Below are 125294 nucleotides of genomic sequence, written 5' to 3'. Positions count from 1 at the left end.
AACCATCCCATAATCCACAGCCTTTACAGTAAAGCTTAAAAGAGCAGTCAACATAGGACCTGTGTGTCCTCACTCGTTCCCAACCCTCTGCTGAACACCATGTGAGGGTCATTTTTGATCTCTGTTGCTGACTGACCGTGGTAGTTGGTTTTCCATTTTGCTATCAGATGATCTTTGCAGCATTGGGCTCTGTTGATCAGTCTCTTCTTGAGATCTCTCGCGTTTTTTTTTTTTTTTTTTTTTTTTTAAGTTTATTCATTTATTTTCTGGCGGAGGGAGAGAGAGAATCCCACGCAGGCTCCACACTGTCAGCCCAGAGCCCAACACAGGGCTTGAACTCATGCACTGTGAGATCATGACCTGAGCTGAAACCAAGAGTCAGACGCTTACCCCACTGAGCTACCCAGGCGCCCCAAGATCTCTCACCTTCTATCCTCTTGCTTCTGCCTCTGGCTGATCGCTGTCTGCTGAGATACCACGCCCTGTTCCCCCGTTCACACCCTTGTTTACTCTAGTTCCTCAGTGCCTGTCCCGCCTCCTGGGCAGGTCTGTCTCCCAGCTTCCTCTCCCTCCCTCCTTCTCCCGCATCTGGCCAATATGCATGCAACTCCCACCTCAAAATCACAGGCACCTCAAATTTAGGACCTCCAAATCCATCACCCAGTTTCATCACCCGAAACTTGTGATTCCTCTCGTAATGCCTGTCCCATTCACTATCACAGACATTTCCCTGGCTACCCAAGTCGGGAATGCGGGCACAACCCGTAGCCTTCCTTACCCACCGCCACATGTCTGCAACTTCCGCGTGTGCTACCTCCTGCGCAGTTGACTCCCCGCGGCCCCAGCCTCCCCATTTCCCACCTAGGTGGTAACCTTGCTGATCTTGCACCGTCCAGGCACCGTCCAGGCAGGCCTTCCTCCAATCCGCCCTCTAGAGCGCAGCCTCGGGCCGTCTTTGTAACATCAACACGTGTTTTATGTTCCTCGAAAAGGAAACTGTTCCCCGAAACCTTTATGATAAATTCAAACTCTGAAGTATGGCATACATTCTACGATCCAACCCCCACTTATCCTGCGCTGTGCTTTTCTCTCCTGATTCACGCCCCTCCCGATACACACGTACTGCCATGGACTGAAGGTGTCCCCCATGAGATTTACGTTGAAATCCTAACCCCGAGGTGATGGTGTTAGGAGGTGGGGCCTTAGGTCATGAGGGTGGGGCCCTCAAAATGGGATCAGTGCCCTTATTAAAGAGACCCCAGAGAGCTCCCTGGCCCCTTCCATCGTGGAGGACACAGTGAAAAGTCAGCAGACTGCAACATGCAGGAGGGCCTCTCGCCGGAACTTGACCTCACTGGCATCCTGATCTTAAACTTCCAACCTACAGAACTATGAGAAGGAAGTTTCTGTTGCTTATAAGCCACCCGGTCTACGGTATTTTGTTAAAAGCCCCATCGACTGAGACACTCACCTTTGTCATGCTTCAGCCTTGTTGGATAATTATACTTCCTCCAATCTCTCTCTCCTGGCTTCTAGCCTGTGTACCTGCTGTTCCCTTTACCCAGGATTCCCCTTCATACCACACCGCCCCGACCTGTGCTGCCTAGCTAACTCTGGTTTCATCATCAGGATACAGCCTCGTTGTCACTAGTCAGGAAATGTTCAATAAGCTAATATTACGTGCCAGACAGAATGATGAGGACTAAGCGTTCAGACATGAGCCACTTCTCTCTGGGCCGAGGAGTGAGCCGGGGAGCTGCCTGAAGCCAGCATTCCCGGCTTGCCGTGCTAGTATTTGAAATGTTCTTCCCATCCTTAGACGTGTAAAATTGTAAGCGGAAGATCTACACCTGGTCAAAAAGGAAGTTCTCTCCGGTCAAAATTTATTCAAGAGAAAAACAGCAGGCACATCGTAGTGGAGAGACATTCTATGAACTACCAGACCAGTATTCTTCAAAACTGCCAAAGTCATCAAAAATAAGAAAGGTCTAAGAAATTGTCACAGTCAAGAGAGCCTAAGGAGACACGACGACTAAATGTCACATATCCTGCGTGGGATTCTGGGACAGAAAAGGACATTAGGATAAAAGAAAGGCTAAGGAAATCTGAATCAAGTGTGGGCTTTAGTTAATGATAATGTGTCAGCATTGGTTTATAGTTATGACAAATGTACTAAGATAAGATGTTAACAGTTGGGGAAGCATGTGGGGTATGTGGGGACTCTTAATCTCAGGGTCGTGGGTGTGAGCCCCATGTTGGGGGTAGAGATTACTTAAGTAAATTAATTAAAACTTGAAAAAAAACTATTCTAAAATAAAAAGCTTATATGTACATACACACATGTATGTGTGTGTGTGTGTGTGTGTGTGTGTGTGTGTGTAATAGTGCATTGGTAACTCTATGCTAAATCACTGAGATTTAGAGTCTCTCAGTGATTTAGCATAGAGTTACCAATGCACTATCATGCACTAGAATTTTTTTTTTTCTGGATCATACAACATAGAATTCATCAAAATCCCTGTGCTTTTAGGACAGTACTTTAACTGTAGCAATGCTCCAGTACTGATTACAGACCAGAAGTAAGAACGTGGGCTAAGGTCATGGAAAAAGTGCAAGGTGGTGTCAGAACAGATGGAACCTGTATACCTGGGGGAGTAACAGGCTCCGAAGCACGCCCCCTGGCGGCCTGACTTAGAACGGCAGACAAGATCTTTGTTGGAAGGCAGGCCAGGGACCTGGGAAGCCAGAGTGTGGGCAGGTTCTTCTGTAAGGATATTGAAATCATCAAGGATCATGTGGTGGAGAGAGTGACAATAATCAGGTTCTAATTTTTTTCAGTAGGGAGTGACCCAGGGAAGTCTGTAGGTGTCAGCAGCAAGGAGGGATGGCATGAGCTTCTAAACCCTAGGGTTTTAGGAAGGAAGCAGAGACAATTTTTTGCAGGTGACAATGAGGAGGAAGGAGGGCACCTTCCTCATCTCCAGGGTCAGTGATGAGAGAGGGAAACCAGCTAACACTTAAGATGTCTGCAAGGACAGGTATGATCTCAAGAGAGAGAAGGGTTTTCATTAGAGCAAATGCCGAAGGGAAGCAATTGAGGAAATAGGGGATATTTTACTAACAATGTGCCATAAATTCCGGGACAGTGCAGTTTCGGGGGAGAAGGGAGGGTGTGGAAGAGAGGCACTACAGAGCGGCACGGGGATAGCAAGTTTTCCTCTTCCAATACTGATGAAAACAGAGATGATTTGGCAAACATAAATATACTGAAACGCTATCTTCTAGATGAGAGAAACTTCCAGGCAATCACTGTGGCAGCATGAAGTTTGGATTGTTTAGCCATTTGTACAGGAATTTCCACCAAAAAGCACCACCACTCACATTGTGGTTTATGGGTCGAAATTCCTAATGGAATAAAACGTCAGGAGCACATGATTATTGGAATAAAATTCCATAGTTCTTCATTATTAGTCAGTTTCTCTTTGAGCAAACTGATTCAGAAAGTCAGATGATAGTCATTTGGGCAGTTTCCTTATATTGGGGGTATTTTGAATCATTCTATTGTCTACTTTTCTGTTATTCTTGATAAAAGTTAATAAAAGTTTTAATTAATTTTATATGTTTATGGCCTACCTGTGCCCCTGGAGGAAAATTACTTTCAGGAAAAGACTGTGCACCAGTACAGAAGAGAAGTACAGTGACTCTCTCTCTTACTGCTTCGAGTACACCGATAAATGTAATTTGACCACTTCTTTTCTGTTTTTATGGGCTGGAGTGGGTTTCAGTGAACATACGGCTTATTTGATCTGCAGATTAACCACATCCTTGAATCCTCTCTTCTCTTCTTCCTGTTGCCCCTTTAAGTAAACTTATTAGATTGGTAACATGAAGATGTGCCCTGCTGGTAGCCTAGTTTGGCTTTTTTTTTTTTATATAATTTTTAAATTTTATTTAAATCCAAGTTAGTTAACCTACAGTGTAGTAATGGTTTCAGGAATAGAATTTAGGGATTCATCACTTACATATAACACCCAGTGCTCATCCCAAAAGTGCCCTCCTTAATGCCCCTTGCCCATTTAGCCCATCCTCCTACCCAACGCCTCTCCAGAAACCCTCAGTTTGTTCTCTGTATTTAAGAGACTCTGATGGTTTGCCTCCCTCTCCCTTTTTATCTTATTTTTCCTTCCTTTCCCCTATTTCATCTGTTTTGTTTCTTAAATTCCACACCTGAGGGAAATCATGTGATACTTATCTTTCTCGGACTGATTGATTTCACTTAGCATAATATATCTCTAGTTGCATCCACATTGTAGCAAATGGCAAGATTTCATTAAAAAAAATTTTTTTTAACGTTTATTTATTTTTGCGACAGAGAGAGACAGAGCATGAACGGGGGAGGGTCAGAAAGAGAGGGAGACACAGAATCCGAAACAAGCTCCAGGCTCTGAGCAGTCAGCACAGAGCCCGACGCGGGGCTCGAAGTCACATACCGCGAGATCGTGACCTGAGCCGAAGTCGGACGCTTAACCGACTGAGCCACCCAGGTGCCCCAAGATTTCATTTTTTTTGATCACCGAGTAATATTCCATCGAATATATATACCTCATCTTCTTTATCCATTCATTGGTCGATGGACATTTGGACTCTTTCTATACTTTGGCTATTGTTGAAAGTGCCGCTGTAAACATTGGGGTGCACGTGCCCCTTCGAATCAGTATTTTTGTATCCTTTGTATAAATACCTAGGAGTGCAATTGCTGGGTTGTAGGGTAGTCTTAGTTTTAATTTTCTGAGGAACCTCCATACTGTTTTCCAGTTTGCATTCCCACCAGCACTGCGAAGGGATTCCCCTTTCTCTGCATCCTCACCAACATTTATTGTTTCCTGAATTGCTAATTTTCTTGTTTGACTTTAGTCGCCCTGCAAACAACTAAAACTCAAAGTCTATTTCATATGAACTGATAATGAACTCTGTTATAACTTTCTTTCCTCCAGTTCTGTCCCTCTTTCTGTCTGTCTCTCCCTCTGTCCCCACTCCATCTGTGCACAGGGTTGTACATTTGCCCCTCAGCACTGCCTCTCATTTCTGTTCTTAATGCGGTGTTCCAGAGTATTCCTTTTCTTTCTGGTGCATCTGAGGGTGAAGGAGACTTCCTTCTGTGTGCGTGTGTGTGTGTGTGTGTGTGTGTGTGTGTGTGTGTGTGTTTTAATGTAGAGGGAACATACTAATTAGTCAGGGAGGAAGCTGGCAAAGATACTAAGAGAAGTGACAGTGACACCATCATTAATTAAGGCAAAAAAAAAATGACATCTCAACAACATCCCTGTTATCCCCTCTCCTTTTCAGTAATGGATGTTTAAAGCAACAACTTTGGTTGGGGCACCTGTGTGGCTCAGTTGGTTGAGTGTCCAACTCTTGATTTCAGCTCAGATCATGATCTCATGGTTCGTGGGATCGAGCCCCATGTTGGGCTCTGTGCTAACAGCATGGAGCCTGCTTGGGATTCTCTCTGCCCCTCTGCTTGCGTGTGTGCTCTTTCTCTCTTTCTCTCAAAATAAATGATAACTTACAAAAAAAAACAGGTAATAACTTTGGTCAGTAAAGTTTTTGTTTCAAATCTATTTAGAAAGTTAAAGAACTCTCCGTGGTGAGATTAGGAGAGATACCTCTTCAGGTTTTTTGCATTTTCCAAATTCTTCATAATGAACACATGCTCCTTTTATAATCAAAGGAAAGCAGTTAAAAAAATTAAAAAAATTTTTTTAATGTTTATTCATTTTTGAGAGAGAGAGAGAGAGAGATAAAGCACAAGCAGGGGAGGGGCAGAGAGAGAGGGACACATAGAATCTGAAGCAGGCTCCAGGCTCTGAGCTGTCAGCACACGGGCTTGAACCCACGAACCGTGAGATCACGATTTGAGCTGAAGTCGGACACTTAACCAACTGAGCCACCCAGGCACCCCTGGAAAGCAGTCTAAGATGTTTATTTTTTTCTTTTGAGAGGGTGGGGGAGGGACAGAGAGAGAGGGAGACAGAATCCCAAGCAGGCTGCAAAGCTGTCAGTGCAGGGCCTAGGCGTGGGGCTTGAACTCACAAACCATGAGATCATGACCTGAGCTGAAACCAAGAGGCACCCCAAAGGAAGGCCGTTTTAAAAGCAACATAGTGTGTATAACTTCTTAAGATTTCTATGGAAAATATGATCTAAAATGAAACTGAAGCCATGTAAGGAGATTGGGCTGCTGAGATCCTCATCCCGATATGCTGATACTGTTAAAAAAGATAGAAGGGTGATTAAAATTACAGTGTTGATGGGGAGGGTGGTGAGGGGTGGAACGATACTTCATAGTTTTCCTTGCACGTAATGGCACAGGACACGTAGAGAGGCCAGCCTCTTAGAGTGATTGACGTGTTTCTGCTGAAGCAGGAAAGCCTTCGGATGGGTTTGCCAGAAAGATTTAGGCAAGCTGTATAAACTGCAAAAAGATCAAGGAAAGTGGAAAAAGAGAGAGGCTGGAAAGAAAACGGAGGAGAAGGAATTTCAGTTCTATTTTGCAATAGTTACATTGTAGCAAGGTGGGAGTATTAGAATCCCTAAGCAGGAAAGGAATAAACGACATTTGTCATGAGTTAGGGCATATTTATTATCAAAACAGATGTAATTTCCTAAATGTAACCATTGCGTTGATAGAGGAGAGTGGGATATGGCGGGATTATAAAATAACTCTCTTTTCCTCAGAACCGCACCTGCACAAACTCTACAGCTACACTTCGCTCCCCACCCCTGGGAGCGGATGAAATATCCAGTAGGGCTCATCACTTAACAATTTTCCTCCTTGGGGCGCTTGGGTGGCTCAGTTGGTTAAGCGTCTGACTCCTGATTTCGGCTCAGGTCATGATCTAACAGTTCAAGAGTTGGAGCCCTGCACTGGGCTCTATGCTGACAGTGTGGAGCCCACTTGGGATTCTCTCTTCTCTCTCTGCCCCTCCCCTGCTATGCGCCCATATGCGTTCTCTCGCTCGCTCGCTCTCAAAATAAATAAATGAACTTTAAAAAAAAATAATTTTCTCCTCCCTCTTAGATCATAAAACTCTCTGTTCACTTTTGGTTTAAAGATTCTCACTTTGGTAATTAAATGCATGGCCTGGATAATACTAAAACTCCTGAATTTAAGGTTCTCCCTTCCCCAGGTCAGATCTGCAAGGGAGGAGGAACCCTAGCTGGCAAGATCTTTCATTTCCCTCAGTGCTTCTCTCTTCTCTCTCTCTGCTTTCCTTGCTGTCATCTGACCTTCCTCTCATCCTCCGCTAAAATTTGGGCTGGAGTAAAGCCTGTTTCCAGTAGCTTCTTTCCAGGCTGTTATATGGACTGTTTTAAAAACGATTCCTAAAAGAACCACTTGTACACTGAGTATCTTCAGGGTTTTTTTGGGAGGGGGGGTGAGAGAGGAAGGGAGGGCATTCAGGTAGCATCGGCAATCGTCTTTCTGGCGTCTGGGACCGAACGTCGCACTTCTAGAATGGGATGTGCCAGGCTCTTAACTGAGAAATCCCCACAGCAGTGCATGGGTGCTTGGGACCACCTAAGCTGGAGGACCAGAGCTTCCTGCCCCACCTCCCGTACCTTGCTTGCTGTTGTATATTCCAGTATCCCCCAGAGAGGTGTTCTGGAGAGGCGGTTCACTGGCACTCAGCCTGGCTGGCACCTGCTGGGTGGGCAGAGCTCAGCTGATACAGAAGCTGAGGCCTGTCTAACGCCAGCTTGTTGGAAGGGGTGGTTGTGCTAACCGGGCAGGCCCGTTGCGCTTCCAGAAATTATGGGGTGAAGGGGCTGCGGCGCGTGGTGGTGCCACACGGGATTATCACAGGCGGGGGAGCTCCTTGGGGAAGGCGCATGAGGATTCAAGAACCCTGCCTTCCTGAGTCATCATCTCCCTGGCCGACACTTCAGTGAGATCTTCAGTGCCTCTTGGCCTGTTTTCTGATATGTAAGCCACGTTTTCTCTTTGTGTGCGCAAACTCCTCCAGAACATCTGTCAAATGCCTGGCTGACTACTCAGTTCATTGTGTTTCGAGCCCAGGCTACCTTTCTGGGGCTACCGATTCTTGTCAAACCACAAATTCCTATTCCCATGTCACTGTCACAATCAGGGGTTACTAAAATGTCCCCTGCTATCCTGTGTAGGCCTTCAAACACTCACTTGACATTAAAACAGTATGTTCATATTGAAATCACTGATTTGGACATGATGGGACTCAAACCCAAGTCTGAGAATGGTATGTCATTGGGATCAGCTGGGGAGATGTTTTTTTAAGTCCCCAAGTGTGCTCTTAGTTTTTTTTTTTTTTTAATTTTTTTTTTAATGTTTATTTATTTTTGAGACAGAGAGAGACAGAGCATGAACGGGGGAGGGGCAGAGAGAGAGGGAGACACAGAATTGGAAGCAGGCTCCAGGCTCTGAGCCATCAGCCCAGAGCCTGTTGCGGGGCTTGAACTCACGAACCATGAGATCGTGACCTGAGCTGAAGTCGGACGCTCAACCGACTGAGCCACCCAGGCGCCCCTGCTCTTAGTTTTTAAGAAGGTCCACGGATGCGTCTGGTGTGCCAAGGCTGGGAACCATTGAAAACATTTCTCCGTGGATCAAGCTGGCAACTTCTAGAAAAAGCCAACAAGGAGTATGGCTCCATCAGATATTGCTGGGACATGCATGAGACCAGGAGGGAGCACCCCCAAATAATTTGACAGCGTTGTAGGTAGTGTGGTTTCTTTCTCAGTGGTTTGTTAAGGCCAGACACTGTTCCAAACAGGGCAAGGGGGTTGGTGCGGAATAAGGATGTACTGAACCTTATAGTGGGAGAAGACAGGTAAACAGGTTAAAAATGCTCTAACACATGCTGAGTACCTACTAGGCCCTATGGATACCGAAGATGGACTGGCCAGCTCTGCTTGAAGTCTTCCAGGAAGCTATACAAAACTGGGGACTACTTAAATGGTATCTTAGAAAAAGGAATTCATCTCTTGGAAGCAGCTGGGCAAGAGGCAGGGAAGACCGTCCTGGGAAAAGAATGGAAATGAGGAAGAGTCAGGCCCATTGTTCCAGGAACTGTAAATACTTGCCAGCCTGGGGGTGGGGGCAGGATAGGCGGAAACTAGTGGATGGAGCAGGGGTTAGAAGTGGGTCAGGGGCCCGCCCACCCCCAGGAGTCTTGAATGTTAAGTACTTTTTGGGAATCTATTTTATGGAAATGGAAGGCTGCTGAGGAGTTTAGGCAAAGCAGTGACCTGAGGGAGCAATCTGCTGGAGAACCAGTTAGCAGGGCACCAGCAGAGGCAGGGAGAGGGTTGGGGGCTCTGGGGATAGCCCTGGGGGGGGAGCTTCAGCAGCCTTTAGACTGATGGGGGTTGACAAAGAGGCTGATGGGATGTCACTGGGAAGGGGAGGGAGAGGTTATAAAAAGACTTCGCAATTCCGGTCTAGGTCTCGGTGGCTGGGCGACAGGCGCCAGGTCCCCAGACAGGAGCAGTCCAGGAGGAGGACCACACTGGGTGGGGACGGTGAAGAGTCCAGCTTTGCGCTGAACTCTGGAAACACCAGCAATTTAAGGGAGGTCGAATCTGACAGGTGCAGCCAGAGGAATGGGAGAAAAACTAGCAGAATGAGAATCATAGAAGCCCAGAGAGGGGAACACTTCCAGGAAGGAGTCTGGAACCGAGTGAAACAGTGAGAAGTGAGTTGAAAGCTGTCAATCGCTCTGGCCTCGGGAAAGACCGAGGTACCTTCAGCAGAGACTGGGTGGACGGCCCGGGCTGGCCAGGGGTCTGGGGAGCCGGGGAGGGAGGCGGTGGGCTCTCTGGAAGACCAGGAGTGCAGATCCCACAGGCGCTCCACGGGGCTGACACCTCTCCTGTGGGTTCCCGAGGAAGGGGCTTGAGCAGGCCTTCGTTCGCAAGGCCTTAGAGATGTCTTCTGAAATTATAATTGGGTTTAAGTTACTCTGCGTACAATTTGATTACAATGGTGAATAGGGATTAGGAGTGAGTGAACGATAATCGGAAGAGTGACACCGACGAGGAAGAAAATACTGCCCGCGGCGCTGGTCAAATTGCACCCCTTTGGAGGCCAGAGGGAGGGGGCGGAGGGCCGCTGGGCGCGGTGATTCGCTGACCCTGCACCACACCCACCCGCCCGCGCGCGCCCCGCAGCCTTCGGGGCTGGCCCCCGCCCGCCGGGGGGGCGTGGCCACCTTCCGCCCCGCCCCGTCACCCGCGGCCACGTGATCTGTCAGTTCGCGTTGATGGAGGAAAATGGCCGCCGGGTTTGTTGAGGGCGAAGCGCTGAAAGCCGCCGTCTCTCCCTTTCCCGTCCTCTGACAGCGCCCGCGGCAAAGCGGGTCCTTTCCGTTCGAGCTGTAGGCGCGGTCCTCGGGCCGCGTTATGAGACGGTCAGTGCGGTGGTCGGCTTCGCGGGATGACTGGGGCGAGCAGGTGGGGGCGAGGCCCAGCGGGGAGGGGGCGAGGCCGGGTGTCTCGCCGGGCGACGCCGTGTGCGGAGGGCCCGCGGCCTGGTGAGGAGGGGGCGAGGCCGGGTGTGGAGGGGCCTGCGGCCGGGTGAGGAGGGAGGTGGGTGGGGAGGGGGCGAGGCCGAGCGCGGAGGGCCCGCGGCCGGGCGTGGGGGGGAGGGGAGGGGGGAGGGGGGAGGCCCTGCGAGGAAGGGCCGCGGCCGGGCGGGGAGAGGGCCGGGCAGGGGGTGGGGGGTCGCGGCTGGGAGCCGGGGTGGGGGCGGGGGGGGGGGGGGCTCGGGGTCCGGCCAGCTGGAGCGCCGGGAAGGTCTGGGACTTGGTGTCCGCGGTGGTCAGTCCGCCGGCCGGCGGAGAGGTGCTTGGCTGGGGGCGGGGAACCTGAGTGAAACCATTGTTTTTCTTTTGTCCAGCTGGCACGGCCTCCACTGGGGGACCCGCCGTCGCTGGTACCGTTACCGCAGGCGTTCCAGATTTCTCTCCCCGGGCTTCCAAGGGCGGGGTGGTTGGTTTTCTTCCCTTGCTTTCTTACCGGGCTTCATTGCTCCATTGTCCTGTGTGGGCCTTTATCTGCCCGGCAGAATACCGGCAAGCCATTGATTGCGACGCGCCTGGGATTTATTTCTAGGGAAGCGATTTCCTTGTCAGCCAGCAATATTGGGTTATTTTTCTTTCAAGTCGTTGTTGACACAGGGGTTTAAACCGACGAGCAGTGTTTTCTTATTAATGACCGTTTAGGGCAGCGTCTCTGCCGGCCGCTAGGGGCGCTGGCTAAAAATGTGGTTTTGCTAGCCTTACCGCTGGCCTGGGGTGTGGCTCTGGAATCACCCCTTCCGATTGTGGGGGGCGGGGGTGATTCTGACGTCTTGGCATTGCCCATACTTGGGCAACACGGAGGACCAAACGTGTAAAAAATTAAAGCACCTTAGGGGAGTTGATGGAGAGTCAAGGTTGATAAATTCTGCGGGCAAGACTGCGTTCTTTGTTCTGGAGCTTTAGTGGCACGGACACGCTCGTGAGAATCATTCTGGGGTGCTTGTTAAAATGTCGGTTCTGGGCCCACCCCAGATCTACCCAATGGGATTCTCTGGGGGAGAAGCCAAGGAATACGTGTATCTGGCCCACTTACCAAGTCACTCCGGTGGACGCAAGGATGAGAATCCTTGTTCTGCATTCTTTGTGTGAATGATTTCCAGATCTGTTTTTCCCAGTGCCGGGTGGATTATCCAACCCAGCTGTTCTTGGAGCACCTCAAATTCAGCCTGCCAAGGCACCCCAGGGCGGGAGTGGTGAGGAGGGAGGGGGGCACTACCCTGCAGAGAGAACTCCTGACTCCACCCCTCCCCCACCCCCACTTCCGAGTTCCCTCTTCCCTCTTTTTGTTAATGGCTGCACCCTCCTCCAGCCACCTATGCTTGGCATCTAATCATCTTTGAGTTTTCAAAGATTTAAAAAAAAAAAAAAATCTCCAGTCGCATGGTTTCTTTGATCTTACATCCCGAATCTCTCTTCTCGATATTTTGGTAGGTGAAAAGGTCAAATATGGAGGATCTTACCTTGTTCGAGCTCATATCTGTCCTTTCTTCGTCATCCCCACCGCCCGTCCCCTCTCCCCTGGGTTGTTTTGGTGGTTCCCTGGCTGGGGAGTTCTCATTTTTTGTGTTTTTCAAGTCGGGGTCACGAACGCCGCTGGGAGATTACCTTCCCCAGGACCATGCCAGCGTGCCATCTCCCTCTTCCTGCCTTTGCTCAAAAACTGTCAGTTTCTCAGCTTTATCTGCCACCATTTAGGGCTGTTTTGAGGGCAAGGGCTGGAGACTTAACTCTTTTACCTCAGGGAAAAGGAGATTTATGGGACTTGATGGGAATCAGCAAGAAGTCAGCATCCAGGGCAGCTTCACCTTCTGCCCCTCTCCCCGGGGGCCACGTTTGTTTTCTGCCTTATGAGGAGTCGTTTTCTCTGTTCTTATCTGTTCAGTTCTCTCTCTGCTGACTGGCTGTCTCAAAACTATATCGTTTTGAAAATGGCCCATAATAACTGAGTCTTTGTCTCTAATTCCCAGTTCTCAAGGGAGGAATCTCGTTGGCCTGGCTTATGTTTTTGAGCATTCGCAGGTCCCAGATCACGTGCCCATCCTTGGTTATGTTGATGGTAGAAAACGGGGCTGTTGAGGGAAGCAGAGCCTGTGGGCAGCAAAGACCTACGGAGGGGGCACGTTTGGTATACCTGTGCATTTATCCAGTTTGACAGCTATCTGGGATGTTTCTACCTGCACTGCTCCTGTGGTAGGTTCTGGGGAGATGAGAACGAAGGAGAGACAGCCCTCATCTTTGAAGAAGTTAGGATCTAACCAGCCACCCTCACTTTCCAGTCTTAGCTCTCACTTTTACTTAAAACTCCCCCCCCCCCCCCCCCCGCCATGCTATTCATTGTTTCTTGGGTATACACTACACAGTCACTTGGCTGTCCGTGTTTATCTTCACATGACAGTACCAGGGTCAGGCTGTGCGTGCCAGGCCAGTTCCTGACAGCCAGGGGCTGCTTTTCTCTTTCTCGGCCCCAATTTTATGGGCATTGTGTTAGATACCAGGTGGTTCTTGCAAGAACTTGGAGTTTAGAGCTGTGGACAAGGATAGGTAAAATGGTATATAAGCAGTCTAAGTTTAGGTGTATGCACAGAGTGTGGAGTCGGAGAGTCAGGGCACTGGCCCAACTCAGAGTGAGCAGCCTATCTTTCCAGAAAAAGATAACGTTAGAGCCACGTCCAGAAGACGAGTAGAAACTGTCTGGGCATATCTGTGGAGGATGGGCTTTCTAAACTCAGGGGGATATGGGTGCGGAGGCCTAGCAAAAAGAAAGTGTGGGGCGGTCAGATTAGTAGATGAGTCTGCCTGGACCTGGGAGTGGGGAAGCAGGTTTGGGTAGAGGGTGGGAGGGATGGGTCTGGAAGGGGAGACAGAGGTGGGGCTGGAATGGTCAGATGTGGCCAGACTGTGAAGGATCTACCTGTCTTCACCATCGTAACCCAGGAATGCGTGTATGAGTTCTCACTGCTCTGCACAGAGCAGAGTTTTCCATAGGAATCGTAGAATTGAATAGTGAATATTTACAATGGCGTTTAAAGGCTTCAGGGGCTTCAATTCCTTGAATGACTCGTGAGTAATAAAACCACCATCTTTTGTTCTCCCGGCATGAATTTATGGGGAACTAACAGAAGGATTTTAAAAAGGAAGTTATTTTAGATCCCTCTTGCTTCGCCGTGGCAGTTGGGTTGAGGTAGGGGAAGACTGGAGACAGGAGACTTACTAAGTTGGGGGACTATCACATTGATCCAGGTGAGAGAAGGTGCAGTAGGAGTTTTTAGGACAAGTGCCTAGATTATAACAGTTTTCTCTTTTCTGAAAACAGTGCCAATACTATGTGACCTTGTAACCCCCTCCCAACCCTGTGACCATAGTTAATTGGTTCTGGTTGGCACTTGATCCAAGCTGGGACTTTTGAATCTGGGAACAAACCACCATCTGCTTTCTCTGATTTGAGAACCTGATTTGGGCCTAGATAGCTCTTGGCAGCCATTTTTCCACTTGTGTAGAAAACGTTGGTCTATAATAGAGAATGAGAATTCTCCTGGCATTTGAGGCCCAGGGACACCCACCTTTCCCACAGTGTGCTTATGGGAAATAAATCAGTATCCTTAAAATAAGTCTCCTGTTTGGCTGAAGCTGGGTTAAATTTGTCTCTTGTACCCTCAGGAGTCTTGATTAGCATATATGGTGAAGGCCCTGAGCTCGGGCACTGAGAGTGGGGTTGGCCCATCTCAGATGTTGGGAAATACATTAGACTGAAAATGGTAACTGTTGCACGCTGAAGAGAGCAGTCGGTGCTTTGAAAGGGTGGATGTGAGGATAGTGTTCAAAATGGAGGGAGTAAGTTGAGCAAAAGGGAGGGGTGTGTGGAGCAGGACGCAGGTGGGGGCAACTTTGAGTGCTTCAGCTTGGCTGGGCTGTGGGGTTGAGTGGGGTTTTAGCCTCGATCCTAGAAGATGTGAGAACAAATGGAGGCGTTGGATATTGGTGATGACTTCAAAAAATTTCTCTCACTGGTTTGCAGTGACAAAATATCATATTCTAGGGGATGTAATGTACGGCCTGGGGAGTACAGTCAGTAGAGTCGATAGTATTGTAATAACTTTGTGTAGTGACAGATGGAGATAACAACGTACACTCGAAACTAATAGGATATTGTATGTCAATTATACTTCCTGGAGAGGGGATAAGCATTAGGAAATAAAGTTTCTAAAGAAAATAAAATTTACATCAATGCCATCACCATTTGATCTGTTTCATTTCAGTACTTTAAAACGTATATATTTAAAATAGTTGAGATGTTGTATAGTTTTTTTGTTTTTTTGTTGTAGTTTTTTTTTCTGCCACTAAATATATCACGAACATTTTTTTCATTAGTATATTTTTTTGGAAACATGTCGACGACTCTATCTGATTCCACTGTGTGACCATATCATAATTTATGTAATCTCCCATATCTGAGTTTTTGTTCTTATGAATAAAATTGTGTTGTATTTAAAATCTTTGTCCATGTTTTTTATGTTTTTAGAATTGATTCTGAGGAGTGAAGTTACTTAACTTTGAGGATTTTTTAAAAAATAAGGTATTATTGAGGTACAATTCACACCAATATTATTTACCTTTTTAGTGTCCAGTTTTGAATTTTGACACATGCATATAATCATGTGACTACCACCACAATCAGAATATAGAATAGTCCAAGAACTCCCCAAATGCTCTTGTACCCCAATGTAGTCACCTCATTCTCCCCCCTTAGACTCTGACAACCTCTGTTCTATTTTCTGTCCATATAGTTTTCCTTCTTCAGAATGTCATATAAATGGAATCATATAGTGGAATAGTTTGTCTTCTGGTCCCCAAAGATAGACTTCCATCCCACATGCAAAACACATCAACCTATCCCAAGGGCCCCCAAAGTCTCAGTTCAGTGTTAACTCAGAGTCCCAAAACTCATTTGAATTTCAGCTCTCAGGTTCTAAATCTCATCATAGAAATCAGGTATGAGTAAAGCTCGGGGTAGAGCCATCCTGGGGCATGATTCCTGTCCGTCTGTGAACACGTGAAACTCGAGAAGTCAGGAGCTATAAAGTACGATGAGGGGACAAGCGTGGAATACCAGTAATTGACATTGTTCAAGGGGGGGGGGGAAATGGAAGGAAAAAAGACATCACTAGTCCCAGGTAATGGTATTCTCTTAGAGAAAAAGTCTGTAATTTCAGTGAACTGATTTATCGATTTTCTTTTTTTGAGAACCATGCTTTTAGTGTCATATCAAAGAAATCTTTGTTTAATCCAGAATAGTCTATATTATCTTCTAGAAGTTTTGTGTTTTTTAGATATTTAGGTCAATTTTAGTATATGCATTTTGTGTAAGGTATGGGTTGAGATTTGTTTATTTGTATTTGGGTGTCCAACTGGATACAACATCATGCCTACTTTTTTTGCATTTACATTCTAGTAATGGTAGATGGACAATAAACACACAAGATGTCGTATTTCCAATGGTGGTAAGGGCCATTGAGAAATAAAGGAGGGCAAGGAGGTGGGAATGTGGGGACCCCTGTGGAGTATGTGTGAGGTTGTTACTATTTCACATCACATGGTCAGATTAGACTTTCCTAACAAGGTGATTGAAGGAAGTGAGGGAGGGAGCCATGTGCGTTTCGGTGGAAGAGATTTAGGCAGACAGAATCCCTGGGGTGGCACAGCACTTGACCTCTTCAGGCAATGAAATGGATAAGGGAGAGTGGTGGGAGATGAGGTCACTTAGAGTCATCGAGACCAAGGTAACACCCGTGATTTGAGTTCCTGGCGAAGCCATTGGAAGGCTTTGAGCAAAGAAGGATGTAATCTGACTCAGTGCTCTGCCAGGTGTGGTTCTTCAGTCAGCAGCAGCGGCTGCCGGGACCTTGTTAAAGATACAGACTCAGGGGCTGCACCCACACCTACCAAGTCAGACTCTGGGGGCGAGGCCCAGGCATCTGTGTTTTACAGGCTGTCTAGGTGATGCCGATGCATGTTATGCGTTAAGAAGCTCTGGTCAGACTTATGTTTTCAGAAGATCGCCGTGGTTGCCTCGCGGAGGATCGATTGTGAGGAAGGCGAACGGAAGGAAGGAGAACAGTTAGGATCTAGATGAGAAGTCACAGTGGCTTGGACCAGGGTGGTTGTGATGGCGGTGGTGAGTAGTGGTTGGATGTGAAATATGTTTTATAGGTAGAGCCAAAAGGATTTGCTAATAGGTTGAATGTGGAGTGGAGAGGGTGAGACAAGGCAGAGAGAATTCCATGGAGGAACAGAGCTGGAGCTGCCATTTCCTGAGGTGGAGGAGAAGTGGAGCTCTTCCTTTTGTGTAGGGGAGGTGATGAGGACGGCTGGGGGGATGAGTGTGGAGTTTGGGACTTGGATGAGTTAAGGCCGAGTTGTGTGTGAGTCTTGGCAAGGGCGGGGTGGGCGTTTTGACAGCTGGGCTGTGGGGCCTTCGCTCCTGCAGGTGGAGGTCTATTTGTACAAATGTAAGGTGAAGAATGATAAGATAGTTAGTAGTAAATTAGGTTTTTTCCCCCCTCAGTCACATCTGTGCTTTCCTAATCAATATGTGTGTCTTATCTAATCTGCTTTTGACAGGTTTTGCAATAAAGAGAACTACAACTTTTCGTGAAAATGTCAGTTCTGATATCACAGAGTGTAATAAATTATGTGGAAGAGGAAAACATTCCTGCCCTGAAAGCTCTTCTAGAAAAATGCAAAGATGTAGATGAGAGAAACGAGGTAAGACCAAGTTTCTGAAATTAAAATCCTTGAACAAACATTGGTTGACTACCGACTACTGTGTACAAGGCGTTGTGCCAAGGAAAAATGTAAGAAATAGGAAGTTCTTAACCTTGGTAAGATTGTTAAAAGTACTTGAAGCTCCAACTCCCTATTTCTTTCTCTCCCCAGCCGCTGGCAGCTACTCCTCTACTTCTGTTTCTAGGAACTTGACTGCTCTTTGTCCCTCATATAAGTGAAATCATACAGAATTTGTCTTTTTGTGACTGGTTTATTTCACTTAGCATAATATCCTTAAGGTGCAATCATGTTGTAGCGTGTGACAACATTTCTTTCCTTTTTAAAGCTGAGTGACATTCAGTTGTACGTATATACCACATTTTGTTTATGCATATATGTATTGATGGACTTTTGGGATTTTTCTTCCTCCTGGCTATTGCCTAAATAGCGCTGCTATGAACATGAATATGCAAATATTATAAATGTTTTTAAAGCTGTTGAATCAACAGTTACTAGTTTATGACTATGATTATTTTTGACATAGGGTACCTAAATTTCATTAAATGTTAGCTCTCATAAGGAAATCTTAACAAAAAAATTTTGTTACTGCAGTAACCTTGTGATAGTTAGTGTTTTTATTGAATCAGCTCATGCTGAGGGGCACCTGGGTAGCTCAGTTGATTAAGTGTCTGACTTTGCCTCAGGTCATGATCTTGAAGTTTGTGAGTTCGAGCCCCATGTTGGGTTCTGTGCTGACATCTCAGAGCCTGGAGCCTGTTTCAGATTTTGTGTCCCTCTCTCTCTCTGTCCCTCCCCTGCTTGTGCTGTCTCTCTCTCTCTCTCAAAAATAAATAAACATTGCAAAATAATAATAAATAAAAGAATAATGCTGATACTTATCTTGATTTACAGGTAAAGGACTTAATCCCTCAGTTTCCTATCCAAGATATTACCCGATAGAACCCAAATTTGAACGCTGTTCTATTTGATTTCAGATCATAATCTGTTTATGCTCTGTTGCCATTCTTTGAGTTTTCAGAGTAAGTTCATCCAATGATGTACTGATACATTCACTGTTTCTATATTGAACACAGTATGTTTTGGGTAGGTGACTCCTCTGTGATTGTGCATTGTCAATAATTGTTCTAAACAGATAAGAGAAAATTTATAATTGGAGATTGTTCACTGTTATGAAAGAATTACTTAGGGACACCTGGGTGGCTCAGTCGGTTAAGTGTCCAACTCTTGATTTTGGTTCAGGTCATGATCTTGCAGTTCGTGGGTTCGAGCCCCATGTTGGGCTCCACACTGAGCATGCAGAGCCCTCTTGGGATCTCTCTCTCTGCCTCTCCCTCTGCCCCTCCCTCACTCTTGTCTCTCTCTCAAAATAAATAAATAAATTTAAAAATATACTTAAAAAATAAAAAGAATTACTTACAAAAGTGGTCATTTTAATTAGTATATATTAACATACTTGGAATAATAAAATGATTATAGTTTAAAAATAGTAAGTATTACTTCATAGACATTTTCTATGGGAATACTGAAAAAATAGCCTCACATGCAAGGACAAATATAGCACATCAATGAGCACAAAATTTTATTAATCTACTTTGTGTAAAGAATTAAGCATATTTGGTATAGAGCTTAAGTTGACATCATGCATGAGGTAGCATTTAACTAATATTAATGGTATTTATATCTAGTGTAGTATTGTATCCATTCAAATTCGAGTTTTAAAATAATGATTTGAAACAACCTGGATTGTTAAACTATGGCTCAGCGTGAGTGATGGAGACAAAGTAGCTTTCTCAAGTCCTTTTATTTTTCTTCTACAAGTGTTTATAAAATTTAAATTTTCTAGAATTCTATAAAGTTGTGTAGATTTCCTCTCTTCTTTGTTGCCCCTAAAAGTATGTAATTACCTTATGTTAATGTGTTTTGGTTATCAGTTTTGAAAAGGTCTCAAATCAATAAAATACAGTTAAGCGACTGGCTCTTGATCTCAGTTCAGGTCTTGATCTCAAGGTCATGAGTTCTAGCCCCATGTTGGGCTCCATACTGGGTTGTAGAACCTACTTTAAAAACAAAATGCAAGAAGAACTTAGCCTGTGTGGGATGCCTGGGCGGCTCAGTCGGTTAAGCATCTGCCTCCTGATTTTGGCTCAGGTCATGATCTTGTGGTTTGTGAGTTCAAGCCCAGTGTTGGGCTCTGTGCTGATGGCGTGGAGCCTGCTTGGGATTCTGTCTGTCTCTCTCCTCTCCCTCACCGCCCCCCCCCCCCCCCCCAATAAATAAACCTTAAAATAAAATAAAATAATGTGGGGGAAATTTCTGTATTTAGCATACAATTGGCTGCCATCAGTAAATGCTAATTTCCTGCCACCTTTTCTCTCTGCTTTATTTGTAAACTAGATAAATCTCAGCCTGTGAACATTCTCAATGATGGCAGGTCTTCGCCCTTTGTAAAGTAGTGATGGGCTTTTATTTTTAGAAAAGAACAGAAAGTTTCTCTGAGGTCTTCTTGGTGTAAGATTTTAGTGCTGAGGTGGGACAGTATTCTCCAAGAAAATGAAGTGGGACTGTCAATTCAAGGAGTGGATTTTGTTATGTGCTTAGAAATAGGCTCTGAGGCAAATTTCAAAGGAGAATTTAAAAATGTTTTAGTTTCATTACAATTATTGGAAGAAGTATATATTCTCCCAAGATTTGCTTTAAAGGGCACTGGTTATTGGGGTCTGGTACACCTAAATAAATTCAAGTAGGACTACCTAGGATTTGGGAAGAACAAAAAGGGATCCTGAGTAGGAAGTGCTTTTGCACTGTAGTCTTCTGGGGAGCCGAGATAAAGTATGGTGACCTGTCGGGGGAACGTCCCTTGGTGCAGTGTTCTGTTCTAATGTGTTCCGGCTTGAGGTCATCGTAAGTGGAGTAAGGGTTGTGTGAACAGGTGATCCTGTGTAGTTTGGAAAGCAGTGGGCTTGGGGTTTGCTGGGATGCGTGGGATTAGGTATGGAAAGGGCCTTTAGCGATTCATTTGAAAATGGAAGGATAAAGTCACGGCTGTTGTAAGTTACTCTCTCTCCACAACTGTAGTTAGAAGATCGGTTAAGCAAGAACTAATAGAATAAACGAACGTTTTGTTATAAGGCCCAGCTTATAAGGTCACTTTTCTTCTGTCTTTTAGAATGTAATAACTTCAAGGCAACCTTTTTGGTAAATTATTTATCTTTTTGAGTGGTGTAGTTGTCAAAGGTGTATCAGTTAAGGATCGCTTTGGACTGCGTGCGACAGCTCCTACAACCATGTCTCCATCAACTTAAGGTCTTATTTTTCTCACGCGCTGATAAGCCGGAGGAACCATTCCAAGGTTGATATGACGGCTTCAGGAGATCTTCCCAGGCTCCTTCTGCCCTTCTGTCCACTCCTCACTGTGTGCTGGTCACTTCGCGTTGGCCGTCACAACGCCACATTGTGTCTCGTGAGGCAAGAAGCCCAGAGACAGGCCGGCCGAGCTCATCCGGTTCCCGGGCCGGCCTGGGCCACTTAGCCGGGGCAGTGTCCTGGGATCATTCCAGCTGCAAGCCAGGCTGAACTACGTGGGCATTTTGGTTTTGGTTTTGTTTTTAAGCTGAGCACGTTGCCGCCCCTAACACAATCCCGTCCCTCGATATTGGGAGACAACTAATAGTTTCTCCAAGAGAAACTAACGACTATTCAAGTCTTTCGTCTGGCGTGTTTCTAGTTAATCACATTTATATCATCTTCCGTGTTTGTGTTATAGGTATTTTTACACATCTACGTTATTTTCTCCCCTCATATGCTAGAAGCACCTGTCTCTGTGAACTATCTGACGTGACTGTGGCCCCCAAAAGTAAACAAAAAACATCTGAATCTCTGGAGTTACTAATCTGAAAATCCTGATGTAAAATTCATATATCCTTAGGGCCATAGAGTCAGGGTTAATTGGCTTTAATTTATATATTATACCAATGACTTTGTTGTCTCACTTTTTATCCTGGTTGATTAGAAGGGAGAAGGGTGCTGCAGAAAGTTGGTCAGAGGTTAGAGCTGACAGAGGCAAGCTGGGTGTGATAATTGATGTCTGCAGTTGTGACTCAGAATTGTAAACATGATGTGTAAAGGTAATCTGTTTAATAAGTAGTAAGTAATGTGTGCATTGCTTTATAAATTAATGCCTATCATACAATATATAATCAAATTTAATGTTTAAAGGATAAACTTTTTCACCTGGAAAATCTATTTGTGGATAATATCTCATTCCCTAATGACTTTGGTTGAATGACATGTAATTTAGTATCCGTTGTTCTATAAGAATGTCTGTGTTTAATGCACTTTACATGTGTGCTTTGTTTAAACCAATATTTGTGTTTAACTCTTATGTTCTTCTTATAATAGCATCTGTTGCATTTTTGCCAATTATTGTAATTATTTGCTTGTTTTTTAAAAAAATGAGAGAGAGAGAGAGAGAGAGAGAGAGAGAGAGAGAACAAGCAGGGGAGGGGCAGAGACAGAGAGGGAGACAATCCTAAGCAGGCTCTGCACCGCCAGCACAGAGCCCAATGCGGGCTCGAACTCATGGAACCGTGAGATTGTGACTTGAGCCAAAACCAGGAGTCAAATGCCTAGCTGACTGAGCCACTAGGTGTCTCAGGTGTCTGCCAATCACCCAGGCGCCCCCCAATCACCCAGGCGCCCCCCCAGTCACCCAGGCGCCCCCCCAATCATCCAGGCGCTCCCCCCCAGTCACACAGGCGCCCCCCAATCACACAGGCACTCCCCAATCACCCAGGCACTCCCAATCACCCAGGCACTCCCCAATCACCCAGGTGCCCCCCCAGTCACCCAGGCGCCCCCCCAATCACCCGCCTGACCCATCCCCCATCCCCTCCACTCCTGTAACTATCAGATTGTTGTCTATAGTTAAGAGTCTGTTTCCTGGTTTGCTTCTCTTTTTTGGGGGGGGTGGGATATAGTATTAAATAAAAGAACAGACATGCTTCTTACTCTCGTGGAGTTTAGAGCCTTTAAGAGAAAGGATAATAATCAGGTGTTAATCCCACAAATGTAAGTAATTACAAACAAGGATTAGTATAGTAAAGGAAAACTAGAGGAGTTGGTAAGGCTTCCCTGAGGGGTTGATATTTGACCCAAGAGCTGATGTGACCTTATAAGCTGGGCCTTATAACAAAACATTTGTTTGTTCTATTAGTTCTTGCTTAACCAATCTTCATACTACAGTTGTGGAGAGAGAGTAACTTAGAAACAGCTGCGACTTTATTCTTGGTAGTTAATTGGGTGGGACAGAGGGAAAACTTTGTGTGAGGGTCCAGAGGTGGGAAAGAGCTTACGGGTTTGTTGGTGAGGAGGGAATGGCCCAGAATAGGTTTTGAGGTAGTCCTGCCACAGCCACTGTCAATATTTTGGTTCTGATCCAAAAGAGCAACAGGAAACCACTGAGGATTTTAAGCAGAGAAATGATGTCATATTAGCATTTTAAAAATCACGGCTATTCCCCCACCCCCCACTGATATACACATAGTAAATAGATGCTTAGATAAATATTTATCTACTTGAACTTAATTTTCAGTGTAAATCTTTTCTCGTATACCTTAAGTATGTGGTAACACCTTTAGTACCATCACCGTTAGCCCAGAGCCGCTAACCTGTTTCACACCGTGGCCCTTAGAGAAGGCGCCAGTGTGTGCGTTGCCCTTGCTGTAGGTGAGCCTTGCTGCTGGAGGCGAACCCATCCCAGGATCTGGCTGCCCGGGCCCTGCCACGCTGTCTCAGGGCTCAGGAAGTACTGTCTCTTATTACCGTGTCTTATTCTAGGCACACAGGCTGGGAAACTGTGGTGTAATGAGCAGAAGCTTTAGTTTAATGAATTAAGATTAGAAGGGAGGTCTTAAAAAAACTGCTTATGTATATTATATATATAGCACCTAGATGGTTTTTATTTATTATTTTACTTTCCTCCCCTTTGCCCTTGACAAACATCTTAAATATATTAAAACCACATTCTGTATCATATTCTATCTGCTATAGTTAGAGATTTTGGTTACCATAAATATGCTAAGAGTTTTTTAAAAAATGTTTATTTTTGAGAGAGAGAGAGAGAGAGAGAGAGAGAGAGAGAGAGAGAGAGAGACCGTGTGAGTGAGGGAGGGGCAGAGAAAGAGAGGGAGACACAGAATCTGAAATAGGGTCCAGGTGCTGAGCTGTCAGCACAGAGCCTGACACGGGGCTCGAACTCGGGAACGGTGAGATCATGACCCAGGCCAAGGTTGGATGCTTAACTAATTGAGCCACTCATGTGCCCCGAATGCTAAGATTTTTATATACATTGTGGTGATTACTTTTCAGAGCCTAGTATTATTCATGTTGACTTATTTGTTTTTTAAGTTTATTTATTTTGAGAGAGAAAGCACAAGTGAGGAGGGGCAGAGAGAGAGAGAGAGGAAGAGAGAAAGAGACAGAGAGACAGAGAGAGAGAGAGAAAGAATCCCAAGCAGGCTCCACTGTCAGTGCAGAGCCCATTGTGGGGCTCGAACTCACAAACCATGGGATCATGATCTGAGCCAAGGTCAGACGCTTAACCGACTGAGCCACCCAGGTTCCCCTCATGTTTATTTATTTTGAATGAAATTTAGCATCAAAAATAGACTACTAATGCCGTAGTAAAAAAAACCGTTTTGTTTTCTCTTTGACTTTTATATTATTAGTCAACTGGAAACTTAAGATTTCAAAGGTGTTTGTAAACTTAAGAAATTCTGTAAACAATGTTTGACATACCATTGTGATAAGCAGGGTATATTTAACTGTGGCATTTCAGTTAAAGTACAGCATCTTGAAAAGCTCTCTGTGTCTTTTATATTCTCTAGTGTGGCCAGACTCCACTGATGATAGCTGCTGAACAAGGCAACTTGGAAATAGTGAAAGAATTAATTAAGAATGGAGCTAATTGCAATCTGGAAGATTTGGTATATATTAAAATAATCTACTTCTTTGTTCTTGTCTTTTCCATAACTTTGCTCTTTGTTTTTGAGAAGGGATTCAAAATTAGTAGGTTACGGTTGTGCTTTCAGATCTGTCTTAACTTTGCCTCCTATCCCACCCAAGTCTGCTTTTTATTTATTTTTTTTAATTTTTTATTAAAAAAAATTTTTTTTTTTAACGTTTATTTATTTTGGGGAGAGAGAGAGAGACAGAGCATGAATGGGGGAGGGGCAGAGAGAGAGGGAGACACAGAATCGGAAACAGGCTCCAGGCTCCGAGCCATCAGCCCAGAACCTGACGCGGGGCTCGAACTCACGGTCTGTGAGATCGTGACCTGAGCTGAAGTCGGACGCTTAACCGACTGAGCCACCCAGGCGCCCCCCAAGTCTGCTCTTTAAAGGGGTGATACAGGAGAGGAATTTTTATTTTCAGTGAAAGGTCTCAGCACTTCCTGTTTTTTATACCCAGATGGCACTGGCTGAATAGGGAGCACATATACCTGGGCGCTTGTAGCCTTTATTTGAAAACAAAGGACAGTAGTTCTTTATCACATAGTTTCTAAATCCATCATATGGGATTGCGTTAGTTTAATAGCCTGTGAATGTGCTCTTAAATCTGATGATAAGCTCTTTAATTTCAACTTCTAGCAATGGTTGCTAGCCACAAGGATTAGCTGTGAAGTTTTGATAGTCATCTTTCCTTTTTCCACGAAACCTCAGAGTGTGATTAGAAGGCCAGTGACAAGACCAAGCAGCTGTGAGAGCACTTGACACACTGCGGTCATGCAGGCAGACGGATAACTTCTTGACAGAGCTTATGCTGCGGTGTTGTTTTAGACTAGTTCACAGTGGGGTCACATCATGTCAATTTGGTATGATCATTTGGTATGTGAAGTCGAACTTATTTTTCCTCACTTTGGATTTTTGTTTTTTGGTTTTGAAATGGTAACGTTTGTGACTGTGTGTTCCAGGATAACTGGACAGCACTGATCTCGGCATCAAAGGAAGGGCACGTGCACATTGTGGAGGAACTGCTGAAATGTGGGGTCAACTTGGAGCACCGCGACATGGTATGTATGAGGGCTATGGTACGTTTCATTAGCCGGAGTCTTATTAACAGTAGTAGGTATGTCTGGGACCTTGGCTTCTCGTGCAGGAGGTGCTATGATAATAACTCCTTAGGGTCTGGGGCTGGGCACTGAAATGAGTCTCAGGAATGTGTTAAAGCCCAGGTGATACAATGAACCTCTTTTAGAGTATTCTTAGTTATTGTTATTCTTGGTTTATTTCAGAGTTTAAAATTCTGAAATATTAAAAACAACTCATTGACTTTCAATGTAACAATGTTTTGAAACAAATGTGAAAGAATTGTTTCCTTTAAAGAGGAACTTCAAGAGGGACAGTATAGTCTTATAAATATTTTTAGTTCAAAGTGATAATTTCCAGAATAATATTTATAAATTTATTTTAAAAATGTAATTATGTTCGGCCATGCCATCTATACACATTACAAGTTTAACAAGATGTGATTCTTTATTATCTGAGCTCTTACTGGATCTTGGCATCTGCTTAAAGCATAAAGATGAAGAAAGAGATCATTTCTAGCCTATCTATCCTGCAAAATGTTAAGCCTTTTCCAAAGTTAGCTTTAGTAGTGGAAGAGAGGAAGGAATTGATCTGCCGTGGTGTCTAAAACATGCATTACTTTGCTGACAATGTGAGGTGCAGGTGGTCTGAGTTTTTAAGAAACCGCAGCATTCTGCTGTCTTACGCTTACTATGATAATTTACATGGTGTGTTTACTTCCATAAGCTTAGTTGTATTCTCACGCTTAATGAAGTGGGTGGGATACTTATTTTTATATAAAGATACAGAACCATTTTTATCCTGCTTATTTCTGAAAAGGAGTTGAAGTATATTGCTCTAAAAGTTTAGGGAGAGGGGGGGCGCCTGGGCGGCTCAGTCGGTTAAGCGTCCGACTTCGGCTCAGGTCACGATCTCGCGGTCCGTGAGTTCGAGCCCCGCGTCGGGCTCTGGGCTGATGGCTCGGAGCCTGGAGCCTGTTTCCGATTCTGTGTCTCCCTCTCTCTCTGCCCCTCCCCCGTTCATGCTCTGTCTCTCTCTGTCCCAAAAATAAATAAACGTTAGGGGCGCCTGGGTGGCGCAGTCGGTTGAGCGTCCGACTTCGGCTCAGGTCACGATCTCGCGGTCCGTGAGTTCGAGCCCCGCGTCGGGCTCTGTGCTGACAGCTCGGAGCCTGGAGCCTGCTTCGGATTCTGTGTCTCCCTCTCTCTCTGCCCCTCCCCCGCTCATGCTCTGTCTCTCTCTGTCCCAAAAATAAATAAACGTTAGGGGCGCCTGGGTGGCGCAGTCGGTTAAGCGTCCGACTTCAGCCAGGTCACGATCTCGCGGTCCGGGAGTTCGAGCCCCGCGTCGGGCTCTGGGCTGATGGCTCAGAGCCTGGAGCCTGTTTCCGATTCTGTGTCTCCCTCTCTCTCTGCCCCTCCCCCGTTCATGCTGTGTCTCTCTCTGTCCCCAAAATAAATAAACGTTAAAAAAAAAAAATTTAAAGTTTAGGGAGAGAGTTCCATGATGTCACTAGCCCAGGCAGGAATAAAGTGTGGTCTTCTCATCTTACTGACAGATAAAGTAGAAGGGGAACTCATGGAGTTTCCTAGTTCTCAATGTCTTGTTAAAGGCACCAAACCTGTTTATCACATGGATTAATATCAGGTTCCCATTCTGTGCCTGGTCCCTTTATACGCGTTAGCTTCTCTGTGGCGAGTTGACTTCTCAGAACAATCCCATGGGCTGGGAATTCCTTTTGTTCTCAGTGGATATAGTTCAGGAAATTGAAACTGGAAGAAGTGCCCTGTGCCCAAAGAAGTCAGGCCGAGGTTTGAACCCAGGTCTGCCTTACTCCAAAGGCTTTCTCCTCTATCGCTGCTCCCCTGTTTATTAGCAGGGAGTGAGGAACTATAGAGTACGCGTTATTGAATGTGTCAAACTTAGCAAGATTGCACAAAACTATCTTAAGCTTTTTTAGTTCTCCATATTTTTTATTTCCCCTAAGTAATCACCACAACTTGTTTTAACATATCTAAAGGGTCTTTGCGTTTGGCTTTCAAATGCCAAAAGTTGGGAAAACTGAGGACCGAGTCTCCCTGAGTAGTTAGTATCGAGGGACCGAAATGTGACAGGATCGGGTGGGTGGCAGTAGCTGAGCCATGAGGGAAGGCAGAGTCCTTGGGACTTGTTTGTGTAAGGAGAGGAGGGCGACCGCCAGGCGCTGCTGGGGTTCAGGAAGAACTCCGGGGTGTAACATCTGGGAAGCTAGTGAGGGTTTTTCCTTGAGAGGACCTTTGTGGGCGCTGAACTACAGCTACTGCTGTAGGTATTCGGTTCTGATCTTTTCACTTGCAAATTTGGGTATCGTTCTCTCAGGATTAAATGTTAATCTCCTAGATGCTTGCATAGGGTGACATTATACAAATTAAAATGAGAGCATGATGTTCAAACAGTTCTGGGAAGGCATTTTAAAGATTGAAATATTGGTATATGTGAAACTTGACTAAATATTCAGCTCTATAATTTGAGCTAAATTGTCAGCCTTTCCTTGTCTTTTATGACCTTGACACTTTGGAAGATCACTCCTGTGGCATCTTTAGAATCTCTCTCAATTTAGATTTGTCTGATGCTCCTCATGATTAGGTTGAGATTACACTTTGCTGGGGAAGGATACCATAGAGACGATGTTCCCTTCTCCGCGCATCTAGGTACATGCTAGCAGAGTTTGTCACTGGTGAAGTTGACCTTGGTCTCTAGGTTAAGGTAGTGTCTGCCAGATTTCTTCATTGTAAGGTTACTATTTTCCCCTTTGTAATTGCTAAATATGTCAGAGAAGATACTGCTTTTGATTAAACTTTCACTCATTTGTTTTAACATCTATCAGTATGTCTTGCATGCAGCAGTTATTAATGTGGTGTTATGATGGTGATTTTCCCACTCCCCTCGTTCTCTGTACGTTGATCAATTGGAGTTCTTCCGTAAGGAAGAGTTGTTTCTCTCCCCTGCACACCCCGCCCCCCCACGCCCCACGTATCTGTATGTAGTTACATATCTATGGATATATATGGTCTGATGAATATTTATTTATTTATTTATTTTTAAGTGTTTATTTATTTTGAAAGAGAGAGAGCGCAAGCTGGGGAGGAGACGAGAGAGAGAATCCCAAGGGGGCTCGAACCCACAGACTGAGATCGTGAGCTGAGCTGAAATCAAGAGCTGGACGCGCCTAACCGACCGAGCAACCCAGGCGCCCCTGATGAATATTTATTTTGTTCTCCGGTTTATAATTCGGTTCTGTACCTGTTTTCCTGGTCAGGTTGTTCCAACTTTGGCCGTGGAAGCTTCTATACCCTTTTAACGTGCTGTCGTTATTTTCCGGCATCACAAGATGCTTCAGGCTCAGGTTCATCTTGTATTTTTCCTGGCTTATTTTCCTGATTATTAGCCCTGGAAGCAATCAGTTTTCCATGGAAGCCTGTTTTCTTTTATTGGAAAATGGTATTGAGAAACCAATATCTTGGTGTTAGGTATGCTTGTTATTACTGGGGTATCACTGCTTATAGTCCTTCTCAATGGATAGACATAGAAGATAGATGTCTTTGTGCTAATTCTTGCATATACATGCATCTATTTCTATATCTATTTGGGTGTGGGGGGAGGGGATGTATCTTTTTTTTAAAGAGACCAGGTTAATACTGCCAACCAAATTCATTATAGACTTTTCCCTTTCCTTAATTTGTAACCCTTCTCTGATAATGAGAAATCTGGCCCTATTATCTGCACAATGTATTCACTTATTTGTTCAACTCTAGGATACAAATTAAAGTAGCTACAGAATTTCTAATCGATACTCTGAGAGAAAGAGGTTTGCCTACTTAGTACAGTGTCTGTGCATAGTTCTTTCTGTTTTTAACATTACAGTATTCAGTCAAAACATTGCTTTCCAAAGTTACCTACGGTTAGCTTCTAAGTAGTTATGTGATTATGTGATTCATTTGTAATACAGTTAGATTCATTTGGCCCAGTCTGTATTCTATTTTTTCTCTCCACGTTCTGGTTGATTTTTGAAAAATTTGCATACAGTACAATTCCCTCTTGTGCTGTACAGTTCTACGGGTCTGGACAAGTGCATCATGTGTACGTCTACCGCCACATTTTAAACAGAGCCGTTTCACCGCTAACAGTACCCCCATGCTGCCCCTTTATAATTCCCCTCCACCCCCTCCTCAGCCCCTGGCCACTGCTGATCTGTTTTCCCTTTCTACAATTGTGCCTTTTCTAGATTAGGGCAAGTATTTTTTTTAATCTCCTTTTTAGTGATGATGAAAGAGAATCAGAGAAGGATTAAGTGATTTATATTCTCAAAACCAAATGTGGATTTAAATGCCGGTTCAAAGACAAAACGTTCATTTCTTAGTATAATTTGATTACATTGGTCTCTTTTACTGAATTGTGTTCTAGCTGAAGAGAAAATTGCTTAAAATAAAAAACAGTAGAAAAGAAAATTGCTCCTGTAGTTTAGAAAATAGAAAGTTATCATGCTGGTAATTCATACTTGATGACTTCGCCCCTGGATATCATGATCTACAGATCATTACCTTAGCATCCTGTCTTTTTTAGGAAGAGGTGCCGTAATGATCTGGGATTTATAGGTTGTGTTTATTGTTAAGTTTTTATTTATTTATTCTGAAAGAGAGAGAGAGAGAGAGAGTGTGTGCATGCACACGAGCAGAGGAGGAACAGAGAGAGAGGGAGAGAGAGAATTCCAAGCAGGCTCCACACTGTCAGCATAGAGTCTGATGTGGGGCTCGATTTCATGAACCATGAGATCATGACCTGAGCTGAAATCAAGAGTCAGACACTCAACTGACTGAGCCACCCAGGCGCCCCTATAGTATGTGTTTAAATGCAGGAGCCAAATATGATTGCTGGAATTCCTCTCTAGAAAAACTCTAGGCTCCTACAAGGAGGATATATAGGGACATATAAAGTGTTCTGAAGAAAAATTTTTAAGGAGCCAAAACAAAACTTGGAAATGTGAAAGAATTCAACATGAATATTCTCTATTTCAGTTTCCATGATAGAGTCAAAAATTGGAGTAATAATTTCTGGAATTAATAGATTTGACTTATTTCTGATACTATTGTATATTTCTCTGGGGAGCTTGGGAGTTTCAAACTACATAGTAGTGCCTTCGTAAAACAATGGTTTTAGAGAAAAATATTCAAAGGAGGCACTTCATTAATGCCATTTTTGTGCTTGGAAGTGATCACGAAAGTTTTCTTTCCACCCGCTTCCCCCCCTTTTTTTCCTTAGGGAGGATGGACCGCTCTCATGTGGGCATGTTACAAAGGCCGCACCGAAGTGGTCGACCTGCTGCTTTCTCATGGCGCCAATCCGAGCGTCACTGGTTTGGTGAGCATTAGCAAAAACGTCACCGTGACACAAGTGGGAAGTTCTCTTAGGGAACACTTAAGACTGATTACGTTTTAGACTTCATATTCCATGGAAATGATCTAGATCTTACTAAAGATAATAATGCAGGATGTGATTTCAAAGCACAATGAGAATTTTTTTCTCAAGCTAAGCTTGTCTCTCAGTTCTTATCAACAAAAAGGCAATTCTTAGAGCTTAAATGTTAATTTAGGATTTCAAAATCTTTAAGTCATATTACCTGTTTTCTGTGGGTATGCATTCTTAATCTAAACTTATTTAAAGGAAAGGGGTGTTTGTGTGTGTGTGTGTGTGTGTGTGTGTGTGTGTGTGTGTGTATAAATCTATCTATCTCCATACCATTTTTCTATACATTTCTTTAAATGGTAATACATGCATCGCTACTCTACTTGAGACTGGGTCTCAGACTGCAGATTGAGAAATTGTCTATATTTTGTACTATATACATGTATGTCACATCATGTACTCTTTAACTATCTTGTGATTTTGTCAATTATACCTGAATAAAGCTGAAAAAAAGAGAAACTTATTCAAGTTAATGGAAGGATTGTACAAGAATGGTTTCACATCTCTCTTCCTAGTCTTGCCTGTTGGCTAGAAATCACATTAAATGTATTAATCTGTAAAAATAAATATGTTCATAATATGTATGTATTTAAGGTTGAGTGCATTTTATTTGATGATTATGTTTTATGACTGTTTTTTAAGTAGAGAATGATCTGTAACTTGATTTTTTTAAATTATTACTTTGTATCACTCCCTTGTTATTTACTTTTCTTAGCAAACGTGTGTTGTAAATATCCACCTAAAAGATTTTTCTTTCCCCCCTCCCTTGCCCGCTCCCTCCTCATCTTTCTTCCTGTCTACTTACATCCCCACCTACCTGTCTCCCAGCAGTACAGTGTTTACCCCATTATTTGGGCAGCAGGGAGAGGCCATGCGGATATAGTGCATCTTTTACTGCAAAATGGCGCTAAAGTCAACTGCTCGGATAAGGTAGGTCAGCAAGACCTTTCCAGGTTCCGGTCCGCGTTATGTCCGCGCAGCATGTCTGAGTATAGGTTTCTTTATATGATCGCATGAGATTGCGCTGATGAATCTTCTCATTGTGTTTATGAATGTGTTTTATATAGTTAGGTATGTCACAGGCAGATCCCTTGTAACTACTACCTTCTGAGTGTCCCTCCGTTGATTTTTTTTTACATCACATTCATCATTCTCTGGAAAATAGATAGGGATGATTCCCTGTTTTCATTATTTGAAATTTTCTATTGTGACTTCAGTTCTGTCTGCTTTCTGGATTGTTGCCAGAGTGGTTTTTCTAAAAGTCAGGTTTAGTTTTCTCTCTCTCTCTCTCATGCTTAAAATGCTGAAGACACCGATCCCTGGTGTGATGTGGAAGATAGGCCTTGTCCTCTCTCTGCCTTCTGAGCCCTATAGCTGCCTTGCCTGCACGTGGCCAAAGGATGTGGGTGCCTCAGTTCGTGTGTTCTTGGTCCTTCCATGCCTTTGCATGTGCCCTTTGAGCGTGGGGAGCCCTCTCCTCCTGTGCTTTACTTTCTGTTCATCCTTCACATCTGCTCATTTGCCATCCACTTCAGAAAGCTTCCCAGAATTTTGTTGTGTTCATTTTTTAAATCCTTAATCGTCATCGCAAACATTTAACAAGTATTTATTTAATTAGAACTTGATACATTGTGGCTAACCGTATTCTTTTCAAATTAATAACAGTTCAGTGAAATACAGGAAAATAGTATTAATCAGACATTTTTGATAATTGGAATACATTTTGAGCATAAATTTAAGTCAGATAGTATTGCTTAACCTCAGGGGAATGTCAGAAATTGTCCTTTTCTTAATCTGGATGGTACTTGTTTGGGTGCACACGTATGTAAAAAAAAATCGTCAGGTAGTACAATTTAAGATTGATGTATTTTATACACTGTACTTTATGCAGGTTGTGCTCATTTTTTAAAAAGTATTATCTAAAATTATAGCTTAACAAGGACCGTAAAGAGACTATGGCAAATGCTTACAATATGGCACTTAAAAATCTTGTATTTGGGGTGTGCCTGGGTGGCTCATTCGGTTAAGCATCCAACTTCGTCTTGGGGCATGATCTCATGCTTTGTGGGTTCGAGCCCTGTGTTGGGCTCTGTACTGACAGCTCAGAGCCTGGAGTCTGCTTTGGATTCTGTGCCTCTCCTCTCTCTGCCCCTTACCCTGCTTGTGTGCTTATTTATTTTTGAGAGACAGAACATGAAGCGGGGGAGGGACAGAGAGAGAGAGGGAGACAGAATCGGAAGCAGGCTCCAGGCTCTGAGCTGTCGGCACAGAGCCTGACATGGGGCTCAAACCCACAAACTGCGAGATCGTGACCTGAGCCGAAGTTGGACACTCAACCAATTGAGCCACCCAGGCGCCCCTATTGATGTTTTCTGATTGACACTTTAATGTGATGGTGAAAGCTTTAATTTCTCCTTCTGACCTATTGAAAAATGCTTTATGGGACCTGGCATTCAAAGCCCCTCCAAAATTAGGTATTATGCTATCTAGTCTGTCAGTCTAACATTTTGAGAAAATGTTTAGTACCTACTGTGTGCAGTGCCCCATATATGTACTAAACACAGAAAATATAAAAACAAAGTTCCTCAGTCATATTTGCTACATTTCAAGTGCTCAATAGCCGTATGAGACTAGTGGCTACTGTATTGGCCAGTGCAGAATTATAGAGCATTTCCATCAGCACAGAAAGTTTTGGACAGAGCTGTTATAGAAAGCAGGCGTTTATTACATGTTTATTTTAATCTCTGGTCTCATGTAGTTAAAGATCACTGTGGATATTCATGTGTCTCTTGATTGGCAGGCTCCCCAAAGATACAGCATTGTTTTTATGCAGAAGGTGCTTTTAATACGTGCAGTTTCTAGGCTAGAGTTTATTTTATCAAGTTCAGAGGCTGGTTTGGGATTGGTGGCTTAGAGCACGGACTGAAGCCAAGCTTGTTTGGGTCCTGCGTCTTACTGTACCTCTTAGTAGCTTTGTGACTTTAAGCCAAAACTTCTCTGGGCCTCAGAAGTACTTAGAATCGTTTGTCATTTGGTTGTTACTATTTTTGCCCGTAGTCATACTGTTGAACTTTAAATTGTATTTCACAAGATACAGGAAGCACTGAAAGCTTGTTGAAAATTAGACGCTGTATGACATTATGGTGGAAAAATTGTCACTAATTATGAAAGTTAAAGTTGGGTAAAAGAAATTTCATACAGTGGTTAATCATCTCTTCAGGAGAGAGAAAGTGGGAAAAATAAGATTTATCTAGGATTAAAATTATAATTTCTATAAACAGTAATTTAAGAATACTCAAAGTATGATTTGTATCAAAATTCATGTTGAGAATTTGTCTCTTTTACTACAGATCTGATAATAATTTTAAATTTATTATTATTATTATTATTATTATTATTATTTTAGTATGGAACTACTCCTCTGGTTTGGGCTGCACGGAAGGGTCATTTAGAATGTGTAAAACATTTATTGGCCATGGGAGCTGATGTTGATCAAGAAGGAGCTGTAAGTATCTTTTCTGTTTAGTCCCTCGTGTGTGTTTTTAGTTTGAAGGGAGAGAATATTTTTTCTAAGTATATGCCTAGAAAATTTTCCCTACAGTTCTTAAATAATAGGTAGACAAACAAGCATTTTTTTTCTATTATCCTGACAAATATATTGTAGATATGATATGTTATAGATATATGCCCTTAAGGAACCATTGCTAATGCATGTAAATTTTGGGAGGCTAAAACTCTAAAGAACATCTTTCAGTAATCTTACTCTTGATTGAATTCATATTGAAATACTCTTTAAGTCAAATAGTTTGAAATACTATTAATTGTGGAAAAAAGTTATGTTCTGTTAAAATACCTTTTCCTTAAAAATTTAAAATAATATTGTAAGTTTTTGGATAATTTTGAGCTGTGGCTTGTTTTCCTTCTCCAGTAGATTTAAAAATGTCAGAAATTGGTGGTCAAAACCTAGAACGCCTAAAAGCTGGTTCAATACATTATTCCGACTAGCAGGTATTAATTCCTTACTGAGCACCTGCTGTGCATGCAGCCCTGTGCCAAATGTGCTGGAGATACTGGAGAGGCCTGACAAATTTCTTTTCCCTTGAAATTTTGAGAATATAGTTAAAGGAAATTATATTTATGCGTAAGAAATGATTAATACAGACTATTATTTGCAAAATGAAGTATTATGTGAGATGGATCATGGAGTATTCTGAGGAGACATACCACCAAATCTCTGGCTGCAGTGTAACAAAGGTGAACTCTGTATCACACTTGGCTTCTTGACATGATACCAGCCGGTTGCTCCTATTTTCCATATTGGCAGATGCTACTACTCGCTGATCTTTTTAGTGCCGTGTCAAGAAAGAGTGTGATTCTTACATGAAATTCATACCTTTCAGTCTCCTTTTTTCTGCACAGTTTATCAAGTGGAAGAGTGGCTATTTCTATGATTTTTGACTTAAAGAATTTTAAAAGGCTATTCTATTTTAATATGTGAAAGAACTATGACTTAGTTTTAGGGGCTGGTCTAATAACTGAAATATTTCTATAAGGAAATTACATGACGTCTCAATATAGATCAATTTCTCAAGAAACAATTTTAATACTTTTGGTAACGGGTCAGTTTCTTCCATCAGGTGATTTATTGTTATAAACTATCCGTGCAGCTTTTAAAAGAACCACTAAAAATAAGACCATTTTTGAAAAATGTGGTTTCTAGGTCACTGTGAAAGGAGAATGTATTACACTTTATTGAAGTATCCTGTAGCTATCAGTTTGTTGTTTTCAATGAATTTCACTTCAGTTTTTCGTATAGGTTTTATTATAAACAATTCTTTGAAGCCCAGTTAACCTTATTTTGGATTATTCAATTTAGAATGTGCTTAATTTTGAATCATCCCATCTCATCTCATTATATAGTGAGAGGGTCTGTTCATTGTCAGCAAATCCAATGTCAGATTATCATTTGAAGAATTGAATGTCATAACAGTCCTCTTGACTCAAGAGAATTAATGTATCTTCAAAAACAGAAAATATGCTTCCTGACCAATTTTGGTATGTGATTGGTTATTTATATTGGCATTTTATTATCAGAAATAACTGTTAATGATAGACTATCTTTTTGAAAATACCCATTTTATGATTATTGCATAAGTCATGTTTTCTAGAATGTGCTGATTTCTTGGGCTTGTTTTTATTTTGTTTTAGAATTCAATGACTGCACTGATTGTGGCAGTAAAAGGAGGCTACACTCAGTCAGTGAAGGAGATTTTGAAAAGAAACCCAAATGTAAATTTAACCGATAAGGATGGAAATACAGCTTTGATGATTGCATCAAAGGAGGGTCATACGGAGATTGTACAGGATCTGCTCGATGCTGGAACATACGTGAACATACCTGATAGGGTAGGTTACCTATTTCAGATTGGTCGTCTAGTGGTAACATGATGGAAGATTACCTTAGCTTCTCACACCTTTCAGGATTCTTCGTGTATGTCATGCATTTGTTTTAAGATAAATTCTATTTCTGCCTTTAGAACTGAGGACTTAACAACTGTTCAATCTTTGTGGAAGGTGTTCTTTTTGATCTTTGTCAAATAATATTGTTACTGAAAGTGTCACATGTACGGTAACTGTCCTTGATGTATATTACTGTCGTGTTGTCCGTGGCTGGTGTTACTCACTTCCCCAAGTTTTCAGGTACCACCTTTACCCTTAGAATTTTCAAAATTGTACTCTTGTTCTACCCTCTTCTCAGAACCCTACACTTGTATATCCAACTCTGCTTGAACTCTGCTTGAATGTCTGCTGGGCTTTTAAGACTTATGGCAAAGCAGATGACTTGTTTGGTTCATCCCAAGCCTGCTTTTCCTCCTGCCTCCGGCTCAGGAAATGGTGTCCCCATTTCCCCCCCACCGTTGTTAAAGCCCCAAGTTCTCCACAGTAGCCTTGGCTTCTCTTCCTCACCTACCACATCTAATTCTTCAGCGAGTCCCCTCGCTTCTACCTCCAGAGCGCATCCTGTACGCGTCTGCTTCCTTTCATTTCCCCTAGTACCTCCCGAGTCTCAGCCACCGTCTTCCCCTGTTACAGCAACAGCACCTTAACCGGGTTCTCTTTTGTCTCCAATGCAATCTCCGTGATGTGCTCAGAGTGACCTCTAAAGCAACAAATCTCATGTGTCCTCCTTTATTTAAAGCCATCCACGGCTTCTCTTGCACTTAGGATAAACGTTACTTCTTTGGTTTGTGAACACCATAAGGCATTGTCCTTGCCTGACTCTCTGCCCTCGTTTCTCAACACTTTAGCCCTGTTTTAATAGGTTGCAGGCATATTGACGTTCTTCCCTTTGTCGAACACGCGACCTTGTTGCTGCTCTGGGACCTCTGCATCAGCTGTGCTCTGTTGGGAATGCCGATCATCATGATCACTGTGTAGCTGTCTCCTCCTTGTCATTCCGACCTCAGCTGAACTATGAGTTCCTCAGAAAGATCTTCTCCAGTGACCCAGTCCAAAGTAGCTGTCCAGTCACTTTCTATCATATCACTGTTATTTTAATTTATTTGCATTGCATTTGTCTGATTGTTCGTGTGTATTGTCTGTTGTCTGTTTGTCTCCTCTAGCCTGTCGGTTCTTCTAGAGCTGGGACCTTGTTTGTCTTGTTTCCCAGTACCTAGAACAGTACATGGCACACAGTAAGCAATGAAATATTTACAACGTTTTATTAATTTACTAGTCTGGAACTGTATTAATGCTAACATTCTCACCTAAAGTTGGTTTGCCTTGGGTTTGTTTCTGCTTTTAATGTTGTAAAGATACTACTACACAGGGCGCTAAAGTCGGTAATCCTCAAGGACCTGCATCTTGATTTATAGCCCATTGAGGCCCACTAAGGATTGAGATGAGCCACAGCCCATAGACTCACCCAACTCAAATCCCTGCAACTGATAGTAATTTAGAGTAAAAAAAAAAAAAAAAAAAATTCTGCCCATTGCCAAAATAGCCATTTTACATTTGAAGTAGTAGAAGGCATAATTAATACTGATCGTTGCCTGGTGAATACAATCTCAGGGCAAAGAGATGTCTTTATGAGGTAATGAACCTCACCTAAGCCTCATCATGGGGAATGAGCCAGTCTTAGGCACTGTTAGCCTGTAATGCCAAATTGCCTAGAATGTAGATACTGGTCTGGGAACCGGCCTCTCCCTTAATTAAATGTGGTCGGTTATGGACCCACCGATGGCCCTCGCCCTACGAATCCCTTTTTTACAACCCATGACTTTTGTCACATAGAATTACTCCAACAATTCTGTATTATGTCATTTCTAAGTGTTCATTCGGTTCGTTGACAGCTATGGTGTCATTTTATTTAATTTACACTTAGAATGGGAGGTCTTCTTTAAAGAGAATGGCTTATCGTTCTGGGTGACTTGTCTTTCTCAACTTTTGTCCTGGAATTTCAGAGTCCTCATTTTGAGGTATAACCTTCTCTTGCTCTCAGGGCCCTTAATGTTAGGTGTTAATATTAGTTAACTAAAATTTTGAGTTACTCTTGAGTTACTCTTTTATCCAAGAAATTTTCAGAGCAATATCTGTTAGTATGCGATGAACCTTAACTTCAAAGCAGTGTTTATTTGTTCTTGTCAGTTTGCCTTTTTTTTTTTGTCTTTTCAGAGTGGAGATACCGTGTTGATTGGTGCTGTCAGAGGTGGTCATGTAGAAATCGTTCGAGCACTTCTCCAGAAATATGCTGATATAGACATTAGAGGACAGGTGTGTGTGTGTGTGTGTGTGTGTGTGTTATCTCTGCTGCTACCTCTGAGCATAATTAGTTGTACGTGTCGACTGATCCTAATGTCATTCTTCTAATTTTTCTATGAAGATAAACATCTAGATCCTACGATATTTAATGGATGCCTATATTAAGTTTCACTGCCATTCTTACAGAATTTCTCCATTAACGTCATATTAGATGACATTAGAGCATGTTAGAAGCTCATATTTTTCAAACACGCCTCTTTTATTAATGTGTAAATATATTCAATCCTGAAATTAGTAGTTTACGAGACAGTTGCTGGTACTTTGAATGCATGTAATTTATTTATTCTGTTTAGTACTTTCCCTCTGTTCTGCCTTTTCCCTCCATATGTTGTTCTTCTATTCTTGCTGTTTCTCTTCTCCTTCCCTGTTCTGTTTGCCTTTCCTAGGACCACTTGATAGTGCCTGTGGACTTTGCTTAAGCCATAGCTCACAGAGCTACAAATTACAAATTACTAATGCTAGGTAAAAGCTCCCCTAAAGTTGTGAATTTAGCCAATATTTTAAGAGATTTAGGTTAAAAAAATCTGTACTTAACCCATTTTGTTGTTGGACAGTCTACACTTCTGCTCAGTTTTTCCTTGTATCCAAATCCATTTAAAAAAATGCTTATTTATTTACTTATTTTGAGAGAGAAAGAGGGAGGGAGGGAGGGAGGGGGAGAGAGAGAGAGAGAGAGAGAGAGAGAGAGAGAGAGAGAGAGGATCCCAAGCAGGCTCCACACTGTCAACGCAGAGCCTGACTTGGAGCTTGATCTCTTAAACCGTGAGATCATGATCTGAGCCGAAGTCAAGAGTCTGACGCTTAACCAACTGAGCCACCTGGGTGCCCCCAAATCCATTAAAAATTTTTTTTTACCATTTATTTTTGAGAGACAGAGCATGAGTGGGGGAGAGGCAGAGAGAGAGAGGGAAACACAGAATCCGAGGCAGGCTCCAGGCTCTGAGCTGTCAGCACAGAGCCCAATATGGGGCTTGAACCCACAAACTGTGAGATCATGACCTGAGCCGAAGTCAGACCCTTAACTGAGCCACCCAAGCGCGCCTCCATTTTTAAATCAAACTAATAAATATTATGCCAAATGCTGTGAGGGACTTAACATGGAATCCTTGGCTGTAAGAAACACCATATTTTAGGGAGGTTTTACTTTGTTTTGTTTATGTTTTTGTGTTTTGCATAAACATATAAAGTGATGCCTTTTGATAGAAGATGGTACATGATCGATTGCTTAATGAAAGGTTCAAGTGTAAGAGTCTTGAGTTGGGGAAAGAGGGCATTAAGGCTTTTGAGAGCAGGTAGAATTTGAGTAAGATTTGAAAAATGGGTTGGATTTAGATAGGTAGAGAAAAGGAAGACTGGTATTTCAGGCAAGGACAGTGGAATAATAGGATGAGAAAATTCAAGAAAATGAGCAAGTGAAAGACTACTTCTTAGCTGCTGAACAGATAAGGGTTGATATTCTTTCCTGTTTGTTGGTAAGATCTCTTAATGCTTTCTGGCAGAAATGTTAAAAATGATGTTTTATGTTTACAAGTAGCAGTTTCCCAATATTGTATCTTATATGAAGTGATGATTTTTTTCTATTTTGTAGGACAACAAAACTGCTTTATATTGGGCTGTAGAGAAAGGGAATGCGACGATGGTGAGAGATATCTTACAGTGCAATCCTGACACTGAAATATGCACAAAGGTATCAAGACCCAGTGCAGAATGTCAGTGCTGCTGATTTTTTTCAGTCATTGGTGTTTGATGTTAGAATTAGGCTGATTTTACTGGCAATAGTCTATATCAAATTAGTAATTTTGTATCCTTTCGGAAGTTGTGTATTCACAGGAAAATACAGTGTGTAATTCGTTACTTTTTAATTAAACACTTTCAGAAAATACAATATCAGCTATTCACAAATTGTAGACAGGTCATTTCCTCAATCCTTTTATGCTCTTGTTTGGAGTGCAGATCACATTTCCTTTTAAAAGACCAAGGTGGGTGGTTCTTGGTTCCCCAAACCAGTTGCTTTAGTCTGTTTTACTTAAATCATGTGAAAAATATAAAACTTGGTAAGACTTTAGTGACTGTATTTGTCTTTATGTGTAATAGTTTTCCATGGAGAAATATATCTGGAATTCTGGATCGAGGTGGCAGGCCTTCCTAGTGAATAAACACACTTTGGGAAATACTACCAACATAAGGGTTACTACCCTTATACTTCTATTTTATCTGCTGCGGATTGGGACCAGCCTCTTTCTGTCCTGATGATGGTAACGTCAGTGCCCTAGGACAGAAAGTTTCCTGGGTTACCTTTTGATTTATGGGTGACTCCTAGATAATCATTTTTTATTTATTTATTTTTTTGGACCTGTGTGATAACCACTGTGACCTATGTGGGTTCTGACCAAGCTTCTGTTTTCCTAATTCAACGCTGAGCTATGTATGGTCTCTTCTTATTTCCCTCAATTTGATTTTGAAAAAAATCACGAACTTTTTTGAGGTTTTCCAGACGCATGCTGTTTGTATCAAATTGTTATCCCTGTTACACACGGGTCCTTAGGTGCATAGAGATCTGAAGTGACACTGGTAAAGATTTCTGGAAAATCTAGACACTGGCGGGCCTGGACACTGGCTGAGCTGTGGGTCAGTTGGGAAGATGGTGAGAACGGGACGTAGTCTCTGGCGGTGCTGCCCAGATGTCAGTGGTGGAGCCTGGGGTACGGCCACATCAGCGAGGGGCGGGGCACTGTCGTCAGAAATGGCTGACGAGTCGCTGGGCCATATTCCCATTCTCGGCTGAGTGACACCAGATGATTTCGATACAAATGATTGGTGGTGAAAGGCAGTTTTCTTACTAGTTTCTATGGCTACGTTTTTTTGAGGGCATTGGCGATATGGTCTGGTACCACAGTCAGACAGTTGAATTCTTACATGTGCATTTACATGACTTTAAACACGTAGGAGTAACGCTGTTAACCTGGCAAAACTTCTTTTCTGTGCCTGCAGGATGGTGAAACACCGCTTATAAAGGCCACCAAGATGAGAAATATTGAGGTAGTGGAGCTGTTGCTAGATAAAGGAGCTAAAGTATCGGCCGTGGATAAGGTAAGACATCTGCGCAGAGAACGCTCTTTGGAAGGCTGTTGCTAGCCTGACCTAAATAGTTGCTGGACTTAGAGGGGGGCTGGTTTCATTTTGCGGAGGGAGAGGTTACTTGCTAGGGATATCTCTTTGGGGTTTTGGTGCCGTGATCTCTTCTTGGCTCTTCTGATAGCGTGCTGCGGAGTGGGCAGACCTAGTGTGCTGTTAAAGAGGCCGCTTCAGATTTTCCTTCCGTTGCTCATGCCGGTTCTGGTGAGCCACCGCCGACCACCATCCGAGGAGGACGTCATCCGATGTAGAGCCTGGTTGCGGATAAACAGGAGGAAAGAATTTCAGGGGCTGGAGAAAATAGGCTCAGAGCAGGCTGGCATTTATGTCCGGTAACAGGTGCTGCTGCGTCCTCACCATAATTCTTTTAGAGAAATGTTCATAGTTTTTTAAAGTTTATTTATTTATTTTGAGAGAGTGAGAGGCAGAGAGAGAGGGAGAGAGAGAATCCCAAGCAGGCTCCACACTGTCAGCACAGAGCCCGATGCAAGGCTCAATTCCACAAACCGTGAGATCATAACCTGAACTGAAATCAGGAGTCGGACACTTAACTGACTAGGCCATCCGGGCGCCCCCATAGTTTGTTTCCTTTTACTCTTTACTTATTTTTGAGAGAGAGAGAGAGAGAGAGAGAGAGCGCGAGCGCGAGTGGGGAAGGAACAGAGAAAGAGGGAGGCAGAGAATCCAAAGCAGGCTCCAGGCTCTGAGCTGTCAGTGCTGCACCCGACGCGGAGCTTGAACTCATGAACCGCAAGTTCATGACCTGAGCTGAAGTCGGATGCTTCACCGACTGAGCCACCCAGGTGCCCTCATCAAGTGCCCCCATAGTAAATTTAACTTGAAATTGCTTAATACTTTATATAGAATTAATCCCCAGTTTGAGTTTGTTTTCATTTTAAATGGAGTTCTTTTCTACTTTCAACTGATTTCCTCCCATAAAACGAGTGAATTGATTTCTGTACAAAGTAAGAGATATTATACATTTTTCCATCTAAATGTATGATATGATTTGGGCTCTCCTAATCCATAATAGACTGAAGTTTATCTTCCTATTATTCATGAGACAATTAAACAAACAAAAAAAACCACAGAGTCAATATGTATTAGTATTTTATTTTATCAAGAAAACACCACTGTTTCAGGAAAAACATAACAAAAAATCTTCCCACCCATCATTACCACATTTATATAATGTCATATAAAAGGAAGGAAACTATAATGTTGAAAATTAGGAATGACAGAAAGTCAAAGAAGAGATTTTGAAATTGAATATATTTAGGTTTATAGAAAACTTCCTGTATTGGCTGTTTTTCTCATTCTGCTGTTACTTGTTTCTGGCTCTGATTCCCTAATTTACAATAAGGAACCCACTGGATTAAGTGCCCTTTAAGATTCCACATGGCCTCATTAATTCTGTAACATGCCATTTATAAATATTTGTTGCATACTCACTAATAGATTTCCTGAAGTTCTCGGTCTCGACATCCTCGTGTGTGTGCCCTGCCTCGAGTCAGCACACACTTGTGACAGGCACACGTGATACTTGGGGCGGTTGTTCACTCATTCAGCACACACTTACTGAGGATGGGTAAGGTGGTGTTGTGCCAGAATTTGGAATACAAACCTGTAAAAGTCTTGATCCTGGCTCTTCGTAGAGGATTTCATAAAGATACGCTAAGAATGAAGACTAATGCTATTTCCACCCAGCCTATCAGAGATCTCAGTTTTTCTTCTGCACATTGGCTGCGGGTGTTAATATCTTCCCTGTCTTCCCTGAATTTTCAGAAACCTTGTGTCTGGCAGAAGTGACACAAATGATATTTCTACCTTCTCACAGATTTGGGGATAAGAAATGGGGTTCAGGTGGGGAAATAAAATGATGAAATCTGATGCAGATGTGTTTGGTTTGAGGGCTGATAAGACATTCAGGACACCATGACCAGTAGGCATTGGGAAGTATAGGACTAGAATTTGGGCAAGAAATCAAGACTAGTGGTCAGAATTTGGCAGTTAGTTACCAAGAGATAAGAATTGCGTGGGTGTGACTAAGGTCATCAATGGGAAGAAAGATCAAAGCTGAGGTCAAAACTTTACTTACGGAGCGTGTCACATCCTACTTAGTTTTATAGTTTGGATATTTATCTGATTTTTCCTGTTATGTTGTCAGCTGTTTAAGGTCAGGGACTATTTTGTCTTCCAACCCCCCAAGTGCCCAGCTGGTGCCTTACTTACATGGAGTGAGTTCAGAACATAGTTATTGTGCCATGTGTTTAGGATGTAGAAAGAGAATCTAGAAATGGAAGAAGGAGACCCAAAGCAGAAGATGAAAGTCAAAATCAAGACAAGGTTGTGCCATAGAAGCTATAGGAAGAATACTGCAGGTCATTTTCATTTAGTGTTTCTAGAGAGATCAGGGTTGACGAGAACTGAGAATGTCATTTGTTAACTGGATCAACATCTTTAAGAGATGGTGTTTGTGAAGTAAAAAGTGGGAGAACACATCACGGACCTAAGGTTTTTGTTTTGTTTTGTTTGTTTGTTTTTACACGTTTTCATGAGTGTTGGATGTGAGTACAAATGTGATTAGAGATTCTAATACGGGAAGAAGGTAGGTTGATGGGCTGATGTAGGGAGGAGAGCAGGAGAGGTTGCACTGGCCGGAGAAGGGCACACAGAGTACGGTAGGGCTCCAAGGGAGAGCACTGCAGGACAGAGTTGAGGGCTTAACATGATGGAGGCTGGTTGGCAAAGGGCATGGGAGCAGGTGAGATCACTTGTGTTAGATGGGGTATCAGCATAGGCTGTGAAGCTTTCTAGACAAATGCAGAAGAAAGTTGTGCGATAGGGTAGAAATTAGTTGAGGAAAGTGAAGGACGTTGTGGACAAATAAATGTTTGGATGAAGGCTGGCAGCGGATCGGCGAAGAGAGCCTGTTGCTTCTCTCTCAGTGGGTTGAGGGGAGGGGAGAAGAATGACTTCGTTCTCCAGGGCTGTGGGACAAAGACTACCCAAGAAGAGCTAGGTAGGGAGCTAGAGAAAGAAATTACAGAGAAGGTAGAGATAAAAATTCAGATTTATTCACTCTGTCTGAAAAACAGGAGAAGTTCAGATTTTTCGTTATTTTACAAAACATGAAAATTGTTACTCTGTATGTGTTACATGGAAAATACATGAAAGTTCAAGTTTCCTGCCTATTTTACAGAAAGGAGACACGCCTTTGCATATTGCTATCCGTGGGAGGAGTCGCAAACTGGCAGAACTTCTTTTAAGAAATCCCAAAGATGGAAGGTTACTTTATAGGCCCAACAAAGCAGGCGAGACTCCCTACAACATTGACTGTAGCCATCAAAAAAGTATTTTAACTCAGATATTCGGAGCCAGTAAGTATTGGGTTTTGTTCCTGACTGAGCTTTGAAAAAATGAATGTTACATGAAAGTTAAGGGGCCCATAGCAGTTTGGCATTTATCACTTCACTGGAGATTGTGAAAGTTGAGGAAGCTATTATTTTGCTGTGGAAAAATACTCCTTCCTGCCTAAAGCTCTTCTGCATTGTCCTGCAGTGTCTACATCGAGTACATCCAGAGTCAGCAGTCAACGTTTAAGACCTCTGAAAGTCTAGCCTGCTTTTCTAAAAATCTCCCTGTTCTCCTAGGCGCACTTCGTGTTTTTACCAAAGCATGCCCTGTTTTCCGTGCAGCCTGACCGCTTAGAGTTCCCCGTGTTTGCTCGTGTTCTGCCTGCCACAGGTCTGTCCTCTCCATTCCCAGGAACGTCCCTTACCTGTCAGTCTTCTTTCTCCAAGGCTCCTGTCATTTCTCCCCTTCTCAGTGACGTTTTAACTGATCTGCCTCACCAGGCAAAGTTTTTCCTAGTTTGAATACTTAAGCATTTTTATGTTTCCTTTTTTAATACTTATCATACCTGGCCTTTTATTTTATTAGAATTTTCTCCCTTCAGATTCCAAGTTCTTCAGGATAGGAACTATCTCTTCTTATCTTTATGTCCTCTGTAACATCTAGCATAATGCTTTGAATATTGTACTAAAATAGTTTTTGATTGAAAAGAATGTACATGCACATATAATCATTCATATGTGGTGTTTTGGAATATGGAACAATTTTCTACTAGAATTAAGAGAAACAAGCAGGAGATAGTAGAATCCCACCACCTTCTAGTTGAGCTTCTTACTTAGATACTATTTTTACGTATGATCCTATTGTATTGAGTTCTTGTATTTTAAAATACTTTTTAAAAAAATATTTTTATTTATTTTGAGAGAGAGAGAGAGAGAGAGAGACAGAACACAAACGGTGAGGGGCAGAGAGAGAGACAGAGAATCTGAAGCAAGCTCCAGGCTCTGAGCTGTCAGCACAGAGCCCAACGCGGGGCTTGAGCCCACGGACCGTGAGATCATGATGTGAGTGAAGTCAGACGCTTAACTGACTAAGCCACCCAGGTGCCCCTAAAATATTGTTTTCTAATTATAATAATGCACACACATTAAATTTCCAGAATAAAGATGCAAATATAGTAGAAAGTATAAATTTCCCATCGTCCCCTATCTCTTAATTCATAACTGCTTGAATGACTTAACAGGATTTTCTATACATTTCTAAAAATGTTTTATGCTACATATACAGCCTTAAAAAGTAATAATTGGGTCATACCCATATTATAAAAGTTTTAAATAATTAACTATATTTAAAAGCTAATGTATATATATTAAAAGCTACAGTAAACATCTTTGTACACATATCCATTAACTTTTATTTTTAGGATTATTTTCTTAGAATAAATGCCCAGAAGTAGAATTGGCAAGTCAGTGGAGGCTCACAGTGTTGGTAGACTTTTCATATGGTTATAACAATTTCTTCTGCCTCAGGCCATATCGTGCAGTTCCCCGTAACCTTGCGAATGCTAGATATCTCCAGCCTCCTTAATCTATGCTAATCAGATCAATGAGAGAAAAGAATCTCCTGTAATTTGCATTATAAAATTATTAGTGAGATTGAGATCTTTTCTTATGTTCACAGGCCATTCGTAGTTTTGCCATTTTCCTCTTTGTATCCTTTGCCTACTTTCCTCTTGAGCTTTTGATAGTTTTTAAAAATTGGTTTTAAGTGTCCTTGTATGATATAGATATCGACCCTGGGTCCATCCTATATGTTGCACCCCTCTCCCAGCTTCTTCCTTGTTTATAGTGATGGGTTTTTATTCCTCATCTAACAGTTACGCAGTTTTGTAGTGTATTTGTCAGTCTTTTCCTGCAGTTCTGGCCTCAGTATTATATTGAGAAAGGCCTTTTCCATGCACTGATTTGAAACATTTTTACCCTATATTTTCTTCTAGCATTTTTATGGTTTCACCTTTTGCATTTAATATTTTAATATTTCAAAAACTTACTTTTATGAGGTATGAGATGTATAGAGTTTTCATTTTATTTTTTAAAAAATAAATGGCTCATGCACTGTTGGTTTGAATGCAAACTGGCGCAGCCGCTCTGGAAAACAGTGTGGAGGATCCTCAAATTAAAAATAGATCTACCCTATGACCCAGCAATAGCACTGCTAGGAATTTACCCAAGGGATACAGGAGTGCTGATGCAGAGGGGCACTTGTACCCCAGCACTTTCAACAATAGCCAAATTATGGAAAGAGCCTAAATGTCCGTCAACTGATGAATGGATACAGAAGATGTGGTTTATATGTACAATGGAATACTACTTGGCAATGAGAAAGAATGAAATCCTGCCATTTGCAGCAATGTGGATGGAACTGTAGGGTATTATGCTAAGTGAAATAAGTCAGTCAGAGAAAGACAGATCCCATATGTTTTCACTCATATGTGGAACTTGAGAAACTTAACAGAAGACCATGGGGGAAGGAAGGGGGAAAAAAAGTTACGAACAGAGAGGGAGGGAGGCAAACCATAAGAGACTCTTAAATACTGAGAACAAACTGAGGGTGGATGGGGGGTGGGGGAGAGGGGAAAGTGGGTGATGGGCGTGGAGGAGGGCACTTGTTGGGATGAATGAGCGCTGGGTGTTGTATGGAAGCCAATTTGACAATAAATTATATAAAAAAGTAAAAATAAATAAAAAATAAAAAATAGATGGTTCGCCTCTCCCAGCATCACTTGATAATTCCTCCCTCGTTCACTGGTTTGAAATGCCACTTAGCTCTACGGCGCTCTAATTGTTATAGCTTTGTCGTGTATTTTTTATTCTCCAGAAACAACTACTCTTTCTCTGGTAGTCTTTTAATATTTTTTCTTAGCTATACTTACGTGTTCTGACTTTTCAATTTTTCAAAAATTTCTGTGGGATTTCGATTGGAATTGTCTCAAAGTGATAAATTAATTTGGTGAGAATTGCTGTCTTGAAGTCATCGAACCTTTCTGCCTGGAGCCATACGATGTCTCTCTTTCTCGGATTACTGTATTCTTCAGTGACTTTTAATAGCTTCTTTCTATAGGTATTGCACATATTAAATTTATTCCTATGTGCCAGTTTGTGTTTTAATCATTTTATTGATTCTAAAATGTACATTGTTCCCCATTTTAACATCTCTGAAATTGAAATGTGTCTTACAATTGATGGATGAGAGAGCATTGTGTCATAATTTGGCAACACGTTTTTCTTTCTTAGTTGTACATGATAATGATGCATCTTTTTTTTTCAATATATGAAATTTATTGTCAAATTGGTTTCCATACAACACCCAGTGCTCATCCCAAAAGGTGCCCTCCTCAATACCCATCACCCACCCTTCCCTCCCTCCCACCCCCCCATCAACCCTCAGATGATGCATCTTACAGTAAGCAGGTAGGTATCTTAAGTTCAATGAAATACGGTATTTAAGAATTAGTACCTTTGAACCTATTACACGGGTCTAACCATTTAAAATAAGGCTTTTTTCCTAATGAAATCAATAATCGATAAATGAGACTTAATGTTGCTTTCTAGTGGTAGTGTCTGTTTTTAATGTAAGGGAATGGTGTGTTTATAATTACAGGACACTTGTCTCCTACTGAGACCGACGGTGACATGCTCGGTTACGACTTGTATAGCAGTGCCCTGGCAGACATTCTCAGTGAGCCTACCATGCAGCCGCCCATCTGTGTGGGGCTGTATGCACAGTGGGGAAGTGGCAAATCCTTCTTACTCAAGAAACTAGAAGGTAAAGGGCATGCTTGTACAAAGTCTGTATGTATAGTGAGGTTTCCTTCGGTGTTTTTTCTGAAGTAAAGACAAAATAGATGTTTATGTATGGGTGTGTGTGTCGCACAGTTTACTACATTGAACGTTTTATGGCCCTCCAGTTGATCCTGCACACGATCATTTGATTTCTCTTCCTAAAACAAAATCCGGTTGTGTTATAATACGCTTAAGACCCCTTGGTAGCAGATTTTCTGCATGTGCTATTTATTGTTATTTTTATTTTTATTAAGTAAGCTCCATGCCCCACTTGGGGCTTGAACTCACGACCCCGAGATCAAGAGTTGCCTGTTTCCCCCACTGAGCCAGCCAGGCAGGCGTCCCTGCATGTGGTATTTATAATCGTCCTATTCAGAGCCCCTCTTAAACTTGTCAGTTAGCATGGCACACCCACCAGCACTGCCTCTCGTGGGGCCCCGTGCTGTGGGCACAGTCACAAGGGCTGTTGCTCTTGCAAGAACAGCCTAGACACTTTTCCTGGGCTGTTCCCTCTGTTAGGAGCTTCATAGACAACCCCCCCCGCCCCGGCCCCCACCAGCCTTTTGATTGGCAAAATCTTATTCCTCAAGGGCAGGTTTCAGTATTACCTATTAATTTTTTACCAGGTTTTGTGGAAGGAATGACTTGTTTAGGGCTTATTTGGGCTCCGCACACACCTTGAAGAGCAGTGATTCTTAAATGTGATTGGAGGGAGAAGGGGTGAGGAGGAGAGAGGAAGGGTCATGATGTGTAGTTTGAAGACACATAGCAAAGTAATGTTTTTCAGTTTTGGGCGTGGAAACAATACCTTGTTGCTTATGTAATACAAACCACAAAAAATAAATATCAACAAAATCTTGACAAATGGGAATATATGAAAGGATGTGTGCACCCTCAGTGTGCAGCAGGAGAGCACGTGAGACCAGGGTGGGTGTGCCCCTAGGGAAGGAGGCTTGGAGGCTTATCTGAGGAGAACTTTGGCTAAAATGGTTAAGTAGCAGCACTCTATATAGGGCTTTAGTAAGTGCCCGATATATGTCTATACTGAAAATGTGAACATTTCAAATTCAGTTTGAAGTTGTATTTCTTAAAAAACTTGGAGGGAAAGAAAAAACTACACCTGAAGCTAATATCACACTGCATGTTGACTAACTGGATTTAAATAAAAACCTGGAGGAAAAAAAAGTTGCGTTTCTTAAACAAAACAGGACTGAGGCTTTCTTATTTCTCTTTCAGATGAAATGAAGACTTTTGCCGGACAACAGATTGAGCCTCTTTTTCAGTTTTCCTGGCTTATAGTATTTCTGACTTTGATGCTCTGTGGAGGGCTCGGTTTACTGTTTGCTTTTACAGTTGACCTGAATCTTGGAATAGCAATATCATTGAGCTTCTTGGCTCTCTTATATATATTTTTTAGTAAGTTTTTGCTTTTTGTTTTTTTTCCAAAAACAGAGACAATGTCAAGACTCATTGTTTTATTTAAAAGAGTATCTGTATCTCTTAAATATATCTATATTTATAAAATATAAAATATTATCTATAGTTCTTAAATATTATCTATGTCCCTCCTCTAAGTGATTTTCATAATTAAGTGAGAAAAGGGATCTTTTTGCTATTTTAGAAGTTGGCCTAGAGGAACATTGTCCACCACCTGGCCGGAGTAGCTGTAAACGCTGGTGGAGTGCTCGTTAATATTGAAGCAGAACTATAATTTGTTATACTCGCTTTTTAATATGTTAATGAATTACTGTATTTAAGTCTTTTTTGAAAGTGAGTCTTCATAACCATCACTGGCATGCTCTCGAGCATTTTGATCATGACTATGATCTTTATTTTATCTAAAAACAAAGTAAATAAAACGTAGTCCTATTCTTGGGGGATATCATCAGTTGTAAAAGAGGAAATAGATTCCCTGTCAGAGGAGCTGGTGGTATAAAAAAATGATAAACCCCAAGTCATGTACATTTGAGTCTGAACTAAGTGATATGTTTCTGTTTAAGGCATTATCTTTCTGATTGTGTTTCTTATGTCATATTTGAGTGAGTTTACTTTTCCGTTTTCCACGTACCTTCTCTATGTCGGTTACTCGGTTGAGGACTCCTTTGAGGAGGCTAGGAGATAGCCTGGCACCAGGGAAAGTCATGTACGCCTACCTCCCGTTGCTTGATATTTGACAGTTTGAGAAAAGAGGCTGCTTGAGTAAGGACTGTCAAATAATTTCTTAATCGTTTACTTTTCAGTCGTCATTTACTTTGGTGGCCGGAGGGAAGGAGAGAGTTGGAATTGGGCCTGGGTCCTCAGCACCAGATTGGCGAGACACATTGGCTACTTGGAGCTGCTCCTCAAGTTGATGTTTGTGAACCCGCCTGAGCTGCCGGAGCAAACCACAAGAGCTTTACCTGTGAGGTGAGTTGGTCCCGTGATGAAAGTAGCTTTGGATAAGATGAAGCAAAAATGAATTTTTTGAGCAAAAATGCCTCATCTCTCAGCGTACGTTCCAAAAAACATTGCTTTCGTGAATTTTTTATGTGAGAAATAAAACAACATGTCCTGGTTGAGTGGGTTTGAGAGACACTTCATGTCGTACCTTCCTCTTGTACATAAAAGGATCGGAGACCTTTTATCCTAAAAAAATCTGGTTAACTTTGATTTAGCAAATTTTATCAGAGCATAAACCTTTCCCCTACCCCCCCCCCCCCCCCCACCGTTTATGACACCTTTTCCATCCTTTGGGGACACTCTGAAGAGAGTGCAGGACCTAGGATGGGTCCTGGCATCCCCTTGCTTTAGCACGTAACCGTGGCAACACAGCATGCTCTCTGAGCAGCTCTTTTCTCGCCTGTGGAAATACATTGACTTGCCTGTCTAAAGTTATTACTATCAAATAGGAAATGCATGAGAGAACAGTTCAGAAATGGTGGAAAACATGTATGTCAAGAATAAAGGAAAAGTGGAAGGCTCCAGGGGCACGTCAAGTGAAAAACAAAGTACAGAATTGAAAGCCAAAGGAATTCAATAGGAATCAGCAGAATATTTAAATGTATATGAAATGATTAAGAATTTTAAAATTATTTTAAGATAAAATGTGTAATCTAAGAGGAAAATAATTAGGCCAACCCAGATGAAACATTGAAGCCATGAATATAAGAGACAAAAATAAAGACAAAAACTTATGTGTAATTAGCATATATGATTAGGTATTAGGAGAAGGATTTATAGATGAAAAGGTAAAATTAAAAAGTTAAGAAAACATACAGAGTAGAATGAAATAATTGGAAACATTTTTACAGAAAATATATTTTAAATTAATGAGATGGTATTTTTTTTTAAAGTCTGAACAATTAAAATAGCATCAAACAAGGTCACACAGTATAGTACAGTGGGGTCTTAGATTGTATTTGAAAGCACTGCTTATCTACTGTGTTGAGATGGACATTTAATTTAGGGATGGCAGGGGAGAAAGGAACAGATACAGAAATCATATCCACCCAGAGGGTCAGGAGGCAAACAACTCAGTTATTTCAAAGAACAACTGTGAAAAGCATATTTTACAACTTATTTTTAAATGCCTGGTAAACGTTTAAGCTGTAAATAAAACATTCTAAAACTTGAGTTTCGAAATGGCATTTAATTCTTAACAACTGTAGGATTCTCTCCACTTTCTGATCTCTCTGTTGGCACTTAGCACACTTTGTTTGGGCAGCTCTTTTGGCTGCGTCCTTTTCAGTCAGCGTGCCTGAGACCTGTTGAGACAGACGTATGATGCTTTGTCGGAACTCTGTCGCCTCTTGCTACCCTGCTGCTTTCAGTGAGAATTAACGTCCTATAACTCTGCTACATTTAGCTTTGGTTATTGCCTTCTCCTGGGACAAGTATGTAAGATGTTAGAAGCGGTCGATCCCTAATTACAAGTCCTTTTTCCTCCTCAGAACTTTATTTTATTAAAAAATTTTTTTGTAATGTTTATTTTTTATTTATTTTTGAGAGAGAATAGAGAGAGAGAGAGAGAGACAGAGTGAGAACGGGGGAGGGGCAGAGAGAGAGGGAGACAAAGAATCTGAAGTAGGCTCCAGGCTCCGAGCGGTCAGCACAGAGCCGGACGCGGGGCTCGAACTCATGAACCAGGAGGTCATGACCTGAGCCGAAGTCGGACGCTTAACCGACTGAGCCACCCAGGCGCCCCCCTCCTCAGAATTTTAAACACAGTATTTTAAAAGGGACATTAAGAAAATGTAGGGGAAGTGATACAGAGATGATGTATGTGGAAATTATTTGTTTCTTTAGATACCTGAGTAACAGTTTATTCCCCTTTTCCCCCCAAGGTTTTTGTTTACAGATTACAACAGGCTGTCCAGTGTAGGCGGAGAAACATCGATGGCTGAAATGATCGCGACTCTGTCGGATGCTTGTGAGAGAGAGTTTGGCTTTTTGGCAACCAGGCTCTTTCGAGTATTCAAGACTGAAGATACACAGGGTAGGACGTCCCTCCTACGTCTTTGTGTGTGTGTCGGGGTTGAGGATGGGATGAGTGTTCAGGGCATTTCCGTGAAAACATGAATGAACATCAGAAATCCCTATGCCATGACTGTAATGGTTAGGACTTCCTAGACACTTGGTGTGTAAATAATTGTTAAAACCGTCTGTTGTCTTGCAGGCAAAAAGAAATGGAAAAAAACGTGTTGCCTCCCATCTTTTGTCATCTTCCTTTTTATCTTTGGCTGCATTATTGCTGGAATTACTCTCCTGGCTATCTTCAGAGTTGACCCAAAACATCTGACGGTGAATGCCGTCCTCATATCTATTGCGTCGATAGTGGGGTTGGCCCTCGTGCTGAACTGTCGTACGTGGTGGCAGGTGCTGGACTCTCTCCTGAATTCTCAAAGGAAACGCCTCCATAATGCTGCCTCCAAACTGCACAAGCTGAAAAGTGAAGGATTCATGAAGGTAAAGCACTCATGGGTCATTAGAAGGTAATTGTAGTGTGAGTGTGCTCCCCTAACCATGATGGTGGGGCTTTAGGGAGTGGGCTCTCTAAGGGTCACAGTGGTGCACTTGTTTTTAGGTTTGTTCCTGATTTGCCCTATGGAAATGCACATTTAAAGTGGAAAAAATGAAAACAATACAGATTTTTATAAAATAGACTTTTATAAGATACTCCTAGGAGTTAGGAGATTGCTCTACAGGTCACCTGCCTAATAGTAACAAGTGTCCTGTCTGATGATATGGGCCCCCCAGAGCCCGGTAGAGGAAGCAAGTACCACTAAAACATAGAAAATAAAGGGGCGCCTGGGTGGCTCAGTCAGTTCAGTGTCTGACTTCAGCTTAGGTCATGATCTCATGGTTCATGAGTTCAAGCCCCACACTGGGCTCTGTGCTGTCAGCGCAGAGCCTGCTCGGGATCCTCTGTCCCCTGCCTCTCTCTGCCCCTCCCTGGCTCATGTGCTTGCACGAATTCTCTCTCTCAAAAAGAAATTAAAAAAAAATTCACGTACGTACGTATTTATTTATTTATTTATTTTTGAGGGAGAATGTGTGCATACACCAGTCGGGGAGGGGCAGAGAGACAGGGAGACACAGAATCTGAAACAGGCTCCGGGCTCTGAGCTTTCAGCACAGAGCCCCACGTGGGGCTCAAACCCACAAACTGTGAGATCATGACCTGAGCCGAAGTTGGACGCTCAACTGACTGAGCCACCCAGGTTCCCTGATTAAAAAAAATTTTTTTTAATAAAAAAATTAAACAAATAAAATAGGACCATACTTTTAGAACCAAAAGGGACTTTGTACAATGTCTGTAGCCCCTTCCTGTCATCAAGGTCACTTGCTATCAGGAGCCAAGTGTAGTGTGTGAATCCTTTGAATTTGCATTCAGTTCCTAGCCTTTTGACTTTCAGAGCATGTGATCTTGGCAAGTAAGTCACTCAACCCAGTTTGTCCTTTTAAAGTGGATGTGACCATGTCCCTTGTAAGAGTGAAATGCTCTAATTTATGTAAAGTCACTTGATGAATTGTGAGGCACTCGCTGCAGTTTCAGTGGAGCCACAACTGGCAGCGAGGACCTGGGATTTCTTTTCTTCCTGTCAGATGAGTTTCTATCAGTGTTTTTAAGAAATGTGCTTAAATTTCTCATACCTTCAGTGCTTCTATCCTTTCTTTCCTGCAGGTTCTTAAGTGTGAAGTGGAATTGATGGCCAGGATGGCGAAGACCATCGACAGCTTCACTCAGAACCAGACAAGGCTGGTGGTCATCATCGACGGACTAGATGCCTGTGAGCAGGACAAAGTGCTCCAGATGCTGGATACTGTATGTCGTGGTCATCTTCAAACTCCTGATTGTCACATACGTAGCAGCTGAATGACTTTGTGAATTTCTCAAATGGAATTTGAATAGTACTTTTTCTTTTGTAGAAACAACCTTTCTTTAGTGTAGAAGCATAGCCAGTCAGTGTTTCATCACAAACAGATTTAAACAATTTTGGCCTAATGGCTGTGTGAGACCAGGAAGAGAGTAGCTGTAAAGTCCATGGTGTGACTCCAGTTGCGGTTAGAATCAGAGACAACAGTAGGGAGCCCGCAGAACTTGTAGTTTATGTTAAAGTAGGGCACATCGGTGGCTCTGTGAGGTGCATGACTGCGGAGAGAGCCAGTGTGGCCAGCACCTCATGTGTTTTCACAACTGTTTCTCATGTATGTTGATCTTTCCTTTTATGTAGACCATAAATATTTTAAAATAGGACAGGGTTAATTATTTTCTTTGAAGGTTTTATCACGGTCAGATGGTGAGAAATTGTCAGATGGTAAAAAATCACATTAAGACTTCAATGAAATTTGTTTTCATATGGAATAATATTTTAATAAACAATTAGTGTTTAAAAATATAGTCACTAAAGGATAGATCTGGAAGAGACTTTTTGTTACTTTGGATGGTATGAAATTTATGTCATAAACACACATTTCTTCTACCACAGGTCCGAGTTCTGTTTTCAAAAGGCCCATTCATTGCCATTTTTGCAAGTGATCCACATATTATTATAAAAGCAATTAACCAGAACCTGAATAGCGTGCTTCGTGACTCGAACATAAATGGACACGACTATATGCGCAATATAGTTCATTTACCCGTTTTCCTTAATAGTCGTGGACTGAGCAATGCAAGAAAATTTCTTGTAACTTCAACAACAAATGGGGACATTCCGTGCCCCGATACTGCAGGTAAAGATCAAGTTCCTCAGGTACTTCGGGTTTGAAGTAGTTATGTAGTTTTTGTGGTGACTCGCCTTTTACCTTGAAAAGTCTTGTTAGTATTTCACTTCTCTTTCAATATCACGTACAACAGAATTCTGGTACAAATGATGCTCTCTCAACAAATTCTTTAAGGGATACAGGAAGATGCTGACAGAAGAGTTTCACAAAACAGCCTTGGAGAGATGACTAAACTTGGTAGCAAGACAGCCCTTAATAGACGGGTAAGATGCCATTTGTTTTGAGCCAAATGTTTGTACTGCTGTTGTTCAAATAGAACTAGGGTGATGCTGCTTAAATTATCTTCTGTAGATAGTGCATTCAGCTCGGCAGATACATTGGATTATTGAGTTTCCTTTCGGCTTCAGGTGGTTTTTTTTGTTTTTTGTTTTTTTTCAACTTTTATTTATTTTTGGGACAGAGAGAGAGAGAGAGAGAGAGAGCATGAACGGGGGAGGGGCAGAGAGAGAGGGAGACACAGAATCGGAAACAGGCTCCAGGCTCTGAGCCATCAGCCCAGAGCCCGACGCGGGGCTCGAACTCACGGACCGCGAGATCGTGACCTGGCTGAAGTCGGACGCTCAACCAACTGCGCCACCCAGGCGCCCCCCCCCCCCTTTTTTTTTTTTTTTTACAAACTCTTTTTTTTTTTTTTTTTTTTTTTAACATTTATTTATTTTTGAGACAGAGAGAGAGCATGAACAGGGGAGGGGCAGAGAGAGAGGGAGACACAGAATCAGAAGCAGGCTCCAGGCTCTGAGCCATCAGCCCAGAGCCTGACGCGGGGCTCGAACTCACGGACCGCGAGATCGTGACCTGGCTGAAGTCGGACGCTTAACCGACTGCGCCACCCAGGCGCCCCAAAGCTTCAGGTGTTTTTGAGGAAATGCCTGACCCTGGAGCCCATCACAGCTGTGCAGCGTGCAGCAGCCCCTGTCCTCTCCTAACCTGTCCCCAGCTGCCCTTCCGGACCTCCGGCCCGCGGAATCAGGATCTCTCAGTGAGATTTGAAAGCTCCCCAGATGATCCCCTCCAGGGTTTCGTTCCACGTCAGGCTGTGTCCGTCTCGGGTGCTTGTTGCCACCATCGCTGTCTGGGAGGAAGCGCCCCCTGCTCCTCCTCTTGGCCTTCCTCCTTCCCAAGGGTCTGTGACGTGTGACCCTTTCTTTCCACCCACGTAGTGATTTTGTGTCCTGCCCGGCCACCTTGGGTTTCTCCTCGAGCGCTCTTGTTTTCCCTGTCCTGCCCCATTTCTAGAACCCTCTTTTGTACAGATCGAGGGCGTATCACAGGAAGATGTCCGCCTGCAGTAACTTACAGCGATAGTGCCGCTGAAGGACGGCTGAGCTGGGCTAGTGCTGGCACCGTTTTCTTTTTCTGAAGAGAAAAATCCAAATCCACAATTTGGGACATTTTATAGAAAAAATGTGTCTTCGGTGGTATTTTGATGTTTTGACTTCATGTCTCTACCCTACACAAGTATGAATACAAAATGAACATGAATGACAATTGATAGCACCAAATTAAGAGGAGGGTATAGTTTAGCATTTTGAATTTGTCTCCTGGGAGTCTGGCCGTCTGGGCTCTGTGTGCTCGCATCCACCATTGCCTTGTTTCCTGACCTCAGAGGAGGGCTCACTTCTGTTGTGCGCGTTCCTCCTCGGATTAGAAGGGATTCTCTACCCCACCCTGCCCACCTTGGTGCCTCTAATTCTTACGCAGATGTGAAGGTAGTTGTCACATGTTTAAACGTTACCTCAACATGAAAAAGCTGAATCCTTAAAACTAGACAGAAGGTTGTTTGCTTTATTATTTCCGGGTTCCTACAGGAACTCTGAGTAAGATGGAACTTCTGTAAGAGTTTGATTGAATTCTCTTTACATAATTCTGCTTATTGCAATCTTTAAGGCATTTGATTTTCTGTACCTGTACAACCATAAATCAAAATACATCTGAAGCTAACACACAGCATTTGATGCACTTGCTGCTGATATTACTTTATAACTGTCCTGTGAAGATTCTGCCTCAGAATAATAATAATAATAATGCCTATTATTACTGTATAAGCTTCCCCTTTGGATTATTTCTGTTGTCATCATACACATATACTAACTTCTCGAAAGGCCTTAAGTTCTCAGACAAGTATTGGTTCATTCTCCTCGTGATATACTCCTTCAGGATACTTACCGAAGAAGGCAGATGCAGAGGACCATCACTCGGCAGATGTCCTTCGATCTTACGAAACTGCTGGTTACTGAGGACTGGTTCAGTGACATAAGTCCTCAGACTATGAGAAGATTGCTTAATATTGTTTCTGTGACAGGTAACTTTTCTTCCTGTCTTATGGTAGGTAATAAGCTTTAACACATCAGCAGAGCAATTCAGTTTCAGAAACAGAAGGGTGTACTGTGTTCATACGTTTACACCGTTGTCTAGCACTTTCATTTGCATTGAGTGTACCTAATAAAACCTATGTTAATTTTGACAGTGAAAATCAATCATCAGTTGTGCACTGTTATTTTTAACACTTGATTTAAAAAATTTTTTACTTCACCTCAGGTTTAATTTTTCTCTTTGTACGAAGGTAATTTTATGCTAATTTGTATGACTGAATATAATCAACTTATAATTTAAATGTTGACATTCAGATTTTGTATGCTGCTCTTCCGTTTTATTTTCAATGATATTTTCTTTTTTATTGTGTTAAATATAATACATATAACAATTTACTGTCCTGACCATTTTTGTGGGTACACTTTGGTGGTGGTACATAATTCATGTTTTGGGGCAGCCATCACCTCCATCCATCTTCGTAATTGTTTTCATTTTCCAAAACTGAAACTCTATACCTGTTATATAATTGCCCACTTTCCTCCCTCCCCCAGCTCCTTGCTGCCACTATTCTACTTTGTCTCTACAGAATTTGACTACCTGAAGTACCTCATGTATGTGGAATCATACAGTATTTATCTTTTTGCGATTGGCTTATTTTACTTAATACAACGCCTTTAAGGTTCACCATGTTGTCGCATGTAGCACGTAGAGTCCTTTTTAAGACTGAATAATATTCCATTGTATGTCTATACCACATCTTGGCGTATCCATTCACCTGTTGATGGACATGTAGGTTGCTTCCATGTTTCCATGTTTTAGCTATTGTGAATAATGCTCTTATGAACATGAATATATCGTAATATTTTTTGAGACCCTGCCTTCAGTTCTTTTGGATATATACCCAGAAGTAGAATTGCTGGGTCACATGGTATTTCTGTGTTTAATTTTTTGAGGAACCTTCATTTTGTTTTCATGGCTGTACCATTTTACATTCCCACCAACAGTGCACAAATGTTCCAATTTTTCTACATCCTTGCTAGCACTTGTTTCTTTCTATTTTTTTTTTTTTTTTTGAGAGTAGCCATCCTAATACATGAGAAGTAGTATCTCATTGTAGTTTGGCTTTGCATTTCCCTAATTAACAATGTTGAACATTTTTGCATATGCTTGTTGGCCATTCCTATATCTTCTTCAGAGAAATGTTTATTCAAGTCCTTTGTCCATTTTGAATTGGGTTGTTTGGGTTTTTTATTGTTGAGTTTTAGGAGTTCTCTGTATATTGTAGATATTGATCTATTGATCCCTTATCAGATATGTGTTTTTTAATTATTTTCTTCCATTCTGTGGGTTGTATTTTCCTCTGTGGATAGTGTCCTTTCACGTACAAAATTTAAAAATTTTCATGAAGATCAGTGTGTCTGCTTTTTGTTTGCATGCCTTTGGTGTCATATTCAAGAAATCACTGCCAAATCCAATGTTGAGAAGTTTTTGGCCTATGTTTTCTTCTAAGTGTTTTATTGTTTTAAGTTACATTGATCCCTTTTGAGTTAATTTTTTTATATGGTGTTAGGTAGAGGGTTCAACTTCATTCTTTTGCATGTTTTCATAGCACCATTTATTGAAAAGACTGTCCTTTCCCCACCTAATGGTCTTGGCACCCTTGTCAAAAATCACTTGACCGTACATATGAGGATTTATTTCTGGGCTAGTCTGTTCAATTCTACTGGTCTGTATGCCTGTCTTTATGCCAGTCCACATTGTTTTCATTACTGTAGCTTTGTAGTAAGATTTGAAATAAGGAAGTGTGAGTCCTCCAGTTTCATATTTCTTTTTAAGGATTGTTTTGGTTCTACAGTGTCTCTTGAGATTCCATATGAATTTTAGGATGGATTTTTCTATTTCTGCAAAAAAAAAAAGTCATTGGAGTTTTGACAGTGATTCCATTGAATCTGTAGATGACTTTGGGTAATGTTGCTATTTTAACAAAATTAAGTCTTCCAATCCATGAACATGGGATGTCTTAATTATAATTTAAAATGTTGAAATTCAGATTTTACATGTGTCTATTGTTTTAGTTTTCAAATGACATTTTATTTTAAATGTTTATTTATTTTTAGAGAGAGAGAATGTGCATGTGCACATGCAAGTGGGAGAGGGGCAGAGAGAGAGAGAGGGAGAGGGAATCCCAAGCAGGTTCCATGCTGTCAGTACAGAGCCTGATGTGGAGCTCCGTCCCACAAACTGTGAGATCATGACCTAAGCCAAAATCAAGAGTCAGATGCCTAACTGATGAGCCACCCAGGTGCCCCCAAGTGATATTTTAAATAAAAAATATTGACAATAAAATTGAAGATTATTGCCCTGTGACTGAATTCTTTGCAAGGAATTCTGCTCTTCACCATGTTAATGCTTACATGTAAATGTAAATACTTATAATTTAGTTTGTAAGTATGTATTTCTTTCTTGGCATGACATTGAATAGTACTTGGTAATATTGGCTAGTGTTCACTCTGTTACGATAGTTACACTGGAATTTGGTTTTATGCTAAGGTTGGGGTACATGCTCTGAACTAAATTGCAAGTGAGATTGTGTCTAATATATGTACAATAATTTTGGTAATTAAATCCCTTTAAGTGAGGTCTCAAACCTTATTAAGTTGATTATGTTCTACAATGGAAATGTTCTAGTGTATTATCAATAATATTTATGTACTTATTTAACAAATATATGGTGAGTGTCTAGATATGCCAGAAATTGGCCTGGGTATTATGGAGATAAGCAGCAAACAAGGTAAAGTTCTTGACTTATTGGCGAAGACAGAAAGATATAAAAAGTCACGTAACAATAAGTGCCATAAAAACCTCATCTTCCCTTACCATTTAGCTTTGGAATACCCCTGGTACAGTCATTGCTTCTTTGCTTTTCAATCTAAACCAGTTCCTTTGGTGATCTCATGGAGTCCCAAAGGTTTATATACCATCTACATATGATTCTCAAACGTATATCTTCATCCTTGTTGCTTTCCAGTTGCCTACTTGATATCTAGTGGTGTCTTATATTCGTCTGATACTTAATATGTCCAAAATTGAACTTTTGATCATCTGCCCCAAACTTAATCTGCCCATAGACTCCCATCTCAGTTAATCCAACTCTTTTTCCAGTTCCTTGGGCAAAAAAACCCCTTGATATGTTTTTTCTATATACCACCTCCAATCTGTAGTATGTTCTTTAGCTCTATTTTCTTTTTTTTTTTTTTTAATTTTTTTTTCAACGTTTATTTATTTTTGGGACAGAGAGAGACAGAGCATGAACGGGGGAGGGGCAGAGAGAGAGGGAGACACAGAATCGGAAACAGGCTCCAGGCTCCGAGCCATCAGCCCAGAGCCCGACGCAGGGCTCGAACTCACGGACCACGAGATCGTGACCTGGCTGAAGTCGGACGCTTAACCGACTGCGCCACCCAGGCGCCCCTTTAGCTCTATTTTCATACTAAATCCAGAATCTGACCACTTCTCACCATTTGTAACATACTACCCTTATCCAACGCATCATTATGTCTCATCTGTATTAATTGTAGCAGTAGCCTAACTCATCTCCCTGCTGCTACTTTTTCCTCTGTGGTCTATTCTCCATGTGGCGGCCACAGTGACCTTTTGAAATAGAAACCAATCATCTTGTTTCTCTGCTAAGAACTCTATTATGTTTCCATTTTGTTGAAAATAAAAATCTTAAGTCCTTACAGTTTCTTACAAGGCCCTTTTGATCTCTCTCTCTCCACCTCTTTCCCGACCTCTGACCTTATCTTCTACTCTCCTGTTCCATCCCTAACAGACCTCTTTGCCGTTCCCTGAAAATGTCAGGCATGCTCCTGCCTAAGGGCTTCTGCTTCTGCCTGTAGTGATCTTTCTTTGGAGAGATGCATCATGGGCTTTCTCGTCTTGTCTTAACTCTTTGCTTAAATGTCAGCTTTTCAACGAGACCTTCCTTTTTCGTCTTAGATAAAATTACACTTCTTTCTTTGACACTCCTTGCTTTATTAATTTACCCCATAGAACCGATCACCTTTTAATACACTATATCATATACCTACCAACTTAGACGGTTCTTTAGAGGATGAGGTCCATCATGGGTTCATTGATGTTCTATTGTCTGATTGTTGAGACTGACACATAGTTCTGAAAGGTTTTGCCTACAGGTATGTGGTCAAAGCAGTATATAGCATTGGTGGCAAATGACACAGCAAAAATTACTTTAGGATTAAACAGAATTGTGTTTAATCCCTAGGAGTTTTCCAGTACAGCTCTTTGGATTACAGAAGCCATATAAATACTAGGTTGAAATTTGTGGTGTAAATTAAATTGCAATGTTTAAAGATTTAAATTATTTGTGAATATGCTAAATGTTTTGCTTAGTATAATATTACACATCTATGAATTTAAAAAACTGTTTTCATACTTTTTAAAGGGCGATTACTGAGAGCCAATCAGATTAGTTTCAACTGGGACAGGCTTGCTAGCTGGATCAATCTTACTGAGCAGTGGCCATACCGAACTTCATGGCTCATATTATATTTGGAAGAGACTGAAGGGATTCCAGATCAAATGACACTGAAAACCATCTATGAAAGGTACGTTGTCCGACCTCTTTATGTTTCACTTTATCTTAGGTTAACTTGACTTTTCAGAAAAAAGTTAATGCAAATAAAACAAAATGAATACAAAATAATATACATGACATGTATACTTCTGGATTCAACTAACCATTCTCATTAATTCCATTATAATTTTGGAGTTGTATTAGCACAGGTATATATCTCATGTAAAATTTATTACTTAGGTAGTTGAGTATATTCTTCCCTTTGCAGTGTAACTTACACAGTAAAAAAAGTTTAACTAATAATCCTATTAGTTTTATGTATTTATACATATGAAATGCAAACTGTGAAATGTTATTATTTGTTTCCATTTTATTTTTTATTCTAAGAGTCTTCATTGAATATTAAGGAGGTTCCATTTTCAAATCATTAGTGCAGGTATTTTCAGTTTTGGGTCTGGAGAGTTTTTGAAACTGTGAATACGGGTTGGAAAACATTCTTTGCGTTAAACAATGAAGGAATTTATTGTTCCTTTATAGTCAGTCATTTGAAGTACTTCTGAACTTTTTACTTCTGATAAGAAATTGATTAATCTTTTCTTGAAAGACGTGAAGTTGAGGCTCAGTGAAATGTCAGGCATGTAAAGTTGTAAGAGTTGACAATTTCTTGTCAGATTCACAAATGAAATTGTAATCCTTTTTGTTCACCAGAACATACCTTCAGAGTTTCCAAGAGCTGCTCAAGTAAGCTATCTGTTAGAAAAAAGGTGGTAGAGGGGCGCCTGGGTGGCTCAGTCGGTTAAGCGTCCGACTTCAGCCAGGTCACGATCTCGCGGTCTGTGAGTTCGAGCCCCGCGTCAGCCTCTGGGCTGATGGCTCGGAGCCTGGAGCCTGTTTCCGATTCTGTGTCTCCCTCTCTCTCTGCCCCTCCCCCGTTCAAGCTCTGTCTCTCTCTGTCCCAAAAATAAATAAAAAACCTTAAAAAAGGTGGTAGAAAGACACTATACAGTTTCACAAATCTTGGTATAACCGAAACGATTATTTTAAATATAATTGAAACACTAACGAAGCATTTAGTGTATAGTTCATATATTAAAACTTTTAAGATTACAAAAAATTTTTCTTGAAGTATTGTCAGCATGCAGTTAGTTTTCCTTTGTTTTTCATCCCCATTGTTCATGTAGATATTTTATTTAATGTTTTCTGAGGTAAATAACTAGCTTTAGGCTTACGGAGGATGGCTGTAGTGTTAGTGTACAGATTTGAGGTCTTCCTGCTTTTGCTGTTTAATTTACACTAAATTCAAGTAGTTGTGTAAACCGCGTGCTGTTATCAAGTAGGTATTCCAGTAGGTGGCAGTGACACATAATTACTGCCGGCTGTGGAGAAGTGGCATGGAATTGTATCTGCTCTCTGGTATCTGAGAGAGTATCTTCTTCCCGTAAGACACAAGATTGGTTTTTCCCTTGGTTGTGCAGTAAAACGTTGTTTTATTTCGTGAGTAAGTTTTGCATCGTAACAGGTGTCGTGTAATGTGTAATGAGTGTTGGCTAGATGAGCACAGTTATTGTTAAACAGTTAAAATTTAACTTTGGAAACTCTCTAACTTCTTACTAACAGCTCATCCCAATGTAACGGGGTTTATTTTTCACATGGTGTATTTTTCACCCAAAGCGCCAGTTAGCATGGACAGGTAGTCCTTTGGGACTTCGTCTTATCCTTGAGCAATGGTGATTATTTGCGTGTCAATAAAAGTATGTCTGAGGGGGGCGCCTGGGTGGCGCAGTCGGTTAAGCGTCCGACTTCAGCCAGGTCACGATCTCGCGGTCCCTGAGTTCGAGCCCCGCGTCAGGCTCTGGGCTGATGGCTCAGAGCCTGGAGCCTGTTTCCGATTCTGTGTCTCCTTCTCTCTCTGCCCCTCCCCCGTTCATGCTCTGTCTCTCTCTTTCCCAAAAATAAATAAATGTTGAAAAAAAAAATTAAAAAAAAAAAAAAGTATGTCTGAGGAAAGAATAAGCCTTCATTTAGGGACTAGAAACAGGGTTCTTAAGAGCCTGTCTGAATCGGTATTGTTCCTGGAGCATGTATTTGGTTTCGGGAAGTTTGAACTTGTGGCCGCAGGAGAGCTGCTTGTGTCACAGGGCCCTCATGGAAGGAGGAGAGAGTGCTCATCGTGAGCATTTTCTCCTTTTGGTGTCTGTGTCTCCAGCCTTCCTTCCTCAAGTGCCGGGTTCTCCGCCAGGAGCCTTAGTGCTCGCGACGCTCTGTGAAGCTCAGGTGGCTGGGCGGCTCCACGTCCTCAACAGGGAAGATTGTGGTTCGGAAAGTTTAACGTCCCAAAGTCGCTTAGCTCATAAGTAGCAGAGGTATTTCAGTCCAGGTCTCTCAGAGTCCACAGATCGCTTCTGTGCCCGCCACTGTTCTAAACACTTTGCGTTTCGACACCTTTTATTCTCACGGTCTGTGGAGTAGTGTTATTGTTCATGTTTTACACATGAGAAAATTGAAGCCCAGAGAAGGCAAGTCACGTAGCGAATGTCTCACAGCCACTGAGTGGTAGAGCCGGGTCCCTGGCTCCAGAGCCACGTGCGAAGGGTACTGCCCCGCACAACACGGTAGGGTCATCTGTGTTTTCTTCAGCTGCAGCGTTGTCTGGAGTATGTAAGGCACTGACATCTTATGATGAAGATGAAGTGTCTCAAGTTTTTACATTTCTGCGTTCTCCATTTCTTTCTAGAATTTCACAAGATACGAATATTCTATTTAACACACAAGATGGTTGATACAAATTGTCTCATTTACTGCAGTGACAACGGATCTATTAAGCAGGCATTGCTCTAATACGTTATTTTTTTTCTACAAGTTTCCTTTACCTTCGTAAAAACAGTTGTTACATTTTTCAGCACCCCACCCCCAGTAAAAGAGTAAATATAGTTCAGGTCAGTTTTTGGTTTGGGTACAGAAGAGGACTCAAGTCAGTCTCTTTGTCTTCCTTTAGTTGAGTATATTGCTTAGAAGTACACTGTATCTCAGGATTACAGAAACACTGATCAACTTTTCACATTTGAACGGCTGCGGGCTTGAAGCCCCCAGCCACTGCGTCCTCTGCGTGTCCTGTGACAGAGGTAGGGAGTGGTTAAAGTCTGGGTCCCCAGGAGACGGAAGCACGAGGGTTGTGCAAATGAATAAAAGGTCTTTAAAGCCCTCAGAAATTTATCTTTCGGTTCAATCCAACAAAAATATATTAAGTGTTTATTATTTGTGGGTCCTGCTTCTGGATGCCGGAGGTACAGTTGTGAACAAGTACCCGTATATTTACTTTCAATCCAGCAGTCATTTACTTTGAATGTACACCTCCACAAACAAGAAGTGGTGCAACTTAAGTGTGCATTTATATAAGAACATTGGGGGGGCCCCTCGGTGGCTCAGTCGGTTAAGCGTCCGACTTCAGCTCAGGTCATGATCTCACGGTCTGTGAGTTCGAGCCCCATGTCGGGCTCTGTGCTGACAGCCAGAGCCTCGAGACTGCTTTGGATTCTGTGTCTCCCTCTCTCTCTCTGCCCTTCCCCCACTTGTGTTTTCTTCCCCCTCTTTCTCTCAAAAATAAATAAATAAACATTTACATGAGAACATTGGTTGAAGCACCATGATAGGGTATTTTGTAACTGTAGGAAAGAATGAAGAAAAACTCTTGTGATTTACATGGAGGAATTTCTAGGATATAGTAAGTGAAAATAGCAAAGTGTGTAAGAGCCTACAACATGATACTGTTTGTATAAGAGGGATAAGTGCCCCTGACCCGTTTATCCCATCCCCCCTCCCACAACCCCTCCCGTAACCCTCAGTTTGTTCTCCATATTTAGGAGTCTCTTCTGTTTTGTCCCCTCCCTGTTTTTATATTCTTTTTGTTTCCCTTCCCTTAGGTGCATCTGTTTTGTCTCTTAAACTCCTCCTGTGAGTGAAGTCATATGATTTTTGTCTTTCTCTGACTGGCTAATTTCACTTAGCATAATACCCTCCAGGTCCATCCACGTAGTTGCAAATGGCAAGGTTTTATTCTTTTTGATTGCCGAGTAATACTCCATTGCATATATATACCATATCTTCTTTATCCATTCATCCATCAATGGACATTTGGGCTCTTTCCATACTTTGGCTATTGTTGATCATGCTGCTATAAACATGGGGGTGCACGCACCCCTTCGAAACAGCACACCTGTATCCCTTGGGTAAATGCCTAGTAGTGCAGTTGCTGGGTCGTAGGGGAGTTCTATTTTTAGATTTTTGAAGAACCTCCATACTGTTTTCCAGAGTGGCCGCACCAGCTTGCATTCCCACAGAGAAATGTTTTTGATGGAGTATTTTTCAGCATATAATAAAAATAACTTGGAGTGAGTTTTTGTAGGGGGAATATTTTGTTCAAGTAAATATGTATCTCCAATTCTATATTGGAGATGTAATGAGATAATTAGAACTTTGTTTTGCTATTAAATTAATCCATTATTTTAGACTTCAGCACTAGGTGGGCCTGCCATCCATTAATGGGTTGGATTCAGGGGGATTTTTAGATTTTTTTTTTTTTTTTTTTTTTTTTTTTAGAAAAAAGTGTGTTTTATATGCCTACAAACACAAAGAATATTTTGTAGCTAGTCTAAGGAAAAGAGAAAAAGACAATGTAGTAAGAATCTTCGAGACTTCATTAAGGAGTTGACTTAATAATTGACTTTAAGATGATTTGGAATGAAAAACTATAGGAAGACAATTTGATTAACATATGGAAAGATCATATATTGGAATATGTTAGAATAATTTAGCTGCCTATTTCTAGTTACCCATAGTTGAGTTCTTTGATTCCATTGCTTGTCATTTGAATAATAAAAAGTTTTATTTACAGCAGACAAAAGCAGCAGTATATAATTGATATTCATTTATTTTATTAAAGAAATCTGATTTGATAAAAACAATCAGAAAATAGTATTTTTAACGCTAGTAGTAAAATTTATTTTTTAATCCATAAAAAGCCTCATTTATTTTTATAGCAATTTGATGACACATCTGCTTGCTTTATTCAGCTGAAAAAGAAAATGTTGGTTCTTGGTGTTTGGTAAAATTGCTTTGTTAAATTATTTTCTAAATTGTTCAACTTTTAACAAATGACATTTGATACTAACACTAGAAAGCAATTTCAGCTAATTAAGTAGATCCCTCTATAAACCACTGGAACATTAAGATGACATACTGTTCATTCAAGATTATTTTAATTGGTACAATTATTGTAATTTTCTTGCAATTATGTGTTGAGCTAAAAGCTTTTGTCTAGATCATTTGAGGGTTTTTTTTGTTAACATACATTTAGGAAGAAGAAAGGGAGTAAAATAAAAACTATAGATAAAGATTTTCTGTCTACTTTTTATTACAACGTTTTAGACAACCATTGAAATATGTTAGTATAAAACTTTATTTCTGGTGTGTTTCAGTAAGCATTTTAAGCAATGATAGAAGTTTTTAAAAGATCAATTTAAGTAGTTTCATGAAGATAATGTTTTAAATTTTTGTTTTGACACTACTCACGCAATCTTTTACTCAGGATGATATGGTCAGAATAGTTTTGTGATAAGGATAATGCCATACTCTTAATTATTTAAAACAAGTTTTGAGAGAGCCTTAGAACGGTAGCCATGTTCCATTCATTGGAATAGCTATTTGCTGAATAGGCACTGTACGCATCTAACTTACACCTTTATGCTCAATTCAGCATCTTTAAATTATTCAGGTAGTGGCATTTCTGTACTTGGCATTTTTCATAATAAAATCTCATTATCTTATGATGTTCATACCTGATACTCAGCCAAAATTTTCCTAAGTTTAACTTGCTCATTTCTGGTTATCTCCTGCCTCCCTTAGCTCTCACTGACCTCCTTCCTCTTTCTTTTATATTATTTGTTGTCCCTCCTCCATCATGTGACCCAGATTATGCACATGTCTATTTCTTTCGCATGTGGATTTAAGTCGTGAATTTCAATAGCATGAAAAACTGGATAATAGTTTAGATTTGTGAAGAAGTTGTCTCATCTCCTTTGTAGTACAAAGTACATCCTTTGTACTCGTGATATTTCTCCTAATTTTGATTTTGAGATACTAGGAATATTTATGCCAAACACTGTTTCATGCATGGTACTTTTGGTGCTTTTTATATATAGTGTAGAATCTTAATGAAATTCTATCTTTTTGATATGATGTGACTTCTCTGCCTGTGTTGATGTTGTCACCATTCAACATTTATTAAATTACTGTCTTGTATATAATTTTTGTTTCCATCTTTTTTCTCAAAACACACTTTCCCTGAATATGTATCACGTAAATACTTTATTCAGGGTAGTTCTTGTTGAGAAGGGAAAAGCTGAGCAAAGACTTGAAGGAAGCAGGAGAATTAGCCAACTAGATATCTAGGGAAAGCATTTCTGGGCAGAAGGAACAGTGTGGACAAAGGTTGTAAGACCAGAGAGTACCTGGAATGTTTCCGTAACAGCAAGGACAAGGGATTTGGTGTGGCTAGAGAGGATTCAGTAAGGCGACGGGGTGGGAGGTGAGGTCAGGAAGGTGTGGAACATGGAAGATCATTGTAAAGGTTTTGGCTTTTACCCTAAGTAAAATGGAGATCCATTGCAGGGGTTTGAAAAAATTGTACCCGTACCCTGTATGCTCTAAGGTGCCGATTATTTGGCTCTATCAGTGTAACTTGGCGTAAGTTAGGGAATCCTGTTGACCTAAGGGAGCGTATTTTGAGAATCCTGTGTTGCGAAGGGGATGGGAGTGGATCTTGGTGGGAACATTAGGGTAAATGAAAAGTTGTGCAGAGTAGGTGGGGATCCCACAGTAAAGATGAAATGAATGATAGAGAATGGCACTTAACAGCGTGCCATGAAAATGAGAAAGCTAAGAAGTGAACAACATGTGTAGACAGTCTGTTGCAGTGTAGTGAAGAAAACTGGCTATTTCTAAACATCTCCATTAATTTATGACTAATTTCCCTGTATGTCTTTCCTGTTGTAATAATTTCTTGTTTCTTAAGATGATTTTATTCTTTATTTTCTAGTAAAATGTTGGATTTAGAAGCCAACTTTTTGGATCATTTTTTAAATTACCTTCTTTCGTTTGGACTTGCCAGCTGCATGGTTTGTCCCCCAAGCCCCACATTTAAGCCCCTGGTTGAGAGTGAATGAAAGGTGGTTTCTGTAGCATTGGCTGATAGGTCAGTGGTGTAGAGGGCAACTAATGAGTTGCTTGTACAGTAATATTAATTTGATTTGTGAGTACTATAAGATGGAAATGATGGTCACTGCGTGTCAACTTGGGCTCTACAGATAAAGAAAAATAATTGGTCAAAATTCAATGTACAAGCATCAAGTTTATCTGGAGTTCTGAACAGGCCTAGCCTGGCTCTCCAGCCCATTCTCATGCTTTATCCCTCTTGCTTTTTACCTTTCCACCTGCACTTCTCTGTGGCCCATCCTTCCTCCCCCACCTTATTCTTCTGGTCACATCTTAAATGCCACAGCCTCAAGAATCCTTGGGGCGCCTGGGTGGCGCAGTCGGTTAAGCATCCGACTTCGGCCAGGTCACGATCTCGCGGTCTGTGAGTTCGAGCCCCGCGTCAGGCTCTGGGCTGATGGCTCGGAGCCTGGAGCCTGTTTCCGATTCTGTGTCTCCCTCTCTCTCTGCCCCTCCCCCGTCCGTGCTCTGTCTCTCTCTGTCCCAAAAATAAATAAACGTTGGAAAAAAAAAAATTTTAAAAAAGAATCCTTTTGTGACCGGCATACCCCATTCTCCAAGATTTTACTAGATGTGTTCCATATATACTGGTATGTTCCTTCATAGCACTTAACATAGTTACCTTTCTATAAATATTTGCATTTCTCCTTAATATTTGTTTCCTGAACTAGACTGTTAACTCCACGACTGTAACTTCCTTAAACCTTGCTGAATTCCTCACTTTAGACGTTCTTGGTATGGAGTAGGCAGTAGTGATTATTTCTGAGAGAATAAAGAAATATGATGATGACATTTGGATCGAGCAAAGTATCGATTAGGGGAAGGTGGTAAATGAGAAGCCACATTTTATCTTGAAGAGAATACTATTCATAAAGACACCTGATCTTTGGTTCTAAATGTGGGTAAAATGTTTCCTTTGTTATTATACTAGTAGTTCCCTGGGTTAGGCACATAGTAAGTTCTCAGTACATAGCAATTGAATGGTAATTACATATTTCAGTCAGCACCTAGTAGTTTCCACCTTTTGTTGGGCGATACAACAGAATCAAAACAATGTATTTCATAGTCATTTCCTTGTAACTGTGAGTTCACCACATTTCTAAGGTTTCTTGCATTTATAATCCTTTTATGAATGCCATGGTTTGGAATTACTTCATATTGGCTCACCTTTAGACAGGCCCCTCCCACTTCAGCTCCTACCAACAGGCTATTGTCAGTGTTGTTAAAAAGGCCTTATGAGTTAGCTGGACTCCCAATTTTGTTATGCTAAACATTTTGATCAGGTTCATTCATTGACAAATATTTATAGAGTCTTTTGTGTATTGGGCATATGCTAATAAAAGTACTGGTTAGTATTACTTGAGTCCTCAGTATATGCCACACGTTGGATTAAGCAGTTTGCATGGGTTTTTTAATTTAATGCTAACTCTGGGAGGCAAAGAGTGGGAGTTACTTGGGATCACACAGCTACTACTGCTGGAGCTTCCCCAGACCTATTTCTGGAAGCCAGGAGATGATCTGTAACTACATAGCAAGGCAGCAGATCTGAGAGAATTACAAATACAGAACTATACTAATTTTATTTTTATTTCCAGATATATTTTATTCATTTTCAAATGAGTATTTAGAATTATTTATTATATATCAATGGGAATATTATTATGTATCAACGGGCAGATAGGAAATTTTCCAGAGGATTGAATTTCTGCTCTATTAAAAAAATGCGGACTCTTACCAACTTATGTAAAACCCCAAATAAATGCTTTATTCAGTTCTAATTGTGTCTAGTAACTGCAATAGGTTCTGTGGGGAATGCTTAAAAAATCAGTTGTGATATTTGACACTTAAACAGATGGTACCTCTGTTTTTTAAGCCTTTATATCATTTTATATGCATTAGGTGGCTATAATTTTTTTAGGTAGCTTTTCAGTAGCTTTTCATTTGCTTTAAATAGGATAAAATTGATTTTAAAAATATTTTCTCATTTAAACTCATGATGCCATGTTCAGTAATTTTATGGAAATAAAATAAAAATAAAAAGAACAAAGAAAGAATTTTAAATGTTCCAAAGTTGTGCATTTCTAGCTCCAACATGAAAAAAGTATATTAACTAAGGATGTTTGAAATCTGAAATAAAAAACTCAACTTCTCTCATGTATAGGTTTTGATATGTAAAGCAAAAATATTACTTATGCAGGTAATAATTATATTAACATAATTTATATTATAATATGGTACGAGTATTATGCACATTTACATTTTAAAAAACCCAAGTCTGATTACTGAAGGATTCACATTTGCCACCAGACTATTTGTCTGTCTATCATCTATATGAAGTTATTTTTTTCAACAGACGTTTATGATTTTAGAACTTCAAGTCAAAATATTTTTAAGACTCTTTGAAATAGGAGAATAAACAACAAAAGTGCCGGGTAACCGAAACAGGTAAAGGGAGTGGCCGCTGTAGAGCTCTGCCGCCAGCAGCTCCTGGTAGCAATATCCGGGAAGTCCACAAGGGGGGAGTATTTCACTAGAGACATTATTAGCATGTTCAGCCAAGAAATAAGTCCTACTTCATTTTGCTCTTCCCTTTCCAGAGCAGGAAAACAAGGAAAGCACTTAAGTTTAAATATGAATATCTGACACTTTAAAGTTTAATTTCCATGCCTGTTTTTTAAAAATGGCTTCACAGGACGTTCGTAAGTACTGAGACTCTTGATCACAGGCAAATGAGTGGTTAGCTGATTTTATGGCATAGTCTTTATTAAGTTTAGTACTACCTTTTCCTCCTCAAATTCTTTTAAATGAGCTTTTGTGAAAAGGGTGGGTATGAAAAAAGGGGAGTATTTGAAAGATATAAATAAATAAAATTGGTCTTTATAAAGATTTGTATTACATTAAAAGTATTAAATTCTAAACATTGTAGAACTTAGGTTCTATTCTTATTAAACATTAAAGCTTTAAGATAGCTTATCTAATAAAGGTTTTGTTTTTTAAAAAAAAATTTTTTTTAACGTTTTCTTTATTTTTTAATTAAAAAAAAAATTTTTTTTTTCAACGTTTATTTATTTTTGGGACAGAGAGAGACAGAGCATGAACGGGGGAGGGGCAGAGAGAGAGGGAGACACAGAATCGGAAACAGGCTCCAGGCTCTGAGCCATCAGCCCAGAGCCCGACGCGGGCTCGAACTCCCGGACCGCGAGATCGTGACCTGGCTGAAGTCGGACGCTTAACCGACTGTGCCACCCAGGCGCCCCCGTTTTATTTATTTTTGAGACAGGAAGAGACAGAGTATGAACAGGGGAGGGTCAGAGAGAGGGAGACACAGAATCTGAAACAGGCTCCAGGCTCTGAGCTGTCAGCACAGAGCCTGACATGGGGCTCGGACTCACGGACGGCGAGATCATGATCTGAGCCGAAGTCAGCCACTTAACCGACTGAGCCACCCAGGCGCCCCTAAAGGTTTTGTTTTAATCTGAGGCATATTCATAGACAAGCTTTGATTTCAGAACCTTCATTCTGTATACCTCCTTTTCAGAGTTTTATTTCAAAACATTTGCTTCCTCTAGATGGTTAATGGAAGAATCTTTAAGAATTCCAAAAGGAAACAATAATAGGAACATCTCTTACTGTTTGGTAGCACCTCCCAATATTAGTAGTGTTCTTCAAGCAGCTATGAAAATCGGATCTCATTTACTTTTATCAGAATATTTTTTTAATACATCTTAGTACAAACTCTTGATATGGGACAATGGGCTTTACATTTTTATGATAGATAGTATTTTCATATTGAGTCAGTTGCAATTATTTTGCCTCTCTTAACCTCTTTACCGAAGTCTTCTGTTATTACCCTAGCTTGAAACTGTTGTTTTATCATCTGAATTGGTATTATCTGATCACTTGTGTGGCAGCAACTGAGTAGGCATTGGGCTGTAGTACGTGGTTTCTCAGGCTTCTCCCCCCCCCCCCCCCCCCCCCCCCCCCGTGGAAACCTTTTTGCAAATTAAATCTTATGCACAACCCCGGTAAATAAAGCAGAATGAATATAAATTGATTGACTCAAATTAGAATGTTTCCTAATAAATTCAGTTAGAAAAATGAGCTGTTCTGAAGAACATACTAAAATTGAAACATGTAGGGGCGCCTGGGTGGCTCAGTTGGTTGAGCGTCTGACTTTGGCTTAGGTCATGATCTCGCGGTCTGTGAGTTCGGGCCTCACGTCAGGCTCTGTGCTGACAGGTCGGAGCCTGGAGCCTGGAGCCTGCTTCAGATTCTGTGTCTCCCTCTCTCTCTGCCCCTCCCCTGCTCATGCTCTGTCTCTCTCTCTCTCTCTCTCTCTGTCAAAATAAATAAACATTAAAATTTTTTTTTTTAATTGAAACATGTGGATGATCCCTGCATGCTTACCTTGGCATAAACCTCTCTTTGTTTCTGTGCTTAGTTTTGGTAATATAATATCAAGAAAATTCTGAATCCTAGGTAGATTCAAATGTTACCAATTTTTAAACGTGCTTTGCAGTGGCAGGATGTTTTCAATTAATTTGGCTTCATCGGTCGGTCACCAGGCTTATGTGACAGCTGCTCACATTTCTTCTAATTGGTTGAAGTGCTGGGTGCTGCTTCTGTGACAAGGTCCTGTCACCTGAGTCATGTCATAAACTAGCACTGATATCTGAACTGTTTATTACGCTCTGACTTGGGCACATCAGGTGGAGTAGTGCATTCGCTTGCCTAACTTTATGAAGAGGAAAGTGCTGGACTGGATTAATTAAAAAAAAAAAAAAAAGGAATTTATATCTGCACCTGAAAATGGAGGAAAAACCTTATTTCAAAGTCTGCAAAAAATTAAAACAAAAAATCAGGATGACCTGAGGCTTATATGTTGGTCTTCTTCAATGCATTAAAATTTAATATGTAACAGTGTTCTATCTTATTATATTTTAAGGAGTTAAAAATATGTAAATCATTACTTAAGAACTCTGAACCCTGACTGTGGCCCCCAGTTTGAGCCAGTGCAGGGAACGGGGCACAGGCTTTTGAATCAGGCCGGATGGGCACCAGCTCTGCCACTTACATTGGAGGTGATGTCAGGCCAGTTGCTTCACATCTCTGAGCCTCGGTTTCCTCATGTTAAAAGTTGAAATGGTACCTCATGGAATGTTTGGGAGATGGAAATTAGGTAAACTAGAGAAAACACCTGGCTCAGAGAATGGCAGGCTGTAGATGTTCGTATACAAATACTAGTACTTTAAAAAATTTTCTTCTCAATTCCTTATAACCTTCGAATATATTTTTGCTGTCAGATTACATGTAAGAACACACGTAATTTACATGTGTGTTCTTCACAGCATCTTACACAACACACAGAAATGAAGGCGGTGCCTTATCTGTAATGTACATGAGCCAGTGCAGATACCTCTTTGAGCTTTTGTATTTTACCCTTCCTGTTTGTCGATCCTTTCTCATCCCTGTAGTTACTAAACTTGCAACCTTAAAGCCAAGTTAAGTTATGCTTCCGGTGTCATTTTTACACCAAAACCAAGGGAGCTCAGATGTCGAAGGGACGGCGTAGGCCAGGGCTTTCCTTCATTACTTTGAGAGAGAGAACATCTCCCACGTGGTGGGTGTGGGAAGCATCCACAGGGCCGTCCACAAGATGGAAGAGATCTACTTCAGGCCTCTGAAAGAAGGAAACTGGAATTGAGAGAGGTTACAGGACTTGGCCCAAATCACACAGTTACCCAGTGACCCAGCCTTTCAAGTAAATTAATTTTTTTTTTTTTTTTTTATATTTATCTTAGTGTGAGAGAGAGAGACAGAGAGCAACAGAGCATGAGCGGAGGAGGGGCAGACACAGAGGGAGACACAGAATCCAAAGCAGGCACTAGGCACTGAGCCGTCAGCACAGAGCCCAATGCGGGGCTCGAATTCACGAACCAGGAGGTCATGACCTGAGCCGAAGTCGGACGCTCAACCGCTCAACCGACTGAGCCACCCAGGGGTGGCTTAAGTTAATTTTGTTACACCTTTTAAATAGTTCATCTCGTTACTTTTACTTGTCAAACATTATAGCCTTATTCTGACTTAACCTGAGCTGGTGAAGTCTGGATTTAAGGGTAGGTGCCACAGTAAGTACCCTGTTCTATCCTTTCAGAGCCCAGCCGGGGTGCAGTGTAGGTCTGTATTCCCAGAAATGACAGCCTGTAATGGAAAGCATCTAACACGTAAATAGGTAGTAAGTTTATACAATAGCTTCAAAGGGAGACTTTTACCCCAGACGTTGGTTATACTGTTTCCTTGGCTGTTGAACGCACTGCTGTTCATCACTGGATTGAATGGAATCCTCGCTGGAGAGTATTAAGCTGCGTTTCTTTTCGAGTGTAAATGCTTCTGTGTCAAAATAATTCAATGCTTTAAAAAAAGGGATAAGGAGATTTTTTAAATTCCACTATAATTAACGTACAGTGTTACATTAGCCGCAGGTGTACAATTTAGTGATTCCACAACTCTCAGTGCTCATAAGTGTGCCCTTATCCCAAGGATATTTTTATGGTCATAAAATTTTCCTTTATTTCTAGTCTTAGTTCATTTTTCAGTTTCTGACTACATTTGCTATTCAAGCTCAAAGAAAGAAGCAAGGATGGCCGCAACATATGAACAAGACGTGGCCAGCAGCACCGACTTGTAAAGAAGTAACTTGGATAAGGGGGAGCTGTGTCATGTGAGGTCCTGGGTGTGGTGGCATCTCTGCCACCAAGGTCGTGTCTTGTGCTGTCCATGTGAGTCCTAGCTGAAGTCCAGCTGCAGTTATGCAAATTGCGGTCTTAATGATAGTCTACTGAGTTCGCATATTGAGCACTTAAAAAATTTTTTTTAAATGTTTATTTATTTTTGAGACAATGCGAGAGACAGAGTGCAAGCGGCGGAGGGGCAGACAGAGGGAGACACAGAATCCGAAGCGGGCTCCATCCAGGCCCTGAGCTGTCAGCACAGAGCCCGACGCGGGACTCGAACTCATGAACTATGAGATCACAACCTGAGCCGAAGTCGGATGCTCAGCCGACTGAGCCACTCAGGCGCCCCTAAAATTTTTTTTAAATTACATTACTGCATGTTTCTTCCAGTGTAAAAAAGTAATCTTGGGCCTTAATATTCTGACCAGATAGGAAATACACACTGTCTTGAAAATATATACGCCTTCGGTGGGAAATAATCTTTTTAAAATGTAGAGGAAGCTGTTCTGCTAAGCAAAAGAGTAACATTGTTTAGCTCTCCCAGTGATTTATTTGGAAATTTAGACAAGTACTTTCATGGTTAGCATTATATAATCCTAATTGGATCGTCCTTAAACACATAAGTCAAACACATTAAATGCTTGAAACCAGAAACTAACAAACCTGAAGGCTTGGCATGATTACGTATTCACCGTGCCACATACACAAGTGCTTTGTTGTTTTCTAGTGCGGTTACTGAATAGGATGCCTTTAAAATGCAGCATTACTTTTGTAAGCTTTGAAAAGTAGGGGCTAATGAGAACATTGGACCCCGCACTGTTGTTTTGAGAATGGGCTCTGACCACTGCATGCAGGCGCCCCTTTTCCCTTTGCTCCGCTGAGTGTACTGGGCTCAACACAGCCTTGTGCTTGTGGGCAGTTGTAGTTCCTGTTACTTTGCTACTTTTGTTACTTTAGCTATAGACGCCCTAGGCTAGTGGCCTTTCCAATATGATATGAAAGGTGACTCCTGGAATTGTTATCATGGTACTTTTATAGGAATCGTAGGAGTGATTGAAATTTAAGCGATGCAGTACCTCAGAGGGAAATGTATAGCCGTAAATGCCGATGTTAAGGAGGAAGAAAGACCTTCATAGCTTAACTTTATACCTTGATTAACTAGGAAAAAAAGAACACATTTTTAAGGTTTCAAAGCTAGCAGAAGGAAGGAAAAAATAAAGGTTAGAGCCGAGATAAACAAAAGATTAGAATAACTATAGAATCGACCAAACCAAAAGTTGTTTCTTTGAAAGAGATCGACAAAATTGACAACTTCTACTACACTGACGAAAAAAGAACACACAAATAACTAAAATCAGAAAGTGACGGTATTACCACCAATCATACAAGAATAAAAAGAATTGCAAGAGAATATTCAGTAGGTGCAGAAAAGGCATTTGACAAAATCCAGCATCCTTTCACAATAGAAACACATAGAAAACTGGGAATACAAAGGAGCTTACTCAACATGAAAAGGCGTTTGTAAAAAAACCCACTGCTGGGGCGCCTGGGTGGCGCAGTCGGTTAAGCGTCCGACTTCAGCCAGGTCACGATCTCGCGGTCCGTGAGTTCGAGCCCCGCGTCGGGCTCTGGGCTGATGGCTCAGAGCCTGGAGCCTGTTTCCGATTCTGTGTCTCCCTCTCTCTCTGCCCCTCCCCCGTTCATGCTCTGTCTCTCTCTGTCCCAAAAATAAATAAACGTTGAAAAAAAAAAAATTAAAAAAAAAAAACCCACTGCCAACCTCATTCTCCATGGCGAAACACTGCAAGTTTCCCCACTAAGACAGAACGTGATAAGGACCCCTGCTGCTGTGGGCTGCATGTGTCTCTCCCAAGTTCATATGTTGAAACCCTGTTCCTCAAGTGATCATATTGGAGGTGGGGGCTCTGGGAGGTAAATAGGCTCAGATGAGGTCATGAGGGTAGAGTCCTGGGATTAGTGTCCTTACAAGAAGAGACAGTTAGCTGCAAACCAGGGAGAGGGTTCTCATCAGAACCTGACTGCTGGCACCATGATCTCAGACTTCCATACTCAAGAACTGTAAGAAATAAATGTTTTTTAAATCACCCAGTCTATGATATTTTGGTATAGCAGCCTGTAGCTGACTCAGACACCCACTTTCACTACCACTGTTCACTATTATACTGGAAGATCTAGTGAGTGCAATTGGACAAAAAGCAGGAGGAAAAGGATCCAAATTGGAAAGGAAGAAATAACACTATCTCCAATCGCAAATGACGTGATCCTGTATATAGAAAATCTCAAGGAATCCACAAGAAAGCTGCTAGAGGTAACAAGTTCAACAAAGTTGCAGGCTACAGATCAACACAATATCATTTGTGTTTCTGTACCTCTGCAGTGAACTATCTGAAAGGAAATTAAGAAAGCAGTTCTAGGGGTGCCTGGGGGCTCACTTGGTTAAGCATCCAACTCGATCTCAGCTCAGGTCTTGGTCTCAGGGTCTGTGAGTTCAAGCCCTGTGTTGGACACCACACTGGGTGTGGAGCCTACTGAAGAAGAAGCAGAAGCAGAAGCAGAAGCAGAAGCAGAAGCAGAAGAAGAAGAAAGCAATTAAATTTACTATTGCATCTAAAAGAATAAAATACCCAGAAATAATTAAGAAAAATATTTTTAATGTTTATTTATTTTTGAGAGACAGAGAGAGACAGACCATGGGCAGGGGAGAGGCAGAGAGAGAGGGAGACACAGAATCCGAAGCAGGCTCCAGGCTCTGAGCTGTCAGCACAGAGCCCGTCGCGGGGCTTGAGCTCACGAACCGCCAGATCATGACCTGAGCCAGAGGTGGACACTTAACCAACTGAGCCACCCAGGCGCCCCTGCCCCCCACCCCCAGGAATAAATTTAACCAACAAGGTTAAAGGCTTGTACAATGAAAACTGTGAATTGCTAAATTAAAGAAGATCTAAAAAAATCTAAATGGAAATATAGCTCATGTTCATCAATGGGAAGACTGAATATTAAGATGTCAGAACTACCCAAAGTGATCTACAGATTTAATACAATCCCTACCCAAATAGCCTTGTTTTGCAGAAATGGAAACCTGATTCTCAGATTCACATGAAATTGCAAAGCATCCCAAATAGCCAAAACAATCTTGAAAAGATTCTTCTTGAAAAAGAAGAAAGTTGGAGGACTCACACTTCTCAATTTCAAAACTTACTACAGACCTACGGTGATCAAAACAATGAGGCACTGGCCTAAGAATGGGGAGATAGACCAATGAAATAGAATTGAACATTTAGAAATAAACTGATACGTCTGTGGGCTGCTTGAGCTTTGACGAGGGTGCCAAGCCCATTTCATGGGGGAAAGAATGGTTTCTTCCACAAATGGTGCTGGGACGACTAGATCTCTATGTGCCAAAGAATGAAGTTGGACCCCCATTTCACACCACGTATGAAGATGAACTCTTAAGTGGATCAACCTACTCTTTCCCAAGCGTAAATCTCTTTTCAATATCAGAAAGTGTAATTACAGTGAAAATTATTACAGAAGAATAGAGCTCTTTGGGAACAATGTATTTTTTCTTTGTATTCATTCTACAAATATTTATTAAGCAAAAGTGATGTGACACTATTCTGCTCTAGGCTCTGGAGATACAATAGTGAACAAAACTGAACCTCTTCCAAGCTTTAAAGGAACTTACGGTCTAGAGGGGGAATAGACATCAACAAAATAATTCCGCTAATGATTATCAAATTCCGGTTGGGATATGTGGTGTGCAGGAAAGTAAACGTGCTATGAGGGTCTGCTCTTGGGAAAGACTTGCTTGAAGAGGCGGGGAGTTGGGTCGAGACAAAGGGGGAGTAGGAATTAGCGGGGTCAAGACCGAACAAGAGCGTAGTTAGCTCCTGAGGCGTTCTGGGTTTTCAGTGGTCTCTCCACACATGTGGACTTCACTTCATCTTTTGTTTCACACCCATTGGCGGTGGTGCTGAGGAGCTGTTTTCTGTCTGTGTTCCATCTCCATCCCGGAATCTCAAAAGTGCTCTGTGCATAGAGTGTTATTTAATAAATGGGCATTCACTGATCGAATGTATTTGAGCCCAGTAGGGGTTGAATTTGTCTTAAGGTAATAAAATTGTGAGGCAGTTAAGAGTGTTCTCTAAGTTTTTGAAGGAATTTTGTCTTCTTTTTAACCTTCTAGGATTAAATAATGACATTATCAGGCAGCTACTTTTAGATAAAGTGTGACAAATCATGCCTTCTTCATAAATTATGCTTTTAGAACCTGTTTATATTTTGATTTAAAATAGAAATTTTTTCCCCCATGTAATTTAAGACCTCATTTTGAATGCAAGTGATTTGAATGGCTTATGTAATTTCTGCCAGGGAATTAATACGGACTTTCTATAAACCACTGTCATTTGTAATCAGAATGCCTTTAACTTACATTGCCGTTGGCGTTAACAAGTATTGCTAGATCGGTAGCATAGAAAGAAATTGCATTTAAACTTACTAGGAGCTCATTGATGCCTGAGGCTTTATAATGCTTTCTGTGGGCCATTTAACTGCTGGCAACTTTAATTCACATGATTCATAATACTGGAAATTCAAATTCACTCTTAATTGAAAAGTGAAGTTACTTAAATTCTTTAAATACTAACCTTTGGAAAAATATCTGAAAAATAAAGACACATATGATTTTAGTGGCCCATTGCCAAAAGATTATCATTTACATAAATATCTCTTTCAGTGGAAGAGTTTAACGTATTGAGCTCAAAAGGTTAGAATCGAGACTTCAATCTGGAAACCAGCAGTAGACTGTTGGCTTGTGAACAGCAGTATTGTTCATCATATTGAGAACACTGTTCACATTCAAGTTTAAGCAGAGCTGGCATTAAAATTCAGTTAATTTGTTTCATGTGACTTGTCAGCTGTGTGTTTTTATCTAAATCTTTCTAGCTTCCCTTCTTAGTATTTTATGTTCCACTCCTGAAACAGATGAACTACCTTTTTAACTGCTTAAACTCTGAAATCTTGGCCACTTCTGCAAATGAGTCTTTGTAACCATTCTCCTAGGTTTTTCATTTCATTTAAAATATATCACTGATCAGTTTGAATGCCATTTTAATTTATTAAAAAGTAATCCCATCAGAGGGTTCTTCTGTTTTGTGCAGGTGTGCGTGAGTCCGTGCGAGGGACTCCCTGAGGCTCATTAACACAAAATCCTTGTCCTTGTGTCCTCACCAGCACCCTTTTCTTGTTTGCTAATTTTGTTCCCTGGGCTTTCCCTCGGATGGCTTTTAATATTTGGCTACTAGCCCAGGATTGGGTCTGAGCAGTAAAGGAATAGAAAATAAAACCTTTTTTGAAACAGGAAAAACCTGTACTAACTTTTTTCTAGTGTATGTAATTTATTTAAAAATTATCATTTACTTCTTCTTTTCTTTGCAAGCTAAGGACGGTGGTATTCCATAGTAAATGTGGGGTTGAGAGCTGGTCAACTTCTCTTGCCCAGTTGCGTGGCTTTGGGCAGGCTGGCTCATTTGTCTGAGGCTTGCTCTGCTGTGTGTAAAATGGTAACTCGTTTAACCTTCACCAAAAGGTCCTCATCCACATGCGAAGAGCCTGAAAAACCTGCTTTCTTTCCTGTTCCCTAGCCCGAGTCCTGCCTGTGGCCAAAGGCGTTCTAATTCTGACCTCACACTTGTTATCTTAGTCATTTTGTAACTGCAAATTTTTTTGTCCTTTTTTTTTTCCTTAAAATTTTTTTATGATGTGTAATGTGTTATTTATTTTTATGGATAGATTTTAAGTTACATGTAGAATTTTCCTTTCTAATAGTGACATTAAAGACCTTTTCCATTTGTTTCTTGTTTAAGGATATCAAAGAATATTCCAACAACTAAAGATGTTGAGCCACTGCTTGAAATAGATGGAGATATAAGAAACTTTGAAGTGTTCTTGTCTTCAAGGACCCCAGTTCTTGTGGCTCGAGACGTAAAAACCTTTTTGCCATGCACTGTAAACCTAGACCCCAAACTACGGGAAATTATTGCAGGTGGGTATTGGTAGTAAGTTTAATTTTTCTTATCTGAAGTCCTCAAAATGTTTCCCATTCCTAACTTAGCGATGTAAGTTTCTCTTGCTCCATGAGATACCAGGAAATACTGAACCAAGCACTACACAGGAGAATTTGTGGAATTGAGGATTAAGAATCTTGACATTTCTTAGAAAATGTTAAGTAATGTTATTTATTAAATTCACTTTATTCTAATATTTTTCATGAGAACCCACACACCTGACTTAACTGCTTTAGAGTCAGATTTTGAGATATAGTCACCATTTTAAGATGTCAGCCCATTATGGGGTGCCTGGGTGGCTCAGTCGGTTAGGCATCTGACTTCGACTCAGGGCATGATCTCACGGTTTGTGAGTTCGAGCCCTGCATCAGGCTCTGTGCTGACAGCTCAGAGCCTGGAGCCTGCTTCGGATTCCGTGTCTTCTTCTCTCTCTGCCCCTCCCCCACTTGTGCTCTGTTTCTGTCTCTAAAAATAAATAAATGTAAAAAAAAAAAAAAAAAAAAAAACTAAGATGTCAGCCCATTGTAATTTTTCTGTGACCAAGCTTAATATAGGAGTCTTTATCCGAGGGGGCAAAATATGGTTATCTAAATTTTAACTTAAATTTGTGGACTGGAAATTGAGGATAGTGACGTTGAAGTTTTGGAATAATTTCACTTGTCCTTGAGGCACCACTACGTGCACATGCACACACACAAAATCTTTATTGAGACACATTATCTTTGGTGTGGCACTGCTGACCTGCCTTTGAGTTTTCCGGGAGTTATGAAGAGAGAGCCTGAAACTACTTGTACATTCTTTTTTTAGGTACTAGTTATAAGGCTGATGTCAAGGTGTGTTGTGTGGCCATGGAATTGGTTGTGGTTGTTCAGAGATGGATGCGTCATATACTTTGCAAGCCCACAGCTTAGCGATCATTGTATTTATTAATATCAGACAGGTGTGAATTATTAATAGTAACACTTAATGGATCATAAACAATTGTTAGAATAGCACAAGTACCTTAAAAAGTCAAAGAAAAAATTATTGCTCTGGTAACTGAAGAGAAGAATCCAGATGGTGACTTTTCAAATGGTGACAAAAGCTTTAATGCAAACTAGTTGGGTTTTTCCTGTCTGGAATGACTATGGACAAGGTTTTCCGAGCCAAGATTTCCTGTCTCCTTTAAGCCAGTTGGAATTCTTGGCAAGTGAAAAAAGCATGTCTCTGTCTGGTAACCGAAGAAGGAGGTGATAGTTGCACTGATTACTAAAGTCCTGTTTTCTTTTGCCTTCTGGGGTATCATTTAATCTTTTAGATGTTCGTGCTGCGAGGGACCAGATTAATATCGGCGGACTTGCATACCCCCCGCTGCCTTTACACGAAGCTCCTCCAAGGCCACCGTCAGGCTACAGTCAGCCTCCGTCTGTCTGTTCTTCTTCCACTTCCTTCAACGGACCGTTTGGAGGTGGGGTCGTGTCTCCACAGCCTCACAGCAGCTATTACAGTGGGATGACGGGACCCCAGCATCCATTCTACAACAGGGTAAGAGAGTGCTGGGAATCCTCAATGTTAAGAACTTGTTTGGGGGAAATATCAGAAGTTTTCTGCTGTGGATTCTATTATTGTTTTGAAATGGCACTTTAGCTTTAAAATAGGAAAAATGTTAAGGTGGAATTTAAAGTACATGATTTTTTAAAAATCAAAAGAATTTTTCACTTGGACGGGTTCTAGATCTCAATGGAGTCTGAATGTTAGAGATGCTTTTTGTTTTTATAAGAAAGTGAACTCCACAGGGTCATCAGTGACTGTCCTGTGCTACGAAGGGAGCTGTTTCTCTATTTGTTCATAAAGAAATGTTGCATTTGTCATGTTTTGTGTAATTACATTGGCATTTAAAAACAATGGTGAACTTGAATTTCCACCGTAGTTTAGTAAACCCATATTTAATGTGTGTTACAGCTTTTAAGCATGAGATAATGATGGCAGATGCTGCTTGTAGGATTCAGATGTTATTGCCAAATAACAGCCCGGTGGCCCATTTCTAAAGTTATATTTCAAGTTTTGGCAGTCATGTATAATTGTTTACTTAGTATAAATATGATAATTTTCTACTTAAAAAGATGAAAGCACAAGTATCAGTGGTATACAGACCCTGTCAAGGTTAGTAGCCCAAGCTACACCCACCTTACTGATCTTAAATACTAAGATTTCCTACTGGAAAATGGAGCATTGAACCCTCCTTGTGTACCTTCTGGAACCATACTCTAAGGTCCGTTACAGTTTCTTATTTTTGTTGTCTCCCTCTTTAGTTTAATTTGAGAAAAACATAGAGGCTAGTATTCATAGGAGCCAGCAACTGCATGCCTAAATAAATTTCACGTGAGCTAGGAAGAAAGTGAAGTTTAGAATAAATGTGGCAAAGAAGGAGTTCCAGAATTTAAATTAAAATTTCAGTTTTTGAAAAATGTTGGCCATCTAAGTACAGTTGACCCTTGAACAACACGGGTTTGAGCTGTGTGATTCCACTTATACCAAGAGGGTTTTGGTGTTTTGTTTTGTTTTGTTTTTTGATAAATACAGCACAGTACTGTAAATGTATCTTCTCTTCCTTATGACTTTTTTCTCTAGCTTACTTTATTATAAGAAAACAGTATATAATGCATACAACATGCAAAATATGTGTTATTTGATTGTTCTGGTCACCAGTAGGCTATTAGTAGTTAAGTTTTGGGGAAGTCAAAAGTTATGCATAGACTTTTGACTACTTGGAGGGTCAGCGCTCCTAACCCCTGTGTTGTTCAAGCTCAACTGTAATTAGGGGCACTATTCACAGAGGTCCTGTGAATAATGTTATTCTACTCTTTCGTTCAGACAGGGGGGAAAAAGGTAGATCAGTAGCATTTTATAATGTAGTCCATATTTACAAAAGTTAACCGTGGGGTAACAGTGTTGAAATGCAGGTTTTTTATTTAGCAGTCTTAAAACCTGCTGTAGTTTCACATAAAATGGCTCATTGATCAGTCGATGACAGTTGAGGTTTTGAAACCAAGAAATTTATTTATTTTTTTAATTTACCATGCCATCTAGGCTGATGTGATGCTTTAATAGCATTTTAGCATTTTAAAAACACTTAAAATTTTCTCATGTTTTTAGATCTAGTTATTATTTGTTCTAGTTATCTGAGGTTTCCAGTCTAAAAGTTAAAAGCAGAACAATTTTCTTAAATGGCAGCAGTTAAAAGGTAGGGGAGGATGTTATTTCAGTGTAATGAAGCTTAATGAGTTTTAATCTTTATGTTTAGCCCATATAATTTGCTGTCTCCTGTTTATGTGAAGTTGGCTACAAATAAAGGCAGTAGTTACAAATCTCACTAAACAATGGATTCCCCATTAATAAATACACCTTATGTAAGAGATAAACTCTAAACTATAGGATATAAAGTAAGCTCTAGGAGTAATATTCTTGGAATCCATGCTAGGTGTTCTTGTATACGTTGAGACTTTTTTTTTGGTCTTACTTAAAGCTCATCTTTTTTTGTAAAGAACAGCATTCTATTAAAAGTCCATTCTGCTTTTTTAAAGAGATTGTGAGTTAATATTTGTAAATCACTTAGAAACTGACATATGGAAGCCCGTAAAAATGTTAAAAAGAGACTCTTGTGTCAGATTGTAAGGTGCAAAACTTCAGTTGCTTACAAACCTTATATTAAATCAACAATATGAAATTTTAAATACTGGTCTTAACTTTGGGTTTAATATCTGACAGACTGTGAGTAAGGTACTTTTTCTTTTGTTTTGTCACTTGCATTATTCAAAATTTGGAGTTGTGTTTTGTTGGTTAGTTTCATTTGATAAATCTCATCACACTTTGATTTCTGTAATTGTTTATCCCCTTCTTTTGTTACGTGTTTTTTCCATAGCCATTCTTTGCCCCCTACCTTTACACGCCAAGGTATTACCCTGGCGGCTCCCAACACCTCATCTCACGTCCATCAGTAAAAACGAATTTGCCCAGAGATCAAAGCAATGGCCTAGTAAGTATAAAAAAGGGTAACTAAAGTATTAATCTAATAAGACACATAGACAGCACTAGTAGTTTGGTTATTTCCTTTCTGTAGCAAAAGAATGCAGCTTATTTAATAAATAGCGTTAAGACACATAAGCTATTACTAACATAAAATGTGTTTTGTTTTTATTTCTGGTAAATGTCTATGGAAGGAAAATGACTAGCAGCCTCAGTGAATAAATGTTGAGTTGTTTACAACCAGAGTTTCTGGCTTATAATGCAGTGTTTGTTACCAAAACTTTAAAAACTAAACCTTTACATCTGCTCGTTTCTAATATCTTTTTAAGAAAACATACATACATGGTATCTGCATATATATGCACATGTACACATATATATGCTAGCCCCATGGTATAAAAGTTCAAGGATATATTGGAGGAGCATTTTAATCTAACGGCAGAAATTAAATAGGATAGGGAATTATTCAAATGTGTGATTGAATCCAATCCAAAACAAAATACATTGTAAATTACCAGGTGTTCCTAATGGTCAGTTTAACAATGGAAAAAAAAAAGAGATTTCCCATTAACATATTTTTATAAGTGAGAAGATAAAAGCTGTAGAACTTCAACTGTTTATTTAAAATTTAAGTGTCGCCGAGGGACGCTCCAATCATGCGCAGGTTTCGGTGTTGTCTGTGGTCGTGTTAGTGCCGTGTTCATTCATCACCCTACGGCTCGGGCCCCCCTCACCTTTCACCCACACTCTTGTTTTGTGTTGTTAGGAGGTTATCAAGGAGGATGCTGCTGAGGGGCTTCCTTCACCCACAGACTCCTTGAGGGTAACGGCGGCGTAGCCTTGTGCTGGGAACACGGGCCTGTCATCGCTTCTGCAGCAGGAACTACTGTCTTAGTTGTGGTGACAGCAGTTCCCTAACTCTGCCTCTGTGCTGTGATGGCTGCTCCTGTAGAGTAGCTGAATACTAATAATGAGAGCTCACGGATTCATTTAAAAGCTAATGCTTAACTTTACCCTCTATTCACTCAACTCTTTTTCCCCTTTTTCAATGACACCGGGATGGGCTTTGTTTTTTACAGCAGCCACCAGGAGCACTCAGTTGGTGGTATTTGTTCCTTGGTATTGAGCTGTTTTCACCTTTGACTGGTGGTGTTCTTCGGCCTGCAGTTGGTACTGCACGCATGGAACACTTCTGAAAGTTTCCCAAATTCCCCCTTGAGGGCACAAAAGCACATTATCAGCTAGATGGCGTAGACCAAAACGGATCTGTAGTGCCTCATTCTTAATCTAGGTGTCCACAGTTTGTGAAACCTTAGCGTGAATGTACTATTTTTCTTTATCTGTATATTTATTAAAATAAAATTTTTAGATAAGCAGGTGGTTCATTATATAACTGGAATTTTTTTAACCTTTTTTTGGCTAACGCCTTAAAGCGAGTTTCTTTTAAAAAACTGTATAGGAAATCATTTCATATATTTATCATTCATTCAAGACTTTGTATTTAATAAGAGATTTGTTTAATGTGATGAGCCTGAAAATCTTCATTTACTCAGTGTGGAATTTAGGAACCCACTCTGTATTTTGATGTCTACTGATTAATTTACAGAATGTTATGCCCGTGTAAACATGATCAGTTTAATCTAGAGCTGTGCTAAAATGCGGCATGACGGTTAGCATTAATGTGGGGAAATACTACATCCTGAGCTTACCCACCATTTTTAACTTAAAACATGCATTTGGGTAGGCAGTAGTTCTTTAACTTTAATTTTCTTTGAGTTTTTCTTTGAGAAACTTTGAGTTTCTTGGAGTTTCTCTAAGAGAAAGAACCATCTTGGTGTTTTCACTGAGGAGCTGATGATTCTTTTTAAGTCATTAATGTTTCAGCTGAAGTGTTTGAGTGACTCCAATTATCCAGGAATAATAGACACAGTAAACCACTATAATTCTATTTGGGTGTTGGGGGAATCTTTTATCCGTGGATCATTGCCACTGTATGCAAGAATGACTTTTAGTTTAGTCAGAGAGCCTTTCATACATACCTTCGTGCATGTAATGCAATTCTCTAAGCTAAAATTCCTTAGCAGACTTTTCATGAAAATCAGATACTGTGAAGAATTTGATGGTCTTAATGACACAGACATGGTGAAATAGTCGCTATTCCCATGCTTGAGTGTGTGGACAAAGACTTATAATTAAAAGGTATCTGTAGTTTCTTTCAGGGACCAGTGAAGGAGCATCAAGCAAATTGGAAATGGGTTTTTGGGGAAGGGGAAATAATGCAGTTCTTGCGATGTGTTTAGAAACCCAATAACAAAGCAGAAAGGTGCTCTGCCTACATTAGTGCCTTTGTTTAGTAAAATAACCATACTATTTGCTGTTCTTTTAACATTAAAAGGTAGTTTTGTGATTGGCCTAGTGAATAATAAATGCTTATGACGCTTTTTTTGCTTTTAAGAAATTAACAATGACAATAGCATGTAAAATTTGTTTGGTAGAAGACTAGTAAAAGTAGACACGTAGTTCAAAGCCAAATTAAAAGCAGTGGTGGAAATGTGGAGAAGTATCTGTACATGGGAGCCTTGTCTGGGATCTTTAGAGCTGAATCAACATAGCGGTAGTTAATGTAAAAAATAGCTAGCTCTTCATGGCTCATATGGCTTTCCAGTCCTGTAGTAGAAAATGGTAGATTTCTGAGGTAACAGGCCTGTGGATTGAGTCCGTCTGCTCATTCAGCTGTCCCCCTGTATGCAGGAGGTGATGACAAGAGGCGCTTATAGAGAAGTCAGGAGCTACACAAACATCTTGGGACAAATTGTCTTGTCATTACGGACACAGAATGATGAGTAAAAATAAATATAGAATACCACCAATAAAGCAAGACTGTAAAGAGTTAACCAACTGGGATTTTCAGTATAAGTGGTCCCATCTTTTTTTACCGTAAGGAATTTTGATAAACCTTTATAAAGTAGAGCCTTATGAAAACAATTGGGTTTTCTCACTTAATTAAAGGAACACTGTAATGATTATAGCTTGCTTGCGAAGGACAGCCAAGGACTTGCCAGGCAGGTTATTGGTATGTCCAAGTGTTTCACAAAAGTGAAGATGTAAAATACAAGACTCTATGCTAACTTTAAAAAATAATTTTATACTAGAGAAAATATATGCCAAATCTTATAAAACTGGGCAAAAAATTAACATTGGACCCAAGATATATGTTCCCCAGAATATCACAGCTAGAAAGGAGCTTTTAAGGCAGAGAAGTTCTTTTCAGAAATGAAATATTAATCAGGACTCTGGTTCCTAAAACCAATAAAAGCAGAACTCTGGTCCCCACCTTGGACTTACCCTGCCTCTTGAGGATCCTCAGGAACTCTAGTACCTGTGGCCTCGTTCGGCTTCGTGGTACAGAAGAACGTTCAAGACTGGGTCTGGGAGATTTCCCTGAGGTTTACTGGAGGGGAGCGCCAGATAGATGTATGACGAGGATCCATGTGGCCTGTGTCACAACCCAGTCCTCAGACGTGCTGCCTTCTTTGCTCCTGTTAATAGTAAGCATGACTTAGCCAGGTATTTGATCTTAAGTCAAATAGACCCTGGTGGTTAGCTCTTTGCCTTGGACAAACTACTTAACATCTTGGATGCCCAACTTCCTCATCTGGAAAATGCAGGCCTACCCCATAGGTCTGACTTAAGGATTACTCAGCCTTAGCCTACTTTAAGTACTTAGTGATTATTATTACTACACCAAAGGCAAATTTCATGGAGCTTTAAAGACTCAGAAACTAAAACTGTTCCATGTTAAATTAAATGACCTGTGTCTCCATAGTGGGAGCAGTGTACAAATACACCATTCAGTGTAGATTAACTCAGTCTTTTATCTGTTGATGCTTCTGTGGCCCAAAAGGTGTCCATCAGTCTGTTTTCTTAGAATTTAGAAGGATTTCTGGGTTGAGTGCTCTGAATACTTTTAGATTTTGACAGCCTTCTAGGGAATTTACTCGGTGCCTTTACTTTCTCTCAGTCCGATTCCCACTAGAAAATAGTGGCATCCGAGCATCCTGGGACCATGAAGGGAAGGACCCAATAGGGGAGGGCTTATCTCATGCCAGGCCTCCTCGGGGCATTTTGTTGCGGTATTTCAGGTTGCTCATAGGAGTATTCAGTTTTTTTATTTAAGGCATGCTGCTCGTGGTGGAAGCTGTATTTCACTGAAAAGCAGTCCTTCGAAAGAAGGAATGGTACAGCCTCTCTTTACCCTTTTATCCTTCCTTGAATTATTTAGCACGGACTACTACCGATGCCTGTGTGATCACTCACTGGCTGCACAAACTTGAGCATCTCCCAGGCACTATTCTAGTGGGATGCAGCAGTGAAGAAAACTGATGGAACTCCTACCCGCATCGAGCTTCTAGGTTTGAAGGCTGCCGCAGGAATTATCAGGACTCTGAGGTCATTCCTTCTCAGCCTTCTCTGCCACAGGGTTTACTCGATACCTTTAGACAGCTTTATTTAGATCACTTTTATACCACATTGAAAAGGCATGAAGATAAATAGTACAAAGTATAATTGTGAAGAGCTTCAGAACTGCAAAGGCAGTGTCGAGAACAGTATCCTCATTTCCAGCGTGCCATTAGAGATTGATGAAAATGGTGGAATTAATACAGGCGTTAAAAATGAAGGTCTTGGTTTTGATTAAACTGGATCCAGTGGGAGTAACTCAGTAAAAAGTAAAAAAAGATGGGGCTTGATAGTAGATAATTTTTATTTCCACCACTGGCTTAGAACTTAAACCTGTTTTCAAACAAGTATATGTCCAAATCAAGCTGTCTCTCATTGTTCAGGAGCAGACTTGGACAAGAAAGCTAAAGACGCCGTGGGTAAGGAGTGGGCATGTTTTAGGTTTTACGTAGAGTGCAGGCACCTGTCACCTCTCAGTGGCTTCTGTCGGGGTCATTCCTGCTTTGTAAAGTGATTTAGAAGTGCATTTTTATTCTGTTCCAGTATGGAAAAGTATTCACTTATTTTTCCTTTAATAATATAGTGAAAAATTGCATTCACCTCAGGCTCCAAAGTCTTTGTGCCAGACTTCGACCCAAGAAAACTTTCTTTCCCTAAGCGATTAATAAACTGCCACAAAATTGGTGGAGATATTTCCACAGAAATATACTGCAGTAGTGATATCATTGAAACTCCGGTGTACGGTTAGAAGTTAAAACGTGAGATCGTGTTCATTGCAGTTTTTGGTACTTTTTTTAAAAGGCTGCCCTTAAAATGTAGTGTTAAGCCTTTTATCTGTCAACTTTGACCTCATTATTTCTCATGCGATCTGAAGAGTGAGTTATATTTTCCAGCTAGGTCAACAACAGCTTTCTTTTGTGTTTTGGGTATCTTATACTAAGCTAATTTCATTAGCATTCCTTTTTTCAAGTCTCCATGTGTATATATATATATATATGTGCATATATATATATGCGCAATATATATATATATACACATATATATGTTATATAATATATAATACATTTATATATAATTAACATATATAGTAACTTTCTGAAAATCCTGTTTATAAGGTAGATATGTAAATTAGAAGAAAAGATTCCCATTAGGTGTTGCAGATACTGAATGTGTTAAAAGGACAACATTGACATCAGGCTAGCAGGGCCCTGCCCTTTATTAAAACAATGTTGTAAGTTAACTTTGAATCAGTATTGTCAGTCATCTGTAGATTATTTTCACTATTTAACAATTTTTACCACCACCCTAGTGGGTATAGAAGAATAATCAGTAACAGTGGCATCGGCTTTCAATGGAAGTTTTAAAAAGTCTACATCACTGAAATCGTTCTGTTAATCACAGTATGCAGACACTTTCTGCTTTACGTTTAGGATTTCTTGAGCCATAAGGCTCTTAAGGCTTTCTTTTCAAATGGTATTTTAGTGCATCGATCATGTGCCAGATGCCCAGTGAAACAAACCCCAAATCTGAAAAGTAGATTTCTGAACATTAAGCATAGTGTGGCTAGATAATACTTCATTTTATGAGGTGCTCACGTGAATTGCAAGTGCTTAAATCTTATTAGTAAAGTGGTTCTCTTCAGTTGCAGTTTTTAATTAGAATATCTAAATACTAATTTTATACTGGTAGGTGGTAGGAATATTGACTTTTCACAGCAAATTTTATTTACCTGGTTCTCCTGTTGAATGTATGGCCCATGATTTATTCTTTGAATAGAAAGACTATATGTTCTGAGAGTACAGTTTTAATGTTACCAAGAGCATGTTAATGACATCACACTAACCTGTGTGTGTGCGTGTGTGCGCGTGTGTGCAACTGCGCGTGTGTGTTCCTTGCCTGGTGCTGCTGCAGAGGTGTCTGAGGGGTGACAAGCGTGCTGCCTGTGTTTATTACATGTGCCTATTTGATGTTTTACTTAAGCTCGTGTCCTTCATTCTGTTTTATTCCTTCCTTAAAGCCGTGTGACTCTGGGTTTAACAAACAAAGACAGGTACAGAAACTTTCAGTGAAATCTTCTTACTCACTTTTCTCATTAGACTATTAGAAGCAGCCATTGGCACCTCGCGCTGGGCTGTTGATACACCTGTGCTTATTTCAGTGCCCGAGTTTGTTTGAATAGCCGCTTTTAGCCTTTGCATGGCTCTCATTCTGGCTAATCGCTTCTAAGCTTATTGAATAAATTTACCAAAACGATAGTGTCTCAGAGTGTAGTTTTAATCTACTTACAATATAAGATAATATAGTTGCATCAAGGCAATTTCAGTCTGTTCTGTTAGCTTTACTTTTCCCTAAAGAAATTCTGACTTGTGTGCGTTTTGAAGTTTATATTTAACAGTTTAAACAAACTAACATCTTTTGTATTCAAATATCTGCATTAGAAATGTTTTAAAAATAAATTGTGATATATGTTGAAATGATCTGTTCTAGACTGATAGCTGATATATTTCAAATAAGAATGCATGATAAACTTTAGAATATTACCATTCCGTATTTTGTCAAAGTAATGTAATTGGTTTTCTATTCATTTACCTGTTGAATTATTAAGTACTCTTTTTCCTTATCACTTTGGTAGTCTTTGTCCTTTTATGAGGTTTCCATCCAAAAATCATTATTTTGATTACTAAGACTCATTTGGTTTCAAAATAATTGTATTATATGTGATTATTTTAAATGTATGTTTGTTTATTTGGAGAGAGAGCGCATATGCCTGTACCTGTGCGGCGGGGAGGGTCAGAGAGAGAGGGAAAGAGAGAATCTCAAGCAGGCTCCGCACGGTTAGCATGGAGCCCCACATGGGGCTCGATCTCACAAACCTGTGAGATCACGACCTGAGCGGAAATTAAAGGTTGGATCCTTAACTGACTGAGCACCCACACGCCCCTATATGTGATTATTTTAGAAAAGACCTGGCAGGTAATTACCATTTCTCCAATGTAACATATTTTAATTTATTGATAATTTACTCCTCATCTTGAAAAAGTCCTACCTACATATAACCAGGAGTCAGACTCTGGCTTTGGGATCTTATGATCATGTGTGTGTTTAGCTTTTCTTATAAAGCTTCTAAAAGTCATTCAGAGAGTATATATTTTCTGCATCATCCCCAGTGATACAGAAATTATGTTTTAAAATAATTGATAAAATGCAAACATTTTAAAGGTGCATAAAAGTAAAATTATGTGGAACTTTGTTTTTTCGAAGGACAACAGTGGTATCTATCGGCATTGCTCTATCGCTGAGCTCCCAGATTCTCTGTGGAAATAAGATACTCTAAAAGTTTACGTTTCCCCCCGAGCTGACAGAGTTAATTTGTTCCATGTCTATGATACTTTTCCTTTTTAGCATAGTCAGAAATAGAGTTTTGGGGGGATTAAAAAAACCTTTTTACTTTAAAATAATTTTAGACTTAAAGAAAAGGTATAAAAATAGTATTCCCTTCGTGTTAACATCTTTCATGACTGTAGCATACTGTTTAAGAGCAGAAGTTAAAATCGGTACGATACTGTTAACTACCTACAGACTTTGAATTTCACCGGTTTTCCACTAATGTCGTTGTTCTGGCCCAAGAGCCAATCTAGTTGTGTTTGTTTATATTTCTCCTTAGAGTTCTCTGATCTGTGACAGTTCCTTGGTCCTTCCTTGTCTTTCATGACCTTGATTATCGCTTCTGAAGAATACCGGTCAGGTCTTTTACAGACTGTCCCTCTGTTTGGGTTTCTCAGCTGGAGGTTATATGTCTCTGGTAAGAGACCCACAGGGGTGGTGCCATGCCCTTCTCCGCGCATCCTGTTAGAGGGTCTGTGCTGGGCCGGAGTCTTACTGCTGCTAATGCTAACCTTAATCGCTTGGGTAAGGCGGCCTCTGCCAGGTCTCAACACTGTAAAGTTGTATTTTCCCCTTTTTAACGAATAAATATCGTGGGAGAGATACTTTGATACTCTGCAAATATCCTGTTTCTACTCATACTTTTGCCCATTAAGTTCAGTACACGTGGATGCATCTTAGATACAGCCACTCTTGTTGTGGTGCTTTCTTCATGGTAACTTTCTGTTTCTTTCTTCTACAATTATTAATTCAATTCTATTAGGAAAAGCTGTCTTTTTATTCCTCAATTATTTATTCAGTTACTTATTTTCACTTAATTATTTCACTTATTCAGTTGTTCCTTTATAGCAGTATGGACTCATTCTATACAGAATAAGTTATAATCCATTATGATAATTATTTTGTTGATCAAGCTGTGACTTTTGTACCAAGAATATGTAAAGCATAAATGCATCCAGAGAGAAGAGACAGGTTAAGGAATAAAAACGTTTGGAAGGCAACAATGAAGACCATTTAAAAGATGAATATCATTCACCAGTAAAAACAATGAAGTGCCTACGCACGCCGTGACACGGATGAACCTTGAAAACATGATCCTAACTGAAGGAAGCCAGACACAAAGGGTCACATGTTGTGTGGCTCCATTTATATAAAAAGTCCCGGATAGGCAGGTCTAGAGACAGAAAGATTAGGAGTTGACAGGGGTTGGGAATGGATGTTGAAGGGTGCAGAATGACTACTAACGGGTACAGGGATTTCTTTTTAGGGATATGAAAATGTCGCAAAATGGATTGTGGTAATGGTTTTACAACTATGCAAGTATACTAAAAACCACTGAATCATCTACTTTTAAAGGGAGAATTGTAGGGTATGTGAATTATATCTCGATAAAGCTGTTTAAAAGGAAAGGAAGATAAAACAAATATGGTTATTAAGAATTCATAAAAAGCATTTTAAATTTGTATAGTAGATACTGGATAATTAGCATGTTGAATATTGGCTATACTCATCCAGGCAGAAAATAGAACTATGTATAGAGATAGGAAAACCAAATTATGGAAATACTAGTGTTTTGCTGTTAGTATTTTTTGAAGCAGTTGTACCTCGGACCGTATAATATATGCATGTTTCAAATTTACATTTAATTAAAAACAAACTCTGAGTAAACATGTTTGGTGCAGTATATTCCAAGTCATTAACTTCCAAACTTTTATGGGTCCGTCTCATACTTGTTAACTTGCAGAGATTCCCTAACTGTCATAAAATTAATACTCCAACTCCCTGTTCAATACGGTCTCATTCCCTAGCTATATTTATATATAATAAAGATATGTGCTGTGTATATGTTGTTTGTGTGTGTGTGCTCTCACATTACAAATAACGTTTAGCAACCGGGTAACAGGCAGTTTTGGCTGTGTTATCGTGTATTTTTGTCCTGATAATGGTAAAAGAGGCAGTAGAAAATATGTTTACACATCCTTGAGGATAGGATATTATTAAGTTAGATTGAGTGGTATACAGGGCAGATCATTTGAACGTTGTCTTTATCTGCTAGACTAGTTGGTTTGTCTTTTCTTTATTGTGGTTATAGTTTCTTTAAATTTTTTTCTTTTTAAAAATTTTTTTAAATGCTTATTTGTTATCAAGAGACAGAGAGAGAGAGAGAGAGCATGAGCATAAGAGGAGCAGAGACAGGAGGAGACACAGAATGCAAAGCAGGCTCCAGGCTCTGAGCTGTCAGCACAGAGCCCGACTCGGGGCTTGAACTCTCAAACTGAGAGATCATGACCTGAGCTGAAGTCGGATGCTTAACCGACTGAGCCACCCAGGTACCCCCTAGTTTCTTTAAATTCTTCAAAAATAGTCCGTTGGAACAAGGGAAATAGGAAGTTGTAAGACCTGATAAGTTAGGGTTCTGGTACAAATCTGCTACTAACTAGCTATTTGTTCTGTGACCTTGAAGTCAAAACTTAACCTGTTTAGACCTCAATGTCCACACCTATAATTGAGGAGATCCATATATAATTGACCACAGGGCAAACACTTCTTTAGTACGTCACCACATTCAGAAGTTGTTTTTCTTCTAAGTAAGTACTAGAATTATTTATTATTGTGATTTTTCTTTTAAATGAAACCACATTTTAATGGATTGTATTTACTTTTACCTGTGTTAAGAAGTAATATTTCGGGGCGCCTGGGTGGCGCAGTCGGTTAAGCGTCCGACTTCAGCCAGGTCACGATCTCGCGGTCCGGGAGTTCACGATCTCGCGAGATCTCGAGTGATCTCGCGTGAGTTCGAGCCCCGCATCAGGCTCTGGGCTGACAGCTCAGAGCCTGGAGCCTGTTTCCGATTCTGTGTCTCCCTCTCTCTCTGCCCCTCCCCCGTTCATGCTCTGTCTCTCTCTGTCCCCAAAATAAATAAACGTTGAAAAAAAAAAAAAAATTAAAAAAAAAAAAAAAAAAAAAGAAGTAATATTTCTGTTTTATATTTACATGCTTATTGTATAGATTCTTAAAGGGAAGTTTTAAATTCCTCGGATATAAAATCTGGTCAAGGTGTGAAAACTTCAGCTCTCATAGACTGTCAAGCTAGTATGTAGAGACATTCAAAGCTGTTCAGTATAGGCATTTAAAAGAATATTTCATAGATTTGCCTTTTGTATTTTTATAATACAGTCATCTGAATTTTCCCTCTTTGTTCCTTTTTTTGTCTTTCCTTTTTTTTAACCCCCTGTCCTTTCTGTGATTAAGGGCTGTACCCTGCTTTTCTGCGGTCAGGCTGTAAACATTTGAGAAGTTGGCCTAGGCTTCATTCACGGAATGCTCTATCTTCATAGAAAAGTCGTTCGATCAGGCTTTAGTTGCTAGAATACAAGCCGCTCATTAAGCTAGGACAGTAGCTAAATCTGTTCCCTGATGGCATTTTCCCATACTACACATGTTTGTTGTTTTTAACCTTCGCTTGAAAATTTGTTGTTAATTGGAGTACCTCTTAGTGTAACTTCATGAGAGTTTCTCTGTCATGCGCTACATGCATCTGGCATGAAATGCTATTCACACATGTTATTTTTCCATGGCTTATCTAGGGGCCAGGCCCAGCCTCAGGAGCAGTGGTATCACTGAATTCAATGAATGTGGATGCGGTATGTGAGAAACTGAAGCAAATAGAGGGGCTGGACCAGAGTATGCTGCCTCAGTATTGTGCAACAATCAAAAAGGTGATGTGCACCCTGACCTGCTGACTCGAAGCAGGACTGAGGGTGTGGGGACGGGCTCTGTGGACAATGAACGCTTCAGTTCCAGCAGCTCAAAGATCCATTCTCTGTTGCAATGGGAAAGCTCCAAATGGAAACGTGATTCTTGCTCTTTTGTATCCTAAAATTGCCCTACTGGTCCTTAGTTTATAGGTGGATAAAAGACAGTAGCTGTATTACAGTGTTATTGTTTTAATTTTTTTTAATGTTTATTTTTAAGAGAGAGAGAGAGAGAGAGAGAGAGAGAGAGAGAGAGTGACAGAGCACAAGCAGGGGAGGGGCAGAGAGAGAGGGAGACACAGAATCCGAAGCAGGCTCCAGGCTCCGAGCTGTCAGCACAGAGCCTGATGTGGGGCTCGAACGCACTAACTGTGAGATCATGACCTGATTTGAAGTCAGATGCTTAACCAGCTGAGCCACCCAGGCGCCCCACAATGTTATTTTTTAAATGATCGAATATAAGTAAAAATGCCTTGATGAGAAACACAAAGCTCTGAGGAACTTCGCATTTAGATAAACAGTAACTCATGTCTCCAATATGCAACACAGAACATTTAAAGGCTTTTTCTGTTATATTTTCTTTGTATTATTTGTGACTTAATGATTATCAGAGTAAACCACACTTGCTTCATTTTCCCCAAGTTCTCACTTTTATGTGTTAATAGGACTTAGGAGTATGTCCCATTTGATGAGCCCTCATAGGTTTGGTGTGCGAGGCTCACGTGCATGAGGAAGTTTATTCCTCCTATGTCCTATTCTTCCTCCTCTCCCGGCCACCGCAAAGGTGGACAGTGACGCCTGGGATTCAGGGGAGGCTTCCCATATTATACAAGCCTGCGTCCCTGTTAGAGTGGATATTTGCACTAAGTTATGCTTTTTCTTTTACTGCAGTAGAGTAGAACATTAGTTACAAGCCTCTACTTCAAAGAATGGCATCTAAAAAAGTTTTGTAAAGAATGATGAGCATCTAAAATGAGATACCATTTTACTAATCTTAACTTAGGTTTAGTCGGAAAGGTTTCAGATAATGTCAGTTTCCTTACAGATCTAGTTAGTGCTGATCCCTGTTTGCAAAAGCATCAAGCATTGCCTTCCCAAGGTACAAACCTGACTCTCTCCTCCGGGCCACTTGGGTAGTATCAGGAAAGGATGAGGCCTCCAACTTGAATCGTGGGCAATTTTGTTTCCATCTTGACAGCATTTTCTTTCCACTCAGCTCTTTACTGACAGCCCTGGCTTCTGAGGCCCATCTTAGCCCTGGTTTTTTAAGTGCTGCGAACTGCTTTGCATTTCTGCAGCAGGACCTCTGTCATGGGCTTGCTCTGTGCACTTGTGTCTTCACAATTAACTTGAGTGAGCAGAGGAGGGGCAGAGAGAGGGAGAGAGGATCCCAAGCAGGCTCTGCACTGTCAGCACAGAGCCCCATGCTGGGCTCAATCCCACGAACCGTGAGATCATGACCTGAGCTGCCATCAGGAGTCAGACGCTCAAGTGACTGCGTCACCCAGGCGCCCTCATTCTGTCGGTTTTAAACACAAGCAGTCCGTAATTTTACCACAGTTAATAAAACCAGGCTTTGTATTTTGTAAAATCAGCCAAGGTACCTATTATTAATAAAGAAAATTTCATCCGTTCTTTGGGGGAAACTAGAATTCTAGAGACCCAATGTGATACAGTCATTTTTTGTGAATTCAATAAATTGGGAAATTAGTGGGTGGACATTCTTCATGGCTGAAGTTATCTAACATAGCTGATAAACGAGCTTGTCAGAACTTACCTCACTTGGAACTTAGTCTGTGACTGACACACTAACAAGGACAGATGACTCTGCCCCTCCCAGGAGCTTCGGTTCGTGTTCATATGTTACCAGATTAGAAGAGACGAACTAACAGTTGTGTTTATTGCTCATGACAGGGTGTAGGTAGTTTGGGAAATAGTTGGGAGGGTTAGGTCTCGGGTTGGTCCCTGAAGAGTGATTTGTATTACTTGCGTGCTAAGACACTTGGAAAAAATACGGAGTGGTGGATATTGATCAGAGTCAGCTTGCGTATTGTATTATTACATAGGCTAATAACCTTTTTTAGGTCAGTGTTTTCTAGTCTGTAATGACTTTTTTTAGTGCTAATGGAAAGGTACTTTTTAATCGCTACTGTTTCAGAATGTCTCATATTTTCTTTGTTTTTCTACTTGCATTTGTTTTCATTCAGGCAAACATAAATGGCCGTGTGTTAGCTCAGTGTAACATTGATGAGCTGAAGAAAGAGATGAATATGAATTTTGGGGACTGGCATCTTTTTAGAAGCACGGTAAGATATCTTATATGTATGGAGTTATTTACAGTAGTGTATAAGGCAAGCGCTGATCAGCACTGGCCTAAACTGCTGTTTTTCTGTATTCTCGTTGGCAGAATATCCACAGCAGTGTGTGGTAACCTCTGTCTTTTGGACATGTCACTCGGAAATTTGGGGAAGAGGCAACCTGCCAATTCTCCACGCTTTCACTGACGAAGCCTTTTTTCTTTGACCTGCCTCTAGCCAGGCTCTCTGTGCCTCTAGGCCTCAGCCTCGGCGTCTGTCCTTGCCAGGCCTGCATCGCCCAGTGTTAGCAAGGATCACGTGAAGTCAGTTTAGAAAGGACTCCCACCCGCGCTCTCTGATAGCCTTTGGTACCCGATCACACCCCTCGTTCCCCATCACCCCCTAGATGATATCTGATCACCCTGGCCTGCCTTTCGGAGAATCCTGTCAAGTTAGTTTGGCCAGAATTCCCTTGACCTTGGGGTTTCCTCTTAGAGATTTTCCACCCACCCACCCCCACCCCACTCCTCGCTTGTCCACACTGCTTTCCGGATTGGGCTCAGTGCTGTCTTGAGCTCTCTTTTCCCCGGTTGCAATAGTTGCTGATTAGAATCTGCCTTCACCGTATCAGCTACTCTCTGGCTCTGGTTCTCTTTGACACACCACAGTTGCATTCTGTTTGTTAAATGTTAACAAAATATAAACTGAATTTTGAACTAAAGTAATAGTAACATCGGAGTCGAGTTAAATTTTAAACTAAAGTAATAATAACACAATGGCCAGATTAGCGCATGATGTACACGTGATGATTTTGCCACTACTTCTTTTAGTGTAATTGAAGTGAAAGATAAGCAGATATATTTCAAATCCATTAGAAACTCACAAGAAGTCTGCCTTTTCATTTTCATTATAGTAACTTTATAGTGTTTTATTTTTTTTTAATAATTTTTAAAGCTTCGAAACTGTGATTTGTCAGTGTGGATATTGATGTTCTTTTTCTTTCCGTTAAGGTACTAGAAATGAGAAGTGCAGAAAACCAAGCGGTCCCCGAAGACTCGCGTCTACTTAGTGAGAACAGCGGCGGCCCGGTTCCCCACGGCGAGTCTGCTCGGCGCTCCTCCCACAACGAGCTGCCTCATACTGAGCTTTCCAGTCAGACCCCCTACACACTGAACTTCAGCTTTGAGGAACTGAATACCCTTGGCCTAGATGAAGGTGCCCCACGTCACAGTAATCTAAGTTGGCAGGTATTTATTAAATGTCATTTTTCACATTACTGAAGAGGGAGGGCGATATTTAATTCACTGAGAATATCTTGGTGCGTTGATGTAGTCATTCGGAAAATACTTAACGAGTACCTCAGTGAACAAGACAGAGGGCTCCCGATTTTCAAGAAACTGTACTTTTCTGGAGGGGACGGTCAGTAAAATAAAGAAAAAATAAGATCATTTTGGAAATGGGTAAGAACTGTTAAAACAGTGCACTAGGGTAACAGCATAGAGAGTAAATGGGAACCGGGCTACTTTGGTTGGGCTGGTCGATGGAGTTCAGGCTTCGCTTGCTATTTTCCTGTGAAAGTCAGTAGTCAGGGGCTAAGATACATCTCTATTGGAAAATGGCCACATATTACCCCTTTGAACAGCATAATTTGGTTTTCAGTACATATGCCCAGTGTGTAGGGATCCTCATTTTCTTTCTATCATCTGAGGTGAGCAATGGGTGAGTTCCACTTTCTGGTGTTCTTAGCAGAGAGAGGCCAGGTGAGAATCAGGAATAAAGAGGACCGTGAGAGACACATGAGATGGAGTGAGGAGAAGATAAGAAAAAGAAACTAGGGGAAAACAGAGCAGGATGCAGAAGAGAGGACAGGCTAGGGAGGAAAAGCAGGAAACGGCCACCACAAGAAACCGTTCTGAGAGGGAGTGAGTGGCATTTAGGAAAAGCGGTACCTGGTAGGTCTGCCATTTTTAAGAGGGTTTGGTTTAGTCTGGTAGTAAACACATTTTGTTGTTGTTGTTGTTGTTGTTGTTGCTGCTGCTGCTGCTGCTGCTGCTGATGTTGTCTTTTAATATATACCGGAACCTTTTTCTTTATGTTGGGAAACCATCTTATAATCGGGTACTGACTGAGATAAAAATTCCCTTCTTTTATGAGATGTGTTCACACTTGACCCTTTTGTCCCTGTGTTTCTACCAACAGTGCTTCCTTTCTTTTCCCTGGAATTCCTTTTAGCATTCCTTAAGAAATCCTCATCCTCTGCTTTGCCATGCTTGGCATTTCCTACCGTGACCTGGAAACCCATGGCCTTCCCATTAATGCGGCGGCTCTCAAACTTTGCCGTAATCTCAGAGTCGCTTTGCACTTTTCAAAATCACCCAAGACCCCGGATAGCTTTTGTTTATGTGACTTGTATCTGTCAGTATTTACCATATTAGAAATAAAAACGGAGAAACTTTAGAAATATTTATGAATTTATTTAAAAATAAACACATTACATGTTAACATAAATAACATTTTCATGAGAAATGACAATATTTCCCAAACAAAGCAAACTTCAGTGAAAATGGGATTGTTTTGCAAATCTCTTTAATGCCTGGCTCAGCAGAAGGCAACCAGACCCCCATATCTGCTTCTGCATTAAATCTCTTGTGGCCTCACGTGTCATGGAGCCTCTGGAAGGCCCGCTGGACACTGTTGTGGGACCGAGAGTGAGAGACAGCTGGCATCGTCACAGGACGTTCTTTTGGGAGTTGTTTAGACCTCATGGATTCCTGAAGCCTTGTGGACACAGTGCATGTGAGAGCGGAGAAGGGTGCTCTCCTTATGGTCTCAATCCACCCCGGCAGGGGCCCTTCTCAAGGAGATGGGTCATTTTCTCCCTGTGGAAGACTCCTCTCCTTGTTTCTGCTTCATGGCTCCAGCCTTTGCTCTTGTCCCTTCTAAGACTTCCTTGATTCTTTTTCTTCAATTTCCCTCCTCTTTTTCCTAATCTGTAGTCTTTACTCCTCATTTATTAGCTTTTCTGAGATCTAAAGCAATGCTAATCCTAAAACTTCACATTGGAAATCAAACTTTTAAAAATACCTCATTTCTCTGTTTACTGGGATCTGACTGTTGGCCTCATGGCTTCCATTTCTGTTCACTTGGATCCTGTGTTTGTCTTTTCTATTGCACTCTATGCTTTAATCCTTTTAAATTATTATTGTTATTGTTTGGCATTTACAGTACATTTTCTTAATTGAAATTTGGCAGTAACTTTACGTCATACAAATTAGGTAAAGGTTCTTTTTTTTTAATTTCAAGGATATTTAGCAAATAATTATCTTTTTCTTATTAAATTTTTCTTTTAATTCCAGTTAGCTAGCATTCAGTGTAATATTAGTTACAGGTGTATAATATAGTGACTCAACACTTTGATACAACACTCGGTGCTCATCAGAGAAAGTTTCTTTTTAAGATACATTGAAGACTTGAGTATTTTGTTCTTGAGATCTATGTTAACCGTAATCTTCTTTGTCTTCTCTAAGAGGAATTTTCATGTTATGTCAATGAAGGTGACTTTTACCTCAACTAAAAGTTAAAAGTTTGATGTTCTAAAAACAAATGCTAAGATTATTTGCTAATATAACCTTTAATTATACTTTAGAAGATTAATAATAAACTAATTTTATTAAAATTATATAAAGCTTTCTAATAACAGTAAAATTATCCATAAGTTCCCAGCTTTTATTAAACTGTGTTATGTACAATTCTTTTAAAGGAATTTGGTATTTTGAGGACACTAAAAATTCTGCGTGTACATATATATTTCCTAAGTTGATATTTATGCCTTTTTAATTTATTTTTTTTTTTTTTGCTTACTTGAATTCTTAAATTTATTTTTTTCTGTCTTCACAGTCACAAACTCGCAGAACCCCAAGTCTTTCGAGTCTCAATTCCCAGGATTCCAGTATTGAAATTTCAAAGCTTACTGATAAGGTGCAGGCCGAGTATAGAGATGCCTATAGAGAATATATTGCTCAGATGTCTCAGTTAGAAGGGGGTACAGGTTCTACAACAATTAGTGGCAGATCTTCTCCACATAGCACATATTATCTGGGTCAGAGCTCATCAGGGGGCTCCATTCATTCTAATCTAGAACCAGAAAAAGGGAAGGATAGTGAACCAAAGCAAGATGATGGAAGGAAGTCATTTTTAATGAAGAGAGGAGATGTTATAGATTATTCTTCATCAGGGGTTTCCACCAATGATGCCTCACCCCTGGATCCTATCACTGAAGAAGATGAGAAATCTGACCAGTCTGGCAGTAAGCTTCTCCCAGGCAAGAAGTCCTCAGAAAGGTCGAGTCTCTTCCAGACAGATTTGAAGCTTAAGGGAGGTGGACTGCGCTACCAGAAACTTCCAAGTGATGAAGATGAATCTGGGACAGAAGAATCAGATAATACTCCACTGCTCAAAGATGATAAAGATAAAAAAGTTGAAGGGAAGGTAGAGAGAGTATCAAAGTCTCCAGAACACACTGCAGAGCCGATTAGAACCTTCATTAAAGCGAAAGAATATTTGTCAGATGCTCTCCTTGACAAAAAGGACTCGTCCGATTCAGGAGTCAGATCCAGCGAAAGTTCTCCCAATCACTCTCTTCACAATGAAGGGGCGGATGATTCCCAGCTTGAAAAGGCGAATCTCATCGAGCTTGAAGATGACAGCCACAGTGGAAAACGGGGAATACCGCACAGCTTGAGTGGCCTGCAAGATCCAATCATAGCTCGGATGTCCATTTGTTCCGAAGACAAGAAAAGCCCTTCCGAATGTAGCTTGATAGCCAGCAGCCCTGAAGAAAACTGGCCAGCGTGTCAGAAACCCTACAATCTGAACCGAACACCCAGTACTGTCACTCTGAACAACAACAGTGCACCAGCTAACAGATCTAATCAGAGTTTTGATGAAATGGAAGGAATGAGGGAGACTTCCCAAGTCATTCTGAGGCCCGGTTCTAGTTCCAACCCAACTGCTATTCAGAATGAAAACCTAAAAGGCATGACGCATAAGCGAAGCCAGCGTTCAAGTTACACAAGACTCTCCAAGGATTCTTCAGAGCTCCATGCAGTGGCCTCCTCTGATACCACAGGCTTTGGAGAGGAAAGAGAAAGCATTCTTTAAGAAAAACAAGCGAGAGCAGAGTAGGATTACTGTACCCCTGTGACAAAGTTGACCCGTTTTTATAGTGAATCCATCCATGTATGTCATCTTTGTACGTTTCACTCACAAATAATTAACGCATGGGAAGGTATTTGGTGAAAGAAACATACACTATACCACAGAGGAAAGTGTAAGAAAGGGTGGTTCATCACTCACCCTCCACTGTCTTTGTAATTAGAAGCTTAAAAACCCACCGTTGTTATTGAACCTTTCATTGGCACACAGCCCCATAAAATTTCTCGTGACAAGATCTAAGTATAAAGATAGGTCGGAAATATTTTATTAGATACAAAGGGTGTGGTTTGCCAAAGAAAATGAAAGCTAGAGACCCCTTTTCTACAGCATCCCCTCGTCAAACATTCAAAGGAAGACATGACGTTAGATGAACCAGAAGCAACTTTTGCTCTTAGAGGGTAAGAGACAAGAATTTATAGGTTATGGAGTAGCCCAGAGACTAAAGGTAAATGCTCTATAAATTGAGAACCGGTGTTCTATATGATAGATAAATGGTTTAACAAGGGCTTTAAAAATTAATAAGAAGATGATGAACAGTGCTCAAAATGGAGCCCCAGTGACGAGACCTTTATGAGCTGCTAGGAGAGTGGCCTGCGGGGAGGGGCCAGGAACCTCCCTAGGACCTGGACCCTCTCCTCCAAATCCCAGACCTGGCTACAAGCACCATCCACCTGCTCGAGGACTCATGCTGGTCTTTTCTGTGACTCTTTTCAGTTGTGTGCCCAATTTTTCGTAGCCTAGCGGTGAGAGGGAGAAACATGAATTCTTTCTCTGGAGAATCAGGGAGGCATGGGTAATATAGAGGCACTAATAAATATTCATGGAACGAGAGAATGAGGAAATACTTATGTCAGAAAGGTCAGTGTCACTTGACAGATGACAAGGAAATATTTAATTAGGTAAAACTAAATTATTGCCTTCTCTCCAGGCAGAGTGTAGATTAAGTATGTACTTCATCTATTCCTAAATTAGCATGCTAATCCCGGGGAGCAGGGGGAGGACCAGAAGAAAGGATACACTTCTTTAAAAAGTTTAAAAACGTAACAAGACAAGGGTAAAAAGCAGATAAAACCGGTGAGATTTTCCATTTATTGTTAGCGGGGTTAAGAGAATGATCACATTTAAGTATCGTACAAGAAATGGACCTTGTCATCATGCATTGAGTATTTTGTTGTTTTAACATAGCTTATTTATGTAGAATTAATTTTGGCAGTATATCCGCAGTCACAGATAAAGATCATAGATCGTAGGTGTGCCATTGCCCAAATTTAGTGTTGCATTTGTGATGGTTTTCACTGAATAGATTTTTATTAATATACTGAATAAATTACTTAGTTGACCAGTCACTGCACTAAATAGTTGCTGTTTGGGGGTTTTATGGCCTTGATGTGGAAGTATAACCTAACATTTTCTTAAGGTGTTCATTTCGCATGACTTTAACAAATGTTTTTAACCAGTTTTTAAAAGGCAGGATGTTATTGACATTATATATTGAAATGTTAACATTTTAGTATTAATAGTGCTTATTGGTTTGCAATATTGTATAATTCGTAATTATGTCAGAGGCAACATTTTGTTCTTTTTCCGGTGAGTAAATGCAGCCTAAGATCACTGTAGTACGTTCTTTACGCTGTTTGTGAAGTTACTACTAGAGTGTTAAGTGTACCACTAGACTTAGAAAACAATAAAAAAAATTGCATGTTATTCTGACTCATGAATTTTTATTCACTACAGTGATGATTCACATTTTGATTACAAATGAAAGAGGAATTTGTGTGTCTGTTTTGTCGTATGTGTGCGAAGTTTGTGAAAGGCGTTCAGGTTCATGGAGCAGTCGCACATCTGGCAGACACCTTCTGGGCTCCCCACGAGTCTTCTGGAGAGAGCGTGGCTCCTGGGTCCCTGTGCCTGAACGGTGCTTTACTGAAGCATTGCTGCCCAGTAGCACAACTGTGTGCTGTGCGTTTCTGTAGCTAGAAGAACTAAGTTGTCCAGATCCTGGGAAGATGTCAGTTTCATTGTTCTGTGAACATTATGGAAAAGTTTTCTTTTTCATACTATTAACAGAAATTGACAAACCAGATGGGTTATTGAGTCATACCATCATTCCTTTGAATCTGTGTCTCTGTGTGTGTGTCTGTGTGTGTGTCTGTGTGTGCGTGTGTGTGTGTGTGCGTGTGTGTGTGTGTGTATCTATAAGATACAGCTCAGTCTGATTCTCACAAATGTGAAGCTCTGCTTTAAGCTGGGTGGAAAATGATAAGAAAATTGGTGTTTTGATCTTGCTCGTCCCTTCGATTCTGCATCATTTAGCCTTTTACCATATTTCATAAACCACTCTACCTTCACTTTAAGCCACAGATAGTTCTGTTCACGTAGCAGAACGTGAAGGCAGACCATTCACCTTGGACGTGTGGAGTGGTATGCAGGGGCATAGCCCTTCCGCAGGAGACTGGAAATGGAAGCAAACTATTGCTTTCTCTCAATATACTTCTTACAGTGCTGAGTGTTTAAGGGTCAGCTCCCAAATTCTGGGAGATTGAAGCGTTTGGAACTGAACCAGCATTTCCAAAATTGACAGGAAAATCTGTTTTTGTGTTCTCTTTTACTTATGTGAGTTTTAGATAGCAGTCAATACTTTTAGTGGACTAGCCAAATAATTTTAGAAATTTATTTGCTAAAATTCTCCACTTGAGAACTCTTTTAGATCATTTGCATGTCGCAGTGCTGCAGTAAAATATATTTGTAACCATGATTTTTGTTTTTCTTACAAATACTAACCATTAGGAAATATTGTTTGAATGAAATTATTTTTCTGGCTAAAACACTAAACTTAAAAGGTTTTAAGACTTCATAGTTTTTGGTTGCACCAGGAATTCTCAGCCTATTTAGAAGTATCTTACAATTTTAAAATCTCTGAATTCCTGGCTCACTCTTGAGGTAATCAACAGACCTACCCAGAAAAGGGAGAACTAGAGAGCACGGTTTCCCTTTACTTTGTGGACGAGTGACGCTGAGGGGAAAGCGGGTGAAAGGGAAGGTGCGATAAAATCAACTTCTTTGGCAACACTTGGGACTGAACATCTCCGCCCCTTTCCTTCCCACCTGCCCCTCTGCACGTATGCTGACATCTGGCAGGAGGGGAGAAACGGGGAAACTTTCTTGCCTGGGGTAGGGCTGAGGGCTGGCTAACCTGGGGTGGGCTATTTGAAATGATTGCAGTTTTAATTTCCAGGTTGTGGTGCCCCCTACGTTTCCCTACCCCGTAATTTCAAGCATAGGCCATCATTGTGCAAATGAATTGAAATGTAGAAATTTATATATAACAGTGAGCCCACACTGGATGATCTTTTAATGGTTCATCACTTCAGAAAGGTTGAGAATCCTTGGTTGAGACTGATTAACTAGAAAGAGAAGCTAAAATCTTACATGATTTTAAACCCTTTCATGTCTAGGAAGAAAACGCTGCCCTTGAGATAGATACATCTTCAGAGGATCCAATTTAAACTAAGGTATGTAAAAAATTAGTTTTCAAATTCAACTAGTTTTAAGCCAGCGGTTGCAAACAATTCTCACCAGTTAGAGAATTTATATTCTTCCTGCTTTAAGAAACTGAGTTAAGTAAGACACATTTAAAGCCATCGCTGGAAAGCATCCGCTGTCCACTACGAGGCCAAAGCTTTTTAAAGTAAAACTCCTGGTAAAGCACAGCCTTGGTTTACACCATCACGACTGTGCTGTGCCCAGGTTCACGTGGTGGCTGAAAGATCTCATTAACACGGCCCTAGTCTCACTTGGGTGGAGAGGACTTCCTGAATGGAACTTGGGTGGCTTTTATGATTAGCTCCATCCTGAATTTCCAGTTACAGTGAGGCATTAAGAAAACAAAGAATTTATAAGAATAAAAGGGTGCATGGAGCAGGAGGAGATTATTTCCAGACTTGATCAGAAGTCAGTAAAAATGTCAATGATTTGATCTCACTGGAGTGAAGACAAAAGTTGGAAAAAACATGAATTACATAATATTGTACGCTAAAGGCGGTGCGATTGCTTTAAAGCACACAAACTGTTCTTAATGTGCCTGTGGAGTATGATCAGCGGTCATTTGTTTACCAAGAACACACTTAGGTCCTGCATTTTCGGAGGCCAAATCTAGTTTTTGTAGTGCCCTTTACGCTGGCGACAGACACCAGGAGTCCTTTCTCAGTTTTGCCGAGATTTAACAAAACATGAAATAATACTTCAACTGAATAATCGAAGCTGGAATAAATGAAAATTTACTTTTAAAAAAGAATATGGCACTGTATGCTCCATAGTCAAATCAAGAAGCTGTTTGAAGTAAGTAAGATCGCCTCGATTTCCCGCTATCATTTTCTAATCCTGACGTGGAATTTGTACTGATTTACCTTGTTTTCTTTCAAGGCAACAGGGGCTCTAGATCTTAAGTGTCCTGCCCGTAGACCCTATCTCGTGGCAATTCGGGTAGCTTCTCACAGTCGGCTCCTCGCCAAACATAAGGGGTAACGAAGACGCTACCGATTACCACTCAGTAATCCTGCTACCCGCTCGCTGGAGAAGAGAGACTGGCTCACCTCCACCAGTTTTCTTTGTGGCTAGCAGTAACATTTGAATTCGTTTCAATGAAGTGTTCCATTTATGCAAGTTTAGAGAAAAGCCCAAACGTGTAGCAAAAAGCATGTGAATGGATTCAACATAACCTAACATTTCATGTCTCGTAGCATCTTCCTGGTCAAGTAGCTAGTAAAAGTTAGACTGTTATTTTCAAAATTATAGCTCCTGACACTAGTACCTTTTTAGCTATGTTTCTGAGAATTCACACGCAGCATGTTGTTACGGTTAACGCATATTAAACTCTTTGTGTTTTTTAAAAAAATTATTTTCTTTTTGAGTTCTTTGTGTTTTTCTTCCTCTACTTTTTACCTGAGTTCTTTTCACTCTTTTTTTTTTTTTTTTGGTCTTAAGTCGTTTTTGTTGTTGTTGCTGTTGTGTTTACATTGTTCTATATTCATCCTATTTTACCAAAAAGCGTTCCTTAGAGCAGCAGATCGGGAAAGACCCTCATTACCTTTTAGACCACACCTTGGATTTCAGACAGCCAGCGGACATTCAGTCGGCACTTGTGAAGTGAGTGAATAAAGTCTACCGTAAACTGGGAGAGTGCCCACACATCCTACACTGTGTCTTAAAAATACTGAATTCGGGGGCGCCTGGGTGGCTTAGTTGGTTAAGTGTCCGACTTTCGGCTCAGGTCATGATCTTACGCTTCGTGAGTCTGAGCCCTGCGTCGGGCTCTGTGCTATCAGCACAGAGCCTGCTTCGGGTCCTCTGTCTCCCTCTCTCCGCCCCTCCACCCCCAAATGCTTTTATGCCGCGGCTTGTGCTGCGGTCCTTGCAGCCCCCACCCACTCTCCCCTCCCTTTATGCCGCCCGCTGCCCGTCTGGCCCCTAAGCTTTTCTGTTTGTGACTCTGGGAGTCTGCCGGGACATTTTCACCAGGCTCTGTTAAAGCTCCCAGGGAAGGATCTCCACAGCCCATCTTGATAAGCGCCACCCCTTTGCGGCGCCAGGCTGCAGGTTCCATGTGGATGTATTTTTAATCCTCTCAAGCCCTTTGTTTAGCCCTTGGTGGAGATGCCCGTCGTATAAATTAACATCATTGTGGAGTCAGATTAAAATGCTTCATTCTACATTTTACTTTAGGACGTTGGAAATATTTTCAGGTGTAACTTAGCACGCACGTGTTTTCTCTGAGCCCGGTGGGACCACATCATTATAATGAGGACCTTCCTCTGAGAGCCATCTCAGAGACTCTGGTATGTAGGCTTACCCACTACAGCTTGGTCTTCCAGCCTTTCTTTCGGGAGGATTCTTTACTGTGTTGCCTGGCCACCCGTCATCGCTCTCTGCCGTCCGTGTCTCTGTCTCGGGTGGGCCTAAGTGTGACCAACAGTGAGCATGTTATTCTGGGATCCTATCCTGAATACTTCATACACGAGCCGGCCATCACGTGTTTGAAGATTTCTTCAGGAAAGTAGGCTAACCGCTATAACAACCCCCAAATCTCATGGACTCAATACTGTTGAGGTTTATTTCTTCTTACTCCTGTGACAGTTCACTGTCATCTAAGTTGGCATAGAGCCTCGAGACTCACGCCCCTTCATCTGTGGCGTCAGCAGGTTCCAAGGCTTCAGAGTCCTCTGTCCATCTCCCACGTTCCTTGGGCACACGAGAGCAGAGAGGGAGGAGGACCGCACACCAGCAGTGAGCTCCATCCAGGCCAGGAGGTGATGTAGATGCACTTCCGTTGGCCTTCCTAAGTCATGTGGTAGCACTCAGCCACAAGGGAGGCTGGGAGTTAGGTGAACTGTTTCTGCTCTGCACAAAGAGCCAACATTTTGGCGAGCACGTGGGAGTCTTTTCTACTTCGGTACTTGATGTGGATTATCTGTGGCAGATTAAATACTGTGACTCATCTTGTTTTCAACGTTAACAGCAGTTAGTTTTTTTTGTTGACATCTCTTTTAAATTTTACTTTGTATGTGGTTTTCCTTCTGGTAGAGAAGTCTGTTAAAATTATAACACCTCACCTAGAAGGATTTTAGGGGAGGTTGGTTTTCAGTTAGCCAGTTCTTTCTGTGCATCCAATAAATTTAACAGATTTCTAACGTGGAGCAAATTGCAGGGAGAATTAAGCAAGGTTACAAATGGGAAAAGAATAATGTTTCACCTTCCCTAGAATTCTTTTCTATCCAAAGACTCTCAGATCATCCAGAATCTGCCCAACTTTCTGTTGCTATGGATTCTTTGAACTTTCTTCCTCCTGGCACAGAGCCAACAGCACCCCCTGGCTGCTTTTCCTTGTGCTTGAGATGTGGAAGGATGTGGTGCTGGAAGGTTCCCGCCCCCCGGGGTGAGGCCTGGTAGTTGCAAGAAGCTAGACCCCTGTTAGCAACCACTCCTAATTGGGGAAATAGAGCTCCCACACTTAGAAGTCTTTAGGCCCATAATTTTGTTCTTAAACTCTTCTGTAGTCTAACTCTCTTGACCACTTTCCAGTTTTTTCCCATCAGTATTTCATCGATTCTAAGATGCACTTTTTTTCACGGTGTGACCTTTCTGAAACATCTTCACAACCAACAGCATCAATGGCAGCATCGCTCCTTAACATTTCCTAAGGTAACGACACCTCCTCCAGTTGATGAGGTCTTGTTTGGTTGATAAAACACGATATTATTTTAATATATGGCACGGTCATGTTGAATTGCACTTTAAGCAATAGCAATGAGCTGGTGATGATTTGTATGTCACCGACGTCCGAAAGTCACCATTTTATGTTGACTATTTGTGGTTATCAGTCATTGCTCATCCTGTATTCATTTCGGATACTTAAAGTATTGTTATGCATTTATTATAATAAAATAACTTACAGTTATTGAACACACATTATGCGCCTGACAATGTTCTAAGAGGCTTATACGTATGAACTGATTTCATCCTCACAACGACTTCATAAAGTAATTACTATTATCCTCAATTTGCAAATGAGAAACTGAGTGACAGAGAGACGAAGGTCACATAGCAGTGAAGTGATGGGGTCAGGTTCCAAGCCCCGGCAAGGTGGTTCTAGAATGCCCATTCTTCATGCTACATTTATTTTATTGTTCTTTAGCTGGTTCGGGATGGGTCAATTCTTACATTTTTCAAGAGAGATCTTAATTTTAGCTTTATTTGCTGCACCATCATCATTGTCTATTTGTTTTTAAAATAGGGTTTGGGGTCTCTCTGTTTTGTTTTAGAAAGATGGAGATCTAAAAATAGTCTATAGTCCTGTAAATTACATTTATAGAGAAAAAAAATTTTAACATCAAACACCTTTGTTCCTGCTAATGATTCTGGAACAATGTCGGAGTTTTGGTTAAAAATTTATTGACTTTAAAAACATCTTTTATTCCAGTATTATTGATGGATTAGACCACTACATTAAAGTTTGCACATAACGTTGAAAATGATTCATTTTCTTTGCAGTCTTATTGTTATTTGGCTTTCTTATACTTGCTCTTCTGTATGTCTACTGTCAGTATTCTGTATTAGATTATATCCTAAATACTGCAATATGTATTTTTCTTTATATCCTATTATTGAACAGAATTAATGCTTAATAAATGTTAATAGATAAGTAATATACATCTACTTAAAAATGATTATTACTGCAGTAGAGTTTTTTAATGATTCTGGTCACTGCCTCCTTTTTTTTTTTTTAATTAATTATTTTTGAGAAAGAGGGTACACGTGGGGAGGGGTGGAGAGATGGAGAGAGAGAATCCCAGGGCTGACCCAGGGCTCAGATTCATAAACCATAAGATCATGACCTCCACTGAAGTCGGATGTTTAACCTGCTGAGAGCCACCCAGGTGCCTCCTAAGAAGAGAAGAAAGGAAAATAGGCAATGCTGGGCTCTTTGTGCTTCATGATATCAGTGAGTCATGAGACGAGGCAAGAAACCAATAGACACGCCAGTAATGTTGGGCGGGCAGTGGTTTGAGGTGGTGGTCAGGTGACACTCTAGTTGTGGATAACTGTCTGCCTAATAATTTGAGCGCTTCCTTGAGCCAGATACTGTTAAAAGTACTTCCCGTGGGCCAACTCCTTAAGTTCTAACCTGCTGATGGACTAGATACTATTATTATCCCTAGTTTACAAACATGGAGACTGAAATGCAGGAAGTTATCACTTTTACATAAACTTATTTGCATTATATTTTTATAACAGTTCCTTCCTTAAAACACTGGCATTATTATTGTTATCTTTGGGTTTTTTTAATTATTTTTTTTAACGTTTATTTATTTTTGAGACCGAGAGAGACAGAGCATGAACGGGGGAGGGTCAGAGAGAGGGAGACACAGAATCGGAAGCAGGCTCCAGGCTCTGAGCGGTCGGCACAGAGCCCAACGCGGGGCTCGAATTCCCGGACCGCGAGATCATGACCTGAGCCGAAGTCGGCCGCTTAACCGACTGAGCCACCCAGGCGCCCCTATCTTTGTTTTTGAGAAAACTGAAGATTTGGGGGTTTGAGACCCACCCCCAGGGTCACCCAGCAAGTAAACAGAAAACACCAACCCTGCTTTTCTGACACATCTGGTGATTTTCCCGTCACCCACCACACTGCCTGCTTCTCTTCCCCCAGCGCCCATCACTGTGCCCCGCGTGGGTCTGTGATGTTTCCGTCGTCCGTACTCCCTCGTCGTAGAAAACGGTAGTGGAGAGGAGTAAACGTGTCTGAGTCTTCACGCTCAGCTGAACGAACCCCAGGTTTTCCACAGAAGCTCTGTGTCCTTCCTCCCTCCCGTTCCCGGAACCACGGCAGCCTGGGTGCTAGGCAGTCACGTGCTCCAGATCTGCAGGCCACCCCGGACCTTGCGACCCTCGCGTGACTCAGCACGCATCCCTCATCTGGCCACACCGCCCTCACTGACGGGATCTCCTGAGCTGAACGCTGTCCGTTTAGCATGAACAACCAGCGTGCACTATTTAAACTTGTTCTGCGTGTGTGTGAGAGCAGCCACATGCATCCGAGCGCACACGTGTGCTTGTATTAAAATTCTGCCTTGCAGGATAGCTGGTTTGATCGTGCCCATTGCTGAATTGGTGGGTTGGTTGGACAGTCCATCACAGGTGAAGAAACAGAACTGAGTCGCAAGACTTGAATTACGGGCCTGCCTCTGCTACTTAGTTATCAGATGGCCATTTACTTGTCTGCCTTAGTTGCTTCATGTACCAAAAATATAAATGGTGGAGGAAAGAGGACTTCTTCCCTTTGTTAACTGGTGTCACCTCCCCAGAGCTTATTATGTGTTGGTCACTTGCAAACATTAGTTCTCTGATCTTTGTAATATCGAGGGACGGGTATTTTCCCTATGTTACAAACAGGGGAACTAAAGCTGAGAGAAGTTAAAAACCTTGCGTGGCGTCTTGTGACATGTGAGAGCAGAAATTGGAGCTCTGGTCTGACACCAGAGCCAATGCATGTACCCCGGCCATCCCTCCGCCTGTCCAGGGATGTGCGTGCAGGCAAGTTGCAGACATTCAGCACACAGGGTGCAAACGCTGTGGCCGTTTAGTCCAGCCCCCTTGTGTTTACTGATGGGGAAATTATACAGCGGTCGTATCATTACAAGCATTTCTGTTCTGCGCAGAATGGCTTGCTTGCGTTCACTTTCAGCTTCATTTATCTCTGTCTTAGCTCAGCTGCTATCCCCAAGCTCCAAAGACTGGGTGGCTCACAAACAACAGAAATTTGTATGTCAGTTCTGAGGCTGAAGTCCAAGATCACGGTGCCAGCCCGGTCAGGTTCTGGTAGAGCCCTCTTCCGGCCTGCAGATGCTGACTGACTCCTCTTATGGTAGAGAGTCGGGAGGAAACAACCTCTCGTGACTTTTACGAGGGCACACATCCCATCATATGGGTCTTGAGGGGACGCGTTCCGTTCGTGAAATCTTCTGCTGGATCGTCTTCTGGCTAACGGAGCCCACTTTTTGTCATTAGCCCTCTTTTTTTTTTTTTCAACGTTTATTTATTTTTGGGACAGAGAGAGACAGAGCATGAACGGGGGAGGGGCAGAGAGAGAGGGAGACACAGAATTCGGAAGCAGGCTCCAGGCTCTGAGCCATCAGCCCAGAGCCCGACACGGGGCTCGAACTCCCGGACCACGAGATCGTGACCTGGCTGAAGTCTAACGCTTAACCGACTGCGCCACCCAGGCGCCCCTGTCGTTAGCCCTCTTAAGTGCTAACCAGTGTTCCCCACGAGTAGAAGCTCCCAGCTTCCTGCCACTCGGGTCCTACCGACTTCCTGTGTGCTGGAAATGCTGGTGCTCTCTCTGCTGCTAGGGGAGCCGAGTACCACGCCTCTGCACCTGCAACGGAAGGTCAGCCTTCCTGTCCGGGCTAATGGGTTTACCTGCCACCCCCGGAGGGAAGAAGCGTGGTCCCAGGGGTGTGGGCTGCAGCCAGACTTGGCTTTACCATTAGGTCAGGAAAATGTCTCAGTCTGGACCCGCTCACCCATCAGGATCCCTCCTGCAGCTGGCCCCTCATTGCTGGAAACAAGGTGATCTTTCCTCCGGGACCTGTAGGCACTATTCCGGCTTCAAAGCAGCCAATGTATCTTCCAGAAGTAGACCTCCAACCCCTCGTGCCTCCCAGGAGGCTGGGGGATGGGGCTGAAAGCTCCCTGCTTCTGATCATGGCTTGGTCTTTCTGGCGACCAGCCCCATTCGGAAGCCATCCGGGAGCCTACGGCAAGTCACCTCATTAGCACAAGATGCTCCTCTCCCCCGGGAAATTCCGGGGGACTTACAATCTCTGTCAGGAACCTGGGTCAAAGAGCACATATATATGCTTCTCATTATAAGCAAAGCAAATATCAATGTGACCACAATTTCTAAGAAATAGAAACTGCCAATATCTTCGAAGTTTTGTGTGTGTCTCTTCTGGAAGTGCCCCCAAAGTACTCTTCTTTGCCTGAAGTATCCCGTCCTTGCTTTACCGCTTACATATGTCTCGTGGGACAATATTACCTGCTTTGGGTCTCACAGAACCAAAACCGTGCAGGGGCGCCCGGGTGGCTCCGTCGCTTAAGCGTCCGACTTCAGCTCAGGTCTCCATCTCTCAGTCTGTGGGTCCGAGCCCCGCGTCGGGCTCTGGGCTGACAGCCCGGAGCCTGCTTTGGCTTCTGCGTCTCCCTCTCTCTCTCTGCCCCTCCCCTACTTGTGTTCTGTCTCTCCAAAATAAATAGATGTTAAAAAAAAATTTTAAAGACATAAAATCACGCATAGTATTTATGTGTGTGACTTGCTTATGTACGACTATTTTGAGCTCCTATTAATAAAATCATCATTGGTATTTACCCCTGACTTGCTTTCTTCATTGAACACTGTGGGGTTTATCCCTACTGCTGTCCATAGTTATAATTCACTAATTGTGGTTAAAGAACAGTATTCTATTACATAAATACTTATAACTTACCTAATTATCTCATTGGATATTGGAGTGTTTCCAGTTTTTATTGCAGTGTTTGTGCAAATGCGTTTTACACATCTCCTGCTCTACACATGCAAGAGTCTGGGCTTTTTATGTGCAAATTTCTGTGTTTGAGTTATTAAAAAAAACACATGTATCTTTGTAATCAGAAATTACTGCAAACAGAAAAGACTCTTCTAGGTTTATTATATCTCTAAACCTCCCCGGGGTAAGTCTATGTCTAGACTAGTGACGATCAGGAAATCTTAACGAGGATATCAGGAGCTGAGAGCAAATGACAGTGAGTGACAGCACAAGAACCTGCTGTTTGGAAACAGACCAACACTGGGACCTTTCCTCTTGGAATAATGCAAGGGGAAAATAGCTGTGAGCCAAGTCGTTGTCCTTGTGATAGGTGTGACCGGGAGAACGTGTGTGTGCCCCACGAGCCCCGCAATGCCAGACCTCCACGCCCCCCAGCATCAGAGGAACAGTCCACCCACATGTGGGCGGTCCCCTCCCGTGCGGGCGGGCTAACACAGAACTCGGAACTGTCCCCCAAACCAACTCTCCCTGCCGTGTTTTCCTCCTTGACATTGGTGCCATAATTATCCCCTTACTCGGGCTCAGAAATTGAGTTATCTTTGCCTCCTGTCTCTCCCACTCCCTCACCCCATCCGTCACCAAGCTCTTAGCTGTTCTCTGTAGTGGCTCTCCAGACTGTCCCTTTAGGGTCCCTTCACCTTGACTCTAGCCCCCACCATCCCCTGCTTCCCACACCTTCCCTTCGTCATTACAGTCCGCACACAAGTACCAATGGAGCCTCCGCAAACACAGAGTTCATCGTTTCCTGCCCAACAGTGGCGATGCCTCTCCCGCCACGCCAAATATCCAGTTCCGGTGAGCTTCCATGAACGCCCAAGGCCCTTCAAAATACAGCCCCGCGCTACTCCTGTGCACATCAGTCTGTAAACTAAGAGTCGGCCACTTTCCTGGGTTTTCCTGAGTATCGCAAAGATCTTCACGAAACTAAATTCACAGACGGTCCTTATTTTTGTGGGTTTGTCCTCTCTCTCTCTTCGTCCCACGTTCAGGTGCCTCCTCTTTTCTTCCTCACGTGCCAAAATACCCTACCTTCTCGACACAATATCTTCTACTGAAGTGCAATTGTCTGGGGTTTCCCTTGAAGCTTAGACACTTTTCACAACCCAAGGGCATGTTCATTTGTGCCATCGTGCATGCGGCCACGACCGTAGGCCAGGCGCTGGGACAAGCGTCAAACTCGCAACTTGGTGTTTAGCAAGTTAACAGAGTTTATTACTGAAGGAGCTGCAATAAATGGAAAAATGATTGAATCTCAAAAATTTTTGATACATTTAATGAATGATAGATGACTCAGATGAGTGCTGAGCTTAGCCACATACAGAAGCATAAAGCTCTCCAAAGAGACCTGAAAAGATTTAAGTCTAACACCGTTACTTTGTAGATTAAAAAATCAGACTCGGCGTGTATTCCAGCGCGTCGGGACTTGTTTTGACTTGCAGCAGCATTAATCTCAACGTTGTCTAAACTAATCTTGTTCTAGTGGGCTTAACACATAGAGGAATTCATTACAATGCATTGGCCTAAAAAGAAGGGGCCATTAGTTGGAGTGAAGAAAATCAACGAACATGTGAAGTCAAGTTTTCATGTAAAATGTAAATACATAAAAAGAGATCTGATTGGGCATAAATGACATCAAAAGCGAGAGTGTGACCCTGAAAATTAAACCAGGTATAGATGATGTCAATGACCACCCAAGTGAACAGTCCGTGACATGGTCACGATAGAGGTAAGGGCTGTGATTCTAGCCCGGGGGACACGTGCTGGGAGAGGAGTTAACTTCTGAGAGCAACTCACATGTTCTGAAGGACAACTTGAACACAAGGTAAGACTTTAAAAAAAATCTGTGCCATGCATTTGAATGACAGGAGAAAGCAAGGGCTTAGCATTTGTTCTGGTCTTTCAAAGGAAACGGGACAAAAATAGCATGGATTTGAGGAAAACAGTAATTGGTGATGAGAGATGGTGTTTTCTCCATGACCCAGAAACAAAATGTCAAAGTTTGCACTGGAAAATTACAACATTCCCGATATCCCCCCGAAGTACACATGTCAAATCGCAAAGAAAGAGCACGTTGCTTTGTCTCTCTGCCATCCGTGGGATGGTTCAAACCGGAGGTCAACAGTCCATCTATCCCGACACACACACACACACACACACACACACACTGAGGGTCGGCGGGATGCTTCACAAAGCGGAGAGTTGAACACGATCTGTTGGCTTCACTACACGCAGGACCCAGCTGGACAGTTTCTTACCAAAGTCTGTCACCAAATTTCTCTGACTTTAGCCTTTCCCTGGATGTTTGTGGAAGGCTGGTTATGTGAGGGTATTAGCGAGTATCACACAAAAAACTGGATTTGTGGTCCGATGCGTTTCGAAAATCCAATCGAATAGGTTCCTTTGTTCCATAATTTATTAAAACTTGCAACGTATATTTGGAAACTTCCAGAAGAGGGAATGGTGTGCAATCTCTTCCAACTATATCCTGCCCCAAACTCTTTTTCCCTCGAGGAGGGTGCAGGACAGTAGTCTATAGAACATCCCATAAAGAGCCTTGCTTAATTGAGGCCTTTCCTGCAAATGACTTTTGGAAATTTCAATAAAGCAAGTCTGTCACTGAGCCTATTCAAAAAATGATGCTGTTCCCGTGGAAATGATTTCCACCCAAGAGCATAAGATGATTTCCTCTTTAGAGCATAAGACATTTGTTTGGGTGAGTCTAGTCCTCCGATACCAGATAAGAACAGAATGATCACAGGCAGCTCTTTCCTCCTCTGTATCCTGACATGTCAGCCTGCAAGGACAGGAGCCCAGGAAGGGGGGGTGACGCAGTGAGTGAATTCAACACATACTGAAGTCTCGAAAGCAGAGAGACAAGCTGTATCCCAGAGAAGAGAGCTGGTGTGGGGGGGGGGGGGTGGTGGGCAGGGGGGGGGGCGCGGACAGGGAAGGGGAGGGTAAAAGGCGCTCCCAAGTCCTCAAAGCCCAGGGTCGCCCCCTAGAGGTGGAGGTTGAAAGAGGATGCAAAGCAGAAGGCTGGCTGACCGTCTTCCCGTCACCATTGAAAGCCCTCCCCTCCTCCTTTCGATCTCCAGAATATTTTCCTGGGAAATGTTCAAGCCAAGTGATTTCCAATTCTTTGCTACCAATAAAATGGAAGCTAGATGTAACCGGGTTGTCATGGTATAGAATACTAAAAATAAAGTTTGAGAGTGAATTGCTATGCAATTTCTAGCATTGAACTTGGAAGAGGTTGAAAGAATCAGTGACATTGCTCTATCAAAACCGCTTCCAATTCTATCTACTTATTTATGTGAGTGAGGTTTCTTGGCACTTAAATCTATACAAATACAAACAGGGATTAAAATTCATGTTGAACTCTGGCTCGTTCTATACAATAGTAATATTCATCTGTGGAGACTTAAAATAACTGAAAACTGGTTTTATCCATCGTGTTTAGAGATATATTTTCTGTAAAATATTATCTTAAATGTTTATAAAGATTTTTAAGCATTGAGGAATGTTTTTGTAATAACTGGAAACAAAAACCCTTAGAATTGCAATATGTAAGTGCATACATACATTCTTTTTGCAGGAAGGCATAATAGAGTGAGAAATGATTTTCTTTTTTTTTATTTTTAAAAAAAAAATTTTTTTTTAACGTTTATTTATTTTTGAGACAGAGAGAGACAGAGCATGAATGGGGATGGGGCAGAGAGAGAGGGAGACACAGAATCCGAAACAGGCTCCAGGCTCTGAGCAGTCAGCACAGAGCCCGACGCGGGGCTTGAACTCACGGACCGTGAGATCCTGACCTGAGCCGAAGTCGGACGCTTAACCGACCAAGCCACCCAGGCGCCCCGAGAAATGATTTTCAAATGCAAACGTATATTAGGATAAAACTTTGGGGGGAAGTGGAATAGAGACACTAGTCCAAGGAGAAAAAGAAACAATGCGGGAATTTTGACTCCTGAAGAAGATCTCGTCTTGTATTTAAACACGTGTGATCATGGCTGTCAAACCGTGTTGATATTCCAGTGGATGGATGTACTTAAGAGAATAATGAAATAATTTTGTGTGAAATTTTATTTTACAGCCATTTGAACACATAACAAAAATTTTAGATGCCAACTTAAAAAAATGTGGGGAGGTACATGATTTTTCAAAGTCCTTGAAGGAGATTATTTGAAGCTTATTTTCTTTAAAAATTTTTTTTTCAGTTTATTTTTTGAGAGAGAGAGAGAGAGAGCAGGGGAGAGGCAGAGAGAGAGGGAAAGAAAATTCTAAGCAGGCTCTGCACCGTCAGCGCACAGCCCAACATGGGGCTCGAACCCACGAACCGCGAGATCATGACCTGAGCTGAAATCAAGAGTCGGATGCCTGACTGAACCACCCAGGTGCCCCCGAAGCTTATAATTCTTAAACAGCGTGATGTCTTACCTTGTCAGCCCATGTGCAGGTTACCAATTGCTAAGTAGGAAATCATCCCAAACTGAATGCCACAAACAGTATTTATATGTTATATCATATATATATATATGACATTCTTACAGTTGCGGGGTTGACTGGGCTCAGTCAGGTGTCCTTACTCAGGGTCTTGCATGCAGTTGTGGTCAGATGATGACGGGGTCTGGAGGCATCTCACAGGGTTTCTCACTCACATGTCTGGTGGGTGACAGATGTCGCGTCAGCTGGGATGGCAGTCACTGTGGCAATACCTACACCTGGTCCCTCTCCACTGCTTGGGCTTCTTCACAAAATGGCAGGTACGTTCCAAGGGTGAATGTCCTGAGACTGAGAGAGGACAGGAGAGAGAGACAGAGACAGAGACAGAGACAGAGAGAACCAGGCCGGAGTTGTATGACCTTCTGTGAACGAGCCGTGAATGAGCCTTGCTATTCACAGAGCTTCTCTTCTTTTGCGTTCACAAACTCCAGCCCAGGTTCAAGGGCAGAAGACGGACCCCCCCCACCCCTTGTCGCTGGAGTGGCAAGATTCTAGAAGAGCACGTGGGACCAGAATATTTTTGCAGCCATTCGCAGAACACACAAAGTGCCACACAGATCACTATGGGGACCAGGAAGACAAATACTGTCCCATGACACCATCATGGCAGAAGACGGACATGGAAGAACAACTCTGCTGGGTGCACCGTAGCCTGATTTTAGGGAACTGATCTTCCTCCAGGGCGGGAGGATTCTAGATCGCGTGCTGGAGCTCAACGGATCCGTCGCTTTGCTTCTGGTGACGCTGATGGCCACTTAGTGCAGGGACCCGCCCGTACCTCCCGGGGAGTGGAGGCACCGGGTGAACCCCGCCTCCTGCCGCTCTTCCGCGGCCTCGACCTCAGCTCTGTGTTCCTCGAGGCTCCCGTGAGGGTAGCGTGGGGCCGGAACCTGTCTTGGGTGAAACTGTTTGAAGTCAAGTAGATATTCTCCTTCAACACTGAAGCCTTCAGCATACTTTCCGTGTGGGATCGCGTCCATTTGTCCCCCCGGAATGATTTTCACTTGGTTGGAACATGTCAGTTAAAATTTACACCCTCACTATAGTGAAAAAAAGATGTAAAAAATAGAAATGGCTTTCTTTTCAGACACTGTCACCATCTTTCTCTTGCATATGGCTTCCAGCAAGAGGTTTGTGTGTGTGTGTGTGTTTTTTTTTTTTCCTTCCTTCTATTTCACTGATGATTTGGCTATGGAATCTCAGAAAACTTGGGCCCTTGCCTATAACTAAGAATGTAAAGGCCTTACACTGAAAATGTGGAAGTGTATAAAAAATCTTCAATATATATACTATTTTCAGATTGCATATCAACATAACATTTAGGATTCAAGTCGCCTATCTTTATCTGTGTAGATGCCACATCAGAACTACCACCTTCCTATGTATAAATGGGTGGAAATGGCCCAAGAGCCGCTTTCAACACTTCCAGAACTTTTGATCTCTTTCTCTGCTTAACTACTGTCACTTTCTATGATGGGACTGGAGAACGCTATCCATTGTGTGTGTTTCCGGTAATTAAAATATTTCCTCCTAGACAAGCTGCGTCCGTAGTATAGCCGGGTGGGGGAAGCGCTTCTCAATTTTATCCTCGGCGATGACACCTCGCCATTCCGTGTGTTGTTAGAATAATCATTTCAAGTCCAATACGATTTAGCAGTATGGTTTTAGATCTAGTTACCTAATCTTTCAGATATGCCAAAATTCTCTCTGCCATTGTGGAAGTGGAGATATTATTTACCTCGTTGGCCCAAGGTTCTATTTCGGACTGGGTGTTCAATCAGCTGGGAGTAATAGTTGGGAAAAGGGAAACAATCTAACGAGGAATGATGTTCTATGATGTGTGGTTACTTAATATGCTTTTTTTTTTTTCCTTTGGTTAAGAAGCCAAGTTAAGTGCGGTCTGGTTAATAAGTTTGAAATATATTGGCTATAACTAAGAAAGACACATATAAACCATTGACATCTAGACATCTCAGCAGCTGGAGAAAATGCCAGCATAATTCCTAAATTGAGAGTTTTAGTGACAAAGCAAGATATGCCTGGAGGAGTCACACAGCCAAAATTATCCCTGCCATTTCCACCAAATGTTTCCAAAGAGCTTCTAAAATGGTGCCTGCGGTAAGGAGTTAGCCA

The 125294-nt window shown here is 41.4% G+C and overlaps 1 protein-coding gene across 8 annotated transcripts; it reads left to right on the top strand.

The window, feature by feature from the left end:
* Positions 1 to 10309: 10309 nt before the first annotated feature.
* Positions 10310 to 108216, top strand: KIDINS220 (kinase D interacting substrate 220). Of its 8 annotated transcripts, none has more exons than XM_047845124.1 (29): positions 10310 to 10445; positions 17235 to 17378; positions 24284 to 24382; positions 25369 to 25467; positions 30782 to 30880; positions 31817 to 31915; positions 34392 to 34490; positions 36194 to 36391; positions 38660 to 38758; positions 40395 to 40493; positions 41798 to 41896; positions 45144 to 45321; positions 48956 to 49120; positions 50374 to 50553; positions 51378 to 51543; positions 53460 to 53611; positions 53792 to 54081; positions 55301 to 55441; positions 56106 to 56349; positions 56515 to 56603; positions 58558 to 58702; positions 63179 to 63341; positions 83199 to 83377; positions 84697 to 84923; positions 87301 to 87414; positions 98834 to 98965; positions 101209 to 101307; positions 102309 to 102545; positions 105196 to 108216. In XM_047845124.1, the coding sequence occupies exons 2-29, from the start codon at positions 17271 to 17273 to the stop codon at positions 106456 to 106458; spliced, it is 5262 nt and encodes a 1753-aa protein (XP_047701080.1). In that variant the 5' UTR covers positions 10310 to 10445; positions 17235 to 17270; the 3' UTR covers positions 106459 to 108216. The 8 variants fall into 8 exon arrangements, with proteins under 8 accessions (XP_047701080.1, XP_047701077.1, XP_047701082.1 ...); XM_047845121.1 differs by having other exon boundaries at positions 31814 to 31915; XM_047845123.1 differs by having other exon boundaries at positions 10353 to 10488; positions 31814 to 31915.
* Positions 108217 to 125294: the final 17078 nt, after the last annotated feature.

Source organism: Prionailurus viverrinus, unplaced genomic scaffold (genome assembly GCF_022837055.1).
Source record: "Prionailurus viverrinus isolate Anna unplaced genomic scaffold, UM_Priviv_1.0 scaffold_33, whole genome shotgun sequence".
NCBI classification, from domain to species: Eukaryota; Metazoa; Chordata; class Mammalia; order Carnivora; family Felidae; genus Prionailurus; species Prionailurus viverrinus.
The sequence above is the reverse complement of the archived record's forward strand: the minus strand, read 5'-3'. Positions and strand labels throughout refer to the sequence as shown.

Coding starts and splice junctions, on each gene's coding strand:
- KIDINS220 (XM_047845121.1), top strand. CDS start 17,271: ATGTCAGTTCTGATATCACAGAGTGTAATAAATTATGTGGAAGAGGAA. Junction 56,604..58,557: donor AGACAGCCCTTAATAGACGG/GTAAGATGCCAT, acceptor ATACTCCTTCAG/GATACTTACCGAAGAAGGCA. Junction 102,546..105,195: donor ACAGTAATCTAAGTTGGCAG/GTATTTATTAAA, acceptor CTGTCTTCACAG/TCACAAACTCGCAGAACCCC.